General features: G+C 39.6%; 1 protein-coding gene across 1 annotated transcript; it reads left to right on the forward strand.

Moving 5' to 3' along the window:
* Positions 1–63,572: 63,572 nt before the first annotated feature.
* Positions 63,573–111,193, forward strand: SYT10 (synaptotagmin 10). Its single transcript, XM_075553032.1, has 7 exons — positions 63,573–63,723; positions 71,463–71,820; positions 85,951–86,518; positions 100,188–100,308; positions 105,139–105,310; positions 108,663–108,792; positions 111,122–111,193. The coding sequence occupies exons 1-7, from the start codon at positions 63,573–63,575 to the stop codon at positions 111,191–111,193; spliced, it is 1,572 nt and encodes a 523-aa protein (XP_075409147.1).
* Positions 111,194–144,179: the final 32,986 nt, after the last annotated feature.

Raw genomic sequence — 144,179 nt, forward strand, 5'->3', positions numbered from 1 at the left:
CTGGGGTCTTAAAGGCTTGTCTCCAAACAAGCTGCCATCTAAGTGAGATGTCAGCTAAGTCCCCACAGAAACGCACACCATCACCAGTCACCACATAATTGTAAATCATATAATCTGAAGTCCAAGGAGGGATCAGTATCAGAGCCTAAATCGTGAGAATCTTGATTTGCAGAAGGCTGTGGATGATAGTGGTAGCCCAAGATACAAATAAGCCTCTGGTGATCTCCCTTTGTCCACAGTTGAGGGGTTACTGACCACAGTGCCTTGGAGGATGAGTATAGAAGGTCAAAAGGATAGACCTGGCTTGTACGGTTCAAACCTGCTCAGTTGATTCCCCCTCAGACGGGCGTGCTGGACCTGATCTGATATCCTAAATGTTTGGTAATTTTTGTTTTGTTTGTTTGTTCCTATAAGGGTTTATCTCAGATGTGTTATGTAATTGGGGGGGTCATCATCTTGAATTTTTTTAACTTTTTATTTTTAATTGGGTGAAGGTATACAGAACAAATCAGTTTATATTCAACAATTATACACATTTTGTTTCATGTCATGGGTTGCAACCATCACAATGTAACATCATTTACCCTACACTTCTATCCTGGGTTGCCGGTTCCCATTCCATCTTATTTTTTTTAAACATTTTATTAGGGGATCATACAACTCTTATCACAATCCATACATACATCAATTGTGTAAAGCACATCTGTACATTCTTTGCCCTCATCATTTTCAAAGTATTTGCTCTCCACTTAAGCCCTTTGCATCAAGTCCTCTTCCCCCCCCCTCTCTCCCCACTCCCTCCTCCCTCATGATCCCTTGATAATTTATACACTATTATTTTGTCATATCTTGGCCTGTCCAACGTCTCCCTTCACCCCCTTTTCTGTTATCCGTGCCCCAGGGAGGAGGTCACATGTAGATCCTTGTAATCGGTTCCCTCTTTCCAACTCACTCTCCCTCTACATATGAAACCCAGGATTGATGAACCTATAGGGACAGCAAACAGAATAAGGGTTTCAGGGGTGGGGTGTAGTGATAAGGGGAGTGGGGGGAGGGGAGGTAAAAGAGAGATAATGGCAAGGGGTCCAGGAAGGAAAGTAATGTTGGGAAGCTGATTTTGGGTAACAATTGTACAATTCTGCTTGATGTGATTGAACTATGGAATGATATGACATATGTATTAACCCCCAATTAAAAATAAACTTATGAAAATATAGTAAAAGTGCTATTCATAGAAAAATAAAAGAATTGTTTTGTCTATCCTGAAATGTCCTAATCTCTAGTGTAGTATGTATGCTTGCTGCACAATAACACTTTAACACATACTTACAATTTATACTTTGCTGATTTCCAAATAAAGCAGAGATAATTCATTCTAAATTATATAAACCTAATTAGTTAAGGAAGAAATTCAAAATAAAGAAATTATTAAATATCAAACATAAAATAAACCTTTTTTAGCTTTCAACATCAAAAATTTAATAAGATAATTTAATTAACGTTCCATAAGTAAAGCAATCATCATATTTAAGGGCAATATTTGCTATAGTTTTCTAAAAGAGCTCATCATAAATGATAGAGCTTCCTGAAAGAGGCATTGGTAGTCTCATGAGTCTATTAGTTGGCAATGGTTTTATGGCATATAAATTTTATACCCATACTTCTTGTTAAGGCCTCAGAACCAAAATAATTTTGCTAATCTATGATCAACACTGAATTCTTTAAATGATTGGGATGATTGGTATGTCCTTACTGTCAGTCCTTTGGTGGGGCCAGGTTAATGCAAATGGAAAATTCATCATTTGATTGATCCTGGGCATTCTGAAAGGAAGGACTTGTGAGCTACTTTTGAAAATCCAGCCACTGACACGCGTGGACCCCTCACAGCAGGAATCGGCTCAATAATCACTGGGTGCGTCTTGGTTGAGGCGTCCTGGCGGTATGGTGAGTTAAGTGTTGGGCTGCTAACCATAAGGTCCGCTGTTCAAAACCAACAGCTCCATTGGAGAACGATGAGACTTTTCACTTCCTTAAGTCAATGGGCAGTTCTAATCTATTCTATAGGATCACTGTGAGTTGGAATTGACTAAATGGCAGCGAGTGAGTGAGTGAGTGGTTTGGGGACAGCAGTGTGAAAGCACAAATTGTTCTATGGAAGAAAGCTGAGTTTTTCTGCCCACATAAGGATTTACAGTCTCCTGGTTCCTATGGAAGGTGCCCTGGTGGTGTAGAGGGGTGGTGTAGAGCTGGTGAGCTAACCACAAGACCAGCAGTTTGAGCGGACGGGCCGTTCCGCGAGAGGAAGATGAGGCTGTCTACTCTTACAGAGTTCCAGTCTCAGAAACCGGGGCAGTTCTACCCATCCTCTAAGGTTGCTATGGGTCGGATTTGACTCCACGACAGTAAGTTTGAGTTTTTCGATGTAGGGTCATTAGGAATTGGAGTCAAATTGAGGTCAGTGAATTTTGTTTGGTTTCATTTTAGTTTATTGTTATTTTTCTCTGATTTGCCAAAGACAGTCCCAGGTTCTGCTTGCTCCCTAGTTTGATGATCCATAACACCCTTTTACTCTAACGGAAAAAAAAAAATGGGCAAGGCAAGATTTTAAGTTAGGTGGTCACTGCACAAATGTCGCACTTGTGAGAATCAATGGCAAATGTCATAAGGCATATTGACATGGAAACCATTCCTTAAAATTAAACACGAGGCCAGTTTAAAGTTTTTTGTTTTCTCAATTGATACAAATCTAAACTAGAGAAAATTAAAAGGCAGGTGGAAAATCCACTAAAAGGCAGGTGGAAAATCCAAATTATTTTCATTGTGTTTCTCATAAGGAAGTACATCACTTTTCTCTGTGACTTCTTTTCCCTTCTCAGTGCAATTACTGTTCTTTAGGACTTGTTTCCTTGTTGTGAGTACTTTGCCTTGACTTTAAATTAAACCCGTAGTCCTGGGACAGTGTTTCTTCATAAGAAGGATGGTTAAATGGCTCTGTGTCAAAACTCCACTCACATTTGGGGAACATGAATTGTCTCACATGTGTCAGAGCTATCTTTCCAGTGCCTCATCTGAAGCTTTCTTTTGGGAGCTAAGAAATCCGTCAGGCAGAGCATAGAGAGAGGGAGGTAATTGGGGTTCAGGCACAGGCCAGAAAGCTCAAGTAGCACAGCAGGGAGACTGGCTGGCACTGGAAGACCTGCTCCTGTAGAATTATAAGTCCATCACAATGTATGGATTCAGCAAGCAGTGGTGCAGTGTTTGTTAACCTGATGTTTGATCTCTGTGTGTATTTGTGTAAATGCAATGAATGATGATTTCTTTTCATAAATTTGTGTTGGGTGGTAGCACAAATTTATTTTTTGTGTGCAAACCTTCATATTATCAAACCCCGGTTGTGCAGTAGAATAAGTATTGAGAGGCTAACCAGAAGACACACTATCCCAACCTACCACATACTCCTTGCGAGAAAGCTAAGGCCGTCTTCCTCTGTAATGATTTATAGCCTCAGGAATCCTAGGAAGGAGTTCTACTCTGTCCTCTAGGGTCGTGATGGGTGAGACATTGATTCTACAGCAGTGAGTGGGATTTTACTCCCATAGGTTAGAATAGGCTTTCAAATAATTACTGATATCTGGATCCAATACATATAGCTGAACAAACGCTGAAATGTTTGGGCAAAAACTGTCGGGGCTGTGTTCTTTCACAGGGAAATGGTTCAGTCTGCAGGGTGAGAAATTCCCTCAAGGTCAATGTTGTTATGACCAAAGTAGGCTGTGGAGAGTGGTGTGCCATTGGAGAAACAAAGCTAATAGGAGATGAAACAGAAACACCACTACTGTCTAGAAAGCAATGTGCAAAATGGGTCAAAAATAAGACTAGAAACCAGGAACCTTTCGTAGGCATCAAAGGTCAACTTTCCTCAACCTGAGAAAGATCTAACAACACTAAAATGCGGAGTGATGTCCTGTGTTTAAGATAACAAACACCTACCTTTCCAAATGATTATTTCATCAGCATGAGAGTTATTACGCACTCAAATGTTAAATGGGACCATCTGTGATCAATCCGTTTAACAACAATAAACATAAAATGAACAATTTCATTTATCGTCTCTTGCAGTGTTACCCAGTTGGAAGGCAAGTGGCATTTTTGTTCACTTACTGCAACGAGAGCCTCTTCATTCTACAGCCACGATGAATATTTGTTAAGAGTCCGTTATATGTCAAGCATTGTTCTGCATAATAGTGATACAGAGGGAATAAAGACAGGCAGAATACATTCTCTAGAATATACGCTCCATAGTAGCATATATTCTAGAGGAAGAGAAAACTAACAAGCAAGATTGTTGTTGGGTGCCGTCTGATCAGCAAACATCAGTGATCTTGTCCACCACAGAACGAAACACTGCTCGGTCCTTCACTATCCTCACAGCTGTGGCTGCGTTTGACGTCACTGTTGCGGTCACTTTGTTTATGGGGCCCCTCTCTTTGTCCCTCACCTTCCACTTTACAAAGCATAAGGTCTTTCTCCAGAAGTGTCCCCTCCCTGATGAGGTGCACAAACGTAGTTCTCCTAAAGTGAGTCATGCAGACGTCAGTTTGGTGTGTCACTGTGACCGTCATCTTACTGTGTTGCCGGAAGCGATGCCGCAGGTCTACAAATAGGTAGCTGCCCCACGGACAGGTGTCTGACTCCCTGCCAGTGTAAGGCAGACTACGAAAAAGGCTGGGTGATCTGCTTCCCCAAAATTCCTCATGAAAACCTTACAGATAACAGTTCAACGGAATCCAGCCTTTCCAGCTGCTAAAATTGCTTCTGGGAAAGAATTTCCCCTTGAAAATACTCATTCAGCCACTCTTGATTCTCCGAACACAGTCAAGGCTCATGGACCCACCTCGGCTGTGACACAACTTACATGGGCTCAACTCAAACTGAGAAGAGACAGCTGCAGCCACTAATACCTAGAGCACAGGAAATTGGAGCTTGCCAAAATTAAATAAACAAGACAGATAAGCATAATACACCGCATGCCAAATGATAGTGAGCATAAAGAGAAAACTATAAAACAGGAGGGGTGGGTGCTGACATGGGACTGAGTCAAGAAAGCCTCGTTGCAAATGCGATATCTGAGCAAAGACAGAGAAAGGAAGAGTCTGAGTCAAGTGGGTGTCTGAGAAGAGAGTACTCCAGCCTGAGGGCACAGCCAGTTCAAAGACACATCCAAGAGGGCACTTGACCTATCAGGAGCACGTCTGCCTCGGCAGTGCTGGACAATGAGGAGCAGAGGTCAGAGAGGTAACAGGATAGATGGTGCGAAGGGAGATATGACGAACCTGGGAGGTTTATGAAATAACTGTGACTTTTACGCTGAATGACATAAATAGCATTTAAAATATTCTGAGTAGAGCAACGACTCGTACCTTAGTAGGATTGCTCTGTGACTTTACAGTGGGAAGAATGAAGTGGGGAAAGAGGAGAAGCTGAGAAGCCAGTTAGGTGTCCGTTCTAAAACCAAAGCAAGAGTGGATAAATGTGTGGACGAGGAAGGTAGAATGGGAGGTGGTAAGACGGGATCAAAGCCGATATATTTTAAAACAGAAATAGCGTGATTTAAAAACATGAATGAATATAAAAGAAATAAAAGAGGCAAGATAATTCCATGGTTTCTACCTTTAAAGATAACATTTCTATTGAGTAGAAATGAGAAGGTTGTGAAAGAGAAACTTTGGAGAGTATAGCAGGAAAACAGTTTTGACATATTAAATGGGACACATCTTTACACGTCTGAATGTTCACTCAGTTTCCCCTTTCTTCACAACCGAAATCACATCACTTACACCAACACTTCAACTCTTATCAAGCAAGACACATTTTGGGAGGTGCATATGCATATGATTATTCCGTAATAATAGAATTCAAGGCTTATATAATAAGTCTTAAGTGCAAGGTGCTTCTTAATTTGTGCTAGCGTCAGGTATGTGTGGGGTAGTCTCGATGGAATGATGTAGAGTAACACTACCATACTCACGCAAACCCTTTGTCATCCCCGTCAGCTGTACTCTTATATCAATAACACGTGAATTCTAGTTTGTTAACCAAGTGCTCCCTCCTGTCTGGAAGTATTTTCATAAATGTTGAATGATTTTCTTTTTCATACAAGCTGAAAAAAGATTGCCATAGCAATACTTACAAAAATATCTCAGGGGGTAGTCGGGGAGGGGGAGTAGGTGCGGCACGGTGGGCAAATAATAGAGGGCGGGTGATACATTCATAAAAATCCCAAACTCCAAAGCCAAACTCACTGCCAGTGAGTCAAATCCAACTCAGTACGTAGCATTTTGAGGTTTATTCATAGGTCCCCAGGTCCTTCTAGATGATTTGCTCTCTGAAGGTACAGTTCTTGCCTCTTTGTATCAAGTATCCTGTCCCTAACTAGGGCAGTGCAGATCATTCAAATCAAGTATATGTTCACATTTCTGAAAGACTCCTTCTCTAGTCTCCAGCATGACTGTTTTACATAAAGCTGTTAGTTTCTGTAAAATAAATGAGTAATTTCATTACTAAGTATTGGTCAACATAAAATGCATCCTCCTTATGCCACTCTTTTCTCCAAATGCAAGTTTAACATACTTGTATGCCTATAAATTGAAATGATTATTTTGTCTATTAGATATATTTTATCATTAGCATTTGTTTTAAAGTTTATGGTGTAACAGCATTAAAAGCACAGCAAGAACTTTTATGGGGTGGGGGTGAAGAACTGAAGAAAGGTTTCAAAAGTAAAAGTAGAGAAGGAACCAGCTGCTATTTTTGATTCGTGTCCCAAAAATTACATGTGCAAGTACTAACCTCCAGTTAAGTACTTGTGAATGCGAGCTCATTTTGTTCCCAGTGACATGGCTGATGGCTTTCCATAAGGAATTATTGACTGAAGAGTAGGCACAATAAATAAAACTAAAAATATTATCCTAATTATCAAGATTTTCCTGTCTGATTTTCTCCAGGTTTATATTGAGATGTTTAAATATTTTTATTTAAATTGCGTTGAACAATAAATTTCAGAAGCCAAAAACTGAAATTTATTATTGGTAGAATATCACTGGTTCTCTAGTATAATTAAGCTGTAAGATCTATTTAGGTCTACCAGACAAAGCATTCATTTATTTTAGATCTTCAAAAATTATCATGCTTACATGTAATTAAGAAGAAAAATTAAGGGTGCCAAGATTCTCTTTACTAGTTGATAAAATTGGAGCCCAAATCCGAGATTGGATAAGCTGTTTTCTTTTTCTTTTTTGCGAACAGTTATATGTATCCGATGTCAATATTCCTCTCTAATCTTTTCCTTCATCACTGGTTTGCTTCTGAATCTGACTTAAATATTTATTGCACTTCCTACGCCATCAACTCCAGCCCATCGCCAGTCTCCTTTTCTCTCAGCAAAACAGGGCATTCTCAAGTTTTCTTTCATGCTTCACTGAAGAAATAAATCCCACAATTTCCCTCAATTCCCACCCCATTGTATCACTTCTGAATTGCATTACTGCCTCCGAAGCTGAGTCTTGCCCTGTATTCTTGACCTTTTCGCTATCTCTGAACATTTCCCTCATCTCTATCTCCTGGATTTTGTTCCTTCAACCGCCCCTTTACGCTTTCGTGTAGTTGACCTTTCACTTGACTCTCTTCACCTAAAAAATGGTCAAGTCTTCCTAGTCGCTGGTCCTCCAGCCTCATAAATTCCACCTCTGTCTCTCTCCCTGATGTGTTGCACACATAAATAAAGCTAAATTTATTTATGCAAGATAAAGTTAAATTCTGTTTGGATTTTTAAACGTCACTCATGCTTTACCCTTATTGCACATCTGCTTTCTGCTAGGACCGTGCAACTGAAAATCTTCCCCCGGCCTTCCGATTCCAACCTGCTACTCAGTCATCTTCTGTACGCGCTCTGCAAGGTCTAACAATTCGACTCACTGCTTTTGAAGCTTCATTTCCTTACCTTCCATTATATATGACTCTCCCCTTATTTAACTCATCAACTCTTTTAAGGTCTGCTTCATTCGCCAAATAACCGTGCTCTTGAGGGTCTGTTTTAAGATACAAAACAGTCCCTAAATTTCAAATGTGAGTTAAGAAGAACATTTACTAATTCTTAAAAAGGAAAAGTCAAGGCAAAGATACACACACAAATAATTCTTTTTAAATAGAACATTTGAATCTAGTCTTAATACTTTCCATTTACTCCAAATGCCACATATCTTATTTATCTACATTAAATTTATAAAAGTGATCAGTAATTATATAATTGTATTGATTATGAAACAATGATGAACATCCAAATTTAATCCAGGAATAAAACCAATAAATCCACTATCATCTCATTTAACATGATACTGGAATGTCCAACCACAGAAGCAAACAAAACAAATTAAAATATATGGAGAAGAAAAAGGAATAAACAAAAATGTAGCAATAGCCTATCCTGCCAACCTCTCACTCCTGGGGACCATGTATAAGGAACAAACAGTCTGAGTTGTAGAAATCCACTATTAATGGCCCCTGTAATAAACACAGTAATGGAAGGACTGCACTCTCCCTACATAATATACTCCACACTGACCTCAACCACCGTAACCTCCAGACCTGGCTTCCTCCACCTCACTGATACACTTACCTTTAACTTATCAAGTAAAATTGCATCTACCATAACCCAACTTTTCCAACCCATTAAAAATTACTATACTTAACAGAAAGGCACCCTATGAGTAATATCACCACTTAAAACCTACTCCTAAGCACCTAGATCCTATTCTTCCTACTCACCCAACCAACACTCCATCCTCATCTACATACAATACATTTTCCTGGACCCATCTGATTCTCCCTAACCTAAAGAGCCAGCCCCCCAATCCACTCCCACCTCCTCCCCTACACACACACACACACACACACACACATCAGAAATCTATGCAGCACCTCATGATACAGCACAAACAAGAGCTAACACCAGCAGCTGCCACAAAAAATCAAGAGCAACAAAAGTCAATTATTGAAAACTACCCAAACCCAATGGATTATACAGGAGAAGGTGCCCTTGAATGGCCAGCTAGAGAATACAAGAGAATGATGCTTAGGGCCTTAAAAGAAATTAGAGGACCAATCCTGAATGCAGATCAAGAAATGAAAATACCAGAATCCTCACACCCAGGAGAAGTCCAGGAGTTAAGGAGTGACACAGCAGAAACAGAGAACAAGGTACATGATCTGACCAGCAGGATGGAGGAAATGGGAAATCCAATCAGCAAATCCCAAGGTAACCAAGTGGAACTCAACAAAAGAGAGAAACAGTCAAACTGAAAAGCAAAAGAGTCTGAAGTAAGTCTGAGGGTGATGTGCGAGACCACGAAGCAAAACACGACTTGAATTAGCCTACAGCTAAAATAGGAAGGGAATTTTGGGAAGAAAATTTCCCAACATCAAAGTATGAGATAAGAACCATTAAGGAAGCAGAGAAAATCCAATTAGACTAAACTCCCTAAAAAGCAAATCAAGACATATCATAGTCAAATTATCTAACTTCAAGGAAAAGGAGAAATTCAGGACAGCAGCTACAGAGAAACAAACCACAGTCACATATAAAGGTAAACAGAAAAGTTTAAGCTCAGACCTCTCCTCAGAGACCATGCAGAAAAGCAGGCCACATTTTCTAAAAGTTGTAAGATAAAATAGATAAAATACAAATATTATAGAATATGAATGTTGTACAACAATGGTAGTTATGTAATTGTAAAGTAAAACAATAATAAGATAATATTTGGATCATTTAATAGAATATGGAAATACAAAGTCTGTTAATGCCAGGTGTTGGTCAGAAGGATAATTCTATACATCTATACATTTCTGGTAGGGAAATAAATTGGTATCAACAGGCCTTTTCTGTTACCCTTTTCTTAGTCTGGAAGCTCTACACAAACCTGTCCACAGTGGAAAACCTTTTTATTATTTAAAATATCGGTATCATGGTATCCAATATTTCAGCAGCACACAAGTTATTGGAGTACTATGAACTTACAGATATGAAAGATTATAAAATACGATTGTATCTTAAGACCCAACAATTCCATTTGTCTTTATTGGAGTTATATACAGAATGTTCATATCAACATATATTTTTCTCTTAGAAGTTATTGGAAACAAACCGATTTGTCCAAACATCAAGAGAAAATTGATGCATTTGTTCTTTGAAAACATTAATAGGCTATACTGTAAAGATCTATGAGGAGAGATATGTCCTACAATATATACAAATCTTCACAGCACATAGAGTAAGAAGCAAATCCCTTAAGGTGACCTGCAAATCAAACCATTTTTCAAAGTTTGAAGACAACCAACCCTATAGTTACATTCTGCAAAATCATTAACAAATATTCTAAAACAACTTTATTTATTTTTGTGAGTGACAAATATAAAATTAATGATATTATTTGATGGTACAGAGGAATGGAAATCAGGTAGCACAGACAGGAATGCCACATTTGGACATAACCCAATTCACATGTTGGTGACGGTTCCACTAGGTTCATTAGTCATCTTTTATGAGGTCAGTATATACTCCACTGGGTGTCTGCATCTACCAAACTTCAGCTAAAATATTAAAATGAAATGATTGATACCCTTCTGTCTTCAGTGAGTTCTTGGTGTATTAAAATATAATAAATAGTTTAGCATAAGTATGTCTAAGAAGCTGAAATTTTTGTGTAAGGGACTTTTCAATTTTTCCCCTCAACATAATCCGGATCACCCACAGTACTGAAACATCTGAGTATGTATTACTCCATTGTAACATTTTAAACTTAGAACAGCCACATAGAGGAGAATCACAGGCCATTACATAATATTTACAGATTCAAGGCAAAGTAAACCAAAGCATGCACCCTATCTCTCCCTAAAATTCCTTATTACTGCATCTCCACACTTGTTGCTGTTCTTTTATACAAAAAGCAAGGCTTCACCACCTAGACCATCTAGCTATTTACAGGAAATTGGTGAAAATGAAATATAAATAACTGGGATGCTGACTGCCACAGCTCACAGCGTATTTCTTTTTTAGTCAATTAAATAAACCCAGAAGGTGTCACTCAACGTCCAGGCTATTTTATCTGAACAGAACCGTCTATCCACAAAATTCAGTGTAAACAGCAATAGTCCAGTTGAAACCAATAACTATAATGAAAAGAAGATACATTTTGAAAAGTGATTGAAAATAAACAATATAGCAAAACCTGTACAATACTGACTCTCAAAAGAGGTGGCTTTTTCTTTGTCAAATTAAACATTATATATGTGTGAGCATTTAAATGAAGAACCAGTGTCTATTCCTAAGTATGTTCAGACCACAGTAAGGTCTTTGGAAGTGATTTGCTCAGATCTAAACAGAAATGCCGAAGCTGTGACACTAACTTTACTCTGTCACTCTTCACATTAGATGTTGCTAAATTGATTTTGTTCTAAATCTAATTTGCAGTCTAACTGGAGTAGTTTCTATACTTGCTGCAAACGACGTATTTCCCTCCAGCTCCCATTACATGTTCCATGCCAGGGGTTGCTGAACTGAACAGAAAAGGGTTCTGTCAAGTTTGAAAAGTAAGAAATCCCAACTCGAACATTTTCAGTTGCTTTATTTGTCATAGGTCAACAGTTGGAAACAGCCGAAATAAAAATCCATTGCAAACTAGATAAAGAAGTTGGAATATTACTCAGTAATATAAGAAACGAACTATTTAAATATCCAAGGGAACTTCAAAGAGTTCATAGAAAAATTCTGTTATCTTCTAATTTCATCTTCCAATGAACTTTTGGAATCCCTGTTGTACAATACGTATTGGGGAACATGTAATGAGAATCGGATGAAGCTGTTAAAATGATTTTTATTCAAGTGCTGCACTCATATTGTGGGAGAGAATTCATAGTTTTCACAAGATAACTTCAGGACACTATGAGCTCAAATTCAAAATGCTAAGCACAGACGGGCAGTGAGCTCCCCCACGCCCGCGGAAAAATCAATGGAAGACAAGACAATCACTGTTGACGCATATAACATTGTGGGCGAACCTCAAAGTGATCGTGCAAACTGAAAGTGGACAAAGAGTATGTTACATGGTGTGCCTACATGAAATTATAGAAAATGTAAACAAGACAAGGTGGCCGAGTGAAGACCAAGTTCCTGGGGGAAAGGAGGAAAGAATGAGAGGAGGAAATTAAAATGGATAGAATAAAGTTAGGAGGGTAGTGTAGATATGTATTATCGTGATTGTGTTACACGTATGTGAGTATGTCAAGACATGCACCATTTATTGTGTCTATTTTTATCTTTAAAAGCTGTTTAAAAATACAAAACATAGTGATTTCTTTCACATATAAATTTGTTTCTTCAGTTAGAAATGGAAGTACAACATTTACTCTCATTTTCTTAATGGGATCTGAAACACGATTACAAGTGTTCAAATCCTAGATTCCTTAAGTCAAGGAAGAGGAGATGCTGAGCAAGAAAAAAATTCACATTGTATTTCCAGGTTGGATACTGCTTTGCTATTGGACTTGGTCCCATGCACCTGTGTCAATGGAAGACACAAATAGCACTGAAACACGACCAGGGCAAAGGTGACAGAAACTATTCTTTTTGCTCTTTTCCCAATAGAAGTCTGTTCCTTGCCCAAGAACACAGAATTGGAATCTGGTTTGTATCCATAAGCTAAATGTGAACTACTGGTGGTTCTAACCATTCCCATTGATAAGGGGGCCAAGGTCAATGGGTGATGCTTACTGAACCAAGAACCGACTGCAAGCAATCGCATGTGAAGTTGTATACCTTGCTCTTCTTCCCGGCCCGAAGACTGGAGCAGAACCTACTGAAGGGGAAGCCCTTCACCAGCTAGTTCCCTCCAGTCCTCACCACAAGGGAGTTGCTTTCTTTGCTGTTCTTCAAGCGAATACGGAGATCTACGTCCAGTGTGGCTGAGGTTTTAAATATTCAAAATTAGAACCCAAATTACCATGAGAGTATTTGAATAGTAGAAAATACGTGACATCTTCTATCATGAGACTGCCATGCTATTAAACAGGGCAGTGGTGGTTGGTAAGTCACAGTTAATAACAATTACTGGGAAAACAAAGCCTTCTTAGAATTCATAAAACCTTATGATGTCTGATTACTTATTAATTGGCCACAGCTCTGTTATATACAGACGTGTTACCTGAAAAGAATACCACACTAAGTAGCTTAGAGACATTACAATTTTATTTGACAGGGTGCCCGTGGCATTTTAGCACTTTTCTTTTGAATGAAAGTAGAGAATTGGACCAGTGAGTAATTGTGTACCGATCTCAGGTTAGTGCTTAGAAACTGTGTCTTTATCAAGTTAAGGTCTAAAGTTTCACAAGAGCTCCGCTATGGGGAAAGATCCACGTGGACTTGGGTAAACTTATGACCCTGATGGATCTGTGAAAAATTACAATGTTAGGGTATTTGTGTTGAGGGACAGAATCCAAAATGTTTATAACTTCAAGATTTAATGCCCCCCATGTTTTTTTTTGTTTTTACATTTTATTAGGGGCTCATACAACTCTTATCACAATCCATACATATACATACATCAATTGTATAAAGCACATCTGCACATTCCCTGCCCCAATCATTCTCAAAGCATTTGCTCTCCACTTAAGCCCTTTGCATCAGGTCCTCTTTTATTTTTTCCCCTCCCTCCCCGCTCCCCCCTCCCTCATGAGCCCTTGATAATTTATAGATTGTTCTTTTGTCATATCTTGCCCTATCCGGAGTCTCCCTTCCCCCCCTTCTCTGCCGTCCGTCTCCCAGGGATAAGGTCACATGTGGATCCTTGTAATCATTTCCCAACCCACTCACCCTCCACTCTCCCAGGATCGCCCCTCATTGCTGTGTACCACCCAAAGCATGGAGAGAACTAGCCTCTGAGGACTAGACCAGGAGATACATATGGATTAAAGAGGGATCGCCTCTGGGGAAAAGAAATGGATGGCAGATACTGGTTAAGCGATGGGTGCCTTTAGCTAGGAATGAGGGCCAACAAAGAGAGAACATGACACCTCAGAGGAACTAGAGAGACCACAAGAACAGATGTGTTATAAAATTGTGCCCAGCATCAAAATAGCATATTTTAATACAGTTTCTTTATTTTCAAAGGAAAATAAAGTACTTGTTACCTATTAACATGCCTATTTCTTATCCATAACAACTAAGACAAAATTACTCATGAGAGCTCCAAATAATTACCAAGGCAGTGTCTAAATATCTCTGAACTCAAATATATATTAAGCTTTTAAAAGAAATCCCCTACAATGAATTACTTTGTTTAAATTTGTGCAACTGATTTCATCTCTGTAAATCACAGGGTAAAAGTCAACTACACAAATAGTCAACATGGTATAAAATGCAATGGGAGAAAAAGTCTGGTACTATATTCCCCACTAGATACTTTTGACCTAGTTACTATCCCGCCTTCATTATCCAGACATGTGCTATCGGGACTTTCGACTGTCCTTTCAGGGTACATGCCATCCTTTACAGGCCACACCAGAAGGATTCAGTGTGAAACCCAACTTTCCCTCAAACTCATCTGGACGAATGGAACGAGCTGACCTGCGACCTTGGACTTTAGGCTGAGAGTCCCTGGTGAGAGGAGGAGACTGCTGTTCCAAGGTTATGGAACTGGCCATCCTTGTACTTCAGTTCCCATCTGTTGCTTTGAGGGTGCTCAGTGAATGGCGGCCCAGACGACCAGGTATTTACTGTAATGCCACCCTTGCTTTCTGATACACGTACTAATCTGGTAGGCATGGGATTACCTTTGTGAATGAGTGTTATTGAAAATTTTGCCTTATCATCAACCCCTGTAGCTGTGTAAATAGGGTCCAGTCACTATCACTCACTCGCCCACTGCCACCCAGGTGATGCTGACCCCATAGGCCAGTGTAGAACTGCCCCTGTGAGTTTCTGAGATGGAAACTGTTGATAGGAGTAGAAAGCCTCATCTTTCTTCTGAGAAGTGCCTAGTGGCTTTGAACTGCAGACCTTGCAATTAGCAACACAATGTGTAACCACTCTGCTACCAGGGCTCCCCATTCACTACATTCAGAACTTAATCTGTACAAGTCAACAATTCATGTGTTGTGGTCTGAAACCAGCCTACACTTGCATAGCAATTTCTTGCTCAGCTGTGGAGACCACGTATGGCACAAAGAACTGAGCCTTCAGTATTGAGGGACGTGATTACTTTTTTTTGTTTGTTTGTTTTAAATGTTTTATTAGGGGCTCATACAACTCTTATCACAGTCCATACATATACTCACATCAATTGTATAAAGCACATCTGTACATTCTTTGCCCTAATCATTTTCTTTTCTTTCTTTCTTTTTTTTCCTTTTCTTTTTTTACATTTTATTAGGGACTCATACAACTCTTATCACAATCCATATATATACATACATCAATTGTATAAAGCACATCCATACATTCCCTGCCCCGACGTGATTATTTTTGTGGGCCGAAATAGAGGAAATTTCCTAGAAGAGGAAGGAAATTCAATTCGATTACAAGGGTTAGGTAAGATTCTATATAGAAACTTAAACTATATTTGACAAAATGCTAAATAAGAACTATAGAGAAATTTTAGTTAAAAAAATAAGAAGCCATGAAATATGAATTCTCAAAAGGCTCCTATGCAGAAGTAGTGTGCACAACAAAGAGGTTTTCACACTCTGAGGATGCTCCTGGAGATGAGGAGCATGCCAGGGAGGAAGCAAAGCAGATCATAAAACATCCAACAGTCATAAATGGAGAAGCTTGGCAAAGCCTCTTAGATCTTAGATAAATGCTTTGAAAATGGAAATGCCAAGAAGAATTATTTAGCTGGCTAAAGTTTCCTATCAAGCAGTGCTGGGAGCTCCAAACATGGCATTGCATAGTACTTATACAACACATACACCTGCATGCACACATCTCATAGTGGTACCTGAGCACCCCCAAGGGTATGGCTACTAACAGAAAGGTTGAACCCACCTGGTTAGGAGCACCGCAGAAGAAAGCCCGTGCAATCTACAACCATTGAAGGAAAGCCCGGGGAGTGAAGCTCAACTCATACAAAAGGAGATGTCACGACTCCGAACTGTCTCAAGGGAAACAGGGAGAGTTGAAGAATTCTCCTTTGCAGATCAATTCTCTGTTCCGTCTCTTCAACTACTCTCACAGTTTTGTCTATTACACTGGTAGCTGACTTTATGGTAAAAAATGATTTTTAAATAAGATAAAGAAACACCAACCAGGATATGTAGCAAGAGAAGCAGAGTGGTTCATTAACAGAGACTTTATAACGAAGCCTTAATGTTGTCTTGGGAGGGGTTCTCTACAACACAGGCTGAGGTCTCTTGCTGGGGATGGGGTGATCATCTGTATGAAAGGTGTTAGAAAGCCAATCCCACTGTGTGCTTGCGTGGAACACACATGCATGTGTCTTTTACATGTTACAATTTGTCCAGGCCGAAGTCCCCAAGCCCAGCTTCAATGAGGTTATAGTAACAATGAATCAATCAATTGGAAAACATGTTTCATGTTTGCTCTGAGTTGTTCTGTCCTCCTGCACAGTCTCCCTTTGCTGAAAATAGAATTTTCCTTTGAGTTTGGCAGTGGGTGTTTTTTTTTTTTTTTCCTGGTGCTGGGAAGAGAAGTCATGTAGCCACCTTTGGGGACAGTAACACTACTTCTCTCACCCTTAGAAATTTCATTTTAGAAAGCTAGGCATAGCCTGGGTCAATTTCTTCAGCCCACGGGAAATGACGACTAAGTTACAGGAGATGTTGCTTGATATGAGAGAGGAGGAAACTAGATTATAAAACAAGAAAGTAAGGAAGTCTATGATGAAGTCTGGCTCTTTCAGATTTCCCATTAAAATGATCCCATCATTGATACTTTCAATAAAAATAATCCCTTCATTCAGGGAAATGTAATGAACTCTGAAAACCTTACATGGATTTCAGATGTGCTGTCAAACAAAATGTTACACTTTACAAAAATTAAAACAGTATTTTTTAACTTTACTATCCATATCATGTTTTTATTTTTTTTCCATATTAACGCAGTTATACAAATTCCTGTCTTTTCCTTTCTAGCAAAATAAGAGACACTCCATAAAATTAAACTTACTGCCATCAGGTTGATTCCCATTATAGGGAACCTATAGGACAGTATAGAACTGCCCCTTGAGACTGTAACTCTTTACAGGAGTAGAAATCCCCATCTTTCTCCCAAGGATCAGCTGGTGGTTTGGAACTGCTGACCTGATAGGTATCAGCCCAATACATCACCACGCCATCACCAGGGCTCCTTTAGAAACGTCAGGAAGCAATTACGTACACTAAGTATGAAGAGAATGTATTCTGAAATTAACAAATAAAGACAGACTGACCCTGTTATATACTCAGAAAAACTAATAGTTACCTGGAGCAGTGCACAGACATAACTTTTACATCTACCTACTTGCCTACATCAATAGAATTATATCTTGTTTATGAAACTAAAGATGGGTATTAGCCCTGGTTCAATGAAAGCCAACTCCCAATTGAGGAATAATAAATAAGAGTGTTAATAAGATAATTGTCAACTAAGTATACCAGGGAAGTCTTGCTTCAGCTTCTGATTCTGAAGAAGTTAAGTTGATCCACATAATCACCCTTATCCATAAAATGTAGCAGAATTTGATTCTAAAAGCAATGGATTGATATTAACTCTGGGCCTGTTTATCCTCTCCACAACACACTAGTGAACCCCACAAGAGCTCACTCTTCAACTACTTTGACCCCCGGAGCCTGGTGGCTCTTCAATTAGCTCTGGTGTCAATAAAACTGCAGGTCTTCAGTCCACTTATGCCTAAAATTAGGTGTCCTTTGGTGTGTTCCAAAGAAAGACTGGACTTTCTCCTCCTGGGAAACCCACAGGGGGCTGCTGTGAGTCAGCATGAGTGTGCTTTGGTTTGGGGTTAGCATGTTCAAAAAAATGTTTGCACAGTCCCAAGCTTTAGTTTCTAATCCATCTGGGACTGTTGGCCATCCTGATCATTAGTGCTTGCCATCGCCTGCTGCGAAGTCTGGACTGAGTCCTCCTCACTCCTTTCTCTGACTGCGTCTTATACTGCGATTTGGGTCTGCCTTCTTAGGGAATACTTGCCAAGCGTTGGCCTATAAAGTTTCATACTCGTCAGCTTATTCACTTAAAACCAGTAGGTATTAAATGCAGTGCTGAGAAGAACCATTAAGGAGCACACTTAATTTCTTGGAAATGACACTGTTTAATGAAGAGTGTCTGCAAGCCGTGCCTTTAAATCTTCCCAAACTTTTAATAAATATTCCACAATCACATTCATTAAACCCTGAGTTTTATGTTTATCTGAAAACATGTCTTCCAAATAGTATCTTGGATTTTTTTTCTTTCTTTCTTCCACATGCCCTCACTTACAGTGAGAAGCCTCAGCATAAGAGACTGGGAATAAAAATTTGTTTCATTTTCAAAATTTCAAAACCATGGCTGTTTTTAATAATTTTCTAAACCATGGCTAAAGCCTGGCTTCTTCGTATTGCCTTTAAGTGACTCTTTGAAAAGAGATTGATAGCTTCATTAACGCAGCTCTCTCCATTTGTACTTTATGGTTAGCAACGGAAAGAAACCAATGGACACCTTTGACATTCTGTCTGATGGTTCTAGCCAGATCCAGAGCGCAGTCCAAGAATCTTGCATTTTCCCTTTTTCATTAGGAGACCGTCTTTCTGTGCATTCACCCACTCTATAACAAGGAACATGCAAAATGGCTTCTTCGCTCACATATAGGTGCTTACCTTGGGTGACCAGAATCTCAGTGCCTGGTTGGGTATCTTTTCTGCCTCTCACAAATTCTTGACCTTTTTATCCTTATAGCGTGGCAGCCTGAGAAAAGTCAGGTTCATGCGGCAACTAGCCTGCCCCAAAAAGAATATTCTAAGAGATGAATTCTTGGGCCTGAAAACGATAGCTAGTCAATTTCGCCTTTCAAAAGAATCTTTTTTTTTTCAAAAATTGTCTCAAAAGAATCTTTTAATATTAAAAAAGTATGTATCTCTATATGTCACACAGAATCATTCCCCATATATGCTATTCATCCAAGCCATCAGAGGGGCTACCCAGGGCCAAGAAGCAGAGTCACAGACCTATCAAAGTGTCCATTTGTAGCTATTTTAAACTTGCCAAATGCACATTATGCTTTCCCTTTGCCCTAGTCTCCCAGTTCCAGGAGCATGTGCCCAAACACCCAGGATAGCATCATGTGGATGTCCCCAAGCCATCCAACCAGATCAAAACCTTGTAGTCTTTCCAGGATCCATGAAAGGGACTGCAGTAGTTACATGATCCGGTGTCAGTTTGAGAGGATTACAAGTGAAGGGGTGGAACCTGGCCTGTCAATTGGGTCTGAGCCAATGAGGCCTCTCTGTGGGCATGGCCTTCTAAGAAGTCTCGTAATGTCTGTATTTCCTCCTTGGAAGCAGGAGACACACACCTGGAGAAGCCCCATAGGGACCCCTGCCGCTCTGAAACACTTACAATACCACTAGATTTGCAAGACTTCCCACCCACTGACCTGTGATCCTCCTGCATTCGGCATCATTGCATGGATTTTGTGAGTCTGAAGAGGACTGTATAGATTGATATCAGACATATGGACTTGATCTGCACTGGGCTGGGATGTTTTCTCCATATTCAATTGCTTTTGTATATAAATATTTTTCTTGAACACATATGAGTGTCTATGGATGTGTTTCTCTAGTCTACCTAGACTAATACAGGGACTATAAGTTGCCAGGTGAATAAATCATCCTTGACAGGCCTCATATTTATTTTGTTAAATGCATGTTGTCCTACTGATTTCACCTCATGAAATAGTTTCTAGTTGGCATTCTTCATCTATTAAGCATCAATTCTAGAGAAAGGATTTCTTTAAAATAATTTATTATCATTCATGTATAAAATTACTATGGAAAAAAGCATAACTCCTCTTAGAACTGATTATTTCCTGTTTACAAATCTAAACCTAGCAAGGATCTACATATCCCCCCTCTTTAATTAAAAGCTGCATAATTTTAATTAATGTCTCAAATGATATGAATACAAAAAAACAGGAGGAAGAAGAAATGATGGTGTTTTGTTTTGTTGTGGGTTTTTTGTTCCTATAAAAGAATAAATTACCACTTGTCTTTCTTTGGACAATAAAATTATACTTTATAATACAGTTTACATAAAGCTTTAAGATACATCATTTTGCAATTTTAGCAAGCTTTGCTTCCTTGTTCCATGAACTGTACCATCAAAGTTATATAATTTTAAGCCATGACCTCAATTTGTTTCTTTGTTTAGCTTTTTATTTCCCCCCATTATGCTTGTATTCCTTCCCCCCTCCCTTTGGTTTTAGAAAGATATTGGATCAGACCATTTCTGTCTATGGAGAAGAAAAATGTCATCCTACCGTTCAACTTCATCGTTCCATCTTTCAAATGAATTTCTTGCTAAAGGGGAGGGCTAGTGTCTGATCTCTGGTCTGGCTTCCTTTGGTCATGGAGGTGCCGCCGCCTTGCTCCCAGTGGGGTAGTGGCTACGCTGTCAGCTGCTTCCAGCCAGTTTGAAACCACTGGCCAACCTGCAGGAGAAAGCTGAGGTGTTTTACTCCCGGATGAGTAACCATCTGGGTACCGCTCGGGGGTATTCTACTCTGTCAGATAGGGTTGTTTGAGTCAAAATCGACTCGATGGCCATGATTATCTGCACCTCCTAGAAGCAGGAGCATCTTGATGGTTATAAAGTGACAATTTCTAAAATACCTCGCCTCATAATGAAAGTTATAAAAGCTATAAATATTAAGTGTGTCATAATTGACTCAACAGCGTGGGGCTGTTTGTGGTTTATTTTGATTGTGTGTATGCATCTATTTATAATATAATAAATAGTAGACCATCATCATTTAAAAAAATATTTTGCACCCAAAACTCAGCAATGTCGCCAGATCTTTATGTTCTATCATTTTCACATATAGAAAAAGGTAGACTCGTGGTCTTTAAGTAGCTCTCACAGGGAACATTCGAATCAGTGCTTCTGTGGTGGTCTTTAGGGTTGGGCTCTTTTCCTCAAGCACCGTGGAGTCCCGTATGGTCATGGAGGACAGGCTGTGCTCCCTTATGGCACATCTCACTGTCTGTCACATGTGTGTGCACGCTTCTCCTTCTCACGGGATGTTACAGGTTACAGTCCAGACACTCCCATGACTTACTATCTGGTGAGCATTATGGAAGTTAGTGAACTCCCTTATTTCTCGTGTGTATGAAATGAGGGAATTGAAGTAGGAGAACTCTATTCTGTCATTTCTATGAGTATAAACTCTTTGGAAGAAAGCAATTATCTTTATTTCATTGTTTATAGTATAGAGCTGAACGCATTAGACCATGCAGATACTCTACAGATATTTGTGCATTGGCACTTTGGAAGAAGTGATGTTTGAAAATGTCATGATAATATTAGTCTCTAAATTTACAAATCCACTTGAAATAAATACATTAATTTGTTTAACAAATATTTATTTGACATTGTGGTCTATAAACACTTTCCTATGCAAAGATAAATCATAGCCCTTGTCCTCAAGAGCATCAATTTAAAAAATATAACTTTTGATCCTTTTGACTTTCAATAACTCATGAATTTCTCATGAAAATGATGTGAGGTATGTGTTACTACCATTATTTCGATTTAAAGTATGGGAAGCCCAGAATGCCTCCTTGTATTGCCGAGAATGACTTCAGAGTAACTAGGACCTTGAATCAGAACTGAAAGTACCTAATTTATTCTGAATTATTCTATGCAAAACTTTACTAAGCTTTGTGTCTTTAAGATCCCAATGATTATAGGAGACCGTAGGGGATATCATCCACCTAAAATAAGCGCATGGCTCGAGACCTGTCATCGTTAGGGAATAATGGAGAAAGCAAGGCCTGGGAAAGGAGGGCTCAGACGCTTTCTGAGGTGCTATCAGGAAGATGAGGTGGCAGAACGTGACTATCACAGAGTCAAGGACAACAAAGAGGGAACACAAGTCATCCGCTTAATCAGGCCCTAGCTAATCCTTGGAATATCAATGACACACGGGGGCCTGTACGTATGGTAGAAAGGAACAGAATATGTGAAAATCGTGTTTCAGACATCTGAAAGGCTTTGAATCATAGACACTATCAGCAACATTTTACCAAGGGCCTTTGATATGAAAGGGCAAATGCAGAAATAGAGACAGGTTACCCTGAGCATAAAAGCAGTGCTTAAAAATTATAAGTTTGTCTAGGAAGTTTTCCGTGCTTTTCCCTGAAAACCAAAATCTTCTTAATTTCTTTTTCGTGGGATGACAGAGCTAAAAAGATGAAGAGGCCAAAAAGGTGGGTGGGGCTTTCCCTTGAACAAGGAGCAGCTGAGCGCATTTAGTTTAATAGGAGGAACGGAGCCTGTTCAAATGCCATCCATCACACGTGAGCTTCCAGTCGCAGAGCCAGCACTCATCCAAGCACCCGGTCAAGGCAGGGGTCCTCACACCCCGAAAGTCTAGACCTAGGGAAGGTTTGATCCGCTCCACCAGTTCAGTGATCCGTGATTGGTCCTGGCCTTCCAAGCAAGAACCTAGGTGAGGGACGTATGGAAGGGACAAACGGTGTTAAGAAATAAAGAGCGAGTGCGGAGAGGAAAGAGCGGTGACGAGAGCGCGGCCCCCGCCGTTGTGTGGGACTGGCTGACCCTCCTCCTGCTGCTGCCCCCAGAGCAGATGAGCTCTGGCCGGTGTGGTCCCGATGGAAGAGCCCTTGGTGTGGGTCTTGCGGTGGCGACACCCTCCAGTTCTCCCTGTCTGCCCAGCTTCTGTCTGGGAAGCTAGTCCTCCACACACCCAGGGTGTCCCAGGTCATGAGACGGGCATCCTGGGCCGCCTGCCTGGGGCAGCTGCTCATTCATCCCTGGTCAACGGCAGGTACTGGGACACAGCACTTCAGACAGCTCTCGTGTTCTGCAGGAAACTAACTGACAGACAACCTGTCTCAGGACACCATGACCACATGTATGCCTTACGCAGACACAGGCTGTCAGTTAGTTTCCTGAAGAACCCGAGAACCGTCTCAGAGCAATTAAAAATATAAATGTTGTTTTGTACGTAGAATGTGTGCTCTCTGCAGGTAGGAGGTAAGTATGGTTAAACTTAAAATTTTAAATGAATTTATGCTTTTCTCTTTTTTAATCATTTTATTGGGTGCTCATACAATTCTTATCACAATCCATCCATACATCCATTGTGTCAAACACACATGTACATGTGTTGCCATCCTCATTCTCAAAACATTTGCCTTCTGCTTGAGCCCTTAATATCAGCTGTTCATTTTCCCCCTCCCTCCCCACTGTCCCCTACCTCACGAACCCTTCATCATTCATAAATTATTATTATTTTGTCATATGTTACACTGTCCGACGTCTCCCCCTGCCCTCGTCTCTGCTGTCCATCCCCCAGGGAGGAGGCTATACATAGATTCTTTTAATCAGTTCCCCTTTTCTACCCCGCATTCCCTCCACCCTCCAGGTATCGCCACTCTCACCACTGGTCCTGGAGGATTCATCTGTCCTGGATTCCCTGTGTTTCCAGTTGCTACCAATGTACATCTTCTGGTCAAGCCAGATTTTTAAGAATTTATGCTTTTCCAACCCCATACTCATAACCTAATTCACTTGAAATTAAAGCTTAACAGGTGAATAAAATATACTGTTGATTTTCTCCATACCTGTCTCTCTAAATTTTCAAATGGAGAATACATTTTCATAACAAGTGAAATGAGTGTGCCAATAGAGCTTGTAATTTAATAGCATTTTTCTTTTGATATTGTGCATACCTTGATTCTCTTTAAATTAAATTTTAAGGGAAAATATACTAAAATTACAATTCCTGGTTAATGTCAACAACTTCTGGACCTCACCTCTACTTTCCACAATACCTGAAATTTTGTAAATTATCACTCACAAGACCCATGGTTTCCTATAAATGTACACTGCAAATTAGTTATAAAAATAAATATGGGGCTACTTGAAGAGAGCTTAAAAGAAAATTACAGTGGCCTTACTAAAAACCAGAAGATAGTCTTAATGAGAATGAATCAGCAGACCTAAAATAATTGAAACTGTTTCTTACTCTTTTTACCACATCATTTTGGGTGTTTTTCTATGGTCTGAAAACAGCCCAGGGGTTATGGGACTTATTCAAATGTTTTTCTCTCACATTATTAAACTAGAGATGACAATAGAAGAAACAAAGGCCAGAGAAGAGAAGATGTGAAAGCATTGTTCCAGGCATATGCACAGTCCTTGGAGCATTTTAACAGGAATATCTGTGCAGGGAAATGATAAAAAGGTCATAGACTTATTTTCTGCAAGCCTGAGGCTTCGCCTTGATCATGGAATCATTTACAGTTATTTGTGATGGAACTCAGTAAGAGAGCTGGTTAAATTTTTTTAAAAACAACTAAGTATTTTGAAATGGTGTCTTTATTGTGATCACAAACACGGACAACCCAGAAAGCATACATGTGTGACTGATTTGTCACTGGTTTTTGTTCTGTTATTTACAAGTTGTAGAGTGGAGGCACAGCAGCGGCCTGGAGCACAAGGACCACGAGAGGGTGCCGCAGGATGGGGCAGGCCTTCCTTCTGCGGGGCATAGGGTTGCTTTGAGATGGAACCCTATGATCATACCTCACAACTAGAGCGGCATTTCATTTTTCACGCTTATATGAATATAGATGCATAGAGATGTCATCGGTTGCCCAAGAATATTGTAAAGACTTTTGTAATGCCCTACGCCAGCTAAAGTATCTGCTCGCCTAGGAGAAGAAGCATAAAGAATCCTGCTAGCGGCTATTCCACTCCAAAGCCATGTGCATGTAGGAGGGTATAAAAATGGAACTGGGTTGATGCTCTTTCATTCACTGGCGTCCAGTCGACTCCGATGGGACAGAGGAGAACTGCCCTGTGGGTGTCTCAGACTGAAACTCTCTCTCTTTCTCCTGGGGAGTGGATGCTGGTTTTGAACTGTTAATGGCTAGCAGCCCAACGTGTAACCCACTGGTATCAGGGCTCAAAATTTAAATTAAAAATTGCAGGATACCAGTCAGATGGCCCCAGATATCCTCACGTAGCACTGTGCCTCCAAGTTCTAGGAGGCACTCCATTGTTCTAGGGAATTAGTACCATGATTTTATTTTCACTCCCACAATTTTTAGTTGAGGTTGGTGTCAGTCTAGAAATAATAACTATTTTATATGGTCTGTCTGTTTTGTTCTGGCTCTTTGAAGTACTGTTCAGAGAGCAAATGACTCTCACAGAATAGGGTCAGAGACATGTGAGCAGCCTCCTTGATATGACGTGTTTGTCCAATTTAGTGACAGTTCATTACACAAAGCAAAAGCAGCACTTGAAACTTGTTGGTGTAAACTTGTTTCTCTACTGTGCATTTTTCATAAGCAGAATCACTTCTTTCATCGTGAAATGTGCCTGCCAATGTGTTAAATATGTTAAGAACGTTGATTAATTCACTCTGAGGCATTCTTCTGCATCTACAAATGCAACCTCTCTCAGATATTGAGAGCATCGACTATCTTCCTTCCCCTCTGAAAGGCGATCCTTCATGTTGCAACACAGTCCATTTAGAAGTCTAGTGTTAATTCCGGAGCGGAATCTGGAGAGGGAATAGAAAAGCATACTGAAACTTCTACTATAAGTTATTATTTCCCAAGATCGTTAATTCTTATATTAAGAACAGGTTAACAGAATGTTTTTAAATTAAATAATTAAAATATCCACACCGTTTTGTTTAATTTAAAAATTGTACATCGTAAAGGTAAAGAATGTGCACAATTACTCATCTTGCTTGGTATCTTTTTTAGAAGCATGAATTTTTGTCTTAATATAAGGCTAGCCTTCAAAAGAACTTTTGTGTCAGTTTTATAATGCTATGTAACTATGAAAACTGCCTAGCTAAAACGAAAAGGTTACTGCTTTTATCAAATACTTATAAAAACTTGTTATTAAAGCATTAGAAATATCTTTCTCTCTATTGAGTGTAATGGTATAAAGGAACTGTATCATTTGACTCATGGCAGAAACAAAGCTAGAAGGTTTTTGTATCATACATATTTTAATGAACTTGTAATGAACAAAAATGAATCTCAGTTTCTGAGACCTGAGAAATCCATTTATTATGTGCAGAGACAAAAAGACTTAGTTTATTAAAGAGCTGTTAAATTTTTTATCATATCTAGATACCTAATCCATATAAATGAGCAAGTTACTTTAACATCAAACCACAAAAGGTAACATATCCTACAGTGAAAGAGCAAAGTGGATGTATCAAGGACTGCAACAGAGACCCGGATTTAGTATAACATGAAACAGATTTTAAAAGGGTATTTATAGGATTATCAGTTGTCCATTTATAATAATAGACTTCTTTAAAACACAGAAGAGGTTTTTAAAATTTATTTGCCATGTGTTGATTACTCTTTTCTATCTGGTTATTTTACTACATGACGTGTTCTATTTTCCTCTGATGAGAATGAAAATAAAATTTCTATTTATTTAATATGAAATGATGGAGTACATTTGAAATATTATGAATCTTCATTTTCCAAAGCAAACTGATGGTTTCATCCCTCGTTTCACTATCTAGGACTGTAAAACAAGTATGGAACATACAATCATCTGCCATATCTGCTGTAGAAGGCTGTTAGGGGGAAAATTAAATTAATGCATGAGCTTTCAAATGTTAAACACCTCTCCTATTAGTTACTGTGCCGTTTTGGTTACTATCATCAATTTCCATTGAAAGATGGATCCATTTAAGTTTCACATCTAAATAAGAATTGTTGTGAGTAACCATCATAGATAACAATCCCTGTTTTTCAGGTATAACCCACTGTCATTATGTAGATATGACTCATAATAACTCTACAGGACAGAGAAGAACTGTTCCATAGGCATTACAAGGCTGTGAATCTTTATGAATGCAAACTGCCTCAAGCTTTGTTCTCAGAGTAGTTAGTCACTTAGAGTCACTGAGCACTGTAAGCACTTTAACCAGGTTAAACACGGAGCCACAGAACCCCCGCTTCTCAGGAATACCCACTGCCATGGACATGATTCCGATTCATAGTGACCCTATAGAACAGAACAGCCCTTTTGGGTTCCTGAGGCTACAAATCTGTAGGGGGCAGAAGCCTCATCGTTCACCCTCTGAGTGATCAGTGGTGTTGAACTGCTAAACTTGCAGTTAACAACCCCATGTGTCATTCACTATATCACCAGGGTGCAATACCGCATTTTACTGAACATAAAACAAGGACCATCACCATAGAGTCGAAGCAAACACACGGTGATCCTATGGGGCAGAGTGGGAATGCTCCTTGAGGTGTCTGAAACTGTAAATTTTCACAGGAGAAAACCCCTCATCTTTCTCCCTCAGAGTGACTAATGAGTTTGAACTGGGCAATCATAACTTAACCAGCCCCCTGCTTCACCTGCTGCATTACCAGGACTCATATAAAACAAGAAAAGCAGACATTTCTATCGTATCAGAATGCTGCAATTAATCCTTGTCCGAATTCCAAACAGCCATATGTTTTAAAAAGTCCTTGAAATTCCCCATGTTGAAAATGTCTGTAACTTTATTTTTGATCTATTTAAATTTCACATCTAAATTAGAATATTTAAAATTCAGGCAGTCCCAAGTTCCAACTACCTAATTTATAGGTCAGTAAACTCATAATTTCCCTTTATTGCTATGTGGATTTGCCCTCGCTGTGAAATGATTGAGCCTACTTCTACTTGCAACTAAAACCTTCAAACCTTTTCTTCCTCTAAAATCAAAAGGAACAAACAAAGTTATTGCCATCAATTCCAAGATTTCACCTCACAGTGACCCTATGTGGAACAGAGCAAAGCCGCTCCTCTTGGTTTCTATGACTGTACAGCTGGAGGTGAATGAGGAACATCACGTGTCTCTGGGACAGTGTCCAGTGGGTCTGAATCATGAAGCTCCATGCAATCACCGATGGTCACAGACAAGTTTTCTCAGTGATACACTGTCTTCGTCCCATTAAGGCATCTCAAAAAATTAAGATGGGAGTCGATGACAGTGAGAGCAAGAAAGAAGTAAATATTCTAAAATTGATTGTGCAGATGATGATACCACTCCTAATAAGATGATTGAATTGTTTGACATATGAAAACTGCTTAAAATAATAAAGTACCATCAAAATAGTGGCTTTCTCAGGAATCTGTCAGGTCGGTTAAATTCAAAACAGAAAACCCAGCTGAGAAACTATCATGAAAACATTTTTTAAGATTCCAAAAAGGCAATATTGGTAATTTTCTCAAAGGTTGCATGACTCTCCTAGGGGCTTAGTAGGAAAAGGTTTCAAGAACATAGAAAGCATTGGTGAGAAAAATTCAAAGAAAAATGTATGTATGATATGATAAAATAATAAATTATCAAGAGTTCACGAGGGAGGGGGGAACTGGGAGAGAGGGGAAAAAATAAGGAGCTGATACCAAGGACTCAAGCAGAAAGCAAATGTTTAGAGAATGATGATGGCAACAACTGTACAAATGTGCTTTACACAATGGATGTATGTGTGGATTATGATAAGAGTTGTATGAGCCCCCAATAAAATCATTCTAAAAAATGGGATTGAAGGAAAATGGAATTTTCTGAAGCCCCTTGTATTATCTTTATGGATACAGGGGTTGCATTCTTCCCAAAATTAATTAGCAAAAAGAAAAGCAAGCAGACATTAAAACATCCAACATATTTTATTGCTCCCTAATTGAATGCATTGATATATCCTGAAAAAGTCATGTCCATCACCATGTGTCAGTGTGTCATTCTCTGTGTTGCTGTGAGGCTAGGAACTATGTCACTTGTATTTCAACTATGAGCAATGCCAATCAAAGGGAACAGGTTTCAGCAGAGCTTCCAGACTAGGAAGAGAATAAAAAGTAGGAATGGGCAGCATATTTCTGAAACATTGGCTATCTTTTGACTATCAAATTGGCTTTGGATAGATCAAAACATAGTAAGAGACTGAACACCCCATGAATAAAACCAGCAGTGTCAGAGAGTAAGGTGAGAAGGCACTCAAACCATGACTCAGGAAGAGCTGCCTTCCTAGAGTCGACCATAATGACCAGTTGGCATAAAATCCTCAGGAACAAAGCCTTGGAGACATTTATTTGCAGATGTGGCATGACTCAATACAAGAAGAAACAGCTGCAAACATCAATTAAGATTCAGGACTTGGAAGGTATTTATCTGAATTTAGGAAAATTGGAAGTTGTTGAGATAAAATGTACTGCATAAAAACTGGCATTCTAGGTGTCCTGATTATTAATTGTCAGCAAGTGAGGCTGTGCTATCTGAATATCACAGGTTGTCTGTCAGTTTGTTGTACTGTGGTGGCTTGTGTGCTGCTGTGACACTGGAAACCATAGCACCGGTATTTCAAATGCCAGCAGATCACCACCCAAAGTGAACAAATGTCAATGGAGCTTGCAGACGAAGGGCGGACAGCGAAGAAGGAATGGGCTTCCCACTTCAGAGGCTAGAGCCGCTGAAAACTTTACGCATAGAAACATACCATATGACCTAGCGATACTTTTGCTGGACACACACTACAAAGAAATGAGACAGAATATGAACAGATGTGTGCTCTCCCATGTTCAATGCAGCACAGTTCACAATAGCATGACACTGGAAACCGCCCAATGACGTCTCAGTAGAAGAATGGCTCTTCAGCAAAATGCATACGCATGCAAAAGTTAGCCATTGACTCAGGGCGCATGAAGAAGAATAGGTGTGTTTGAATTGTGGTACAGGTGAAGAACGCTGGAAGTACTGTGGGCTGCTAAGAGGACAAACAACTCTGTCTTGCAAGAAGTACGACCAGCATGTTCCTTAGCGGGGACGATCATGAGACTTCATCTTGCACACCTTTGCGATCTGTCAGAAGGGACCAGTCCCTAGGAAAGGACATCCTCCTTGGAAAAGCAGATGAAGTCCCTCACCGAGAGGATTGACACCGGCTGCACAACGGGCTCCAGCAGAAGAACATGTGTAAGGCCGGCACGGGACTGGGCAGACTTTCATTCTGCTGTGCACAGGGTCACTTCTCTGGAACGGACTTAACCACAGAGGAATAGATAAAGCAATTCTGTCCCATAAACACAATGGGCTACTGAGCTAAAAAATGATGAAATGATGAAGCCTCTCATGACATGGATGAACCTGGAAACCATTTTGCTGAGTAAAGTTAATCAGTCAAACAGACAGACATTGTATGTGTCCACTGTAAGGAGGATAAACGCCAAAACAAAGGCAGGTTTCTGCTCGCAGGTCGCGTAATTTTCCAACGCTGTCTCCAAAGCAATGAGGTAGAGAATCTGCCTGGCACCGACAAACTGGAAATCTGAAAACCCACTTCAACGGAGGGGCCTTACCTCAGCCGGTTTTAGAGTTGTTAGGAACTGCCGAGTCAGTTCTAGTTTATAGAGAGCCTTTAACAGAGTGAAACGCTTCCCCTGTCCTGCCATCCTCACAAGTGTGATTGTGTCTGAACCCGCTGAAGCCCACGTCGAGATGAGGGGAGAGGGAGAAGAAAGTTCAGTTGCTGCCACACCACATTGTGCTACAGTCACTTCGAATCAACAGCTGATATAAAAGTGATAAGTGAACCCTACTAGAAATTCAAGTCCAGGTGTGGGGAAGGGGCCATAAATGTCTCAGAGAAGGTGATTAGACTTCTGTTGGTTACTAAAAATGCGTAGTAATACTTATATAGACCCATAGGGAGAAGATGCCCGGCACTATAGTCTCCCAATTGGACGCTTTGCCCTAGTTTCTCTCGCACTTCGTGACCAGGCTGAGTGCCATGGAATGCTGGGTCTTCAGACTCTGTCCTTCTGGCAGGCACAGTGTACAATATCCTTCAAGGCCATATCAATTGGTCTTTCCTGGTGAAGCGTCTAAAGTGGGAAAGGGGGAGTGTCACCATCTTTATTTCTGAGAAATATTCTGATTGTATTTCTTCTATAAGTGATGAGTTCATTCTGGAAACCCATGGTGCATCCACACTAAGAATTTCACGATTTTCTTCTTCTTTCTTCTTTTAAAATACCCCACTTTCACATGTGTATTGGGTGATTCAAAAGACCATGGCTGGGCTAGGAACACCGTAGTCATAAAAGTGACGTCTTTACTTTTTTTTGTTTTGTTTTGTTTTGTTTTGTTTTGTTTGACGTCTTTACTTTTAAAAACACCAATGAGCTATTTGGAAGCAGCTGTATGCAATGCAGTACATCATTTGGTTTCTCAAATTCTGCTTCCATGAACACTGATCGTTGATTCAAAAGGAGTGAAATCAATGCTAGTCCGCATGCAGCCAATGGTAGTTAGAGCCTATTATCTGTATGGGTACTAGATACCTGAGAATTTGGAAGAATCCATTTTCTTATGTTAATTGATAAATTTTGAAAATTATCCTATGGATTCTTAAGAATATGATATCATTACATTTTTGTAAAATTTTTCATATATGTCCATTTTACCAAGCTTGTTCATTGTGTTCTCTATTTTTATTTAACTTTTCAATTTGACCTACCAATTATTTAGATAAATCCATTGAAATCTCATATAAGGATGGCTAATTTATCCATTAATGTCAATAACTAACAATAAATTGTCCTCATATATTCTAGATTATTTTATAGACTTAATATTCAGAAGCAAATTAAATCCCTGGGGTCCTAACTTGTTAGCATGCATTGTGACTTTTCCTTGGACATATTTTTTTACATTAAGAGATGTTTACATTGATACAATTATTCATTTTATCAGTAACAGCACAGCAGATGATATTAAGTAGCATTACCTTATTTCTGCTTATGCTTTCATTTTGTTTGAGGATAGAAGAACAATATTTCCCATTTGAAGTATGTCACTGGAAATATGGAAGTCTTCTGTGTCTTTCACCTTGTTCTAAGCAAGGTGAAAGATCCTTTCCTCGGGGAAATTATGACATGGTATAAAATGCCGATACCAAAATATGTAAACCTTACTGCTTTGAGATTTGGCAGTGTGTTTTGCCAGTCTCTGCTTTATTTCTACTATGTTTGTCTTCCTGTCTTGTGAAGAGGGATTTTGTAAAGGAGGTGAGTTGACACGGTGTCTGCAACAATAGGTTCAAACCAAACATAACAATAACGATGAGGATTGGTGCAAGACTGGGCAGTGTCTCCTTCCCTTTACACCGGCTTCTTGTGAATTGGAAAGTACCTGAGAGCCCTTACCAACAACAATGATGGGTTACCCAGTAAGCAAAGCGTGAAGAAGCTGAGGGCGTAGAGGCCATGGTTGCTCGCTGTCGGGCACAGAACCACAGAGGCAAGGTCTACAGGGTACAGGGACAGTGAGCATCATAGCTGAAGGACACTGCCGGGGCACTAAATGAAAGTGATAATGGCTCTTGGTCACAAGAAGGACATTGAAGCTCGGAGGCCCTGCCACTTCAGCACCTTTGGTCTTCTCCCGTGTAACTGAAACTCCTTGTCTTGGTGGGGTCTCTCGGGTTTGCAACATCTCATACTAACAAACAAGAGGTGGGAATTGGCTGTAGAGTCTAACTCTTTCTACATGTATCTAATGTGCAATTGGAAGCAACACGACTAGTTACTGTTTTAATAAATAACATGACTCTCATACACTTTTAAAGTTGATATAGTGGGTTACACGTAGGGCTGTTAGCTGAAAGTTCGGTAGTTTGAAACCACCAGCTGCTCCACAGGAGAAAGAAGAGGTTTCTTTACTCTAGTGAGGTTAAAGTCTGTGAACCCCACAGGGACAGTTCTACTCTGGGGTTACTATGCATTGCAATCCACTAAAGGGCAGGGAGTTTTTTAGCTGATCCAACAACAACTTGAGCCAGGAAAGTCAGCCAGCCAGGCTCTTTGCCATTGATATCCAAAGGGTATGGTCTTGTGTACGTTCTGATAAACATTCAAAGGGAACTCTAGTCCCAAATGAAATGCAAAAGTAAGAAGTGCAAATAAATTAATGTTTGTAATGAACTCAATCATTACTTTTTAATTGCATAACATTTGCAGAAAGGTTATGCTCTAATTTAGTAAATAATAACTATATTTTAACTTAAAACTATGCTTGGCATAAACATGAATACAATCTAGCTTATATTTATTATACCTGTAATTTGTGTTATAATTTAATATATAATGGATATAAAGATGTCCAAACTGAAAATAATATTAGTGTCTAACACAAACATGTATCAAAAGAGTTTCATTTTTATTGCTTATTATGTGAGACATAGTACCTTGATGTTACTCTACATATGCTAATGAGCGAGCAATAAGGCACATTGAAAGAATGTAAAATTCAATATATATTTATTTCCAAAATACATTGGTTCTATAACAATGATTGTGTTTCTAACCTCATCATCCAAGAAAGCAAAAATGAACATTTGTCAGACCATCACACATTATTTTATCTAAATATTTATGTACCACCATGGAAGGAAATTGATAGATGCCTCCTGAGCATATCTTACACTTGTATCATAATCTTTGGACATCTCTAGCTCTCCCCTGTAGTGTAATGAAATGTCAAAATGGCTATCAAAAGATATAGCGTCTGGGTCTTAAAGGCTTGAAGATAAACAGGCGGCCATCTAGCTGAGAAACAATAAAGCCCACATGGAAAAAGCAAACCAGCCTGTGAGATCACAAGGCATCAAAGACCAAAAATATATATTCATTGTGAATGAGTAGGAGTGCAGAGTGGGGACCAAGGGCCCATCTTTGGGAAATTAGACATCCCCTTGCAGAAGGGTCGCGGGGAGGAGATGAGCCAGTCAGGGTGCAGTGTAGCAATGATGAAACATACAATTTTCCTCTAGTTCCTTAATGCTTTCCCCCAGCCCCACTATCATGACCCCAATTCTACCTTACAAATCCAGCTGGACCTGAGGATGTACACTGGTACAGATAGGAATTGGAAACACAGGAATCCAAGACAGATGAACCCCTCAGGACCATTGGTGAGAGTGGCTATACCGGGAATGCCGAGGGAGGGTGGAGTAGAGAGGGGGAACAGATTACAAGGATCTACATATAACCTCCTCCCTTGGGGACAGTCAGCAGAGAAGTGGGTGACAGGTGATGTCAGATGGTGTAGAATGTGACAAAATAATAATAATTTATAACTTATCAAGGGTTCATGGGAGAGGGGGTAGTTTGAGAGGGAGAGGAAAAATTGAGGAGCTGATACTAAGGGCTCAAGTAGAAAGCAAATATTTTTAAAATTATGAGGGAAACAAATGTACAAAAGTGCTTGACGCAATGGATGGATGTATGGATTGTGATAAGAGTTGTACAAGCCCCCAATAAAATTATTTTTTAAAGATAGAAAATAAGTATGTTAGTTTTAAAATAGCATTCCAAGAAAGAAATAAAAATTAGAGATATCTGCAAAAATCAGACCAAAACCTACAGCAAACTCATAAAATTACTTTTGATTGTTTTTTAAGGAGTATTTCATGTGATTATCTCAGATGTGAAGAACAAAATTACATTCCCTAATCAAATCTTTTTGACAGAGTGCCGGTCTTTAACACTCCAATGCTTTTACTGACAGAAATTCAAGCCAAGTATCAAAGAGGACATGGAATGAGGGCTAGTACGGTTGATGTCAGATAGATCTTAGCTGAAGGCAGAGAGTGCTATAAAGATGTTTATTTGTGTTTTATGGACTATGCAAATGCATTGGTCTGTGTGGACCATAACAAACGATGGATAAGAATGGGAAATCCAGAACACTTAATTGTGCTCATATGGAACAGGTAGATGAACTAAACCCCATCATTTAAATAAGGGAATATGACCTGGCTTAAAATCAAGAGAGGTATACATTAGGGTGATTCCTCTCACTGTACTTACTCTGTCTGTATGCTCAGCAAATGCTCCCAGAAACCAGTCTGTAAGAAAAGGAACATGGTATCAGGACTGGTGGAAGGCTTGTAGGAACATGGATGACACAACCTTGCTTGCTGAAAGCAAGAAGAACTTGAAGCACTTGCTGACCAAGCTCAAGAACTGTATCCTTCAGTGTAGATTGCAACTCAAAAATCATCACAACTGGACCAATAGACAGCGTGATGATAAATGGAGAAAAGTCTGATATGTCCGAGGCTTTCATTTACTTGAATCCACAGTAAATACTCATGAAAGCTGCAGTCAAGAATTGAACAACATATCCCACTGGGAAAATCTGCTGCACAACTTCCCCTTCAAGAGGAAGGATATCACTTAGAAGACTACATTGTGCCAGATATTTATTGCGCATTTTTAAGTATCTCCAATGGTCAAGTGCACATGAAAATTGGACAATGAATCAGGCGAGCTGCAGAAGGATGGATACATGTGAATCATGGTGCTGGAAAAGAATATTGAAAGAACTGTGGACTGTCAGAAAAACAAAGAAAATCTGGCTTTGAGGAAGTACAGCCATAATGTTCCTCAGGAAGCAAGACGAGAGTCTTTTCACTGACTTTGGACATATTATCCGAAGAAATCACTCCCTGGAAAAGGACATCAGGATTAGTAAAGTAGAGGGCCAGCAAAAAAAAGAGAGAAAACTGTTAGGGATATGGGTTGACACAATGGATGCAATAAAGAGCTAAAACATTAAAAACTGTGAGGTTAGCAGAGGACCAGGCCATGCTCACTCTGTTGGACATATGGTCCCTGTGAGTGAGAATCCACTGGCTGGCACCTAACGAACAGCAACTAACATAAAATGATATGCTGTTGAAAAATTGCAAATCAAACATGTCACTATATATGCAAAGCTTTCAAAATTAATTTTTCTAGGCGCAGAGAGCAGCCCTATGACAATGCTGTCAGTCTGTCAGGGCATTATAAAGTCATGCAGCAGAAAAATTGAGAACATGATGACTACACCACTCTCATACCTTGTGCCACGCATTTGATAATCTTGTAAGGCGTAGTACCGCTGATGCGTGCTTGGAGACAAGGGACTTTTTTTCTATTGTTTTGTTACTCTGCACACTGCTTGCTGCATCTACTCACTGCTGGCCAGTCCTTAATTGATATTTAAACAATTATCAAGTATTAAAATGTCTTTCTTTAAAAAAAAATCATTTCATTAGGGACTCATTCAACTTTTATCACAATCCATACATCCATCCATTGTGTCAAGCAAATTTGTACACTTGTTGCCATCATCATTCTCCAAACATTTGCTTTCTGCTTGAGTCCGTGGTATCAGCTCTCCATTCTTCCCCTCCCTCATGCTCCCTTGGTAATTCATGACTTATTATTCTTTTGTCATGCCTTCCACTGTCTTTCTGATACATGTGGAGTGTGCTGTAGAAAAGCGTGCGAGTCCACAATCATAGCCAGCGTCTCTACACCTTAGCAGATATTGCCAGGACTACAAACACAGCGCAGGTACTAAAGATGGTACTGAAACATTGCCCCAAAATGCAAAATGCTATTGAGATAGATTGTTTCTATGGAAGTATGTATTCCACATTTTCATCTGGCTGGTCAAGCTCGTCAAATTTGGAAGTAAACAGAAAGCCATGCACAGTTCTCTCTACATAATTCACGAGATCATTTTGAAATAAAACAAAACAAATACTGCTCAATACTGATTGCCAAGAGTTCATCATCACAGAAGTTGTAGAAAGTAACATGTAAATGATGAAAATACTCCCGAAGCACTGAGTGCCAGAGATCAATTTTGTGTAACTCCCAGCATTTAAACCCTTGAACCCAACATGGAAAGAAGGATAAACATGTTTTAAATGCTTTAAAATAGTTTCTCCTTCTTAAGTCATGTGGATTTACCTGATGAAGAATTCATGAAGCTCTCCAAGAAACCGATGCAAGCTTATCCTGATCACATACACAAACGGCTGTGAAGAGGTATGGCAGTTTGATTCTTACAGGTACAGAAAGCCTACTCTCTCTGTACAGAGAATTTGGTGGGTTTCAACTGTGGACCTTGTTAGCAGTCCAATGTGTAACCTACAAGGGCTCATTTGATTTCCCTTTAAAAGACTAAGAACCCTCAATGTAGATCGGTTTGTCGAGCAAAACGACTTATTATCCTTAAAAGTGTATGAAAATAGGTCATGTATGGCACTTAATCGATAAATCATTGAAGAATTCATAAGAGACTACTCCCCCAAATATGTTCAATTATAATATGCTAGAGATGAAATATCTATTTAAAAATAAAATCTAGTCATTTGTTGTGGTATTTTTTTCTTATCGTGAGATTTTCTTTTATGACATCTTTTCAATTGCTTGTGTTTCATTGCAGAATTTATTACAGAGATAAGCATCGAAACTGAAGTTTAAGCCTTTCAAATCAAAACTTGTGAAAGTAAAATTTGATTGTGGAATATTGGTAAAAATTTATGCTGATTTTAGAAATAACTAATTTCACCAACCCATAGTCTTTGCTGTAGACTATGTGAACTATCCTTTTTGCAGAAAAAAAATTAAATAAGCAACAAAAAATGATTTCTGTATTCCGTTGACCTTAGTTGGTCAAATGGAGCACACTACTTCTGTGTACATTTGCTACTACTATCATCACATTTAAAAAGAAGTTCTGTCAGGATATCAAACAGACACACATATAATTGACATGTGTATACAACTCTCATATCCCATTTGAATGTGTAAGTAAACCTACGAGGGCCACCACACATGCTCAGTGTGCTAAGGGACCTCCCAGGCCCTCCCGCAACCCTGTAAACAGTGCATAGGGCCCCTTAGGGTACAAAGGGTATTAACTTGGATGTTAGCCCAAAGGGTGGCGATTCACCCTCACCCACTGGTTCTAGAGAAGCAAGTCCTGGCAATATGCTCTCATAAAAATCGCAGCCTAGGGAACCTTATGAGGTAGTTCTACTCGGTCATCAGGGCTGCTATGAGTTGAAATCAACTTAGCGGCACCTGATAATAGCATGCAGCTCAAAGAAGCACACCATAGTACTGGGAATGAGTTAAAGCATCACTCACTCTCTGCCTGGAGTCATTTCCAGCTCACGGTGACCCTACAGGACAGGGCAGAACTGCCCCCTCTGAGGCTCCAAGACTGTAGCTCTTTATGGAAGTAGAGAGCCTCATTTCTCTCCTGGTCAAATAAATATTAAGATGTAAAACTAGTGACAAATTAGTTATCTAATTATAAAATCCCTGAAGTTTTTAAATTATCAGTGGGTAGGTTCCAGTTCTTCCGAGCTATGGAAATAGCTCAAGAAAAGCTTGAAGACGAACAAGTTTGAAGGCAAATTGACAAGCGACTTTTCATCTACAGTAAGTGTGTGAAAAGTGAGACAATATGCAATGGAATCCTGATTTCTAATGCATCTTATGTAAAGAAAGAACTGTGTTTCATAAAATCAGATCTTTTACTATGATTCTACATTGCCTCCATGTGTTGAATAAGAGAATAAGATAGTGCTGTTTAGAAAAACAGAAAGGAGAATTTAGTGGGGGAAAAAACTACAGTAATAACTGGATCCACTACTTTACTGTCAATTTGGTTTACTACAATGGCTGCGTGAATTCTGTGATGAGGGAAGCTATACCCGCAGCATTTAGAGTGTCCGCAGGGCCACCCAGGGTAGGCAGATTTCAGTAGAGCTGCCAGGCAAAAACACACCAGGGCTGACAATCTACTTGTGAAGACAGTGAAGTAGCAGGAAATATTGCCCAATATAGTATAAGATGAGACCTGGGTATTCAAAAACAACTCGGAAAAAGTGCCTCAACACAGTAGCGTCAGCTTTAATGATGTGTGTGGAACAAAGGTTTGGGAGCTTTTGTTGGATAGTGTCACCAAACTCAAAATTACGAGAAACAGCTGCAAACATCCATTACTAACTGGAATATAGACTGCATAAAATATGAGTCTAAGAAAATTTGAAGTAATAAAAAATGAAATAAAATACATTATGATCACAATCCTAGGTACTAGTGAACCGAAATGGAATGACATTTGGCCATTTTCAGTCAGACAATCACGTAGTCTACTGTCCCAGGAATGACAAATTGAAGAGCGTTACCACTGCATTGCTGTTAAAAATAACACTTAAAGATCTACCCTGAAGTAAAATACTGTCAATTACAGGATGATATCCAAGCTGCTAACCAGAAGATCAGCAGTTCAAAACCACCAGCTGGTCCATGGGAGAAAGATGAGGCTTTTTACTCCCTGAAGAGTTAGTCTCAGAAACCACAAGGGTAGTTCTACCCTGTCCTATATTTAGGGTTGCTTTCAGTCAGAAACGATGTGATGACAGTAGCTTATTCAAATTTATTCAGTAATTTGCATATGAAGAAATTAAAGATTACAACAAGTTCTGTACTCTGAAATTGATTTAAAAAAATCCAAAAAATTACAATCAAGATGCACTGACAGTTATTGATGAATAGAATGAGAAAGCTGGAAACAAACAAGAAAGATGGTAGCTAGAAAATACAGCCTTGGTAATACAAACAGAACTGGAGATTGAATTATAGAATATTTCCAATATCCATCACTTAGTAATTGAAAATGCCTAACGACATCATCCATGAAGAAACCAAAAGGTCATTCAAAAGACAGGAGAGAGAAGACAAAAATGGAGGTCAGAAGATTATCAGGGACTTGTTCTTGAACATTGAGAATTAAAGCAAAAGGACGAAGTGGAACTAAAGCGTGAACAGACGTCAAATGGTGGTTTGGTTCCGTAAGTATTACCAGGAAATGTGCAAAGACCAGGAGATAGAAAATCAAAACAAAAGAATACATTTTACATTTATAAAATTGATAGAACTAAAAAGAAAAAATTTTATATTGAAAAATTTATACGATCAAATATCAATAATACAGGAAACATCAAAAGAAGAAGAAAGGAATACACAGAGTCAAGATGCCAATAAAATTGTCCCAACGTTCAACCATTTCTAATGGTAGCATATAATCTAGCACTGGTGATATTTAAGGAAGAAGGTCAACTGCAGTGAAGGCACGGTAAAGAAGAATTGATGAAATGATAATTGAGATAATTCAATAAACATATGCAGTATAGAGGTGCTTACTGGTCTCTGCCAAGAAATTTGGAAGAAAACTACCCAGCACAGTTATTCCAGGTAGACTAGAGAAACAAATCCAGAGAGACTCACCTGTGTATAAGAAAGAGCTTTATCTAAAAGTGCAGTGGAATGTTGAGAAAACATCCCAGTCCAGTCCACATCAAGTCTATAAGTCCACTATTAGCCCATATGTCTGATACCAATTTATAACGTCCTCTTCAGATTCACGAAACACGAAACACATGCAATGACATTGAATGCAGGAAGATCCCAGGGCAGTGGGTGGATAGTCTTATGGATCCAGTGACATTGTAAGCATCTCAGTGCTGGCAGGGGTCTCCACAAAGCTTCTCTGGCTCCAGAGGTCTAGCTCCATCAGCCTCTCTCTGTGTGTCTTCTCCACAGGGCTGTCTTTCAGGGAGTGGGAGAAAGAGAGAGATAGAAAGAGAAAGAGAGAGAGACAGAGTATGTGTGCCTCCCGCCTCCAAGGAAGAAATACAGGAGTTACCAGAATCCACAGGAGAAGGCCAGGCCCACATAGAGGCCTCATTGGCTATATTCTGATGGACAGGCTAGACTCCGCCCAACAACCTAAATCCTCAAATTGACAGGAGATTATGTCCAAAGGTGGTAGAGGGAAGCCTCTGATCTCCTCTGACTATGCCAAGGGGAGGAGGTCAAATACCCAGGAGCATCAGCCCTTGTCAGATCCCTTTGAGGCAGAAGTTAGACATGCCTCCCCCCTCCAAACTTCTCCACCACTGCTGACAACACCAGTCAACAGTCCCAAGTAACTCTCTGCTGCTTTGCTGGGTTCAAAAACTCATTGAAAGACAGGGAGTTGATGATGATGAGGTCTATTAAGGAAAGTAACAGTTCACAATTCAGGATCTGACATGTTCATGACACGGCCTCTTCTGTCACAACAGTCCCTCCTCAGTTTTGAGTTATGCATCAATCTGGTTTTCTGCCTTTCAGCTGAGCAATGCCTTGGCTTCTGTCCTGTGAGGCAATGTTACAAAGTCCGTGTAGGGCTGTCAATAAGATGACACTCCACCCTGCCATAAGCCTCAGACCAAAAGGGCTCGGCTCTAATTCTGTGGCTCAGCAAAGCTAACTTCCCAATGAAAGGGCCTGAAGGCATCGTACTAGGTTGAGTTTCTTAGAGGAACAAAATCAATGACAGCCATCTATATTTAAGAAAGAACCTGAGGTAGTTGATTGTGCTAACCTGGCCGATAAACACATGCAGAGTCAATTGAAGGCTGTTGGGATAAATGGCTTGGTGAACCTCACCTTTCTAGTTCTCAGGTCTCTTGCTTTGTGGTGGTTGGACCAGGGTGCAGCTGCCTTAGCAGTTCCCCACTCCAGCTGGCAAGGCTCACTTCCTGCAAGACATCCCCAAGGAGAAGCCACATAGACCTAACTTGATGCATCCCTGGGTGCTGGAGCAGCCGTGTGGAGACCCCTGCCAGTGCTGAGATGCTTGCAAATTCACTGGCTCGGCTTTCCTCCTGCAATCGACATCATAGTGTGTGTTTTGTGAGATGGAGGAGGACTTTGTGGATTGGTGTCAGACATATGGGTTAATGTTGGACTTGTGGGCTTGGGCAGCACTGGGTTGGAATGTTTTCTTGATGTACACCTACACTTTATACAAAACTCTCTCTTATGCATATAAGTTTCTGTGGATTTGTTTCTCTAAAGTACCCAGACTACCACAGAACTTTATATCACGAAATGAACTTACATCAAGGAAGTGACTGATTCTAGTGCAACTCAGAATCTGCCTTGTCTTAAACTCAGTACCCTGTCGTGTCCTCTACTCCATGAAAGCTCCCTCTACTTTGATCCTGTGTACAAATGAGCTCATGCCCACAAAAACAGGTAGAAAATATCCACTATGTTCCTCTTGACAGGATTGTGGGTTAATGGGTCAGCTGCTAGCTAGATATCCCCGTTAGTCAAATAAACAGGAAAGAGATTGTGGGTTAGTGGATGCAGAGCTTCATGGACCAAAGGTTGGCAGGAACATGGCAAGGGGCAATACTTTTCAGGGTCAACACCCATATGGACTAGCAACCCCCGAAGCAGACTCAAGATCCAAGCAAGCAGGAGGAGCAAAGGGGTGAGATGCCCTTCGTTTCAGCATCTGATAGGCCACACTCTGCAAGGACACATCACCAGACTCTGTCCTGATTCAGAGGTCGGACACCTTCCTCCAGGTGTAGCAAGTTACACAGCCTAAGCATCCCAGCCGCCACTCCTCAAGAAGCCTGCCATTTGAAGGTCTTCAGCTGTACCCACTCCGTGGACCCGGGATTCCCCTTCCAGCTCAGTTTTGTGCTCTAGCTCTTGTTTCTCCTGCTGTTCCTCTGCCATGCCTTAGTCTCTCTCTCCCTCTCCCTCTCCCTCTCCCTCTCCCTCTCCCTCTCCCTCTCCCTCTCCCTCCCCCTCCCCTCCCCCTCCCCCTCCCCCTCCCCCTCCCTCTCCCTCTCCCTGTCCCTGTCCCTCTCATGTATCCCAGTGTTCTTGCATGCCTGGCTGAGTGGAGTTATTACACACCATTCGACTCTTAGAGGAAACATGTGCTATTTATTCATCTATCTTACCGCCCCTGGTGCAGGAGCTGGGACACATCTGTGGATCTCGAGCCAGCCCTGTGACTCAGTTCCTTCCTCCCAGCATAACACACCTCAACCTCCACAGCTGAAAGAGTTGAATTTGATCAGACAGGTGACTATTCTGCTCAGTCTCTGGACAATTGACAGAATTTGCATATTATCTTTTTCTCCAACTCCTGTGCTTAGACTCTCCTGTTTTTTGTTTTCTTTTCTTTTCCAAGTCAGCCACAGTCTGAACCATGGCTAAACCACTGGCTAAACCACATAGTGTCATTTGAGTTTAAAGACTTAATATACAGAACACAGAATATTAAGTTAATCCTGGAGAGTTCGGTGGGGTTGAGTACATTTGAAATTTCAAGTTCATAAATTTTGTATCATTGTACTTAAAATCTAACACAAGATATCAATATAGTGCTTTATTGTTGTCATTTTAGTTCTAATGTGTTAGGCATACATACCAAAATATTTATCTAGGAAACTGTAATTTTTTTACTTCGCTTAAATAGTAGTTGATTAATGGGAAGTAATAGAGCAAACAACATCAACAAAGTATTGCTGGTAGTTTAAGCTGCCTGGTAGGAGTTGTCCATTGTACTTTTACAAATTTTCATTAATATGTCTTTAAATTTTTATTTGAAAATCATTTAAACATAAATAATGAGAATCATACAAAGACCACCCAGAAGCCTTTTACCAGAGTTCACTTATTAACGTTTTATCCCATATGTGTGTCCCTGTCCTGATCCCTCTACTGCCAGACATGTAAAAGTAAACTATATGAATCATTACCTCTGGCTTTAGACATTTGAGTATTTCATTAACACACATATTTTCTGATATAACCATAGGATAATTACCAGTTTTGTATTTTTAACAATGGATACAATGTGTTTTTAAACTTCCATCTGTGTTTCAATGTTGCCTTCTCCACATTATTAAGGTTAAATATTTGGGGAAATGCAAAACCCCACAATATAGGGGTGTACAAGAAAAATGTGATCTTCAATTTAATGTAGCAAACATTTGTGTTCTACTGAGATCACAGAACAACTATGATGATTTTATCATTTTCTAGCCCTTGATCAAGAGGCTTAGTGTGCAGAGATCTTCGGTCCAAAGGAGGATGCATGAATTCCCGGATCATCTTCATTGGTGGTAGTGAGATTCCCTCTGCTGTCTCTGAGTCGGGTGATTTCACACCAAGCAACATGGCCAAACTGACCAATCCTCACGTTAGCGCTCTAGGCCTTTATAACCACAATGAACCCTGTTAACAAAGGAATCCGATCAACATCCTCCCCCACTTCTCTTACCCAGTGTTTCTTGGTGGGTGACCAATTAGTCAGAGAAGCATCATTGGCTAAGACTGACAAAGACTCTGGCTACAAGGACTTGGGACATGGCTAGCATTGGTGTGTCAGGATGGATCCTGGTTAAAGGAAAGAATGGAAGGGAAAATGATTACGCAAAGGCATTCAATTCTGTAGAGCGTAACAAACTGTGGATGACATTGCAAAGAATGTAGATTACAGAACACTTAACTATACTCATGCCGAATCTGCACATAGCCCACAGGACAGTGGCTAGAAAGGGGGAACATTTCATGTTTAAAATCAAGAAAGGTGTGTGTCAGGGTTATAATCTTTCACCATACTTATTAAATTTGTATGCCGAGCAGATATTCCAAGAAGCTGGACTACATGAATAAGAACATTCCATTTGGGGTTGTGTTCATCTGGGTACTTTGGAGAAACAAATCCACAGAAACACATGTACAAGAGAAAGGTTTATATAAAGGTTAAGTGCACATCAAGAAAACATCCCAACCCAGTGCTGCCCAAGCCCACAAGTCCAACATTAACCCATATGTCTCTCTGACACCAATCCACAAAGTCTTCCTCCATCTCACAAAACAAATGCAATGGCACCAACTGCTGAGAAAAGCCGAATCAGTGAACATGTAAGCATCTCAGCACTGGCAGGGGTCTCCACACGGCTGCTCCAGCACCCAGGGCTGCATCGGGGTAGGTCCATGCGGCTTCTCCTCGGGGATGCCTTGCAGGAGGTGAGCCTTGCAAGCTGAAGCAGGGAACTGGCTAAGGCAACTGCACCCTGGTCTGACCACAAAGCAAGAGACCCGAGAACTAGAAAGGCGAGGCTCATCGAGCCATTTATCCCTCTGCCCTTCACTTAATCCCATATGTGTTTATCAGTCAGGTTGCCACAATACGTTTTAACTATATCAGGGGTTTTTAACAACCTGTAATATGCAGATAACACAATCTTGCTTACTAAAAATGAAGGGGACTTGAAGCATTTATGTGGAAGGGCACAGACTGCAGCCTACAATATGGATTACACCTCAACATAAAATACATATATGACTATGATTTGGATTTGTCCCCTGTAGTTGTGTTTATGATAGCACTGGTCAGTGATAGTTTAACAAAACTCCAACCTTAGAATACTTCAACCAGGTAACAAGTACCCTCCATTAACAAACTTTAGGTATTTGCCCATTGAATGTATTTATTTCCATATAAAGGGTTTGGAGGCATTGGTTGAGGTTCATTCTTTTACATTTTTTACAAAAAATCTATTTTTGTTACCATATGCCATGCTTCATCCTAGGTGGTAGGTTAGAACAATGCACTAAAAAGGTGCTCACCTTTTATGCTAACATTGTAATGAAAGAAAATACAAGTTGACCTTCCATAATTAAAACACCACAATCATTTCAGATATCAGAAAATGTTATGGCAAAGGTCAATCGGAATAATGGTTCAAGGCTAATTTAAATTAGGGGCTAGGAGGATGCTATTTAAAATCAATTCTTTAGGTAACATCTATTTCAGAAATGGGTATTTGAACTGATATTTGAATTATAAGAACAAGCTAGCCGTGTGAAGCTAGAAGGTAGTTTAGAGTGCCAGGCGAAGACTGACAAGTAAACGGCTGGGACTCAGATCCAAATCCTCTGCTGGTTAGTTAGTTGAGGATTAGAGTCCAAAGCATAGTAATGGATTGCCAGGAAGAATGGAAAAAGCAGTGGTGAAGAAGTCGGAATACAGAGGCACTATCCTATATATTCCATTTTGGGGTCCATATCTTGCTAAAAGGAGGTTGTGCATCTTCTCCATAGGGCACAAAGAGATCTAAACTAACTAGTTGGAGAGCTTTATAAAATCTCTCTGTAAGAAGACAGGAAGACAAAGGCAGTGGAAATAAAACAGAAACTTCTTGCTCATCCTCTGACCATCCTAAAAACATGATACAGGTGTATCTCTTATACCAGGCCATAATTTCCCTGAGAGATACAGGGATATCTCTTATACCAGACCATAATTTCCCTGAGGATAGGATCTTTCTTATTCATTTTTATGAGGTTTGATAGTTATACTTTCCTTGTCTTGCCAAAGGATCCATGAACAATTATGCTTTTACAGGCCAAGTATATGCTCAGTAAATACCTGAAGTGAAGGCATTCAGGTAGCTCTGGAATGGAGGAGTTCTAGTGGTGCGGTGGTTCACCCACAGGGAGAAAGGAATGGGTCCAGGTGAGTGGGCATCATAGCCAGACCTGACCAACACAGACAATGCATATCAAAGGCAATTTTGAATATCTGAAGATGCTTTTAAAACAGTCTGTAAGATTATTATGTCCTTAGAAACCTTTCTGAAGAGTATAACCTTTGTCTCTTTTTCACTTTTGATTAAGGTTTGTATCTTTTGTGGGTTCATTGGTGAAGAAGAAAAGAGCATTCATACAACTGGTAGAGCTAGCATATACAACACGCCGGGCTCAAAATTAGTGGTGACAAAGATAATTAGCAGATAATGTCATGCGATGAAGTGTTGTCACAAGATAATGGTCTCCTGCTGCTATATAAATGTTGAAGTGAAGCCCATTTTTCAAAAACAAATGTCAAAGTTGAAACAGGAAATTTAATTCCATAACATAATAACCTTTAAACAAGCTCTATTATAATAATTTATTTCTGATGCATCATATCTTTCTCTTTTAAAATGCTAGAAAAAATAATTATTTTAATATTGAGAATACTATGTGTCATAATAATTATTTATGATTATATTAGATGGTCTGTTCTCCAACTGCTCTGAATCTGGTTTTAAAAAGTCTTACCCATTTATAAATGATTACTTTAGGGTATTTTTTCAGAACAACTAATTATTTTACTACTTATACATGTACACTGTATAAAATTGCTTGAAAATAACCATTAGTTCATATCTGAGGGTCTGGATGACTAATTGTTCCCTTTATTATCATTAAAAAAATTGTATTGATAGAAAACATTTCTTATCATCCCATTTTTATCTAACCCTTTCAATTAAATATTATAGCCTACTATGCCTCTTAAAACAACAAACAAAAAACCCTACATTTCCCTCTTGGGTGATTGGAGGGTCTTTCACAATCCCAGCTAACAATCTATTAATCACATGTGGACTTTGAATCATTAATTAGCATTGAAGGCAATCATGGACATTTGTCATCCAATTTTGATTGGAGCCCTGCTAGCATAGAGGTTACAATTTGGGCTGATAATTTCAAGGCCAGCAGTTTGAAAACACCCACCACTCCCAGCAACTCAGAGGGGCAGCTCTACGCTGCTATGGGGTCACTGTGAGTCTACATCTGCTCAGTGGCAGCAAGGGAGGAAGTGAAGAATCTGTGTTAGTTAAACTTACTTTATTCGACTACATTTTTTGCCAATTATCATTGTCTCTCAGTCTAAATTCCCCTTTATGTCTTGCTCTGCACGAATGGAAATGGGCTTTGTAGACATATGTTTTGCATTCTCAGCCAACACAGTATATAAAGTCTTATTATTGCAGACTCCCGGAGGGGTGCAGCAAAAGGAGGATTTCTTCTTGACTTCAGGTTGTCCCAGCTGGCAGTCCATGGCTGCCAGAATTTTGCAATGGGCCGCTTCCTCCACCTGGAAGCCCTAGGGGGCACCTCAGCACATTTCCAACATCTCCAACAACCCCTAAAATTAGGATTTTCTAAAATTGCTATTTCCTCGTGTCCTTCACCTTAGTTCTATAAGCAGGTCCTGTTCTCTGGATATATTAAGTTCTCACTTCCTTTTAGTAAGTAACTTCGTTATCATTAATAATAATAAAACAGATCTACTCTTCCTGTATCAATTAAGTTCTCATTTACGTGCATACTTTGTTGCTGTTGGGGCTATTGAGTCAATCCCAACTCAGAGACCCTGGGTTACAGAGGCCCAGTGGTTCTCAACCTTCCTCATGCTGTGACCCCCATGTTGTGGTGACCCCAACCATAAAATTATTTTCTTTGCTACTTCATAACTGTAATTTTGCTAGTTATGAAAAGTAATGTAAATATATGATATGCAGGATGTATTTTCATTGTTACAAGCTGAACATAATTAAAGCATAGTAATTAATCAAGAAAAGCCTATGTAATAAGATATTGTGAAATATTGATTTCTAATTACAAATAAATGAAATTTTGCCTTGAAGCATGGCGTAGCATGGGGAACAGTCTTAATATAGCAACAGTAAACTACAGTGCTACATTTTGTGACAATATGAGTAAAATGCCAATGTCAGTGTGAAGGTTGAGATAACTTCTTTCTCACCAAATCAGAAATTCTCGGGGAAGTCTTTGCAAGAGCACAATGAAGATCATCTTTCACAACAAGTCTACTTCTGTATTTAGACTCGATACCCAACAAGCTGGAAGACCCTGTTTCACAAAGATATGTTGTTGGAAATGGAGGAAGGTGAAACACAGTCTCAGCTAGAACAGGATATGGCTGCAAACACTTGATCCACAATTTAGTAACTGTCTTGGTAGAGAAATCAGTTCTTGCTGCATCGCTGTTAGTAAGTTCAATGAACTCCTCTTGTGCTGTCTCAGGAACATCTTCAACTTTGACTGTGAATGGGTTTCTGGCAAGTGCAAATGGGATGTCAGGTAGATCTGGAATGTACAGTGAAAATTCATCTGCATGCATGTGCAAGTGTTCTTTCACAGAAATTATCATAGTAATTCTTAGGCAATGTAGGAGGCCAATAGGCTGGTCCAAGTGTTTCTTGGTGGGTGACCAATTAGTCCCCTGTGCCTCTGTTGACCTTGCAGCTAAAAGCAGTGTGAGATAACTCAGTTATTTACGACCTCTTTAAGATTCTTTTGAACCCTGCATGTAATTGTACTTACCTTAGAATATAGCGCTGTTATTATTCAAGTGTTTAGAAAGTGTGCCTAGTTAACTGTTTGCATAGATACGAGGGTCAGAATTTTTTTTTCAGAATGTTTTTTAAAGCAAGTTCTTTTGTGTCTGTTTTGTAACCATTTCCTTGTAAGAAGAGTATAAAAACCAAGCTTTGAATAAACTCGGACTTCAGTCCATCAGACTGCTGTCCTCCCAATCCCATACTTTGCACATGTCTCTTTCTTTTCCTTTCATCCACACGCCTCATTTCAGATGCAGCTTGATGTGGAATAGCTGGTCTAATCACCCGCAAGGCAACATGTAAATTTTATTTTCATCCAATTCTTTTTGCCAAAGCTGAAGTTTCATTTGGATGATCAGATCTTTTCAGACAGATTGGGGCATGTTGCATTTGGTCCTTGCGGTGTAAATTTTAGCTCATTCCAGAAGGCGAAGATGTCAACCAAGTCAGCTAGTTTCTGCAGTTCACTTTTATCTTTGAAAAGTGCTTCAAACTGCGGTTTGCTTTCTGATTAGAAAACGTTTTGAGTTCATCACAAAGCTCAAAAACACATTTTAAAACGTTTCCTCTTGACAACCATCTCACTTCAGTGTGAAATAGCAGAGCATTAATTTGGCGCATCCAATTCGTTGCACAGTTGCATACACAGTGGACTGTTTAAAGTTCTCACCTTAACAAAATTGACAGAACTTAGGACACTTTTCATTACTTCCTGTAACGCTTGTGGCAGCATCTTTTTGTTAATATTTGCCGATGAATCATCCAGTGAGCTGATGACTTTTGGTGACTTATTCAGTACCAAACGTTAAAATGCAGATCGGCATCCTAGCATAGCTGGAGCACCATCTGTGCAAACACCACAAACCTCTTTCCAAAAGATCGCATGCTCTTTCAGAAATGAACCAACTATATCAGATATATCATGTGCAGTAGTTGATATTTCAAGAGGTCTGCCAAAAAGAAACTCATCTTTAAAGTCACCATCATTAATATACCTCACATAAACCAGTAACCGTGAACAGTATGCAACGTCTGTATATGCATCAAACTGGATGCTAACTATTGGAAGTGGAACAGATTTAATTTCCTGGATGACCTGATTGAGAACATCAGCAGACAGATCTATTCTTCAGCAGACAGTGTTGTTAGATAAGGAAATTGCCCTCAATTCCGTAACAAATCTGTCTCCAATCATAACTCAAACAATGTCTTTGGCCGCTGGCAACAGTACATCCTCAGCAATGGTGGGAGGTTCCATAGCTCTGATGATTCTGAGTGCCACCAAATATGAAGCCTCAATGGCTGCTATGTTTGGTTTGTGGTACTTGCCACCAGTGTCAAGTCTGGCTTTCTCGAGTTCATCCGCTTTGTTTCTAAAATAGTTGGTATCCTCTCTGGCAAAGCTCGGATGTTTGCTATCAAAATGGCATTTTAGTTTGTTCGGCTTCATAGATTCAGCTGACAGAACTTCACAACAAATAACACATTATGGTTTCTCAATTCCTGTTGCAATTATTGAGGTAAAACCATACTGTAAAAAATCTTCACTATATATTTTTTGTAAATGTTCTTCTCTACACGGTCCATTGTCATCGTTGTTTGCCAATGAAAATAATATATAATGATAGCTTTAATAATACAAAAGATGATTCATGGCATAGTTCACAATACAGTTCATTAAAGTTTTCTATGATTAACTATTCTCTGTGTTGTTGGTTGTTGTTTTGTTTTTTTACATACCTGTTACTATCACAAGGGGAAAGTATTCACATCAACCACAGCTGAATATAAAAAGACCAATCAGCATCCAGATTAAGTTCCCATGGTACAGATTTTTTAAGTACTTGATGATTTTACAGTACATGATTTTACATTTACCGAGTAATTATAATTCATGAAATGTTGTTTTACCTCCAATACTGCTGCTTTCAACACAGCAGCTGCGTTCTACACAGTACCTGCTCTCTACACATGTGTGCCCGATCCATATCAGTACATTATGGCGCCAACCCTGTCACATACACCTGTATTTGTATGGGATGTATGTGATGGCGTTGGCGCAATGATGTCATCATACCAGGTACTGATGTGTGGGAGTATCTGCATGTGGGCCAACCCGCCTGGAGACAGATAAAGGAGCATTGTCTCGGTTGCTAAGACCATCGGCAATATGTGTTTTCCAATGGTCTTAGGAGATCCCTGTGAAAGGGTCATTTGACCCCCAAAGGGGTTGTTACTTGTAGGTTGAGAACGGCTGCCCTAGGATCTTCTGGGCTGTGATTCACTGTAACAGAGCTCTAGGTCTTTCTCCCGTAAGCAAACTACTGGGTGGTTCATGCTACCAATTTTTCAGTTAGTAGCCAAGGGCTTACTAACTAAAAGGAGCAAAGCCAGACTCCTTTATAGTAACCAATGTCATCCCAGTGAATAAATCTCTATATTAAATTATGTGGAAATTACTGTGTGTGTTTTTGTCTCCTAAATATACCCTTATTAATATGACTTCCAGTTTCAACCCATTAGTTTTTAACATGTTTACTGATCTGTACTTTTATAATGTCTTACGCAAAAAATGTGTGAGAAGATATTGACAGACTTCATAAAGTAGAATTCTTTCTTCTACATGTTCTTCATACATTCTTTAAAAATATATATTATTAATTAGTAGTTAATACAGATACCATATCATTCCATAGTTCAATCACATCAAGCAGACTTGTACAGTTGCTACCACAAATGGTTTCCAAACATTATTTTTTCTATGTGGACTCGGACATCGTCTCCTTTTAACCCCCACTACCTCCACTGTCCCCCCAACCCCTGAAGCCCTTATTCTACTTGCTGTCCCTATAGGTTCATCAATCCTGAGTTTCATATACTGAAAAAATATATAAAGGAAAACGTAAAACACAACTTCAAGAGGATGACCTTCAATGACATACACCTCTGAGATGTACCCTACTATGAATGAACCCAACCAAAATCAAACCATTTGGCTCGGTCCTTATGCACGCTTGAGGTTCAATAAGCTTTGGTCAACCAACGCTTTTAAAATGAAAGCATGCAGTGGGCTGCTTCAATTTGGTGATCCTCCTCTAAGATTCAATGCTAGAAGTAAGTCACTTGTATTAGTTCTCAAAACACTGTATTCATTTTCCCAAGGAAGCAAATAAGAAATCCATTAAAGGAGTCTAACTAACTGCTCTATTAGTTCATATAAAAATAAAATACATATTTTAGTAGAATAGATTATCCAAATCATACTGATATACAAGGGGGACCCCCAAAAAACAGATTTTTTTCACAGCTAGGTATTTAAATTTGTTTTTACAAAACATGATCACCTTCAAAGTACTCTCCGTTGCACTGGATACATTTGTCAAATCAGTGTTACCATTCTTGGAAACAGTTTTCAGACTCATCTGTCTGGATAGCTGACAGCACCTCCCTTGTTTTATCCTTTGCCTTTTCTATGTCATCAAATCACTGTCCTTTAATGTCTCCCTTCATTGGCAGAAACAAAAAGAAGTCATATGTAGTGAGATCAAGTGGGCCAGGTGAGTGGAAAAAGACAGCATGCTGTTTTATGCAACAACAAAAAAACAAAAACTGGCACACTGAGATGGCTGTGTGAGCAGGTGCATTCTCGTGGTAGCAAAACCGGTCCTCTGTCTGCCACAAATCAGGCCCTTTTGGACACACACTGTTATGCAATCTTTTCAGAACCTCTAACTAGAAATCTTGATGAACAGTCTGACCTGGTGGAACAAACCCTTACACATCAGCAGAGATTATTTTTTTGGGGGGGGTACCCCCTCATGTGTCAGAGATTTATAAAATCTGTATCCAAAATAAAAAATCAGCATTAAAGAAAAAGTTCCTGTCCATCCAGAAAGATTTGGATAGAAAGGCTGCACAAAAAGAGAGTCATGGTAAATGTGAATTCAATACAAATAATTAGGAATATATGTGTGGAATGAGGTATTAGGCTTGCAAAGGTGAAGAAAATTGAGTCAACCACCCTACCCAATTCTGAAGGCTGTAACTAGCAATGAATCAAAGCTCCCTGACAATCCGTAAAATTGAAAGTTTCTGGAATCTCCCTGTAGTCGTCTGATTCATTGGTCTGTGATAAGATCCAGATTCAGGCCTTTGAGAAAAGTGTTCAGTCGCTTCTAACACAAATGCTGTAGATGGTAGATTCAGTTGTCGTGTGTGTGTGTGAACACACACACACACACACACACACACATATACGATTTCTTTCTCCACGTCTATTACATGGAGAATTTATTTTTATATATGAGGGGAAGTAAAATGCATTGCTGTTGGATTGCAGTTCATAGATGTACAAGAATATTACAAAAGAACACATGTTGAAACACACTTCTGTGATTGGTGAATTCACTCGGATAGATTAAATGGGCAGTATACACTCATCTTAGTCTCATCATGGTGCTTTAGGAAAAATACCTTTAATCTATGGAAAAAATTAAACTGTGGCCTAATATCTAATTTTGAACAAAATTCAAGCGGATAACTTCCTAAATCATTGAAGCCTTGCAACAAATTTATGAGAAAGGCTACCCCACACAAAACAATAGTTTTAAAATAGATTAAGGGTTTTTTGTTTTTTTATCATTTTATTAGGGGCTCATACAACTCTTATCATAATCCATACATACACCAATTGTGTAACGCACATTTGTACATTCATTTCCCTCATAATTCTCAAAACATTTGCTCTCCACTTAAGCCCTTGACATCAACTCCTCATTTTCCCCTCCCTCCCTGCTCCCCGTCCCTCATGAATCTTTGATACTTTATAAATTATTCTTTTGCCATATCTTATACTCTCTGACATCTCCCTTTGAAACATTGGATCAACCTGATCTATGTGGGTTATGGATGTATGTCTATCTAGAAATAGTTGATTTTTTAAAAATCATTTAATTGGGGCTCATACAATTCTTATCACAATCCATGCATCCATCCATTGTGTCAAGCACACTTGTACATTTGTTGCCAAGATTATGTGTTTTAAGAGAGGTGAGGAAGACCTCAAAGAGTCCCCAAAAGAAGGAAGAATGCCGTTTGGCTTGGCACTGTGTATTTTATGTGACCGCCTCAGCGGGTTTTCAGCTCAGTGCATGCTAAGAGCATGCTGAAGCACAGTGCTGTGCGTGATGGCAGAATGTCTACAGGTCTAGTGCGAAGACTAGCTCATTCAGCTATTACTGAAATGTCCTCAACAGCCACTACAGCCAGTGAGGAAGAAGCTGAGGAATTCTACCAAGTTCTTGAGTTTAAAATTAATCAAGCATGCAAAGATTTGCAATGATAATTACTGGTTATGGTAATGTGAAAGTAGGATTCAAAGCGAAGTAAAATGTGGCTTTAGTGATCTAAGCAAAGCTGGACATGACATGATAAAAATTGAGAAAATGAATGGCTTGTTTGTTACCAATAACCTTTTTGCAATAACTTGAATGGTGACCATATAGATGGACTTCACCTGATGGAAAACACTGGCATCAAATTAATTACATTGTTGAGAAGGAATAGTGAAATTTAAAGCCATGATAGCCAAAATATGATGCTGAGTTTACCCCACATGACTTTAGAGACCTTCTCAAAAGCATATTAGACACATAGACCAATAATGACCAAAGACACAAGTTGTAGGATGATATTGAGAATATCATGCATGGAGAAAATAGCCATCATTTTTAAAAGACAAGAAAGAAAATTCCAAAGTGGTATCAGAAGAGACCCTGAATCCTGCTTTTTAACTTCGAGTAGCTAAAGTGAAAGAGAGAAATGCTGAAGAACAGAACATTACAAATGGAGCTGAAAAGACAAAACAATGCATCATAATAAATTTTGCAAAGACATGGTGTGATGAGTAGGTTTATTGTGCCAACCTGGCCAATAAACACAAGTGGAGTTAATAAGTATGCAGTTTCATTGAAGGGCAAAGAGAAATGGCTCAGCAAACAGCTCTCTGATGATCAGACCAGTGTGTGGCTATCTTAGTTAGTTCTCTGCCTTAACTTGTGAGCTAGACTACCTGTGGGACACCCAACTCATGGACTGTGTTGCTATAGTTTCCTTCAAGACCTGCTTTGTCACACTGTTGGTGTGTATATCACTTGAAGCTGGGGACTGTCAGACCCTGTCATCTAGCTGACTGTTGATTACCTACCTGCCTTGCTGTTTGCTGCTTGTGGCTGGACCACCTTTATTGCTCCACAGAAGACTCAGTTGTCTGCTGCCTTGACTTGTACCCAGCAGCCCTTGTGAGTTGAAGGACTACCAGTGTATTAATTGTATCATGGACGTGAGTTGAACTGAGCCATTTGTACTACTATGTGGACTAATTAGCTGTGTGTGTGTGTGTGTGTAATCACAAGTGTTCTGGTTTTGTTTCTCTAGAGAATCTTGTCTAACACACGTGGGGTTAGAAAATCAAAAGGGAAGAACATACTCGGCATATCTTAGGCTGAAGGAACTGGGGGGCAAGGGTTCAAGCCTTAAATTGAAATATTGAAGGATTCTATGGGGAAATTATTGAACGACACAGGAAGCATCTAAAGAATATAGAAGGAATAAACAGAGTAAGTATAGCAACAAGAACTGGTTTCTAGCCATGTCAAGAGGTAGCATAGATTCAGGAACCAATGATATTGAAGGAAGAAGTTCAAGTTGAACTGGAGGCTATATATATATATAGTCTTGGTACTGACTAATAATAAAATATTTCAGCAAACTGATGCAGTGCTGGAAGCATTCAGTCATTGCTTAATGCCAAGGAATTTGGAAGACAGTTGCCTGACTGGACTAGATTCAAATCTGTGCCCATTCCAAAGAAAGAAGGTAACACAACAGAATGTGCAAGTTACAAAACAATATCAGTAATATCACATGAACATAAACTTTGATTGAAGATAATTCATAAATGGATGTACCAGTACATCCAGAAGCAGTACCAGAAATCCAGGCACGATTCAGAAGAGAATCTGGAATGAAGGATTACACTGTGAAGTAGGGTCTCGACTGAAAGCAGAGAACACCAGAAAGAAACCTACATGCCCTTTGTTGACACTGAGTAGATAATAACGAACGGGATAACAGTGGAAATAACAGGAATTTCAGAACATAGAATGGTGCTCCTTCGGAACCTGTACAGAGACCAGAACACAGACACAAACAGATCAAGGGGATACAAAGCAGTTTAAAATCAGAGGGTGTTGTCAGAGCTGTATCCATCATCCTACTTCAATCTGTATGCTGAGCAAGTCATCACAGCAGCTGGACCACATGGCGAAGAATGCAGCCTCGGGGATCGAGGAAGGCTTGTCAATAGCCTGTGATGTGCACATGACACAGCCTTGCTTGTTAAAAATCAGGAGGATTTGAAGCATTTGCTGATGATCCAAGCGAGCTGCCTTCAGTATAGGTTATACCTCAATGTAATTAAGACCAAAGTCTTCACAACTGCCCAACAGACAACACCAGGATCAATGGGAAAAGACTGACGCTGTCAAGGATTTCATTGTACATGGATCTGCAATAAACATTCATGAAGCAACAGTCTAGAAAGCAAATGGTCTATCGCTCTGGGCAAATCTGTTGCTGAAGATCTTTTTAAAATGTTAAAGAACAAAGATGTCACTTTGAGGACTAAAATGTCCTACCCCAAGCCATGGTGTTTTCAATCATTCCACATGTATGTGAGAGCTGAACAATGAATGAGGAACACTGTAAAATAATTGATATGTTTGAATTACAGTGTTGGCAAAGAATATTCGGTATACCATGGACTGCCAGAAAAGGGGGGGGGAAATCCAAATGGAAGAAGTACAGCCAGAACGCTAGTTAGAAGCCAAGATGGTGAGATTTGGTCTCACATATTTTGGAAATGTTATAAGAGGGCTAAATGAAAGATGTCATGCTCAGTGAAGTGAAAGGACAGCGAGAAAGAAATTAAGAGAACGATGTCCAGAGGTGAACTGACACAGTGGGAGTACTTCTGGATGGTGGAGGACTGAGCAATGTTTTATTGTGTTATACATATTGTCCCCGTGAGTCGAAACCAACATGATAGCACCTAACAGCAGCAGCAGCATGCACTACCACAAAGAAACACCATGCAAAAAATGTGCAAAGCAGAAGATTTAGAAAAATACAGCAAGGCTGGATCGTGAAAGTTTTGCAAGCCACACTAAAGGTATTGGGTGCATCTAAAGTGCAATGGAAGGTACTGGAAAGTTTTCAACAGAACAGCAACATGACAAGCTTACATTCTTAAAAGTTTTAAAATGGAATAGATTGAATGTGTATATCCCTAAATGCTAATGAGAGTGCCAACTAAGTTAACAACCAGCCCAGTGCTACTGAGTCACTGCCAATTCATAGCCACACTGCATGTTTTCAGAGGATGTGCATGTCTTTATGGGAATAGACACCTCATCTGGCTCCCACCGAGTGGCTGATGGGATTGAACGGCTGACCTTACGGTTAGCTGTCCAATACTCAGAGCACCACCAGGAACAGTAGAGAAAGAAACCACAGCAAGTCCCTCACACACAAAATGAATAAGAGGGAATGCAGGAAATAACAGAAGATATCAAAAAGTTAAATATGGAAACACATGGAAGGAGCACTCATGTAGGACCAGAGCTGTGCTTGTAAGGTGCCGTTGAACTGATTCTCACTCAGAGACCCTATGTACAAGGGAGTGTCAAGTTCATGGGCAAAAGGAGTTAAAAGAAAATTGGATTTTTCTATAAATTTTGAAAGCCCTATGCAATAGCACAAAACACACCTGCTCTAGCTCCATCTTCACAATCTTTGAGCATTGTTTTAGCCACTAAGTGCATCTTATTGAGGATCCTTTTCCTTTTTGCTAACCCTTTATTAAGCATGATGTTCTCAACCACAAACGAGAAGATTCTGATAACATATCCGAAGTATGTGAGACAAAGTCTCATCAGCCTGGCTCCTAACGGAGCATTCTGTCTGTGTTTCTTCAAACACAGATCTGTCCATTCTTATAGCAGTCCTTGGTGTAGTGAATAGTCTTTGTCACACCAATTTCAAAGGCATCAATTCTTCCTCAGTTAGTAGAGAAAGCCTAAGTCTCCAGAGACAAAGAGCAGCAACAAGCTGGTGATTCACACTGCAGTCTCAGGAAGACACAGAAATGGCAGCACTTAGATGAAGGCCATAGAAGATAGGAGTAGTGTAAAAAATTTAAATCAGGGTGTTTTGAGCTTAAGGAGCTTGCTGAACACATACACAAAAGGAAGTGGTTAAGATTGAAGTAAGCTAAAAATGTACTATGGCCAGTGACCTTTATTCAAAATACACATACTTAAATTTCCAATTTGAGAAGGATTCCTAAGAACCTTTTACCCAAAGGATAGCCCTACCTAAGGTAACCCTCCTCCCACACCAGGTAGTTCCAATTGCTTCGCATGCCTCTGAAAGTTGAATCTTCAATAATGCATACGAAAGAAGAATCAATGCATTTGAATTGTGATGCTGGAGAAGAATACTGATGTACCATGGACTGCTCAAAGGACAAACGGATCTATTGTCTTCTGGAAGAAGTACAGCCCGAGTGTTCCTTAGAGGCAAGGATAGCAAGATTCACCTTACGTACTTTGGACATATTGTCAGGAGCTATCTGTCCCTAGAGAAGAGCATCATGTTTGGGAAAGTGGAGGGGAGTGTGAAAGAGGAAGGCCCGTAAGATGGATCGTCACAGTCACTGTAACATGGGCTCATGTCTAAGAACAATGGTGAGGATGGTGCCGGACAGGGCAGTGTTTCTTTCTGTTGTCATTGGGTTGCTATGTTTTGGAACCCACTGCATACTTAAGAACAACAATGACAATGTGATGTTGAAGGGAGAACAGGAAGCCAAGAGAGAATTAGAAGAGAGTTGAGCAAGCAGGAACATCAGTGTTGGATGTTAAAAATCACCACTCAAGGCGCTCACTCAGATCACAAAAAAATTCTCTTAGGCTCCTCACGTTGAAATCGACTCCTCCTCTTCTTAATGTAGAAATCATTAGAGACCCTTACAGCTTGTATGTCGTCACTAGGGGTGGCTAAGATGACACTTGGCACCTCAAATGATGGTTCATAATGTTAGTCTTCTTCGTTTACTGTGCCTCCAGGAACTGTCCCAGCAACTCCTTTACAGCGCAGGTATGGAAGGGACACAGACATATATTCTGGTGGTCACTTTTAACTCTTGGTGGTTGAAGATGTTGGCAATCAATAAATGTTGGCAATCAATAAATACTATGAATTGAAATTATTTCTTTCATTTTTGTGCTTGAGCATTGTAATAAATGACCTTGAATGCAGTTTTACTCCTCCCTTTTCCTCCTCCACCACCTCCCATCTCTTGCCAGGACTGGTAATAAGTGACAAGAAAAACTGGTTTGATTCACCACCTAATAAGTTGTGAGACAGTCTATGGAACAAAGGGGGAAAAATAAGTAAATAAAGCAACAACCACACCAAAATGCCAGAGTGTTAATTTTAGATAGAAGGAAAAAAAATCACAAAGATGAATTCTTAAAAATGAATATCCATGTGAAACGAAATCGACTTGTTGTGGGGATCACAGCAGGAAGACAACCAACCAGCCAGAACTGCATAAGCCAATACCAGGAAAGTTATTTTCAGAATTTGTTTACTTAATAAAATCTAACAATGAAATCAAACATAAGAAAGTCATTAGAAAGACCTTCTGCATTATTTCACTTAAGCAACTGGAGTCAACAAGAAGTATAAAGATAAATTACTCATTTGCTCCCCCAACATAGTCATTTGTTCATACAGCAAACACGAAAAACTGCATTTCATTGCAGCTTACTACTAAGGGCCTGTTTGGTCAATAGATTGTGGAGAGCTGGAAGGCGAGAAAAAATGGAGAGGGCCTTATCAAAGTGTGACACTGAGCTTCAAACATGCAGCAAAGGCTCATTTTTGTTGTTGATGTTTTAATTAACAGTGAAATCATATTAAGATGTTTTGATCTAAAACCTACTTAAATCGATGTGTGTAAATGCCAAAAGCAAACGAATCTGCAGATTTTAATTTGTCTAAATTCAAGGTAAAAATAGCTGTACTTAAGCCAATTGTCCAATGCATCAAAGAAAAATTATCCAACTAATGAATGCCTACCTCCCAGAGTGCTTGCCTAATATGCTTTATCATAGTGTCCAATACAAAAGGTCATAAGAATGCACCCTGAACTGATTCCCAGTTTAAAATGACTTCACTTCGTCTACTCTGTGGTTAGGTCACGTAGTCTCCTGTTGTGGTTAGATGCCTTCAAGTGGGCTCTGACGCACAGGGACCCTACGTAAATCACAAGGAAGGACTGCAAGGTCCTGGGCCATTCTTGCACTTGTGCCTATTTTTAAGCCCAATCTTGCAGCCACTGTGTCAAGTCACCTTATAAAAGGCTCCCTCCCTGCCCCCTCAACCCTCCACTTTACCAAGTACAATGTTATTCTTCAGGATTGCTGCCTCTTGATAATATATCCAGAGTATGTGAAAGAAAATCTTGCTATCTTGACTTCCTCTTCTTTTTTTTACTCATTTAATTGGGGGCTCATACAACTCTTATCACAATCCACACATACATCAATGGTGTCAAGCACATCTCTACATTTGTTGTCCTCATCATTCTTAAAACATTTGCTCTCCACTCAAGCCCCTGGCATCAGCTCCTCGTTTTGCCCCTTCCCTTCCCTCCCCCCCATGAACCCTTGATAATTTATAAATTATTATTTTGTCATATCTTACCCCGTCTGACATCTCCCTTCACCCACTTGTCTGTTGTCCGTCCCCCAGGGAGGCGGTCACATGTAGATCCTTGTAATTGTTTCCCCCTTTCCAACCCCACCCTCCCTCCACCCTCCCGGTATCACCACTCACACCACTGGTCCTGAAGGGATCATCTGTCTTAGAGACCCTGTGTTTCCAGTTCCCATCTGTACCAGTGTACATCCTCTGGGGAGCATCTGGGTTGTATTTCTTCCAAGATAGATTTATGCAATTTTTCAATCAGTATATGGTATATTTAATATTCTTTATGAACACCATCATTCAAAAGCATCAATTTTTCCATCTTCCTTATTCACCGTCTTTCTGCCTTACGTGTACGAGGTCTTCGAAAATAGCCAGATTTGGGTCAGTTGCACTTTTCTCTTCAAAGTAACATTATTGTTTTACAACATTTTTAAAAGATTCCTCCGCAGCAGATTTACCCAATGCAATATGCTCTCATTTGCGTTTAGCATTATTCTTAATTTCTTATCGTGAATTGAGTGAGGGTTAGAGAGCAGATGATCAGGTTTGCAATCCTCCCACACTTTGCTTCATCTTAGTCATTACAACCCCTTCAGTGTACAATCAACCCATCCCACTTCCTTCCTGTGTTTCTGTTTCCATTTCTTCTTTCCCTATGGCTTCGAAAACTTCCCCCTGGATAAATGCTGTCATTTTGATCTTAAAGGGTTGATTATCCTAAAATGCGCAAACCTCACTAGTGTCATTGTGCAGATGGGTCTGTGCTTGAAAATTGAGCCTGGGGATGCTTTCAGTTCCACGCCTGAGGAGGGGAGAAGGTCCATTATCTTGAGGAGTCTATGGGTCTCTGTCCAACCAACGAGCCTTGTCTTTTTGATTAGTCACCTGACTTCTGGACTGGTGCTCTTTTCCCGTGGGTGTTGCTTGTGATCCAAGTAAAATGGAATCCTGACAACTTTCGTCCTTTTCTCAGTTTGTCAGCTTGTTGTCCAATTGTGAGGATGTTGTCCAATTGTGGGGATGTTGTCCAATTGTGGGGATGTTTGTCCAATTGTGGGGATGTTTGTCCAATTGTGGGATGTTTGAGAAGCAACATTGAAGCTAAGGATATTCCACTTCAAAAATAAAGAACATCTATGTAATAGCTGTTAAATCAATATGTACCGTAAGTTGGAACGAGATGAAATTATGCCTAAAACTATTTTAAAACCGCATAAATGCTTTTAATGCATATTTGCTGTATGTATTTATTGTTTGTGTTTTTGCAGCTTTAGCCATCAATCATTTGAACCTGTTTACATGACAGAATTAAAGAACAGGTGAGATCAAGAACCGTTAGCTCCTACCCAAAAAAAAAAAAAAAAGCCTCTCATTTAATAACCTGAAGGCAAATTCTGCAAGGCCTTAGCCTGGCTTTGTGACAGATCTAAATTTTACCTTCTCAGTTGGCACCGATGCTTGATCTTTCAGTAGTTGCATTTCTAGCAAAATTGAGAACCAGGTCAGGTTATTCATTCTGAGTTACTAACATTTGACTAATCCAGAGTCTTAACTGGCTAATAATACAAGCAATATTGGGAGCGATCTCTCTACAAGGGTTTAAAAGTCAAAGGCAAATAAACTCACCTGCCTATTCACAGGATTTGTGCACAAAGAAAAACAGAACCAAATATACAGAAAATATGCCACATGGCAAATTTTGCCACCAGTTATAAAGATCTCCCAAGAAAAGTATGTTCTGCCTCTCTCCTATCAAGGCCAGGACTTTTAAAAATCTCCTCCAAGGCCCTCTTTCATTTTTTTCTAGGAATGATACAAAGTGAGTATTCATTGACTCATTTCTCTAACTTAACTTTTAATTTTTTTTCAGGGACTTTTGACGTGGACGATGACTTTTACAGAACAGCAGAACCCTTAAGGCACAAAGGAGAGCTCATGTCTGTAGATAAGTGGAAAGAGAGTCAGAGGCAATAGGTTGGGAGAGGAGAAGGCGGCCAGTGAAAATTCCAGAAAAGATTGCCTCCCAGTCCCCCACCTCCCACCCCCTCCCGCGTCTGCCCCTTCCCAGTGAGACTGGCGAACTTGGGGCCTGCGTGCTGGGCCACCTTGGCCTCGGGCCCGCTGCAGGCTGTGATTGGATGCGCCACCGCCAGGCACCCACCAGAAACACAAACACGCTGGGAGGAGGAGGGGGCCCTTCCAGCGAGTTGAAGGCTTTGGCTTTTTGCTTCTTCCCCTCCCCTCGGCAGTCCTTCCACGTGGGCTCTCCCCTCCACCTCTGCTCCCCCGCGGGCTCCTGCAGGCTGCAGCGGCTTCCTCGCCAACCTTGGACTCCCCAGTGCCAGCCTGCAGCCATGGGGCCCACCTAGAGCGCTCAAGAGTTGCCCGCTCTTCCCCGGCCGCTCGCTGGCCAAGTCCTGGCATGCGGGCTGCGGCTTAGGGCACTCGGGGGCCAAGTCCAGAGATCCGAGGGCGGCGGACTCAAAGACCCGCGAACCCCCAAGACCACCGACACCATGAGTTTCCACAAGGAGGACGGGGTGAGCAGCCTGTGCCAAAAAGCGCTCCACATCGTCACGGAGCTCTGCTTCGCGGGCCAGGTGGAGTGGGACAAGTGTTCGGGCATCTTCCCGCCGGAGCGGGGCAGCCAGGGCGCGGGCAGCACAGGTAAGGGCCGTGGGCTCCGCGGGGGTCCGGGCGCCGCCCTCTCCAGCCGGCCGACTGGCGGCCTCCGCTGCGCGCCCGCCGTGTCTCCCCGCCGCGCACCCCGCCGCTCGGCCCGTGCGCCCTCCAGGGTGGCCTTTCGGGGTGCGCTCTCCCCTCTTCCTCCCTGCCGGACCTCCTCCACCGGCCTGTCGCCGCCCGGCTCCCGCACCAGGTCTCCGCGGTCACCGAGCTGCGCGCGGGGGAGGCTCGCCGGCGGGGACTCCCGGGGGTCCAGGTGGCGCGAGCCTGGAGGCCGGCTCCCCGGACCTCCTGGCCGGGGCTACGCTGCAGCCCGGAGAGAGCCCAAACCGGCCAGCAACCTGTGGCTCTGGGGCCATTTCCCAAAGCCTTTTATTGATGCGGTTCTCCAGGACTTCGTGACGGCGGGGATTATTGATCCCCCCTTTTTCCAGGCGACAGATGAAGTCTCCAGGCACACAGTGATTGAGTGTGAGAAGAGCATCTTTGCGCGCTCGCGCGCTTGTCCACCTGGCACCCTTCCCCTTGGAGAAACTTGGAAGGAATTGGAGAGGCCGGCGGGCGGTCTAATAGCTGCAGGGGAGAGAGGGCTTGGGTGAGAAAGAGCTTTCTCCAGGGGACAGAGGGCGACGCGGGGCTACTGTGTCAGAACTAGACTTCACCACACTCAGTCAGGCTCGGGAAAGGGCTTTGGGGTTTGGATTTTTGACCCCACCCCCACGGGGGCTGTTGGTCCTTCTGTGGGCTAGTTACGCGAGCCACGGTTTCACTGGACCTTTGGAGGAGTCGCTGGTGGCTTCTAGGGACAAACGAATGCTAGTTTCCAGATCGGGGGCCACATGTTGGCCATTTGGGACCGCTGGGTTGAAACATGCTCACTTCTGTCTCTCTCTTGCCATTCCCTGTTATTTTGGTCCCCTGGCGGAGTCAGGGACACAACTTAGAAGTGCTTGGCAGGCTCTGGGCAGGCGGAGTGGGGTTGTCAGGAGCAGGGCATGCTGTTGAGAGGACTCACTTAGTGAGTCCCCTCGGCCCCAGTGGAAGACAAAGGAGGAAGGGGCGGATGCTGATAAACTTAGTTTTTACATGGCATTGGATAAATTGAATCCATAAAGGGTTTTGAAATGCTCTGATTTTAGCAACTAGTGTTCAAACTGTACGCATGGCAACGCCTGAAGAGATGCTGCTGTCTGAATCCTGAATCAGAACTGCTTGAAACCTAGCTATGCTGTGAATGGGTAAACACAACGGAGAATCTTCCACTTACTTAGCAGGCAGATGTAAAATTCAACTGTTACTGGAAGGGGCTGGGTGATCATCTGACATAAAGGATCCGAAACAGGAGATACACACTCAAAATCACGGTGATGTTAGAGAAGTTCCTCTTAAATGTCCTAAAGATCTGACTCAGAGAAGGGGAACAGCGGAAGGAATGAGGGGACCAAGTTCAAAGACTTGTATTTTTATTATTTAATGTTGAAATTGTGACTAAAATTGTTTCTTCCCCTTTTGTGATAATGCAGCAATTCCCTGGATTGGCTGATAATGCAGTAAGTGTGCAATGAGTGTTAAGTAAATATTAGCTTCTAAGACTTTCTAAAATAGGAAGCTATATCAATTTACAATAAAACACAACATAGGAACTTTTGGAAAGGTTTTCCTTAGCACTGCAATAAGTACCTGTATCCTTATTCTTTTTAGACTTTTTCTCCCAAAATGGAGGGGGGGCATTAATCTAAAACAATTTTACGAATATTTTTCCCCTTACTGGAGAATAACAGAGGGAACACTGACAGCATAGTGGGTTGTGGATTTTACTGCTAACACGAAGTTCGAACCCACCAGCTACTCTGAGGGAGAAAGGAGCGGTTGTCTGTTCTCATAAAGATTTAGCCCATAGGGACAGTTCTAGTCTGTCCTATAGGGTCGCTATGAATTGGCATCTACTCAATGGCAGTGGGTTTTAAGAGACAATATAGACTATTCAACGTAGGAGTTTAGTCTATGAACATAAACATTTAGTGGTCACCTTTAAAGATGGTGCCCTGGTGATGTAGTGGTTTATGTACTGAGCTGCTAACTACAAGGTCAGTGGTTCAAACCCAGCAGTGAGGTGCAGGAGGAAGATAAGAAGGTCTACCAACATAAACATTTAAAGTCTCAGAAGCTCAAGGGAGCAGTTCTATTCTGTCCTGTTGAGTTGGGATGGATCAGAATTGACTTGATGACAGAAATTTTTTTTTTCAGAAGAGATGGTTTACTAGGTGGTGTATTCTAAAAATAAGCAAAATTTATAATTTCCCTTTGCAATTCTGTGCGACTATTAGAAGTAAAATAATCTGTCCGTACTAATAGGGACTATGAAGTTGATTCAAAGATTATTTACATAATTTCATATGCATAATATTTCACTATTTCACTTCATAATGTTCTATAAAGTATATTTTCTTATAAAGTATGTTCTGTATTTTAGGTCCCTAATTAAAATCACAAGGAGCCCTGGCAGGATAATAGATTAAACATTGAACTACTAAGTTCAAAGTGTGAGTTCAAACGCGCCAGCTGTTCTGAGCGGGGCGAAATGAGGCTGTGTGCTCTGGAAAAGATGTACAATCTCAGAATGCCGAAGGAGCAGCTCTACTCTGCCTTCAAAATCATGATGTGTCAGAATCAATTCAATGAGTATGGGTCCAAAACATGTACTTCTGCATCTTTTTGTAGGTGATTCTTCTACTCTGTTTATTTAGTGAGATGGATTTATTGGTAATAGACATCTAGGTTGAATAGAACAGTGGTTATTTACTTTGAATGGTAATCAGCAGGGTCCAGGTGGTGTTAGTTATGCAAAAGTTGCAATGACAATGGCAGGATGCCAGACTGTATATATTTTTAGATTTCTTCATATAGTGGAAGAGGGAGAGATATTCACATAATCCCAGTTTAAGTCATTCTACATTAAAAATTTATGAATCACATATAAAAATAAGGTACTACCCTGCTGTTTTTTTAAATGTCAATGTATTGCAGACATCAACCTTAATCATAACATCAATGGAAGAAACAGTAGTGGTGTGATTGCCGTTGAGAATTTCTCAAGTAAATTGTCCAATCTCATGTTTTAGTAAACTCTAATAAGACACACTGCTGCTGTGAAAACGACTTAATTTATTCTTACAGAATACTTTATTTGAATTCTGATATATTAACATTACTAGTGTACTATAAAGTCCATCATGTATAATTTTTAGAAAATTAGATTTGGGGAGAATTTTTGTTTGTTTTTTCAAACATTTTACTACTTTTCTCCGAACAAAATTGTCACCTACTAAATTCATCTTAATGCACAATCTTGTTTAAAATAAAATTCTTTTGGAAATACAAAGGAATATATTGACTCACTTATTATTTTTCAGATAGTGAGTTGAATATATTGTACAGAGTAGTTTTTAAATTGAATTTTGGCTAATTTGTGATCAATCTTTAATTACTGGCCTATATCCAAATGTTTCTGTGGTACAAGGAACTGATGTTTCCTAAAAGGCAGATTTCATAAAATCCAATAATCGAGCAAACTCACACTCACTAGGGTCATACAACAATTGTATAAACCTGACTGTAATGTTAATATTTTTCATATTAAAATTTAAATCAATAGTAATATGTCGCTTCTACACATCTTAACAGACATGTATGTAAAAAAGTAAATATTTTATAAGTTCTTCTAAATCCACTTGTCTATCCTTCAATTTGTTAAATATTTGAACAATGAGTAGGTTTGTGGCAAAGAGTTTCATTGAAGTTATTTTACTAATTAAAAAAAGATAAGTGAAATTTTATAATCATGATTTTTCTCTTCTTAGTCTATAATAAGGGCTTATATGAGTAGGGGGACTTCATAGATTTTTATGTGCATACACAAAGTAAATGACTACCCACTTAACTGAGTTAAGCTATAATTTCTGCATCACTATAACTATGAGTTTCACATGTCCTAATAATAATAGGAAGAAGTACAATTTAGAAACATTAATTAGTGGGGTATTTTACTTGAGAATTTTAAGTGAGAAATAATCATTGAACCACAATGGGTGTAGACTTCGAGAAACAGCCCATCTGAGGGTGGATGAGTAAGAAGGTCTTTTTCCTCCTGCCCCTATCACCTCACTCAAAGATGTCAGGCTTTAGTGTGCCTCCTCTCTTCTGCACATGATATCAATTAACACTAAATGTGCTCGTATTTGCTCCAATGGAAAATGAACAGCTGTCTTCAAAGGATGGTCTCAGCAAGCATCTATTTTTCTTAATTATGAACATCAATGCTCTTCAAAATCGGGGTGAAGGGTCCCCCAAGCCTTTTTTGTTCTCTTACAACAAACTAAGATACGCATTTCCTCTTTATATGAACAGCGAGTCCCTGAAAGGTGTGTTTTTATGAGATTGTTTTTATATAAAAAGTATATCGTTTTACATTTCATTCTAACCACATTTTTGTTTAAAACCTGATTATCGTTGTAAGTTTGCTCTTATGGAAAACACTAGTCATTATTAAGGATGCCTTTGTATTCTTGTACATGCTTATGCTTTGTTTTCTTCTGTTTTTCATGACATCCCAAGGGAAGACTACCATTGTCATAAAATTTTAGGGAACTTTCCAATGCCGATTAAAACGAATGGTATTTGAAGATAGAATTATGTTCTTTCTGGTCTACAGTTGATTCTCCCCATTCCCTGTTGTAGGTCAACAGAGTGTAGTAAACTCCTTGAGGGCAGGGCTTGTTAGCTGCTTAATCCTCAATGCTCAGAAAAATCTGTGACTCCTACTAGACGCTCAATGTGTATTTGTTCAATGGATAAAAGAATAAATGAGCAAATCCATTCTTACCCTTAGTAACCGCAATTTCCTTATTTATAAAATAATGACTACTAACTAATCCCAAAATCCCTTCTAAACGAAATTGTATATAGAGCAGATCTCTGTGTTCCTAGTGCTTTTAATACATGGTCCTATCTTGATGTTGTTGTTAGGAGTCACCCAATCAGTTCTGATCCATAGCGACCCTGTGCAAACCGAAAGAAACACTGCCCTGTCCAGCACCATCCTGACAATTGTTCTTTGCTCGAGCCCATTGTTGCAGCCACTGTGTCAATCCATCTCCTTCTCTATCACTGCCCCTCGGCTTTACAAAGCACGGTGTCTTTCCCCAGGGACTGGGCTCTCCTGACAACACAGCTGAGCTATGTGAGATGCAGTCTCACCAGCCGACCCTCTAAGGATCTAGGCAGACCTGCAAAATATTTAGTGCACAAAGCAGAAAATAGGACACTAGCAGCAATTAAGTGCTAGATTTTAACAAGGAACCTCCTCATGAAAAAGCAACTGAATACCACGTGGACATCCACGAATATTACTCATAGTATGTTCAAAAAGAGCTATGCATCCATGGATAAATTCATAAGTGTTGCATAGTAAATGTACTGAGGTTATTGATGTTTCATGAAAGTGGGGATATTAACATAATCACAGATTAAAAATCATTTGCTGTAATTGTTAAGCATAGCTAAATAAGTCTTTTATGAATTTTGGTACTTAAAATATCATATTTCACTATATGTAAATTGCCACTGATTTTAAAACATATCATTATTGCAAGGGATATCAAAAAGGAAACTGCCAATGACAAACAATAAAATACAGACATTCAGGTAATCCTACACCTAACTAATATATAGATTTATATTTTCATATAAAATCAGAGACTGATTCTTTGAAATGGTGCTTTAGAGTCAGAATTTGTCCTTGTTTTTCCAACGCAATGTCAATAATGCATCATAAGTGCTAATGACACAACATTTTCTTAAAAGAACCTATAAGAGGCACAGAGGCACATAGGCATTTAATTTTTCAAAGGTCACGGTGCTCTCGTGTAACTTCGGTGGTTTGTGCATTTTGGGTTATGGCAGTTATTCCAAGTGAAGCCCTTGTGGCAGAGTGTGTCACCCGTGGCCTACTAACTTCAGGGTCTAGGGTTCAAAGATGAGGCTTTCAACTCCCCAAAGGAAACCCGCAAGGGCAGTTCTACCCCGTCTGTCACTGAGCTGCCATGGACTCAATAGCAGTAAATTCGTTTGGTTTGGTCACTCCATAAAAATGCCATGAATTGCAGCCCCTATTTTTTATGGTCTTTATAAGTTTTAGGTTTTACATTAGGTGGTTGATTCAACATAAATTAGTTTTAGTATATGCTGTGAGGTATGTCTCGTGTTTTATTTTTCTGCCAATGAATATCCAGTCTGGCCAGCACCATTTTTTAAAGAGACTGTCTTTTCCCCACATGATGGAGTTGGGCCCTTTCTTGAAAGTGGATGGATTACTTCTGAATTCTCAGTGCGGATCAAGTGGTTTGCGTGTCGGTCTGGGCTGTGTTGACTACATCGCTGTGGAGCAGGCTTGACCCGGAGACGCGGGAGGCCTCCTGCTCTGTTCATCTTCTTCAGTCGGGATTTGCTGTGCTAAGGAACTTTTCTTTGAATATAAAGTTAGTGATTGGTTTTTCTGTCTTTAAAGAATGTTGATGGAATTTGGATCAAGATATTTAAAGATCAAAAAAAAAATTTTAAGATATTTATATCATTTGGGGTCGTATAATATTTCCACAATTTTAAGTGTTCTACGCACCAGCATAGTTTGTTCTTCCTTTTATATTGGTCTTATTTAGTTTCGTATAGAAGTGCTTTGCTTCATATAAATAAATCTCTGGTAACTCGGATTAAATTATTCATACGTCGTTTATCTTTTTGGTAGCCATAAAAAAATGTTAAACATTTTGAATTTCTTTTTCAGGGTTCGCGTTGTTCATATAAAGGAATCAAACTGATATTTTGAAAGTTGATCTTATACTATGCCGTTTTGCTGAATCTTTCAATTAGTTACATTTTTTCTTGCTGATTTTTAAATCATTTTACATCATAAGCATATATGGCTTTTTATGTTAATGAAATCTAGATAACAAATCACAAACTAATTTAGAAATTAAGAAAGTAGGAGCACGCAGAGTAATCAGGAGGAACTTATTTAGATTAAGAGATTTATGTTTGCTATTTTTCCTGTTTAGATCACTCAAAATGTGTTCCTTTAGATCAGCGTTTCTCAACCTGTGGGTCGAGACCCCTTTGGGGGGTGAAGGACTCTTTCACAGGGGTCACCCGATTCATAACAGTAGCAAAATTACAGTTATGAAGTAGTAATGAAATAATGCTATGGTTGGGGGTCACCACAACACGAGGAACTGTATTAAAGGGTCAGGGCAGCAGGAAGGTTGAGAACCACTGCTTTACATCAAAGACAGGACAAACCAAAGCATTTCCTGTTGTTTGCCCTCCTAGAGTTTCTTAAACTTTATGGATTCAAAACAGATTTCAACTTTCATTTTGCTAAAGCTTCAATCTTCCGTAGTGGTCATAGACATTCCATGCATATGTCATGCTTTTCCTCCAGGCAGTTAGCGACTTTCATGAAACTGGAACTTTTCAGTCAACACCGTTGAGAATTCCTAGACATTGGTGTTCATATTCCCTCCCTACAAAGATAATTTAATAGTGCTTTTATGAAATTACAAATCAGCAAACTATTAATAATAATCAGAATGCAAAATAATCTCTCAGCCATTGCCCTCTAATATCTAGGAATAAAAATTTTACATTGTCTTTATTTTTCCTTCCAGATATTTCTGTCAGCCTGTTAGCAGTCATCGTCAGCTTTTGTGGCCTGGCTTTGCTGGTGGTCTCACTCTTTGTCTTTTGGAAGTTGTGCTGGCCTTGCTGGAAAAATAAACCTATTATTCCAAATATCAGCGCCCTTCCACCAAGTATTTCAAATGCTCCAACAGAAGTTTTTGAGACTGAAGAGAAAAAAGAAGTTAAAGAAAATGGAAAACCAACACTAACAGCTATTGAGCCTGCAATAAAAATCAGTCACACTTCCCCTGATATCCCAGCAGAAGTCCAGACGGCTTTAAAAGAACATTTAATTAAACATGCACGTGTACAACGACAAACTACTGAGCCTACATCCTCCTCCCGGTAAGGAAATATCAAATACAAAATTGTTGTGTGTGTGCGTGTGTGTGTGTGTGTGTGTGTGTGTTATCATGTCATAAGGGAGAAAAATCTTAAGTAGTAAGGGAGAAAGAGAAATGGTAGAAATGGGAAAGACATCAACATGAGTAACTTAATAAAGAGGGAAATGGTAGACTAGAAGTGAGTAGGGCAGAGAAGGTAGCTGGAGAAAGAAACCGAGAGCCAAGAGAATCATTGGGGTAATGTACCAAGAAAGGAGAGTCGAGCTGGCGGTCTCAGTAAAACCCTAAAGCTACAGATTAGCATTATACAACGACCCTTTTCACTAGAAACATCACTGGTTGATTATCAGTTACCTTCAGTCATCTATTGACAGGGCACCTTTTTGCAATGGCAACCATGGAGCACAAAATCATCAGAAATGATCTACAAGTTCACAGTCACAACTTACTGGCAGACCTTAGGGCTCAGCCTGCAAATATTGAGCCCCTATACCATAAACAGGGCTCCTGAACACAGTTATGCATTTGACTGCGAACCACGCCTGGGAACACGCCCAGCTCTGTTCTTCACACACAGGGGCCCCATGAGTCTACCGGACAACAGCTGGTTTTCTCTTTCAATACCACAAACAAGAAATTGCTGGGAAGTGGACGTTTCATTTTTTTACTTGAACCTGTGTAGAAAAAGGACTTATACTGACCCTCGTGTGATCAATCAAACATAAGCATACAAAGCAGTGAGAATATTAAAGAACATACGCACTGACAGGAGGAAGAGGAAGCCGGAGAACATGTATTTAACTTAGAAATGTCAGAGATTTGTTTAAACTAAAGTAATTTTTACAATGCATTTCAATCATCTTTTTAATAAGGATGTTTTGGTGAAGAGGCATTTTTTCTATCACGTGTGGTCTTTAATTCTTAGCACAGATAGGCAGTTTTTCTCTGGCTTCACCTAGGTTAGAGTAAAATCAACCCTAGAGAGAGGGGAGGGTGGTTTCCTAACTAATTCACTTCCTAATCGGTCCTTCCGACATTCTAAACGTCAGGTATGTCCCTACTTTGTACTAAGACATGTTTTTCGAGGTTTAGAACTCGGTCACATTGAAAACTTGAAGGTGGGTCATGTTTTCAACTAGGAATGAAAGAATGTTTAATGCACCTTTTGAATGAATTTAAAAAGGACTGTATAAATATATTAATTTATTTTGAATTCCATGGGGATAAGCGACAAACAGATTATAATAGTGAACTTTAGGACAAGGAACTTCAGAAGGAAATGGGGGTTTCTTTTCCATGTTACATTTTTGTGCTATTTGAATTTTATAACTGTTCCATATGCAACATTTACCTAGCATTATGGCTAGTTTTCCTGGGCAGTGGTATTTTATTTATTACTGTTGTGTAAAGTAGCCCAGTAAGTACTCATTTTAATTTTATAATGGTTTTTACCAGTAACTATAAAAATAATAATTTCATATACCACTTCATTTTGCATATTTTAGATATGGAAAAATGTCTTTGGAGAGACTTGCTTGCCATCTGACCCAGTATATCTTAGGAAAACCTTCTGTAAACTTATTTGACTTTGGCTACTATCATCCTTGGGAATTGTGAAAAGAAACAATAATGTGAAAATACTGAAAAATACATACCATAAATAACAGCTCTGAAAAGAGAACATCTTAGCACTAAGAATTTCTCAACTCTTACATGATGGATCCTATATAAGGACCCTTAGCTCATAAAGAAACATTGGGGTCTGCCTTCTCTGCTTCTTGCTAACCTGTGTTTTAGGGAACCTTGAAAAAGAAAAACTATCTCCAAAATATTATTTGTTGAATGTAAATAGACAGATTATCTGATTATTCCTTGCTATGGGCGCATGAAAGAATGCACACTGAAAAAAACAATTAATTGTGAAGACTTGGATTGAAATGCAGAATTGGCTTCTGAAAATAATATACATGCAGAATGAAGATATAACTGACATACTGTAGTCTTGGATCCCTCTCTAATTTTGTACAATTGAATAAACCAGGGGAAAAACCCTTTCTCTCTCTCTCTCTCTCAATCTTACAAGGCATAAATATTAGATTGTAAATATCTCATATTTTCGAAGGATAAACATGCATTACAAATGCATTGCTTCCCTAGAATTTTTATGGTATTTGGCCGGCCTCTGACGTTCCTTGTTTATATGGGTGGCTGGAAAAAGAGGAAGGCTTTTAAAATTTATTTATTTAGCACTTTCCCTTTAGTCTCTTGCCAGGTACTCTTTCTGTTCATCTTCTGCCAACCCATTTTACATATCATTAATTATCCCCAATATGTGAGAAAATTGAAACCCAAAAGGATTAGAGTTTTGCCTAAAGTCATCTGGTAGAATTAAAATTTATCCAAATTGATGGAACACATTTAAAGAAATACAGCCAAGAGAATATAATTTTTCTACCATCAAAGATATTTGTTAAAAAGGCATGCTGGGAACAGGTAGTTTGGTGATTAGTGGCTAGGGTCACCCTCCTCTCTTTCAACTCAATTAAAACCAAAACCAGACCCATAGCAATCGAGTCACTTCTGATTCAAAGCAACTGTATATAGAGTTTCCAAGACTATAAATCTGTACTAGAGCAGACCACTTCATCGTTCTCCTGCAGAACAAGGGGTCAATTTGCACTGTCAGCCATGTGGTTAGTGGTTAGTGACCCAGTACCTAAGACACTGTACCACTAAAATTGAAATTGCTATTGTAAGTGACTAGAGTCATGATCTTAATCTTGATTTGAGATGAATTCCTTGTAGAAAACAGGATTATGTCTTGTTCTAAAAGACTCTCACATCAATTACTTCATCATACCAGAAATTACCTTTTTATGAAGAGGAAGAGGAAATTGCTTAATTTATTGCACATCTACTTGGACACAAATATCAAGGTCCATTATCAAATTATTCTGCTCATATGTCAACTCACTATGATGTAATAAAATGAAATGTAAACATGTACACATATGTACAAAAAAATTAGTTGTACCTGATTTCCTCACTTCATTAGGATAGCGCGGTTGGAACTTCCTGTTAGGACTCCTTTCTACTTGGACGAAACAGTAAATGATAAGCATCAAACTATCAGGAAGAATTATTTATCAAGAAAATATCCCAGCCCAGTCCAACTCAACTCCATAAATCTGACACAAGTCCATAAGTCCTTCTACAGACTCAAGTACTCACAAGCAATGATGCAGGTTGTAGGAATATCACAGGACAATGGGTGTAAAGTCCTGTGGATCCAATGATGGTGGAAGTATCACAGGACTGTGACCCGTCCCAGAGTGGTTGACCAGCAGGAGAGAGAGAAGGGGAGGTTCCCAGGGCACTCCATATGAGAAGGCCATGCCCACAATGAGGTACCATCAGGCGGTATATTCCACATATTGTATACACTCCGCAGACCCCTGAGATCTATAAAGGAGTTTACAGTTTAAGGAAGGGTGAGCATTACCAATTCAATAAATGGAATAGCAAGTGCCAAATATGTGGTAGCAAATATGGAATATAAAAACTAAGGAACTTACTTGGAGCGCTGAGACCTCTAGAAAGACATGCTGAGGCTAAAGGAAATGAGGCATTCGTATAAGACAACTGGAAGAGGTTGTGTGTCCCAGATAAATATATTTTACGTGAAAAATCTTAGAACAAAAAGTATTGCTCATAAAAGAAAAAGTAAGCTACCTTGGCTGGACAGTTGAGTTCAGTGGAGGAATAATGAAAGATCGGTTGCTAGAATTTGATTCTGAGAAGACCTTGAAAGCCAGAATCGATCCTGTCATAAATACTTGCATCAGAATAGTTTCTTGATCTAAGATCGATGGCTTAGAATAATTATATGGCAAACATTTATAGAATAAACCTTAGAAGAGGACATCTAGTTTGAAACTAGCATAGTAGTTTAGCATACTAAGTATATGGTGAAAAATTTTAAAGATGGCTACCTAAGAGAAGATATAAACAGTCGAAGATTCCTTATATAAAATAGTAACAGTTAAGTTTTTCCAAGTCCAGTGCAAACTTTCAGAAGGCTGCTGCCATCTAATAATGTGGGGCCACCATTAGAACATCGGGTCCCAAGTTTCCCCAATCATGTGAAGTAAAATAGAAAGCTCATCCTTCCCTGGGTGCTTTCCAACCCCGAGCAGAGGTGCTTTAGCTGATTGCCAGTAGCTAAAGGTCTCTATTACTTCTCTTCTCCCAGTGGAAATTATCAGCCTTTCTCCCAGACCAGTTTCACTAAAGCCCAAAGAGTCTCTCTTTCCGTTTGCTTTCCTGCATCTTTCAAAACGGACCACAAACCCAAACCAAACTCACTGCTATTGAATCGATGCCAACTGGGCAGGACCAACCTGCCCGGTGAGTTCCCGAGCCTGAAGCTGTGTGAGGGAGCGGTTGGGGCTTTGAACTGAACTGTTGATTTGCAGTCCAGTGCATAACCACTACACCACCAGGGCTTTCGAGGGGCTTCGAAAATGTTGTCGAAAAATGGAATTCAAAGATAGATAGAGGAGTGGGGTTTGGGGCCGATTTTTGAAGCTCCTTGGTATAGATATGGTCATTTGTAACATAACAGGAACAACTACAAACAGGCCCACTGCTATCCAATTGACTCCGTGTCCTAGTGACCCAGAGGACAAAGTTGGGTTGGCCTACTCCATCGACTTTCCAAGGCTGTCAAATGCTATGGGAGAAGAAAGCCTTATTTTCTCCTCTATAGAGGTGTTGGGTTTGAACCACAGACCTCATAGTAAATAGCCCAATGCTAAACCAACTATGCTACCAGGGCTTCGCCACTGCTAACCTAGTCATTACTAAGTGGTAAACTTGTGTAGGCAAAAACTGTCATATTCACTCCTTTATTACTCTTGAGAATCAGGCAAAGTATTATAAGAAGTCAGTGGATATTTATGAAATTAAAACATATTAGTAACAACAAAATCTGCAGCTTACCTAACAAGCCTTTCATGACTGTTCACCAGAAAAAAATACAGGTTTCCCTCAATCTCTGTAAGCGGAGCATTCCTATGAAACACTTTTCAAGTGGAAATGACATAAAGCGAAGGAGCAATTTATCATTAATTCAACGGGGAAAAAAGGTTGAGTGTTCCTAGACACCAGCACTTCCCTCCACCCCCCCAGTCAGACTAAATAGCAAATAATACCACTTGACATAAGAGCAGCATCACGGGTTACAGACCCAGGTCAAAGCTATGACAGCCTGATGCTGAGATGCTGAGTGTAGTTCCCGGGGAAACTGTGCGGTGACAGGGCTCTCGCTGCTCAGGATGCACACAGTAAAATGTATATTGTGGAAGAGAGATGGAGACTTTCCTTAAAAAACAAATACAACAAATTAGAATAATTTAAGGTATTTTTCAAACACTGAATTCCGTTTAAAGGATAGCAAAACTGAAACCATCCATTCTGAGACACTGCAAGGATGGAAAGCGAGATGTTGCAAGGATGGAAAGCGAGATGTTGCAGAGAGGGAAAGCGAGTTGAAAAGCTACACCGTTAGCTCGGGAACATCAAGAAGCGATGCTTGCTGAAAACACTGGCAGGCACTGAGACCTGTCTCCTTGAAACGAAAGTTCATAAAACAAGTATTGAAGCTACGGCAGGTAGAAAACTCCCTTCCTTTGTGAAAGACGTGTATTTGGTAAACCCATTTGCTTCTCTTCTGAAGAGGGACGACCTTCTGAACCAACAGCAACCACAAAACCTTATGTAACGTGCTCAACCTTGGAGTGGTGTTTTCCTGGCACTAAGTAGGATCTTTTGTCAACAGTATTAATTATTCGGATCACAATTACAATACAGATGTGACTTCAGGAATTTGATTTCATTAATGGCAGCTCTCTTAGGGCAAATGATTTTTCAAAACTGTCCCAGATAACGCTCACGCCCCACCATTGCTTATTATGGAATACAGGGTAGGTGAGTACTGGTTCCCTATTAAGCAGAGAAATGAAGTAAAATAAAACTAGTTACAGGGTTGGGGAGTGGAAGGCAGACCCTGTAATGTCATTTCAATGCACTGTTTGCGCTGTGCTCAGCAAGATGCGGAGGTACAGAAAAAGGGGTTGCTCATGGTAGTAGGTGAATTCATTTGAAGCACTGTGATTATGGTCCTGCCTGTCACTATATTCTCAAAAAATATTTTGTTGATAATGAGTTTCCAATAAATATTTTCTATCCTCATGTTTCATATACATTTCTTTAAATATATTCATATGCTAGAGCAAAAGCGATTGCTTATCACCTCTCACTATAATTCTTACCCCTATTTTTGAACATGGACAGAGGTAAGGAATGAATAATTTCTGAAAAATAAAACATTTCTTTCATTAGTTGATATTAACTAATAATTGCCTGAAAGTTGTTTGAGTTGAAACATGATGTTCCTTCCTTAAAATAATTCTTATCCATTGTATTACACACATGAGCAAAAATTCAATTGGTTCTTCAAACAACTTTTTTTTCATTAGTATTAGATTCTTAGTTCGTGACATGGCTAAGTGTTTTCCCCCAGGAGATAATGTAATGTATTTATTTAACTAAAAAAGTATTTTAAAAACACTTTTAATGCAGGTATCATTTCTTTGCTAGGCATTTGATAGACATAGGGAAGGTCAATGGGAGAAAGATGAGACTGTCAACTCCCGTGAAGACTCACAGTCACGAAAGCCCACAGAGGCAGTTCTACTCCATCCTGTGAGGTTCTATGAGTGGGAAATTATGTGGTAGCAGAGAGTTTAGTTTGGTTGTAAGGTATGTCAAAAATATCTACCAATACTCTTATGAAAATGACCGGAAAATAGAAATGAATAAATGAAATGATGCATTAGAAAATAAAGGAGTGCAGATGGTGTAGTAATTAAGCATTCAGCTGCTAACCAAAAGTGTCAGCAGTTTCACCCCACCGATCATTTGGTGGGAGAAAGTTCACCGTCTTGGAAACTCCATGTGGCAGCTCCAATCTGTCCTCTAAGGTCGTTCATTGTGAATAGAGATCAACTGGATGGCAATCAGTGCTATAGAAAGTAATGAGGAGAAACAAAGAAATTGAAAAAGGCAGATTATCACCATATACCAAACCTTAGTGAGAAGGTCACCAGTTGAAGAAACACTTGAAGTAGAACGTTGACTGTGTGGTTGGGAAGACAGAGCTTTAATGCGTAGGAAGCAGTTGCTACAAAGATCCTCAAGCAAGCACCTGCTCTGTGTGTTCTGACACCTGTCGTCAGCCCAGGGTGCCTGCAATAGCTAGAGCAGCTGGTGATGGTGCTAGTTGCTGCCCGGTCAATTTTAATACATGGCAAACTCGTCCAGGGTAGAACTGCTCTAGCAAGATTTCAAGGCTGGAATCTTTTAGAAGCAGATTGCTAGGGTTATCTGTCAAGGCACCTTGGGCTTGTGATCTGGTGCTTACAGATAAACAAACTCACTGCCATTGAGTTGATTGCAACTCATGGGAACCCTATAGAACAGGATAGAACTGTCCTTGTGGGTTTTTGAGACTAACTCTTTCTCAGAGAAGAAAGCCTCATCTTCCTCCATAATGCCAGGAGAAAAGTAGCAGGGACGAAACGATGGTTGGCTTTCATACGGATGCAAATGAGGAACTATTGAAAAATTTAAAGCCAAGGATTGGCATGATATGATTTAGGTTTTGAAAAGATTATTCTTCAAATTTGAGAGCAGATATAAGGGGAAGCCCAAGGATGGGAGCATTAAGAATTAATTCAGGTCAGACATGATGTTGGCTGAGACCATCATTTGACAAGAAGTGATAATGAGAACTGTTTGGATTAAAGCTGTATTATGAAAGTGGAATAAACAGAATAGTAGTATGGATCATCTGAGTAAAACGAGTCAAATTTTTGGTCAATAAGCGTCTATAAAGATGAAGTTGACATAGGTCAAACAGTAACCGGGTAAGTTTGAGAGGTAAGATAAGGAGTTCTGGCACTGTTGAGTCTGAGGTTTTGCTTAGTAAGTTATCTGGAGACGTTGAATGGGCAACTGGATAGGACTCTGGTATTCTAGAGGTAAGCTATGGTGAACACATAGTTTGGAGTCCACGTCATATATTTACGAAGCCTGGTGGTGTAGTAATCTAAGCCATGGTCAAAGAAGCGAGTGTAGACAGGAAAGAGAAGACCAAAGATGAAGTACTGAATATTCCAGCACCAAAGACACCAGGAAAAGCAATATAGACTGACTAGAGTCTTATAAATATAGGAAAATCAGGAGACAGTACTCAGGAAGCCAAGGAAGAGAGGATATAAACAAGCTGAAACTCATTGCTATTGAATCAGTTATGACTTCGGGGGACCCTGTAGGACAGGGCAGAACTGCCTCTTGGGGTTTCCTAGACTGCAACTGTTTATAGGAGCAGAGAGTCTCATCTTTCTCCCTGAGCCACTGGTGTTTTCTAACTGCTGACCACGCTGCTAGCAGCCCCAAACAGAACCACTCCACCACCAGGGACCCCTGCGTGACCAAACAGGAGTGATTAACTCTCAGGCGGCGCTGGTAGATCAGAAGCGAGGAGCACTGAGAACTGACCTGTGGGCTTAGCAATGAGGGGCAGACATTTTCAAGAACAGTTGTGGTGGAGTGAGTGTGTGAAAAGTAATTAGAATACATTCAAATAGAATAAATAGAAAGAAAATGCACAGTGAATACGGCCAACTCTTGAAAGGACATTTTACTGTGGTGACATGGAAATAGAGCAATACTGAGAGAATGGAAGAGAGACTTATCTTCAGATAATATGCTTATATGCCTAACAGTACGCTCTTTTGTTAGAAATTCTCCAATGTTACAAATGATCCAAAGAAATGATTTATAATAGAGGAAAGAGAAAGGAACATTCTTACAGGAAATGCGAGGGAAGATGAAATCCAGCATCTACAGTAAATGGTGAGACCGACTATAGGTAATAGCAGGGGTAGCGAGGCAAGATGGCAAACTGTATGGGTACTGATGTGGGTCAGAGGGTTGATGAACTGGTAAGGGTTCGTGGATGGTTTCTGTCCATTTGCTTCAATTTGCTTAAGGGAATGGGAATGAGAAGGTAGAAGAAGGCGATGAAAGTTTGAAGAAAAGTAGAGAAGATAGAACCCAGGAGACTAAGAGGAAGCACGGAATGATTTGTGTGTGGCATTCAGGGCTTACAGAAAGGATGTTGTTGTGAATGTTCGATGGCACCATGGGAATGTTTGGTTTTCTCCGGTCACGGTGACTTGTGTTTACATAGGCATAGAGATGAGGGAGAGTGGACGCCCCCAGGGTCTCTATAAGGTGATCAGGAACAAGGGAGCTGAGGGTATGTGTGAGAGAATTACTAATAGTTGGCAAGTAAATTTAGATTGTTTCAGGAGGGACAAATGATATCAAAAAGGTAAGTTCTTTGTAATGTAGTTACAGTGGTATCTAAGTTGAGGTACTAGAAGGCCTGAGTTGGAATGATAAGAAAGATTGACCAGAGGGACGTGTGCATGAAACAGAGTTTGGGAGAGTTTGTAGTTGGGGATGATGATGAACCATGACAAAGCCCATTGAAGTGAGTGAGTGAAGTAAGTGGAGCACACAGTACTACTGAGAAGAGATGTTCAGGGCACGTGAAGATCGAGTGGCTGAAGTAAATGTATGCATTTCTAGGGATTAGAACAAAACATTATTCAAGCAAATGTCATGAGTCAGGACAGCAAAGTAATGGAGAAATTAAAGGTAATGAATTGGATATCAAGAAATTGTTAGCGATAAATTTTCAGGAGTATGTAATGTTTCAACATGAGCTTCAGAGCCAGGAGTGGTGTTTGCATGGCCATAAAGAGAAAATGACCAGGAAGTGGAAATGTGGAATAAGAGGGATGAACAGATGCTGCGCCTGCAGGCCCAGAGAAGCAAGAGCTCTGGTGAAATACCAACAGCCACGTGAGGGCGTGACCAAGGAAGCAGTGTCATTCAGGAAAAGGCCAGTTTCTTTTGCACACTAGAGTAAGAATATTCAGAAAAGATTAAGCCTATACATGATTTTTCTGATCTCAAGTAATGAATTATTTTAAGAATTACCATATTTACTCACATACAAGCCGAGTTTTACAGCACAATTTTTAATGCAGTTTTTGTGGTAAAATTAGGTGCCTTGGCTGATATTTGGGTTGGCTTATACTCGAGTATATACGGTAAAATTGATTTTTTTTTTTTACACAGTTTTTTTTCTCCTATCCGGAGTCTCTGGGTAGTATAAATCGTTAAGTATTCAGCTCTTAATCAAAATGCACCTCAAAAGAAAACCTGGTAATCTACTTTCCAAAATATCACTGTCTTGAAAACTCTGTGTCACAGCTCTACGCTGACACACACAGGTCGCCAATGGTGCTCAGTGACTAAGCAGCAACTGAGTGCTTTATCCACACACGAGGAGTGATAGTGGTGCTGTGGGTTAGGCACTGGGCTGCTAGCCACAATGTCAGAGGTTCAAACCCACCAGCATCCTTTTGAGACTGTCTGCTTCAGTAAATATTCACCCTCTCTGAAATTCCAGCAGGGCTTCCGTGAGTTGGGACAGCCTGAGCGTCAGGGGCTGGGTCTTTGGTTTCTATACATTATCTACAGTGCTTTGCACAGTAGATCCTCAAATGTGAGGTATTGGATGAAGTTTTATTCTCAATGTCACAAATTGAAGAAATTAGGCTAAGAATAAAGCTTTATTTACCCACAATTTAATTCAATCTAACTTTCTGATCATCCTGATCTCTGAAATAGGCTTATTATTCTTAATATGTGGTGACAATTCCCAATGGAAATTTCAGTATAAAACCAAGGAGGGATGAATACCTTGAACACATGTTTAATATAGAAGTAAAATAATGGTACATGTCTTTTTGGTTTCACTTGCTGTGATTTCTCAAGCAATATCTAAGGTAATTTTATTACATGCAAAACGCATGAGCAGAGCCTCAGAGATTCAAACGTTTAAACACCGGGCTATTAACCAAAGAGTTGTCAGTTCAAACCCACTCAGCGGTTCCAAGTAAGGCCTGGTGATCTGCTTTCAAAAAGGTTTCAGCCAAGAACACCTCTGGGGAAGTTCTACGCTGGTACACGGGTCACTGTGATACCAAGGCAAACTCCACAGCATCTAGCAACAAAAATGACAGTGCACATCAAAAGTGGGAAGAGGAGGTCCTTATTGTCCAGAATAGTGGTCTGGCAAGGGTCCCATAGCAATGACTGTGTTTTCTGTGTGTCTTTAAGTAGAAAACTTGGTTTTGAAATTGTCAGGACTAAAGGATTCATGATGGGGCTTTCATTTCAACTCCTGTGTTCTGAATTTCTAATAATAAAAGATATATGTGTATGAGAATTTTTAGTTTTCAAAGTCACCTTACCTCTCATATTTCATCTGAGAGTCTTAAAAACTGTGAAAAGGCTGCTCCCTAGATGAGGAAAGGAAAACTAAATAAGTTAAGTGACTTGTTCGAAGTTCCTGCCTACCTACCTAGGGAGACAGAGGTCAACTTGCAGTCTGATTCCACTTTAGCACATTCACACCATGCGTCAATATAGTGATCTTCACATTCTTCTTCTGAGCAGAGGGCAGGAAATGGTTAGGCGAGGTCCCAGGACACTACCAACTCATTCACCAGAGTGGTTCTCTGTATAGGCCATTTCTAAATTTAGATTTCATTTGTAAGAAAGGATGCATTGACAATAAACATTTGAAAAGCACAATTTGAACGCTTTATGTTTCTGTGGCACTAAGGAGTCGCTTTCCTCCAATGTTCTAGGTGGGATGGGAAATGTTTTTCCTTTTTCCTTCAGGAAGTTTTTCCTTTTTCTTCTTTGGGTTGAAGGGTAGAATGGGAATGGTAATAGTGAAGTGGCCTTTACTTTGATTTGCTGGGTATTTACGTGGGTCTAAAACACTGTCCTTCCAGAAGAAAGAGGGAGAAAAAAAAAGGAGTGGGGGAGGAGGAAGCAAGAAGAAAAAGAACTGTGTTGCCATGGCAATAGCGTAGCATTGTAATAATTAAAGCGTCTCTTAACTGACTAGCTAAACTGTGACTTAGAATATGCACTATTTACCCTGTAATTAGGGCACTGGCTTTACTAGAACAAAAAAGTGACTACTATTTGCTCCCTGGGAGAAAAGGCTTTACCGCTGCACAAATACATGTAGATCCATAAGAAAAAACTGCTGACTTTTGGGGGCATGGAAGATTGAAATGTTACTATATTAATAAGTACAATGGGTGTGAACTTATGAATTCAATCTATTATATAAGAAATTGAAATCTTAGGATTTTTGTTTAAAGTGATTGTGTTAGGCTGGGTTGACTGTAGAAAGAAATTCAGTGACACTCGTGTGTGTGTAAGAAAGAGCTTTCTATCGAGCAGTAACTATGCATCAAGAGAACATCCGAGCCCAGTCCAACTCAAGTCCATAAGTCTGAAATGAGTCCATCAGTCCCTCTTCAGACTCACGAAGCTGCGCGCAGTGATGCAGAGTGCAGGAAGATCACCGGCTGTTGGCTGTAAGGTCTGCTGGATGCAATGACAGTAGGGGCATCTCCAGGGCTCTGGCTGGTCTCAAAGTGGCTCTCTGGCAGGAGGGTAAAGACAGAAAGAGACAGGGAGGTCCCCAGGGCTCTCCTTATGAGAAGGCCATGCCCATAAGAAGGCACCCTTCGACTGTGACCTGATTGATAGGCTAGATCCACACCTATACTTTTATACCTTCAAGTTGACATGAAATTAAATAACTACCACAGCAATTAACCAGAATACATAACTCTTTCTTATTTTAATAAAAACCTTATTACATAAGCGAAGGTGCTATTGTCAGGGGTACTAGATTCTTCATTTAGTAAAACATTCTCAGTGAAAGCTCATAGAGAAAACGGAGTAGAAGGTAATGAGGATCAGGATAGAATAGCAATGGAAATGGAGCAGAATTTATAACTTTATGAGATGAGCCAAAGAAAACATTAGGATGTAGAAAATTAATCTACTAGATGATGGAAATAATATTTAATATATACTCTATATTTCTAAACATTAATGACTCGTAAAAATGTTAAGCCTATCATAGATAACAGATGATTGGAAGCCAGAGGAACAAAATTATGACTTTTCTTGGAGCAAAATTAGAACATCAGCTTTTAAATCTTCCTTAGAGACATAATAGTGGAATTTATATACGTAGGATATAGTTTGGGGACCATAATTCAAGAACTAATGATCAGTCTAACCTAGAGACTGAGCCAAAGGGGAAGACCTGAGGCTTCTGCCGGCAGTCACACAGGAACACAAGAGAAACTGCGCTCAATGCATGTCCCACCCATGAGGCATCGATGAGCGGACACCTTTAACGTTCTGAGAATGTTGACGATGAAGAGTAGCAGCGACCAAAGGAAGCTCCGTTTTCATTTTTTAATTTGATCATGTTAGTCTTGACATTATAATTCTACACTCACATTCCCTTATCCTTTGAGCTTCGTTTATCCCACTCCATGTTGAAATGGAAATTTTACTCATGTTGGCTGACACAATTAAATAGTCCTTTATTTAAGTAAACGTTCATTTAGTCAGCCCAAGTATTAGGATTAATTGGCACCTGTACATGTGTATGTATATAAATACTGTAGTCAATAGAGTAGAAAATGCATGAAACCTAAGTCTAGTTGAAAAAAAAACAGCCACTAGAATGATTTTGTCTGTTGAATGCTTAATATTGAGATAAATGAAGATGACTGATAACATTTAGTGTGGGTTGTATAGTGATGTTATTCACCATGTGCTTTTTAACCATTATATTTCATTATGTGCTTTTGATGGTACAAATTACAAAAGAGTCATTAATATATGTATAGTTGCATGTTTTAGGGTTTGAATAAATTTAGGAGTCCTTTTTTGTTTGAATATTGCATATTTGCTTTTCAAAAGTAGCTCTTTCATTATATATCTAACTATCCTGTGTATGGGGGAGACTTTATGTGCAAATGTATACTACCGTCATCAAAATTTCTACCTAAATTATGTTTATTTGTGTGTGTGTGCACAGCCACAATTCCTTCCGGAGACACCTGCCGAGGCAGATGCAGGTTTCCAGTGTTGATTTTAGCATGGGCACAGAACCTGTTTTACAAAGAGGAGAGACAACCACCAGCATTGGAAGGATAAAACCGGAACTCTACAAACAGAAATCAGTGGACTCTGAGGGTAACAGGAAAGAAGATGTCAAAACCTGTGGGAAACTTAACTTTACCCTACAGTACAACTATGAAAATCAACTTCTAGTTGTGAAGATTATCAAAGCCTTAGATCTCCCCGCTAAAGACTTCACAGGAACCTCTGACCCGTATGTGAAGATCTATCTTCTTCCAGATAGGAAAAAGAAGTTTCAGACCCGTGTGCACAGAAAGACTTTAAATCCTCTATTTGATGAAGCCTTTCAATTTCCTGTAGAGTACGATCAACTAAGTAATCGAAAACTTCACTTCAGTGTCTATGATTTTGACAGATTTTCTAGACATGACATGATTGGGGAAGTGATTCTTGAAAATTTGTTTGAAGTCTCTGATCTCTCCCGGGAAGCCACAGTATGGAAAGATATCCATTGTGCTACCACAGTAAGTAATAATTTCTCCAATATGTTGGCTAGCATCTGATCGTTTTTGATTTATAAAACCAAATATTAGCCAGTTTATAGAAACAAATTCAATAATGAGGGTTACAGAGTTTATAACGTATAAGGTTTATATCTTAAAAACCTGAAAAGGTCGGAATTTGTCAAATGCGTAATAAAAATATATAGTATATGGCAAATGTGTGAATAATATGAAATAATATTTTCCCGAAAACCTCAAGCTTTCCTACACAAATGCATGTCTACTTGCGCACACACACACTTTTAGTGTAGCGTGTATGTTATTTGAAAATAATACTTAAGATTGCCTTTTTAGAGCGTCCATATTTCTGAAAAGTTGGTGCTTTTTGAAGAGAAAGAAAATAAGTCAAGACAATGAGGTGTATTTTCAGGGGGGTAAGTAGATTCTGATGAGGAATATGAGATGGAGAAGGGAGTATAAAGAACCCTAGAAATCTCATAAATAAACTATAATCAGGAGGTATTTATATTGGATTTGTTTGAATCAGGAGAGTAAAATTACGGGAGCTATTCTCTCATGTGGTAACGCTGTGTGCACAATGGATAGGGGTGAGAGACTGTGAATATGTGAGACCAGGTAGATTTTAACACCTCGGATTTTCTAGATGAGACGGAGTAAAGCCCCACCAAGACCAGTAGGAATGGGGGTGGCAAAAAGCATGATCTGCAAATGGAGGCATGACTTATCACACTTACATGTGGAAATATTCTCTTAAGTATGCATTTTATGTCTGCCACTGGATTCCGAGCTTCTAGAAGACAGAAACAACCTTCTTCAACTCTTGCATCCATTGTGGTGCAGATGAGTAATTATTGGCTTACCAACAAATATTTATGGGATTAAAGAGTTAGCAAGTTTTCATATAAGGTCAAGTGTGAGAGTGTACAAATAGGGGCCTACCACTACCAGAGGGACAAGCAAGGCAATGATGTCCCCTATTGATTATAAATCAATAAATTGTATGTTGTGAACATTAACTACTCTTGTTGGCAAATATTGTAAAACATTTAACAGTATGAGGCACAAATTGATTCAAATAAACCAGTTATTTAATATTTATTATTAAAATTCTATCAGAATAAAATACATTTTGCTTTTATGATTTTATCACTAGTATGTTATTTCTAGAAAAGGAGGCTGCATCTTTGATCAGGAGTGATCAATCTTTTGCTTTCTGAACTTTACAACTGAATGACAAGTGTCTTAATGTGTAGAAATGAGTTTTCACTTTGGCAGCATCCTGTTGTATCTCACAAATATGGCATCTGTTATACTAACAGAGAAACATTTCCAAGGTAGAGAAAAATCCAATTGAGGAATGGTATCACTCCATGTGTTCCCTCAGAGAGAAACATATACATGTTCATCTATTCATATTTGTTTATTTCTACAACAATGGTTTATGTAATAATTAAATAACATGTTTAACTATTGGGGAAAATGGTGGAAACTGGACAAATATGGAAAAGAAATGATTTCAATATTGCTTTATACACATTTGACCTCTAAATTATGCATGCATGACAATATTCAAGTGGTTAACTTGTTTAAAAAGGCATCCACTATAAAGACTAGTCTATTTCAAATATCTAATGAAGGTTTTTCCAATCAAAGTTAAGAAGACTTTGAAACGCATAATTCTTTTTCATTTCTCACCAAACAGAACCAAATTCATTTTTGTGTTTATTCATCTATTCACTGCACATATTTTCAGCATCAACCATGTTTTAGACACTTAAAAGAACTCACAAGAGACGATGGTACATGTGTGTAACCTGGTTGACCTAGTTTAGAGCTGTAAAGTCCAGCTGAATCTATGATAGGCTTCCTAAGCACCCGTGAAGGGTTCTTTGAAAGAGTCGGCCTTGACATGACAAAGGACTGTTGTGTTCATTGTGTCAGTCACTTAAGGCACCAAAGTGCTAACTGCATTCTTGGTTGGAAATGCATTTCATTACATATTATTAAAATCTTTCTTTAAACATTTGAAATTCGTTTTCTTCTATTTTAAATCCTCAACTTTACCCCAACCAACATGGATCTATACCAGGTTCAGAATAATTCTATATATTTTGCATTTAGCTATCGATGAATTATCTGTGAATGTTTGATAACTATGGAATTATATCTCAACTAATAACATTTTAAAGAGTAGTAAAATTCCAACCTCATTATAAAGAAAACAGTGTGATAGAATGCAGGGATCGGGGAAAAGGGGTTTGTTTGTTTGTCTGTTTGTTTGTCTTTTCAGTCAGGCCTGCTTTTTCCTGCTAGAATTCCCTGGGTACAGAGACAGTGTATCAGCCACTGGCCCTTATACTGGGACAGTGAGCACACATCTGCCCCCTGTGGAGCATTCTTCACCCAGAGTTTCAGCTCCACTGCAAATCCTGCTGTGGAGAGTCATAGATTTTTAGCCAGTGGTGGGTTGAAGTGTAGAATCCTCACCTTCCATATGGGAGAACCCAGGTTTGATTCTCAGCCAATGCATAGGTGCTGTCACCACCTGTCAGTCAGGGAAGGTGTTTGTGTTGCTGTGTTCCTCAACTGATTTCAGCGGGGCTCCCAGTCTAAGACTTGTAGGAAAAATCACTCCTTGTCGATCTTTGAGTCCTCATGAGTCAGGAGCTGAGTAGATGGCAGCTAACATTTCCAGCAAGAGCGGGCCACCCAAGTCATCATGCGCGACAGCTTCTGTGGTATTGGTCACCATGGTTTACTGCGAGAACTAGGTAAAGTGGGTACACAGTAAAAACCATTCATTCTGTTCATGTTCAATATAGACTAGCTGTCAAGAAGTGGATGAAGAATCTTATGTAATCTAATCGAGGTATATATCAGGGTAGTTTTTTTGTTTGTTTGTTTTTTTAAACAATTTATTAGGGGCTCATACAACTCTTATCACAGTCCATACATATACATATATCAATTGTATAAAGCACATCTGTACATTCTTTGCCCTCATCATTTTCTTTTTTTTCTCCTCTTTTCTTTTTTTTCCTTTTTTTACATTTTATTAGGGACTCATACAACTTTTATTACAATCCATTCATATACATACATCAATTGTATAAAGCACATCCATACATTCCCCGCCCCAATCATTCTCAAAGCATTTGCTCTCCACTTAAGCCCTTTGCATCAGGTCCTCTTTTTTTTTCCCTCCCTCCCCGCTCCCCCCTCCCTCATGTGCCCTTTGTAATTTATACATCGTTATTTTGTCATATCTTGCTCTATTCGGAGTCTCCCTTCTCCCCCTTCTCTGCTGACCCTCTCCAAGGGAGGAGGTCACATGTGGATCCCTGTAATCAGTTCCGCCTTTCCAACCCACTCACTATACACTCTCCCAGCATCGCCCCTCACACCCTTGGTCCTGAAGGTATCATCCACCCTGGATTCCCTGTGCCTCCAGCCCTCATATGTACCAGTATACAACCTCTGCCCTATCCAGCCCTGCAAGGTAGAATTCAGATCATGGTAGTTGGGGGGAGGAAGCATCCAGGATCTGGGGGAAAGCTGTGCTCTTCATCGGTACTACCTCACACCCTGACTGACCCATCTCCTCTCCTAAACCCCTCTATGAGGGGATCTCCAGTGGCCGACACTTGGGTCTTGGGTCTCCACTCCGCACTTCCCGCTTCGTTTAATATGGTATGTGTATATATATACATATATATATATATACATACACATATTCTTTTTTTTTTTTTGCATGATGCCTTATACCTGGTCCCTTGGGCACCTCGTGATCGCACTGGCTGGTGTGCTTCTTCCATGTGGACTTTTTTGCTTCTGAGCTAGATGGCCGTTTTTTTATCTTCAAGCCTTTAAGACCCCGACACTATCTCTCTTGATAGCCGGGCACCATCAGCTTTCTTCACCACATTTGCTTATGCACCCATTTGTCTTCAGCGATCCTATCATGGAGGTGTGCAGCCAATAATATGATGATTTTTTTGTTCTTTGATGCCTGATAACTGATCCCTTTGGGATCACTCGCTCACACAGGCTGGTGTGTTCTTCCATGTGGGCTTTGTTGCTTCTGAGCTAGATGGCCGCTTGTTTATCTTCAAGCCTTTAAGACCCCAGTCACTATCTCTTTAGATAGCCGGGCACCATCTGCTTTCTTCACCACATTTACTTGTTCACCCACTTTGGCTTCAGCATTTATGTCGGGAGAGTGAGCATCATAGAGTACCAATTTAATAAACGAAAGTATTGATGCATTGAGGGAGTGCTTGAGCAGAGGCCCAAGGTCCTTCCACCACCTTAATATTAAACCTATAAATGTAGACACTTAGATCTATTGCTCAGGGTAGTTTTATTGTTGTTCATATAACCTAAAAACTAAAAAAGAATAAATACCTTGGTGTGCCAAAAACGGCTAGGTCACATTGTTATTGCAGTGGACAGATTTAGGCAGGATATTTTTCTATTCAGGTAAAAAAAATTTCAGTCAATGATAATTTAAATATTTCAATCCATGATCTTTAAAAATTGCATTCAATTTAGATAAGCTAAATATTTAAAAATATTTAAAGCTTGTTTTGATTCATGAATTGGCACTATGTTTTTCTTTGTATGATGCTTATATCATAACATTATCTAACACATCTCTCATCTCCCACTTGAACAGCTGAATTGGTCTCCCAATTTTTTCCTTGCCGTCATTAGGAAATTTGACACCTGACTCCATTTCTCTCTCACCTACACATTTTAAAAAGCTCAATGTCTATTCATTCTACTCCTTTATTAAATTTCACTGTACCTGGTCTTCATGATGCAAACCTCCCACTTTTCCACCATTCTCCTGTATGATTTCTTTGCATTGGTTTACTAAGCTCAAAGCAATAGGTTTTACATGTCTCCTAGCCATCTTAGTATTTGTACTTCTGTCTCAAATGTCCTTCCTCCTTATTCCTTCCTGGAGACACCTTACTGATACTTGTAGATTTCACTCAGCTATCTCTTCCGCAGAGATGCCTAACTTGATTTACTTCTGTTTCCACTGGGCACTCCCTCTTCTTTTTCCCTCACTGTACACACGCTAACTGAAGTGCATCTTATAAAAACCTCAGGAGCAAAAGATGTTAACTATCTTCTTTCTATTCTTCCTGACTCACTCTCCACTATTTTCAACCATTTGGTGATGCAGGGGAGTGGCATATTCGATCCACAGGTTCTTTGCCCTCTGAACTCTGGCAAGATATTTTGGGGAAAGAGGAGACTGGTGTTCGGTATTTATCTGCTTCAGGTCCTTCCCTAGGCCAGCTTTGTCCTGTACCTGGGAGTTCCTTTTGCTCAAAATAGCTCATTTTGGCGGCCACATTGCCACCCCACCCTGACCCTCTCATACGGCCCTGCTCCGTGTCACCTCTGTAAATGTGCCTTTCCTCGTGCACTCTGGAACTACTCCAGTGTACGCCTGCCATTAGTTTCCCGTACATATTCTAAAGAAAAGATGATTTCTCATTAGAAAGTATAATTTCCCATAGCCCTCATGGATCATGCTATGTGGCTGACATGTGCTGGGCATTTATTATGTTTGGAGAAACCAAATTAGCCCTTCAAAAACTTGGTAATAAGACAAGGCTTTCAACCAGAAGAAATGAGAAATCCCCATGTCTATTACAAAAGTTCTCTTCTCTTTACTAAGTAGAAATATTTCAACAGAATACCTTACATTGCACATTCCAGTACAATTGGGGGTAAGGGGGAATTCAGTACATTATATATTTAGAATATTCTAGAAAAATAACTTTCTAGGTTAATTTTTATAGACAGCAAATGTTTTTATGTGGCCAACTTCTTAATTTAGCAATTTAAACTAGCAATACTTACAAACTGCTATGAACATCCTCATTGTTTAAGCAGGATACACTTAATGATTTAACCTTACCTAGTGAGGACCTTTAGTGCTATTAATTATGACAGCAAGTTAAATGAGCAGATTTTAATTTCTGTCTATTGCTCGGCTCTTGTATGATTTCATGTCCATTTTAAGTTTACATGCTTCCTGTATTTCTTCTCCAAACTGTTGCTTTCCGTGGCATAACCAAGAGCCTGTCATGGTTAAAATTCTCTGCAAATGCAAGTAGTGAGTCTTAAATAAGTACCTGAGGTTTTGTTTCCCACAGTGCAGTGTGTGAAATATGTAACATATTTAAAATCTTTTCAAGTTCACATGGAAGTTTATGGGAATATTCCAAATCACAAATGTGATTTTGAGAAGTCTCACCTCCAGACTGTGTTAGACTCTAAGTACAATTCCGAATGTTTAGAAAATGCAGACCCAGAGACATTAAGAAAGTCACCTAGATTCACACAGCTGGTTATAGAAACAGTCATAACAAGGAAATAAATCTTTAACTCCTAATTCAGTGTTGGAAGAAAAATGAGGCTTTCTACTCCCGTAAAGAATTACATTCTCTGAATCCCCTGTGGCAGTTCTACCTAAGGTAGCTTTGAGTCAACTGATCTGATAGCAGCCAGTGAGTGAGCGAGTGAGTGAGTGAGCGAGCTAAGTGTTGCCTTTCGTGAGTTATGTTAGAGTTTTAGCCTTCTTAGGATATACTAAAGCAAAAGATACTTCCTCTGAACATGGAAGTTCAAAGTTTGGCTTCCAGAATTAGAAATGGTACATATAAATATAGTGTGAACTTAAATGAGTGTTGTGTGAGGCCATGGAAGTGTGGTGGTGGTGGTGGTTTTAATCATTAGAAGAGAGAAATTATCTCATTTAGATATCAGTAAGAGCCCTAATTCCTTTTTGTAGAATTGTCTTCAGGGGGCTGAGGGCGGCAAAGATGAAGTCATAGAAATCAATTTAAGATATATTCTAAAATAGTGAAAGTCAAGTACATCCAATCCAGGTGGTGTCTATGTACACCAATTGTGTGTATAATAATTGTACTTACTTAGAACTTTATAAAGACAAAATAATGTGCTGAAAACAGTTTATTGCACATAATTGGAGAATAAATCTTCTATTCTTTCACCATGAGGCTTATGCTATCTCTAAATCAGTATGATTAAGGGTAGAATTCTTATCAAATTTGTATTTTCTTTTTATGTCCCAAGTTTCTCTTAACCTACAGTCATATTCAGGTGGCCCCCATGTGCTTTAGAGGCCTAACTGCACAGCTACTTAAGAGATTTGGCTTCTTTAATCTAGTCGTAATAATGATTATAATCTAGTTATCTAATAATAAGCCAGTTGTTTAATCTGGTTGTTTTAAGGCCTCACTGACTTTACAACTTGAATATTCATGGATTCTGGTAGCTAAAGCTGATAGCTATGAAGAAGAGCAAACTATCTCAGTAGGCAGAGTTGCTTCCTGTTTGAGCGCAAACTGAAAATAGGTCTCCCACTGAGGAGGAATATAGGCATTATTAAACACCATTCCTGACAGTAAGGCTCTGGGATTTGAGATTAGTCCATCTCTGACACTGCCATCATCTCTGCCCAGTTTCTGCTGTGGCTTCAACTGCATTCCAGCTGGACTCTGTGAAGGCCAAGCATAAGACTTAATACTATGTGCTTAATACAAAATGCATTCCTTCCTTCAAGTAGGAATACAGCGAGGCCCTGCTAAAGGGCACTTGGGGAGCCTTTTCTCCATCTGAATGCAATGAAAGCTGGGGTTAATCAGACTCACTGGAAGGAGGAAGCGTAGAGAGGAAGTGCTATGTGAAATTATGCTGCTTTGAAAGAAAGAGGGGAAATGGTCTAGCAACTGGAGAAAGGTTTAGAAGTTAATTACAGCCCATAGTTGTATGCCATCAAAATAGCTGCTTTCTTCTTGTTTGCCTCCCAGTTACAAGACTGAGTGTGTTAGCTGGTTGGGGTTGCTGACTAGATGTACAATGAAAAAAAGCACTTTATAGATGCTAAGAATACATTGATTCTGAAATTCCAGGGCACTACGGAATGAAAGCAAACGTAATTCCCAATTACACTAGACTAGATAAGGGCCCTCCACCTTTACCTTCCAACCCGTGTTTAAATGGTTCACAGTCTGTATGACCACGAATTTGTTGTAAAAAGAAGAGTATCCGGTTTATTGTGTGCTTTATGGAGTGGGAAGTTTCATTTACAGAGCCCACACACCATAACTGTAGAATCATAAATGGGATCTTGGCTCATTGAGCAGGAGAGGGACAACTGCCTGTCCTATGAGCCCTGAGCAGTGTTCACTCCTTAAGAGAAATCCTGCCACTGTTGCCACCACTGTTGATGGCATGATATGACCTCCTGCTTTTGTGTGATTTATTTATTCATTTACACATTCAACAAATACTTATTAAGCATCAATGTTATGTCAATCGCTGACTCTAAAAGTATTGATATGAATAAGAAAGAAAAAAAAGGATTTTTCCTAGCATCTCCTATGCCAATTATACATGTATATATATATGTATATATATATATATATATATATATATATATATATATATATATATATATATATATATATATATATTCCCTTTTGTGTCTTATTTCACCTCTCCCGGGTAATTTTTATTAGCCATGAAAATAGGTCTTGCATTGATTGGGAAGAAAATACTGATTATCTAGTTAAGCTTTGCTGAGAAAAGGTTCATTTAGGATATGGCCAGTGTGTTGTCAATGAGATCATCTCTGGTCTTCCGAAAAATGCATGGCTCTGACAGTGCCTAGTGGTCTGTTAAATCTTCATTCTTGTTACAAAGTTGATACTCCACCTCACAGTCATTATATGCTTCTCCCTGTGTTCGTAATTCCTTTTGTTTCAATCATTCTTCAAGGTCAAAATTAAATATAACCTACCTCTGAAGCCCGTCAAGATCCTCATGAAAATGATCGGGTTCCTTTCCTGTCTACTCCCATTATTAAAATCCAAGAAATGATCTAAAGTCCACTGATAATACTAGCAACAAAAAAACATAGTTTAAAATTATGCAGACTTGTGTTTTAGTTTAGCTATTTTATGATGTTCAGAGAGATGAGATGACTTGTCCAAAGTCACACATAAGCCTTTGTGATTTCTACTAATTGCTGTCAGATTCACTCCAATGTCTGCTGCTCCCATACACAGCAGAGTTAACAACCTCCTGGTCATCTCCGTGGGCATGAGATGCCCGAGTCCCTTGTTGCCCCCACTCTGTATTTTGAGTGCCTTCCAATCTGGGAGCTTCGTCTCCCAGCCCTGTGTCAAACAATAGTCTATTTTAATCCATAAGGATTTTGCTGGCTAATTTTTTAATCATTTTTGGGGGGATCACACAACACTTATCACAGTGCATCCATCCATCCATTGTGTCGAGCACATTTGCACATTTGTTGCCATCATCATTCTCAAAACGTCTGCTTTCTGCTGGAGCCCTTGGCATCAGCTCTTCATTTTTCCCCTCCCTCCCATTCCCCCTCCCTCATGAACCCTTAATTTACAAGTCATTCTGTTGTCCGACCTCCAGAGAGGAGGTTACATGTAGATCCTTGTAATCGCTTCCCCCTTTCTACCCCACTTTAATTGTTGGCTAATTTTTAGAGTTAGACCCCTGGGTCCTTCTTCCTGGTCTCTTAGTTTGGAAATTGTGGCCAAACTGCCCACCTTAGGCCACCCTTGTAAGGTTTAAAATATCAGTGGCATAGCTTCCAGACCCATGACAAGAAGTAGGCAATCACAGTGTGAAAAATTGACAAACAGGCTGTGGACATAGCTATTTGAGGGAAAACATGTATCTCGATCATCAGTGTTCTCCAGTGTAAATGTCTCAGTGAAAAGGATGAATGCTTAGAGAACCAAAAAGCAATTGGTGTCGCTGTAAGCAGCATTCTGGAGTTGTGGGAACGTAAGGAGAAATGTTTAAGATGAAGTTAAATAAAAAGTTAGGGGCTACATCTGTCGTGTTGAGTAGTTTGCACTTCGTATTGTGGGCTAGGTTCTGCATGTCCAACACATATCGGAGTCAACCCTAAGCTTCTTGAAGATAGTAAGGTCCTCAATGGTCTTTCCTGTGAATCTGCAGCCAGATTAACCTTGATGGTCCTTGCCTTGAGGTTGGCTCCTTTACATGGCACACTGGTTGAAATGTAAGTGATAGCCATTTGTATGACCACTTGTTCTTGCTCTTGAAATCTATCCATTAACACTAGTTGATTCTTTGTGATCTTCCAGTGAGGTCCCATCAGCTCTATAACAAACAAAACCTGAGAGGGCTTATCCGTAAATTTCTGAAGATACATGGGCTAAATATGCCATTTAACTCTCATTTCACCAAAGCTTAGAACTAGAAAATATATACATTCATTTCCTGAACACAGTCATGATGGAGTCAGAAAACTAAGGTCAACTGAGGTTAAATGTGTCACTCAGGGTTAAATTTTATGATTTTCTTAAGTGAATGGAAGATGTAGGTGAAAGAAATGGAGATTATAACGTAGTTTAAATTCAGTAGATGCATTCTGGTCTGCATTTCGCTCAAGTGGCATTTATGAGCAGGCAGGTGACTGATAACATAATGAAAACGTTGATTCGGTCCAATAGCACATCTTGCTGTAAAATCTGTGAGGGACACCACCCACCCACTTTCTCACTACTGAAGACATGTGGAAGACAGGCTGCATTCAAGGTGTTAACTGGACGAGATGACTTCTGTTACCATGGAAAACGATTGTTAAATGTGCTTCTATCAGTGTGTCTTCTTACTTTGCACACTGTTCTCTTCAGTTAAAGCTTTTGTTCACCCAACACATTGCCACAACTATTTTACTTCAAAAGCATCTCCCACCTGTCTCTGTTCATCATAATCTAGTCTACTCAAAACGATATCTTTCAAATATTATTTGTCAGTATCATTTTTTCAATATCTTTTTCAAATGATTTTCCATGTATTTTTCAAAATCACCATCATTTTTTAATGCCAGGCACTTTGCATATACAATCTCATTTAATCTATAATGCAACTTAAAAGATAAATGTTGCTATATTCCTTTTACCTGTGTTTAACTGAGGTTTAGAGAAACCATATATTTAAGATTTGAACCCTGCTTTTTTGTTTCCTGTCCTGATCTAGGAACCAATGTTCTTTCCACTCTGCCTCAAACTCACACTTGCATGTCATCATCACATGTTGCATGTCACATCACATGTTACATGTCATCATCACATGTCATCATCACCCTTAAAAGCCACCAAGCCACTACCCTTAGCTTTAAATCTCTGGAAGTCTCAGCACAACCTGGACATTCTTATTTCTGCGTCTGAGAGCTCCAAAGTGTGTGAGAAAATTCCATTATCTCTGCATTCCAGCTTTGCAGCCACCTTTTTGAAGTCCCCTAATATTTAGCATAGTTCTAACATAAGACGTTATTCCTCCCTGAATTCCCATCACTGTAATTCTTCAAATGCTGGTGATTATTTCCCTCTAGAAATCTGATTGTTATACTCTCCAGTTATCAGTCCTTCAACTTGCTGCTTCTTACGTCCATCTATTGTACTCATTTGGTATAATCTGACTTTACAAATGGTTCCGTGAGTCCTGAAACAGGGTGTGCAATGTAAATATTTTTAAAACTAAGTAATCTTCCAATGACTTTTATTCTTATTTTTGAAAGACAGTGAAAGAGTTAAAATCATTCCAAATGGGAGGAGGTCTGTGGAGTTGATGATAGCCAATCACTAGAAAATGATTTTTTATGTACCCTGATCTACCGTGGTGGAGAATCAAGAAATTAAATGTACAACCCCACAACTAGCTTCAGTGTTAGCACTTTTTCATAAACCTATTTTCCAAGTATGAAAGCATAAGAGTAGTCATTGTGAATGTACTGTTAAATAAGTTGGTGCCCAGGGAAATGACTTAAAGGTATTCTCAACTGAAAGAAATTCTATGAACACTGTATCTCAGATGTTATGGGAGTAGCAAACCCGATCTTTCTCCCTCAGAGCATGTGTTGGTTTCAAACTGTTGACTCTTCCGTTAACCACCCCATGGGTAATCAGTACGCCACCAGGACGGCTACCTTTCACAACCCTTATCGATAATATATATTCTATAATTGCTAAATGGTGAAAAGAAGGAATTCTTAGTTGGAGTTTGTGCTCTTCCTGAATCTCCTCAGTCGTGTCCTATTGACCCAGTGGATCCACCTGATCATCAGTTTGAAGTTGATGTTGCTGAAACTCGGGGCTCACTGGGTTCCCTAAGATCTCACAGCGAGGAAGCAGCAGAGCTGATTTGACTCTAAACCTGATTTGACTGTAAAGTTTCTGATCCTAACCACTATGTCCTACTACTGCTAGAACATGAACAAGGGAAAGGGAATTGCATACATCAGAAGTTTATCTGTGAAAGCAAGTCCCATAAATATTAATAGTCCATTGTGATGAATTTTCAAGGACTCTGGTTCTAGTATATAACTAGTCTTTAATATTCAACGTATCTCCCCCCAAATTAAAAATTCACGAATTGTCTCATCATGACTGACTCCGTTGAATCATCTACTAGCACAACTCTTTGGGAAGCATCCTGAATTGCTTATGGACCACATTCATTTTTATTAGGCAAATCTCCATACGGCTAACCACAGCAGGCAATGTGTGTCGGGATCACGGACAGTTCTGCCTGTGAGCAAGGCAAAGCAGGTTATGTATTTTTCCTCTAGATTAATTATGTACTTATTCCTTGTGGGTGAAAAGAGTGCATTATGAGTGCCTACTGGGTACTAGGTACCATAATGTAGTGTCAAAAATAAGACCCACAAGAGCCTTCCTTTTCTGGACTTTGTGACTCAAGGAAGGCATAAAAATATGTAAATGAATATTTCAAACAGGGCAATGCTAGGGTAAGAAAGAAGGCTCTAGGAATGGGTGGGTATCAAATAGGAAGGAGGCTAATTTAGAATGAATGATAGAGTAAGATGGAGGAAGATCTATGGCTTAAGATCAGGCAAACCTAGACAGAATTATGCCACAAATACAGGTTGGTAAGGAATTGAGGTTTGTCATGATATAACGGGGAGCTCTTAGGTTTAAGCAGGAGAGTGATATGACTTCATTTGCATTTTGTAAGGATGGCTGTGACTGCTGTGTGGAGAATAACTTCCAAGATACGATATTGGTCTTAGGAAGTCTTGGTGTAATCCCTCAAGAGGTGGTGATGGGTTCAGTCACGGCGGTAGAGATAAAAAGATGTTCACTCATCTGAGATGCATGCATAGGTTGGGTACCAAGACTTGCCTGTGGGTTGAGCGGAGAAGTGTAGGAAAGAAAATAATAAAGATTTCTACCAGATTTTGGGCTTTAGCTGTGGGTAAACTGTGTGCCGTTTGCTGATTTGAGGAAGACTGACAAAGAATAGATTTTCATCATAAGTAATAGGGTATCATCTGGAATCTGGTTTGAAGCATGTTAAATGTGAGATGCCTGTAAGAAATACAAATATATATAATATAAAATGAATAGCAATTTCACAAATTTGTTTTCTTGTGTTCAGAACAGGTTTCTTGTAATGTTATTCTCAATGAAAAAATTTTAAATGACATTCAAATGTTCCTTGACAATGATTTTCACTCAACATAGTAAATTGTATTTTGTTTTCACTCTCTGGTATTTGGAATTACTAACACAGTCAAATGCTTTTCTAGGAAAGCATAGACCTAGGGGAAATCATGTTTTCCCTTTGCTATTTACCTACGGCTGGGCGTATGACATTGACAGTGATCAAGTGCAGAAACCTGAAAGCAATGGATATTACTGGCTCATCAGGTATGTAAATTTACTATCACATCAAGGGTCCATTCCGAAGTAAAATAGTCTACCTACCTAAAATTATATGTGACTAGTGAATTATTGAGTTTGTTTGTCTGTACAGGGATACTATAAAAGGAAAAGAAGGAATTACAATTGAAGTGCACCAAATTGTCTCTTTTATTTGCATAAGCATTATGAGGTTTTGCAAATACAGAGTTTACAAAGCTGTTGCCAAATGTATAGCCATTAAAGTGGGTCCTTATTTTTATTTATTTTGCTACAGATTTAGTTCTTTTAAAAATATATATAAGTTGTCATCTACTGCCCCACTTACAGCTATTAAATTGCTTGTAAAGAAATATTCTTGGACTTTATAGAAATTCATTTAAATTTGCATGACTCTGTAAGAGTCATAGAAACCACTACCACTGGGTTGATTTTGACCCATAATGACCTTATAGGACAGTTGAATGTCTCCCTCGGGTTTCTGAGACCTGTAAACCTTTAAAGGAGCCGACAGCCTCCTCTTTCTCCCTCTGAGTTGCTGGTGGGTTCAAACCAGTGACTTTTCAGTTAGTAGACCAATATGTGACCCACTTAACCACCACAGTTCGACTTGAGGATCACAGGACGATATAATTAGAATTTATTTCCCTCACCTGCTCTGTAGAGAAACAAATGTGTGCCAAACACCATTTGCATTTGCATTATATTAGATTTCTAATGGAAAAGTTGGGCAGCTACAGTGGCTGGAAAAGCTTTGAAAGTAGATGCATGCTCCTTGATGTTTCTTGAGGCAAAGTTCTTTTGTGCTGACTTGCTGCGTTGCCTATCATTGAAACTCATGCAGGTCTGAGGAGTTCTTTATACTTCACTGTGTAAATTAGACATGGCTTTGTAGGAAACAAAATCACGAGAAGGGCTGTATAGGTAGGTCAATAAGCATTTGTTGTGTTGAAATAAACATTTCTGGATACACAAACACAGGGTAAGTCAAAAAGTTATTGCTCCAAAAACAGACATTCCACAAAACCTCAACATATGATGCTATTGTTTCTTGACCTATCTATTGGTCTATATGATGTCTATATGCTCTGAAGGCAGTACTTCCCCCTCTGTCGCCTGTCTCTGAAGAACTGTGTGCCCTTCAACCGACGCCACATCTAAAAGGCAGCCTTGGCATAGCCCAGAGGACCTCAAATTGCATTGGTCTTAAATGCTCTTTGGGTTTGAAGAGCGAAAGAGTCTGAAGGGGCATGATCAGAGGACCGGGTAGACAGAATAAGGTTTCCCAGTGAAATTCTCCTAAGACAGCCATAGCTACCCTGAAAGAACGAGCGGGTGCACTGCTGGGATTTGAGGGGAAAAATCAGCAGCACAACTTCCATGGCCTCTTTCTTATCCACCATTACAGGTTTCCGCTTTCTTAAACCTTCCTCTTAACTAAGCTTTTGCCATTGTCTTGGATCCTTTGAGAAAATCTGGCGCTGTTGGAATCTCTAAATGGTGGCTCTAATCTTCTGGGCGGGCATCTGTGCCCTGATTGTGGGTGGCCCAGCAGAAGCCCTCAGAAACTCCTGCTCTGATGGAATCTTCTTTGGAGGCACACTGATGAGACCAAGCCCCGTGTATGATGATTGGCAGACCTTGTCTGCAACCATCCCGATAGCTGAGACAAATGTACTACATTTTGTGGGGAATAAACCAATCATTTATGAATTAGAGCCGCAGAAACAATACTCTTCTGCTTACTCGTGTATATATTGATATAAGCCAGATTGAAGGGATGAATTTACAACATATCAAAGTAGCAGTTTGGGCATCTTCAAAGGAGTCAAATCATGTGCCTTTTAAATGCCCCTTGAGTTTGAGAAGTGAAAAGAAGTCTGAGGGGTAAGAGCAGGGTTATGAGTTAACTAGGAGATGGTTTGTGGCTCTTTGGAATTTTTTTCTTAAAAACGGAACTAAGTTTATTTTACATTATTAAAAAAATGAGGTGTCTTTAATTTCTGATTTGAAAAAATTCCCAGCACACATTAAGTTGCCACCACCCAAAAAATATACAAAAAGAAATGTGGATATTATAATCACTCTGTAAGAATGGGGTATTTTAGAATATATATTGCTAATATTTGCATAAGGAAATACTAGATTGATGCACAAAAAACAAAGGCTGGGGAAGAATGGAGACAGATAAGTGGGCAACTTCTCATTGGACATCTTCTCCCTCATTTTGATTTTTAATAGTGTCATGAATTCCATGTTATTCCATTATTTTCAATACTTAGGAAAATATCCCTTTATAGAACCTTTATATTCACATACAAAGATAGAACAGCAAATAAATTTCAGATTTATTTTGTAAAACTATATTGGGAAATATATGTTGAAGAACTGATGATAAACAGTATACTCGGCAAATTGTTGTTTACTCTTTCAGCCATGTATCAAATGAAATTTCAAGACAATCAAACAGCATCAAAGTTGCAATTATTTTTTATTTATAAGAAGCTTCTCAGCAGTGATACAGATGCAGTGAGCGTACATCATTAATGCTCACAACAGGCTGGTAAATCAACTAAGGAGCCAGTAAATGATCTTTGTGTATTCAGAAGCATAATGGGCAGGAAATAATAAGCGATGTCTCATTCCCATTGTGAATGCGATGCCTTACGACCAAGGACTCTGTCATAGAAGTATAGAGTGTCTTCCATAGAATATGCATCAAATTATCAAAACGATTAAAAAGCAAATGGAAGACATTGATCATTTCAACACTGCACTTCTGTCTTGTTTCCCTCTTCATATCCTCCCTCTAGCCACAAATTACTATTTTCCCCCTTGATGCAAATGCTAATGAAACATACAGATAACCTTTTTCTAAAGCTTGAAAGACATTAATCTGCTAAAATAAATTGGTGTTTCCATTGTAGTGCCTTATTTGAAGGAAATAAAATGTATTTCTACATCAATGGAAATAAAGAATCTGATGTAATAAGTTAGAGGGGGTTATTCTTTCCATGCTCAGCCTCACCTCTCCAAAAGCCTTGCCGCCCATTAGTTAAAACATACAAAAAGGAATGCTTTTATGACATTTTTAAAAATAAATTTTTGAAAAATACTGGATTTGGGGGGATTGGTAAAACTCTAACAATGCCCCGTCCCCTAAGTAAGAGGGCATGGACCAAGTCACAAGGGATAAAACTTGTTATTAATAGTTCAATCCTTTGGACTCATAAAAATATAGTCCAACAAAAAATATTTTTTTCCAATTGCAACCATGTAGACCAGCAGTTCTCAACCTGTGGGTTGTGCCACCTTTGGGGGTCAGACCACCCTTTCCTAAGAGTAGCCCAATGCGTAACAGCAGCAAAATTACAGTTATGAAGTAGCAACAAAAATAATTTTATGGTTAAGGGGTCACCACCACATGAGGAACTATTTTAAAGGGTCACGGCATGAGGAAGGTTGAGAACCACTGATGTAGAGAATGTCTATCCAGAACTTTCCTCTTTGATCCAATGTTAAAATCAAAAGCTCTCTTTTTATCACATACTGCTATGCATTTAATAAGTGATTTGTAGTAATAATTTCATAATTTCTTCAACCTGACTTCTCAAGTGCCAGTATTATGACGGCAAAATACCTCGAATGTTAATAACACCTTCATTAAAGGATACAAAAGTTCCAGCTATAATTTCATTTTTGCTTCTAATTTTCCCTCAAAGGACCCCTGGGGTACTATGGTTAAAGCACTCAATGGCTAATGGGTAGGTCGGTGGTTTAACCCAGCAGCTGCTCTCTGGAAGGAGACGTGGTGTTCAGCTTTTATAAAGATTGACAGCCTGGGAAACTCTAGAGATCTGTTCTGTCCCATGAAGTCACTGTGTGTTGTTGTCAACTCACAGGCAATGGGGTAGAATACTTCCCAGTCATTATGAATAAATACTTGTGTAGAGACATAGTTGATAACTCTTTTGTGTTAGTCTTTTTATTCTGAATCATTTTGACAGAGAATAATCTTAATACAATTATTCCAATCCATTCTACCAAAATGCATCCTCAAATTTAACCTAGGGAAATCAAAACTCACTTTCACACAGTGCGCTGTATGTGAACATTGACAGATGCTTTATTCATAACTACTAAAAAGGGGAAACAAATGCCTGTCCTCAATAGATGACTAGATCGATGAACTGAGAATACCCATAGAACTGAAGAAAGAACTCTTCATGCATGCAATAATTTAAATTAATTACAGAGGCATTGTGAGGATGCAAAGAAGTCAGTCCCCAAAGGTTATTTATTGGATGATTCTATTTGTCTAAAAAGTCAAAACTATACTCGTAAGGACAGACTTGTGGTCACCTGGAGTTACGGGTAGGCGGAGAATGGGATAACGCAATGGAGACCTTTGGGATCGTTCTTTATCTTGGCAATGGCAGTGGTTAAGCAGTTCTATTTGTACTATTAAAATTCACAGGACTTTAAAAAATGCCGTGACTCCAAATAGCTGTGTCTCAAACATGCATTCGATTTCTGGACTAGCTTTTGACAAGCTTGTGCATTTCTCCCTGGTGTTAAAAATGGTGATATCAAGTTAATTCTTTTCACATTGCTTACATTCGACATAGGAACTCTTAGAGAATTGGTCCAAATTAGGAATCTGAATGGAGAAGTAGTATTATAAACAAAAACAACAACCTGACTGCTCTGGGGTCAATGCTGACTCAGGAAGTTTATCTAGTATTCCTAAAAGGTGTTAATTCATCCTATTTTTTCTTATTTAGTAACCATTAACTACAATTTTATTTGATTTTCTACTATTTCTTTATTTTCATTTAGACCCTTATGTCAAAGTATCTCTGATGTGTGAGGGACGAAGATTAAAAAAGCGAAAAACTACCACAAAGAAAAGCACTCTAAACCCGGTGTACAATGAGGCCATCATTTTTGATATCCCTCCAGAGAATGTGGAGCAGGCCAGCCTCTCCATTGCAGTCATGGATTATGACCGGTAAGTGTGTTGGTCTCCCCGCTAACTAACCTCATTCTTGTCGGTGGTAGTTACAGGCCCCCAGCGTGTGATGCAGAGGTCACTGTTCCGTATCGTTCTCCAGGGCATGGCCTTCTGAGGGATAGAGCTTTGATGCTTTCACGTTGGTGTGAACACTTGGCCTTGTCCTATCCTTCCTCCTGCTTGCACCCTTCCCCTCGCGTAGAATCCACCAGCACTCTCCAGTACCGTTCAGAAGAATCTTCTTGACATGGTACCCACTTCCCTCTCCCTTGAGTCTCCTTGTGTAGAATATGTGCCCACTCTGTGTATCGACTTCCTCTTCTCATGTCAGCCATTCTATTGTCTTCCCAATGGAACTCTTTTGAACTCTGTCCCACTAAAAGTTATACCTCTTACCTGGACCTTCTTAGTGCTTCTCTTTTTAGATGTGTAGATCGTTGGGGAAAGAGTGCTATAGAGTTAAGCCACAGGAGTTCCAGCATGCAGACATGCTTTACTACATTTTGTAAGCTAAGGATGACAAGGGTGGTTCCAAACACACATAAAAATAACTTTTCAAAAATCCATTTTATCATGAAAGGTGGGAATAGCCAGGACCGTAGAAACAACGTAAATGAATGTGCTACCCTCTGTTTGGGTTTAAAATCAAGAAAAGGTGCTTTTTAGGTTGTATCCTCTTCACCCGACTTATTCAATCGATACACTGAGCAAATAATCAGAAAAGTTGGATTAGCTGAAGAAGAATTCAACACCACGATCAATAGGAGGAAGGCTTATCAACAAACAGCAATATGCAAATGGCACAACATTGTTTGCTGAAAGCGAGGAGGATTTGAAGCACTTGCTGATGGAGATCAAGGATTGCAGTCTTCACCATGGATTACAACTCAAGGTAAAGAAAGCCCAAATCCTCATAACTGGACCAGTAGGCGCCACCTTGATCAACAAGGAAAAGATTGAATTTGTAGAGGATTTCATCCTATGTGGGCCCACAATCAGTGCTCATGGATGTAGCAGTTGGAATATTAAACTGCGCTCAGTAAATCTGCTGCACAAGATCCTTTAAAGTGAGGAACATCAAGGATGTTCTTTGAGTACTGAAGTGTGCCTGATCCAAAAAATAAAAATGCAATAAAATCCCAAACCAAACTCACTACCATGAAGTCAATACTGAATCCTAATAATCCTATAAGACAGGGTAAGACCGCCCTTGTGAGTTTCTGAGACTGCAACTTTTTATGGAAACAGAAAGCCCCATCTTTCGCTTAAGGAGCAGCTGGTAGTTTTGAACTGCTGACTTCGTGGATCGCAGCCCAATGCTAACCACTATGCCACCAGGGCTCCTGTGCCTGACTCAGGCCCTAGTATTGTCAGTTGCTCCATATGAAGTCCAAAAAAGCATTCATGCATTTGAATCATGGTACTGGCAAAGAAGATTAAAGGTACCATGGGCTACCAGAATTACAAATCTGAGTTTGAAAAGGCACAGCTTGATGGCTCCTTTAGAAGCAAGGATGGTGAGATTTCATGTCGTACTTTAGACGTGTTATACGGCGAGACGAGTCCCTGATAAAGGACATCATCTTGGTAAAGTAGAGGGGCAACAAAGAAGACTCCTCTCGAGGAGATGGATTGACGCAATGGCTGCTGCAATGAGCTCAAACAGAAGAACCATTTGAGGTGCAGGCGGTGTCTTGCTCTGTGGTGCACAAGAAGGCTGAGAGTTGGAACTGACTTGGGGGCACCTCACGGCAATCACTACCCTCTGACGTGGAGGTATTACACTAAGCACTGGACACAGAAAATCAAATTAGGTACATCATCTATTTTAAAATAAATTTGTGTCAAAGTACAAAGCAACTGTGATTACTTAAATTATGGGTGCATGTTTGGAGAGCTACTGAGTTGGTTGACATGTCCACTCTAAAGCTGGCATGAATATTTTATCAGCTGTCCTTGGCCTGCTTCACCCATCAGCCCTGGTGATGTTTCACAGCGAAGACTGAAGGCAGATACAATGGAGCATCTGCTCCCAATTTTAGCAACAGGGATCCTGAGGATAAATAAAACAGCAAGATAAAAATATTTGATACCTAAAAAGAAAATGACTTGTTTTTGAAACTTCGTACCGAGTCAAATGACACCAAACACACATCTGCAGCTCGGTTATAAGGAGAAAATAATGACATGTCCTTGAATCTTCTCCAAAGTTTCCTCACAAATGTCTCCTAACAGTCATGGTAAGGAACTCTTGTATATCCCTCTGTGCTCCTGGCAGGTCATTTAGGCATCGGTCCATGAGTTAACTCCCAATCCAAATTCCATCTCTGCCCCTTGCTAGCTGGGTCAAGTTGGGTCGCCTCCTTCCCTTCTGGGGGCTTACTGTCCTTACCTGAAAACACGATGAGAGTAAAGATGCTCATGATCGTAGTGAGGGGGGTCAGTACATTTAAATGACTTAGAACATGCTTGGCATAAGATAAGCTCACAAAACTATGAGCTATTATTTTGGCTTTGATTTGTTACTGCTCAAATAGTGCATGAATACAAAAATAGGGCTATTGTCTAGTATGTTCTACTGCTGTAATGTGTCAAATCCAAGGTCATCAAACAGAACATAGCTCGGCCCTGTCTAATTTTGGTATAATTTAAATGACTTAGAACATGCTTGGCATAAGATAAGCTCACAAAACTATGAGCTATTATTTTGGCTTTGATTTGTTACTGCTCAAATAGTGCTTGAATACAAAAATAGGACTATTGTCTAGTATGTTCTACTGCTGTAATGTGTCAAATCCAAGGTCATCAAACAGAACATAGCTCGGCCCTGTCTAATTTTGGTATAAGTAGAAATGAACACTGGCATATCCTTTACAGTCACTTAATAAATGTGGCCATTTATACACGAAACTGATTAGTGTGTTCTTGGTAAGAAATCTAAACGTCATTACAAAACATTATGTCTGTGGAACAAACAAGCTTTGATTTATATTATTTATATTTAATACTGCTTTCAAAAAAGAAAATCGTCACATAGGTAAGGTCATACTGGCATTTCTCATTCACACTACTATTACTGGGAACATGTGTTCAAATTACAGAGCACGAAATGGGCTTTATGTACTCCTTGTACAATCCACTTTTAAATTCTGATCCTTTCTATTCGAACTTCTTTAAGATGTTTCACTTGACCTGAAGAATTTAATATGACCTTAATCTGCACTATGACCTATTATTATCTTTAGCAAAATCTAGCGATTTAATCATAAGGCTAATATGCTACTAGGGTGTGTGAAAGGCTTACTTATCTTTGAATGCCTGCAATCATATGCCACTCTGTGAATCACAGGGTCGGACACAATGAGGTCATAGGCGTGTGCAGAACAGGACTGGATGCTGAGGGTCTTGGTCGGGACCACTGGAATGAAATGCTGGCTTATCATCGGAAACCAATCACCCACTGGCACCCCCTGTTGGAGGTAAGCCTGTTGACTTCCTGACATATTCTTTCTTTGTTATCTTATTTGATTAAGTAATATTTGTTTACCTACATTTGTGTATGGTTTTATGCATTTATATCTATGTCGTTATACATTTGTTTGTTTGTTTGTTTGTCTAGCCAGAGATTGCCCTTGCTTTCGTTGCAGAGTCTCTAATGTGTGGTATTCAGAGCTCTGTTTTCTCAGTTGGATTTCAAATATTGCTAGACTTTCTGAATTTGATATTCATCTAGACAATAAGCCAATAAAAATGAAAATTCTTCTTTCCATAAGGAGAAAATGTATCTCAATGAGAAGTAGAACAATCGAGCAAATTTATAACTAATTGGAAGCTAAATGTTGGTGACGTGCTTATGTCAAAAGTCATCTAACGTTCTCCAGACTCCTTAAACAGAGATACTGTCTGTTACCAAATGAAACTCCTTTGTGTAAAGACAAGAGCTCTCTCGCCCCCAAATCTGGTCAGGAAGTAAAGTTTCACAGATTTGAAGATATTGAGTCAGCATGACTTCATGATGTGTAGTCATATGTGAGTTATTTTAACCTTTCAAAGTGTGTGCTATGTTTCCATAATAGTACCAAATTCATCAAAAATCACTACTGCTGTTGAGTCGACCAAAGCTCCCAGTGACCCCCAGTCAGGGTTTTCAAAGATGTAAAGCTTTGCAGAAGCAGGCAGTCAGCCTCAGCTCCCTCCCTCCGAGCAGCGGGTGCGTTTGAACTCCTGACAGAAATCTTTAATGAATTCATAGTGTAGACTGGAAAAAAATGCTGTCAAGTGTGTAACACAGTGTATGGCACAATGTGAGTTATGGTTTTAACTGTTATTAACAGTTGCATTAACCAAAGGAAGTATTCGCAGGCTTTGCTTTTCTTTGTCTTTTTCGCCGGAGCTTTTAAGCATGAAGCTATTTGTCAGCTTATTCATTACACAAAGCTAGAAAGCTGACAGGCTTTCCTCTTCCAGCAACAGCTGTTGGGGGCTTTTGAGGAAGCGCTGAGTAAGTCCCCTCTATGACTCCATTAATTGGGAGATAATATAAGTTGGCAAAATATATGTGTAAGAAGAAGAATTATTACAAGAGTTAGCAAATAAATGCTAGATGTTCCTCTCTTGGTGCATCAGAGTCTACTTCTAGTCTAAGACGAGGCCCCGGTTTATATGTGACAAGCTGTGGCCGTGTAACTGACTTGATGTCAGTGTATTTAGGTATTAATCTCAGCTTGTTCACAAAAAAATAACTTGGATCATTCAGGAAATTTTAGGAAAAAGTGGATGAACATTGTAGGAACTTGGGACCGCAAATGATTGGAGGTCAGGTTTCATCATTAGTAAGTCACTTATATATAAATGTTCAAGAGTTTACCTAACTTTATTATGTAATGAAAATCACAAAAGTCAGGTACACACTTACTTACAGATGCACATTCCCAGAGTAATTTCCCCTCGTGTATTTTCAAAACATAGACACACAATTTATTCACTAGGTCATTCAATTGCATTTTATTTCAGCAATGTAAGCGGTTCTCAACCTATGCTTGCAACCCCTTTGGGGGTCCAACAACCCTTTCACAGGGGTTGCCCGATTCATCACAGTAGTAAAATTGCAGTGATGAAGTAGCAACAAAAATAATTTTATGGTTGGTGGTCCCACAACATGAGGAATTGTCTTAAAGGGCTGCGGCATTAGGAAGGTTGAGAAGCCCTGGGTAGAGTACTGTCTGACTCTCTTTTCCCTTTAATTGCCTCTATACAAATCACCTCCTTCCTTGCAGCAAGTGATACACAGTTTCTTGTGTCTGAAATATCACATTATTATTACCAAACAATTGGCCCATCATCCAAACCAAAAACTCACTGCCATCAAGTTGATTTGGATTCTTAGCAACCAAATAGGACAGAGAAGAACTGCTCCTGTAAATTTCCAAGACTGTTCATCTTTACACGAGTAGAAAGCCTCACCATTCTCCTAGAGGACGGTTAGTGGGTTTGAACCGCCAACTGCCCATTTAGCAGCCCAATATGTAATCCCTTGAACCGCCAGCAGAGTAACCATTTATTATTTTATGAAAATTGTCGTATGATGTGAACCTAATCTACAACCATAAGTAGTTGTTCAAAGGGTAATGTTCAGTGTTATGTCGCTATATTCCACAAGGTAAGTTCTGAAGGGCGAGAGAGTGCTATCTTCTAGCTAGTAACTTGCATATCATAGGTGGATAGTCACAATGGAAAGATAGTGAAAATTACCCACTTGACTATTGTTCTGCACAAGATCATCTATATTATGAAATTATTGTCTTTCAGTTACCTGGCCGGGCGACCAGTTTTGATAGTCAAGGATCCTGTTCATCTCCCAAACCACCTTCCACACCTTAATGCCTCCCAAATGAGACCTGAAATAAGGGGGTAAGACCACGTACTCATCATATTAGTAAAAAAATAAAGTGGAAGGGTTGGTTCCCCCATTTAAAATCCATGATGATGAAAAAACTTGACATACAACTTCTTTTTAAGTTCTTTAAGGGTATTTTGATTCATTTTGTTAACTAACTTTGACAATATTAATGCATTTTACTTGAACATAATTATCCCTTATTTACATCTCATTTTAACCTTCATGGTGTATGCCTATTAGTACAAAGAGTGTTTTTAAAAGTTGTGATTCTTTGCCTAAGCAAAGAAAGTACATTTCCTTTAAAGAATCTATCTTAGCTAGAATTAAATGCAGTTGATGCTACTGTTGTAAAAAGTAGCTCATGCCATAAGGGTGTGGTTTCGATTTTGTTAGAAGTATATTCATTTCCAACTGCACACACAGTTCTATAGAAACACTAAAGAAATTTTCAACTTACTTATAAAATGCTAAATCCTTGAGCAATCAACTTGATTTTAAGTATCTGATCATATTGTCTTTCATTCTAAGACAATTCTTTTCTTGAGGAAATTTGGCTTTGCCAAATGCAAAATCGTTTGTCATTTAAGCTTATTCTTGAAAACATACAGATAAAGCTATACACTATTTTAAATATGAACTAAAGAAATAATATCTGGTAGCTGTAAATGGAGATTGAGCCATTCTGGCTACTGTTTTATACTGTCTCGATGTTACATTAACCGAAATACTTGTTGCATTGTGTAACTGATATTGTGACATTTCTAGTAATCTCAAATGTAGCATTAATATTCCTAAGCGAATAGAATCAGAAGTCGCTCATTTGTAAGTGTGTGTAAAGTTCTTAAGTACCGTGATGTGTATTTTCTGTGACACAATACTATAATGTAGATCGTGTGTTTCTGATAGACCACACTAACAGATACCAAAGGTACAATCAAACTCTGTGTTCATGGTCCCTTTAGATTATATGATGCAGTGGTGACGTTTAACCCCTATCAATCAGTAGCTAATCATGGAAGTTAGGTATTTCTTTAAAGAAAGGAAAACGTATTTATCAGTAAATTATATAAATATACTCTATATAATATAATAATACAAACAATTTTTTCTAGAGGCCCAGACATAGCATTCCTTTCAGAAAGGCGTGTGCCTTCATGGGATCGAGGATCAGGCTCATAGGACTAAAAACTATGCAAATATTTTTGCAAGACATTTTCTTTTAAATCAGGTCTACTTTGTATTGTCCTGCTTAGAAGATGTATGTACATATATGAGAGGGATTAAAGTGTTTGGGGGGAAAATAGAATTAATTTAGAATGGAATTATACTGCAGCATTTTGAAGTTCCTTTGTATCTATCCCTAAGTTACTTTGGGGATGTGCACATTTCCCCAAAGCAAGACCAAAATAAAACAAAAGACAAGAAAATCTTAGCTAAGAATGTATATCAGAATGAGAAAATCTTATCACAACAATTGCTAGATTTTTACTTTAGTACAATCTCTTATCCTTAAATATTTAAAAACAATACCTTGACATTTTTGCTTGTTGATATCTCCCATAAGGATGGTATTATTGTTACTTCAGATGTAAATACTTTTACACATTAGTATTTTAAAAGTTACTACAATTTTGCCTAAATTTTATCAAAAATGCTTGCACCATCCTAGTGAAACAAATATATTTCTCGTTAACATTTTCCCACTGAAAACAGTCAAAGAAGCCTATTTGAAAAACTTGACTACGTTAGCAAGTCTGAAAGACCATTTTTCATAGGCAGAATGATTGAACCTGATCCTTTTATTTTGGAAAACTTTGCTTTCCTGGAAATTAAAATCATCAAATGACAAGGCAAACATTATATGTAGTCTTAATAGAATGACATTTGGGGAGAGAAAATATTTTTTATTTGTAGTTATAATTGCAGCTAAAATTAATCAGAAATTACACTTCCTAAGTGAATGCAATAGTTATTTGAACATGAAAAACTTATTTTTAGGACCTTATATTCATTTATCTTGTTCTTGAAGAGACAAAACCAGTTCTTGTGGGGGGGGGGAAGGAGAGAGAGAGAGAAAATGACCAGGAAACTTTAAATATTGTAGATATTTTAAAGTTTTTAAAGAAATGTTTTAAAAATTGATACTTAACATTTAGCATAAGCGCATTACATCTGAGTACAAAGAAGAGGAGGAATCCCCGTTTCTGCTTCATGAGACATGATGAAGATCATGTCCTCGTATTCATAAGGCATTCAGACTCACCATGATAGCTCCTAGGGTTAAAACCATCATCCTACCATTTCTAATACATCACATTTAGAACCTGTACCAGAACATGCCCATACTCACAAATGTACCTTCTTCCTTTATGTGATAAAGGATGAAATAATTTTAATTTCAGCACTTACATGGTAGAAAAATCCTTCGCTAGTATATGTGAGACACCATGTTTTAATGACAGCATTGACACATTATGAAGTTGTAGCATTATGTATATGATGAAAACCTAATTCAGGGATTTATTCAGGGTTTTACCAAATATAGGTCTCAGAAAAAGGGTGGGGGGTGATTTATTACCATAACAATACTGATATCTCTTAGTCTTTTTATTTTTTTACTTTTGTTTGCTTTTTTTTTCACTTCACATCAACAACCAGGAAAATAATGAGAAATTTTTTTGAAAAGATCATTATGCCTGTAGAATATACATCATCATAGAATCTTAATAATCAATGCTTTTAAAAACACTAGTTTACTAATAACATTGTTCTTGAGAAATCTTTTTTCCTTCTGACTAGCCCTGTGTGTCTAGTCCTTTATTTTACATGTAAAAAATAATCATTGACATAATACACTCACAGTTCAGGGGGGAAATCATTAGAAACAGTGCCAGGGAAATAGAAATGGAAAAGCAGAGCCAAGCACCCACTCTCTTAAGCAGTTTGGAGAGTGTATGTGTGCTCTAGTCACTGCAGGGAGATCACAATGATCAATACTGACTCAGGTTTTAGATAAAAGCAAATGCATTTGCACTTATTTGGTTGTGGGACTTAACTGAAAAATGGAAACTATATTTATTCTCCTATGATATTTATCGTTTTAAAATTTTGCAGACTCAATAAAGAGCCATCATTCTCTCAAAGCTTTCATTTAATGATTACTTTCAAAATGAAGATTAGCTTTTACTAATGTCTCAACTTCTACTACCCATAAAACAAAGGATAACTTGCTTGTTTCAGAATGATTTACCAAAAGAGCCAAAGATGACTTTCACATGTTTTTCCTCTTTTAAAAGAGTGCACAATCTTACTTAAGTATCTATATTTCTGTAGACTGGATCTGCATCTAATTTAAATTTAGTTGTGAGTTGAACCAAAATATCAATTTCTCCACTTTCTGACAATAAAGAAATAAACACACACATAGGATTGAATGAATTTAAACAACTCATTCAAACTCTACTAACATAAGGAGCACGTGGAGGATTGTTTCCTTTAACTTGTACTTGAAGTAATTCTAGTTGAACCAAGGGGCTTGTGACTGTATTTACACTGTCCGCAAGCTGAGCACATACTCAGAGAAGTTGAACTATCGGGAGGTCACACATTGGGGATCGGAAGACGACTCACTAACACCCTGTGATATGGAAGTGACACAACCTGGCTGGTTGAGGACTTGGGACACTGATGAAGACTGAACACTAGAGCCTTCCGAATGGCTTACAATTCCACGTCAAGAAAACAAAATCCTCATGGCTTTCCCCAAAGCAGCATCATGACAAACAGAAAAGACTGAAGTTATCGAGTATTTAATTGTACTTGGATTCATGATCAACAACTATGGAAGCAGCAGTGAAGAAGTCTTAAGTGGCATGCTTCGCTGGGCAAATCTGTGGAGAAGGGGGTGTGAAACAACCATTTGTAAGTGTGAAAAAGTAAAGATGTCACCTGACTCAATCCATGGTACTTTCAATCACTTCAGATCTAGGAATAAGGTAGACCCAAAATATGATCTATTTGAATTATGGTGTTGGCAAAAAATATGCCGAGACTGATCAAATCTGTCTTGGAAGAAATGATCAAATCTGTCTTGGAAGAAATAGAGCATGAACGCTTCTTGGAAGCCAAGATAGCAATAAATCACCTTACATAGTTGGGACGTGGCATTCCAAAGGACACCATACTTGTAAACCAGATGGCTGCAACAAGGGAAGACCCTCATGAAGATGGATTGATACCCTGGCCGCGACACCGGGCTCAGACACAGTGATGATTGGGCCGCTGCTCAGAGCCCGGACGCTTTCTCCCTGTTGTACCTGAGGGTGCTCTGAACCCTAACAGAGTTGATGACTCCTAACAAACTATCTTTAGGCTAATAATTTACTGCTGCCAGTTAGAAATAATTCAAAAGAATTCTCATTGCAATTGAGTCCATGCTGACACCCAGGGACCAACTCGTGAGTTTCTGAGACTGTAACTCTTTGCAGGAGTAGAAAGCCCAGTTTGTCTTCTGAGTTGCTGCTGGTGGTTTGCAAACCACCTATCGTGCAGATTGCGGCCCAATGCACAACCGCTAGACCATGAGGGCTCCCTTTCAAAAGAACTGGCAGTAATATAACTTGAAGTTAAATTATCCACAAGGTAGTGGTATTTGACTAAAAGACACAAATCATATGAAAATAAAGTTATTGAGATGCAAAATTTTAAAACAATATTCTTAACTCTTAGAGGAGATACAGTTACTCTACCATTTTTGAAAAATTACGTGGCATTTTAAGAGTTATTCAGTGACATTGCTCAGGATATGATTCTTCTGAACCTACTGTAAGTATTCATTATTATATTAAAAAAAGAATTTGTGTCTTATGTGAGAAATAATGCTGATTAAACTAAGTGGTATTTCCAATGTTATTCAGTGGTATTCTTTAAAGCAAGAATTTTCATTTCCAAGGAGAGACTGTCTATATTTGATAGTATGTTAATTAAAGTGAATGGTAATTTAATAAAAGGTGTATTGGTAATTACTTGTCATCTGACATGAACAGCTAACCAGAAAAAATGTGTATTTTAACAGTGGCAGTTAATTAATATTGAGCTCCAGTTTCCTCATCTGAATGAAAATGGTTGTGTTGCCTCTTCATTCTGTACATCATAGACAGGTAACCGTGATTCGATGTGGTAGCAGGGCCGTGTGTAATGATATAGAGACTTACAAAAAAGAATACTCTTATTAAGAGTTGAGGTGGGATTTAGAAAGAATTTACTAAATGCATACATTTTAAATACTAAGCACAGTGATTGAAACAATAAATAGAAGTTGGTCAAGGAAACACGTAGATTTTTCTGTGCCTGTGATTATTACTCCGGCCTGCTCCTCATCATGGGATTTTCAATCACTCACATGCATCCAAAAGTGGAACAAAAAGTAAAAGAAATCTGAAGAAGAACTGATGGCATTGGTGCACAATACTGAATCTGCCATGAGCTGCCTGAAGATCTAACAAGTCTGTCTCGGAAGAAATGCAGTCATTAGGATTGAATCCTTAAAAACCTTCTAGGGCATTTCCACTCTGTCCTATATGGTCACTGTGAGTTGAAACAGACTGTGGAGGCAATGGAGTTTGGGCTTATTTTGATCTGCATTGATATAATAGAAGCAACATTTCATGCGTATTTATATTTTTATTTGTATTAAACTGTTTCCATCTCAGACTAAGTATTATTTCTTCGGTATGCACCTGGACAAGGGGAATGTGCTCCAAAGAGCAAAACTGTGTCTCACCGTATCATCAGAGTGAAAACAGATCATTATTTGTGTGATGTATATCTGCTGTACACAGAACTTCTGTCTAGTGTATAGTGTGGTGTAATTCAAATGCTCAATCTTATGTTTTCCCTCAAAAAATTTATTGAATATCAACGCACATTACTGATATTAGTAAAAGCCTTTAAGGGAAGTCGTTTTCATTGTTGGAATATAACACTTTGGAAGTGTCTTTTTGCAATTCCTTGAAAAATGGCTTCTCCATTCTCCCAATGTTAACATAAACATTAGGCTATTCTGTTGTGCTATGATTTCCATGTAAAATAACATTTGTGGTATCAATACACTATAATGCCTAAGGCGATGTAAAAATTTGTCACGGGATAATCCTTTAACAGATGCATAGCTTATTCTACTCGTATTTATAAAGATCACTTTGTAGCTCTTATTTTACTATGTTGACTTTTTTTAATCTGCTAAAGTGTGCTTTAAACTTCCCATTTAAAGAACACTTGTGCCCTTAGTCAGTAGGTTTTTAAATCCCATCACTCCATAAGGGGCGATTAGACCAACTCTAATATGCAAAACATTTAATCTTACTGTTTATTTCTTGAGCACAAAGTACAATCTGAGTTAATTTCATTCACATTATTTTGTTATTGACCATTCCAACTGAAAAGGGCATTTAGTTGATCTAAAAAAACATGCAGAAAATAAGCAACACAATAAAATGAAACCATTCCAAAATGAAGAACAAAGTGGTCAAAATAGGAAAGAACCTCCTCACATTGTATTTTGTGATGAATCCATTAATGAATGGATTAAGGAATATTCAACAAATAGTTCGAACTGTCAGGAACCACTGAACTTCTTCATCACAGACATGACCTAAAACCATCTGGATATATCAGATCTGGTTTATTTCGTATCCTGGAGTCGTGTATAAGGTGGTGTTTTATCTCCCATTTGTGACTTGATGTGTAGCCATTGTTCAAATCAATATCTTTGACTTCCGTGTCATAGAACAAGTTTTTAAAATCTTTTGAAATTCGTGCTTCTGGCTTTTGTACGTGGCCACCAGCCATTTGTGAAACTTGACAGCATATAATTGTATTACTTAGAATAAATGGTTTTGCAACCACCTTTAAAAGATGTTACACATTTCAGTATTTTTACAATGTCTTCTTCAGAATATGTGAACATATTTGTCAGGTTCAGGTGAATTATGTAACAATGAAACCTCAAAGCTGTTACGAAGTGTACATTTTATGAATACTTTTGTAAAAGAAAATGGAAAAGCACTTGAAATATAATTTTACTTGTTTCATATGTATTTTGAAAAAGAAATAAAGTGATTATAAGTTATTTTTGGCTTTGAATACATTTTTCCCTAATTTAAGTTTGAGATCTTTCTGCTGTGAATTAAGGAGTCCTAGTAGTGTTAGTCACAGTCACCCTGTGGAACAGAGGAGAGCTTCCCACAGCGGTTCCTGACACGGTAAATCGGTATGGGAGTTGACAGCGTCATCTCTGCCCAGCGGAGAGGCTGGTGATTTCAAACTGCATCCTTGGCCTTGCCATCCCAACAGGTGTGGGAACCAACTTCATAGCAGTGCTTAGTTTTTGAGTTAGCAGTGTTTCGTGATGTAAAGCCAGAAGCAACTTTTCCAGAGAAAAGACTTCTTGGCTACGGCCTAAGAAACCCTGGGGGAGCGTTTCTGCCCTGTCCTGCAGGGTTGCTATGAATTAGAATCGGTTGGCAGCAACCGCAACATCAACAATATTGTTAAGTTTTTCATAGCCCTTATGTTTGCTATCCGGTAGCAGTGTGAGTCACTCAAGCCACAGAATACATTTTCAAAGCCTCCTTTGATGCATATTTTTAAATAACAAAATTATCAGTTTAAGCTCTTGGTTATTTCCATTAAGAAGTAATGAAACCATCATAAATTTTAATGTCACAACATGTTGAATAACACTTATTCATCTTAGCTCAGTTTGTTTCACCTCCAAAAGATAGACTAGTTGCCACTGAGAGGATTCCGATTTATGACAGCCTCGTGTGTCAGAGCAGGACCGTGCTCCATCCGTTGTCAATGGCTGATATTTTTTAGAAGGAGGTCACCAGTTCTTTCTTCAAAGCTACGGCTAAATAAACCCTTCTAGTTAGCAGTCGAGTTTTTAACCATTGCCCCACCCAGAATCTCCAAAGAAAGTCGAACCTTCTAAAAAATAATCTAGCAGTGGATTAGTTGCTAGTCATCAGGTGTTTTGTTTGTGTTGCCTCAGGTTTTCAAAAAGGGACACAGATAAGTCATAGTTTTAGGCTAACAACGCAACACTGACTCAAAAGAACTAGTGAATTGTGTTGATTCAAACCAGAGGTTGCACCCTAGAATACTGTTTTATTCTCCCCCATTTCCCTGTACTTTGATTCATAGCTTTTCTTTCCAAAAGCATACATAAAAATTACAAAGTAAAGTCAAAGAACCTTGCTATCACTAGAAAAGTATGATTTGTCATCGTAACAATTTTACTATGAATCTGGGCCCTCATCAGCAATGCAGCTGAGAGAAAGTGAACGCATCCTCATCACAGATAAGCCATTTAGTATTACTGAAAATTGCTTGTGTGCCAAATGCGAATAGTTTTGCTTTTGCTCGCTCTTATACAATAATACTGGAAAAGGCATATATATGTTCTTTAATGTCTTCAAAGAATAAAAGCAAAATGTCAACAGAAACCAGTACAACACTAGACATTCTTAAACACATGAGTCAGAATAGGCTCAGCACCATCGGTCTTCTTGTTGAAAAATAGATACAATGAGTCTGAAGAATGACATTAGCCTGGTGTTTAGTGTGAGAAAGTTGCTTTTGGTAAATTTCAGAACATAGATCATTTTAAATGTCTTTTTACATAGGAAGCCAGACTTGAGTAAATGACAGGAATTCTTACAAGAAAGTAGAAATAATAAAATAAGAATAATATTGAGAAAACAAGACACATGTAACCACCAAATTTCACCATTCCATTATTTATTAATCACACTTTAGTGTGTGTATGTGTGTGTGTGTATGCAATCTAACCACCTTAATGAATAAATACCAACACGTAAATTACTTTATGTGTCAGAATTGCCTCATCCTGGACCTCACTTTGTAAGCTGTGGTCCAGAATTGAAGGAATTTTTTATATATGACAAACTGCTTAAAACCCAAAACATGTAACCTATATCAAACATTGTGCACTCCTTATTCCTAATCTATAAAAGTCTCTGTAATGCACTATTTTGGCTATTGAGTAAATGGAAAATTGATAATAAAATTATGGTCACACAGAGAGTGAACAACTGAGTTCAAATTTGAGCATAATCATTACAAAATGTGAGTCTTTCTCTATGTCCTCAAATATAAAATGAGTGCTTTTGCATCTTTAAGCATATAGTCACATGCGCTTTTCCTCGTTCTTCACCACAAGACAGGTGGTCTTTATCACCCCCTTTGTGAGGCACTGTTGTTTAGAGAGGTCAAATGAAAGCCTAAGTTCATAATGCAGACGTGGGGAGGATCTAGATCTTTGCCTTTCCAACTGTATGTGTACTTATCCCTGGATGCGTTTGTACTAGGACAGTCAGGACACTCTGGAACAAAGGATGGCTTACAGACTTCGATGCCTCTTATCAGGACAAATGACTTTAAAACCTACTGACTCCTACTTTGCTGATAGTGTTAAGTGCGATCAGCTCTGGCCTATAGCAACCCCACAGATAGTTAAAGGAAAGTGGGCCTGTGCCCTCCTCGTAGCTATTGCTGTGTGAACCCATTGTTGTGTCTACTATGCCGTCCATCTCCTTAAGAGTCTTCTTTCTTCACCGATCCTCACCACCAAGCCTAACGTCTTCCTCCAGAGATCGGTGCCTCCTGGTAACATGTCCAATATAATCAAGATATCCGCCATACAGGCAGTCCCCAGGTTACGAATGTCTGACAACGGAAAATCCCTCTTGTCCTCTAAGTCAGGGCTTGGACCCAGTTCTCCCATGGCTAATGAAGCAAAACATCCTAGTCCGTAGCAGGGTGTCTAGGCTGGGTGATCCATCGTGGTAATGAGAATGCGGAACATCTATGGGTCAAAGCTGTGGAATGGGAGATTTGGAAGAGGCATGGGAAGCACTTCTCCCCCTCTAGAGACTGGATTATTGAGAAATGGAACACTAGAAGACTGGATCATTGGCAGGACTGAGAGGAATCACATAAATTGAAAGTAGGCTGGTCATCCGCCATCTTTGAGCGAGTCATCACCGTTCGTTAACATGGCGTTGCCATCTTTGAGTCCCTACTTTAATAGTATGTTAATTTCCCCTAAGTGTGAAGTGATTGAGCCAACTCCTATTTAATCACAATCATCTTTAGTTGCTGATATGCAGCTGTTAAATAATTGAAAATACTTGTAGGCAGTTCATAATAGGTGCCGAATAACCGGCATTGGACCATATCTGACTTCCCTGGGTCCCTTATTGCCCCGAGGAAAGGACCAAGCACACCTCCATGCTCTTCCCTTTTTACATATTTTGATACCAAGTGTGCCTCCCACAGCACTCTATTTCTATGCTGGGTTCAATAATTGGTTGCAATGAGAGGGAAACTCACAGACAGTTAAGGGGGCTTATTAAGGAAATTAATAGGTTACTATGTCAGGTTCCAAACACAGTAAGGATATAGTCATGAGGTATTGACTGGATCAGGTATCAGAAAACCCCTAACAAACATTCATATCAATGCAAACAAGGTAGATCAGATACAAGCTCTCAACACATGGAATCCAAGAAAGATAAAACTCTCAGGAACAATAACTGGGGTAGCAATACCATGAGAATAGGGTGAAAGCGGGGGGAGAAAGGAGGGACCAATTGGAATGACTGATGTATAACCCCTCCACCTCCTAGGATGATTAACAACAGAAACATGGGTATACGGAAACAGTGGATGGTGTAAGACATGAAAATAATAATTTATCAAGGGTTCGTGAGGGCAGGGTGCTGGGGGAGGGAGGAAAAAATGAGCTGATACCAAGGGCTCAGGTAGAAAGAAAATGTTTTATAAAGGATGATGGCAACATATGTACAAATGTGCTTGATACAATGGGTGTATGAATTGTTATAAGAGCTGTAAGAGCCCCACAATGAAATGGAATATATAACGATAGATATCTTAGGTGTTTTGGGGCTGAAATGTACTGGCATGGGTCATTGTGACTCAGAAAATCATTTGATTTACTACACCAGGAATGATGTTTTCAAGAAAAATGGTGTTGCATTCATCGTCATAAAGGACATTTGAAAAGTAGTCTGGAAGTACAATGTGGTCTGTGATAACATACCTACTTCTACACATAGAAATCCAATCAATACAACTGTGGTTCAAATTTATGCACCAACCACTAAGAATAGTGAGGGTGAAATTTAAGTACTGATCAAACTTGAATCAAGATGTATTGATAATTTTTGGCAATTGGAATGTAAATGTTGGAACACAGGAAAAAGAATTGTTGGAAAACTAACTTGGTGAGATCACAAGTTAGAATTTTGCAAGGCCAATGACTTCATAGAATATGCTTTTTTAATCACACGAAAGATGACTATACCATGGACATATCTAGATGGAATACACAGAAATGAAATTGACTCTACCTGTGGGGAGAGATAAAGGATAAGCTCAATATCGGCAGCTAACATGAGGCCACAGGCCAATAGTGGAACAGACCACCGATTGTTCACATGTAAGTTCAGTTCAGTTTGAAGTGGAAGAAAAATAAAACAAGTCCATGAGAGTCAAATACAACCTTGAGTCTGTCTCATCTGAATTTTAAGAACATATCAAAACCTATTTGCTGCATTGAACATTAATGACCAAAGACATGGTGAGCTGTGGGATGACATCACATACGGCGATACATGAAGAAAGTGAAGGAGACACAAAGTCTTCCAGGAAGATGATGCTCACCCTGCAGGGACTTCCTTTGAGTGCAAGTTAGATCTGGGATGAGGAGACCAGTTCAGGAGAGTGGAGTGTGGGTCCTGGACTAGCATAACCTGGACGATCTTTTGCAGGTCTCTCTGCACACAGAGGCTGCTGCACTCCCATGACACACTCTCCCTCCAGTTCCTGTACCAGACACCCATGTGTCCAGAGACCAGAGGACTGGTCTCTTGCCTTGGTTCCTCTACCTCTCACTTGAGGCCCACACTACATGTCATGCCCCAAGCGGTGCCTCCCCGTGACCTGTTTCATTCCTTGCAGCCACCCAGCTGCACATGCTGGAGTTCCTAATTTGCCTTTGCCCAGGTGACCCACGCACATCGCCACCTTGCACTCCCCTCCACCCCGCAGCAATGATATACACATTATGAGCCCAGGTGACCTGTCCATAACACCTTGCATTCCCTCCCATGCCCACCCACCCCCAACCCCACTTGGCAAACCAGGCCACACTACCTTCCATTTTCTCCCTCTATCCCCAATAATACAAGCACTGTTCCCAGTTTTTTCTCAACCAGGTGACTTGTGCTCCACGATGCCTTGCACTATCTCCCGCTCACCCAGAGACACACGCATAGTGGTTCCCTATTTATTCTCACCCAGGTGACAGGAGCACAGCATCCCTTGCACTAATCTCTCCCCTTCCCACCTGGGACTCATACATCATACTTAACCTGTAGCCCTTGTACCCACCTCCTTGATGACTCATGTGCCATGACCTCCACCCTCCATTGAGTGACCTGGGAGCAACATTCCCCTGGGGTTCCCAGCGCCGGACAACCTGCCCCTCTAGGGAATTACAAGAACATCCACTTGGACTTCCTGAGATCCTGGACACTGGAGACCCTTGTGGCCCACAGATCTGAATCCCAATTGGCATAATCCCCTTTCCCAGGCTTCCAGACTCCCCTAACAGCAAGGGAACAAGTAGGCCCTCCAGATAGCCCCGATAATTCAGGGAGAGAACCAGAGGCAGAGACAGAGACAGAAATGCAGTTTGAACTCGTGACGTATCTGGCTCCAGGTTGTAGGTAGACGTACTCTTATTATCTTCTGAGAAAGATCACACAGGGATCCTTTTGCCACTGAGGAATTGGAACTCGGCAGAACAGGGTTACTCAATGGCCATCCCCACTCCTGTCTAGGAAGCCCCACCTCTCTGCGGTGCCTGTTACAATAGTCTTCTCTATATTGGAATGTATAAAAAGAGCAGAGAGTCCTGAATCATGTGGTAACCTACTATAAAGGTGGCATCTATTATAAGCACTTAATAATTGAAGAACTACGGGCTCCCTTCACTAAGTGCAGGGTCAACAAAGGACTCTGATAGCTACAATATACCCACAAGTTCCTGTGCCAACCGCCCGTGCTCCTCCCACCAGAGAGAAGCTCCGGCCCTGCACCCTAACAGCCTGCTCTCCCTGAGCCACCAGCTGCCTGTGTGCACTCTGTTCTCCTTCCCGCGTGAGTCCTCCAAGGCTGGGTGCTACCAGCCCGCAGGCTGTCCTCACATGCTTGCTCCCATGCTGGAAGGACACCAAGCAAAGAATGTCTCTTTATGGTTTTCTGGAAGTGTTGGATGCTGGAGACTGCTACGGCCAATAGATCTTAATCCCTATTGAGACAACCCCATTGCAGAGCTCCTGAGTACCCCACTAATAGCAAGCAGATAAGCCCAGCTTTCTAGTGAGAGGCTCAGCCCCAGTGAGTCAGTAGATGCAGCTCAAAAGCATGGTGTAGCTGGCTCCAGTTAGTTCTTAGAATTACTCTTATTAGCCTCTGAGGTAGAAAACACAGGGCTTGTTCTCTGTACTCTGTGCACTGCATGCAAAGTAACACCTCCAGCTCCACCAAAATGCCAGGCAGACTGCAACCCAAAGTAACAGACACTACAAGAAATGAGGAGAAACTAATCTCAATGTCTGAAGAGGACCTGAACTTTGTGACCTACATAGAAGAAGAAGACTTTGAATGCCCACAGAAATAAATCTTCAGAATACTGCTTAGAATCATACAGGATATGAGGTGATCAATACATAAGAAGGATGAAAAAATAGAGGATAGAGTCCACATACTGAAGGGAAGTACAAGGGTTAAGGGACAATGCAGCAGAATCAAAGAAAATGGTAAGAGATTCCACAAATAGGTTGGAAGAAGCAGGGAATGGTATCAACAATCTTGAGGATAACTAAGCAGAATTCCACAAATATGAAAGACTATCAAGCAAGATAATTAAAGAAGCTGAAGAAAATCTGAGAACAATGAGCAATGCTATAAAGCAAAACAATATCTGAATAATTGGGATCCCAGAACCAGATGTAACAAAGGAAACAACAGCCAAAATAGTGAGAGAATTCCTGCAAGAAAGCATCCCCATTATAATAAAAGAGGACCTGAAATCATGCAGGAAGCAGGGAGGACACCAATGACACTGACTCCTAGAAAGAACACACCAAGGAATATAGTAGCCAAATTATCCCACTTTGAGGAAAAGGAAGAAATCATAAGCACGACTAGAGAAAAAAAAATCATCACTTATAAGGGTAATCAGTTAAGAATATGCTCAGACTTATCAGCAGAAACCATGAAGAAGAAGAGAGAATGCAACAGCATCTTCAGACAGCTGAACGAAAATGATTGCAGCCCAAGAATCCTCTACCCCACCAAACTTTCCATCAAAGTAGACAAGGAGCCCGTGAGTATAACAAACATGTATGAAGTTAATAGAGGAGAAGACGGAGGAAGATAGTGTCCACTTGGATTTACCCCAAGGAGCCCCTGCTGCCAGGCCAGAAAATTGGGAGGTAAGGTGAAGGAGACTGGAAGGCAGAGTCCTAAAATTAGAATCAGGGTACTAGGGTCTTTCCTGAACCCCACTTTTTATTATTGTCACTCATTTTTAAATAAAGCTTTTTTATTACTTAAAAAAGAGAAAGGAAAAGCTCATTGTTTTTCCCCAAAGTGACGAATCCTGCTATTATGTAAGGTATACACTCTGACCACAATGTAGAGACGCAAGCCTGAAGGCAGGGAGGTCAATGAAAACACTATCCAGAAGAGATGATGGCCACTCACATGGGGAAATAGTAATCACAGGTGAGAGACCTGTTCAGTTTAGAATATATTTTAATGTTTCAACTAAGACAGCTTCCTGTAAGATTCAATATAGGGCACAAAGAAAGAACCACTCCAAGTTCCTTGGTCTAAAAACAAAAGGCTTAAGATGCCCTAAAATGTAAAAGTTTGTAGGATGAGTCATTGGGGATACTTGTACAAAAACCTGTTTGGACAAGTCAAGTTAGGAAAGTTATATTAGATGCCCAAGTATAGCTGTTGTGTGGGCAATAGTATATATGGCAGAAGTCCATCTTGGCGACATAAGCTCATATTATTATTAAGGGAGGAAATGTTGTTGTTATTGTTAGGTGCCCTCAAGATGGTTCAGATGTTAAAGAACCTTTTGTATAACATAGTAAAACATTGCTGGCCCTGTGCCATCTTCCCAGTCCTCGTCTGAGCCCATGTGCAGTCACCACATCAATCTATCTCCTGGAGGGTCATATTTTCAGTGACCCTACATGTTACCAGACATGGTGTCTCCCTTCAGGGATGAAATCCTTCTGATAACACGTCAGAAGTACATGGGATAAAGTCTCACCATTCTTGCCTCTATGGAGGACTTCTTCCAAAACAGATTTGTTCATGCTTCTGGCAGCCCAAGATACATTTACTATTTTCCACCAAAACCATAATTCAAGGTGATAATTTTCAGTTTTCCTTATTCATTGTAGAGCTTTCGCATATAGATGAAGCAATTAAAAATGCCTTGGCTTGGGTCAGGCACACCTTAATCCTTAAAATAATATCTTGGATTTTTAACATTATATCTTAAGCAGAAATTTGTTCATTGCATCAATAGTTTGATTTCATGGATGTTGACCTGGCAGCATCAATCTTTTCTCTGCTTATCATGATGCTGTGCAGTAGTGCAGTTGTGAGGATTTTTGCTTCCTTTATGTTGTGATATTGCTGTTGTTAGGTGTCATGGAGTTCTGACTCATCGTGACCCTACATACAACACAGCAAAACACTGTCCTGCCCTGTGCCATCTTCACAATTGTTTTGAGCTCATTGTTTCAGACACTGTGTCACTCCATCTTGTTGACGGCATTCCTCTTTTTCAGTGCCCCTGCAGTATGTTCTGACAACATGTCCATAGTACACGAAATAAAATGTCACCATTTTTGCATCTAAGCAACATTCTGGCTGTGCTTCTTCCAAGACAGATTTGTTTGTTCTTTTGGCAGTCCAGGATACTTTCAATATTCTCTCCCAGCAACATAATCCCAACACATTGATTCTCTTCAGGCTTCCTTATTCAATGTCCAATTTTAACATGATTATGAGGCAATTCAAAATACCAGATATACCTTAGTCCACAAAGAAATACCTTTACTTCCAACACTTGGAAGATATCTTATGTAGTTGGTTTAGTCAGTGCCATGTATCATTTGATCTCTTGACTGCTACTTCCTTGAGCATTGATTATGGAGCCAAACAAGACAAGATCCTTGGCAACTTCAGTCTTTTCTCTGTTTAACATGATGTTATCCATTGGTCCAATTGTGAGAACCGTGGTCTTCTTTACATTGAATTGCAACTCAAACCAAAGGTGACAATCCTTGATTTTCATCAGCAAGTGCTTCAAGTCCCCCTCACTTTCAGTAAGCAAGGTTTAATTATCTGCATATCCTACATTAATAATGTTTTTTCTCTGATCCTGACGCCAAATTCTTCTTCATATAACCGAGCTTCTCATTATCTGTTCACCATACAGATTGAATAAGCATGGTGAGAGCGTACAACCGTGACACACACATTTCCTGATTTTATACTGCTTAGTATTCCATCACTCTGCTCGCACAACTGCCTATTGATCCAATACAAGTTCTGCATAAGCACAAATAAATGTTCTAGAATTGTTATTCTTCTGAAAGATATCAATAGCGTATTTTGATCACACTGATGAATGCCTTGGCATAGCCAATGAAACACAAGTAAACGTCTTTCTGGTATGCTGTGCTTTCAGGCAAGTTTCATGTAACATCGGCAATGATATCCCTTGTTCCACATCCTCTCCTGAAGAGCCCCTAGCCTCTCCTTATCAATGGGCTGCTGCCACTCTCTGTGGATGATCTTTACAAAAAAATTTACATGCACGTGGTATTAATGATATTGTTCTCTAATTTGAGTGTAATTCTGTTGGGTCATCTTTTTTGGAATGGGTACAAATATGGATCTATTCCAATCAATTGACAAAACAGTGGTCTTCCAAATTTCCTAGAATAAATGTACAAGTGCTGCCAGGTCTTCGTCAGATTGTTGAAGTATTTCAATTGCTACTCCATCAATTCTTGGAGGAGTTGTTTTTGGCTAATATTTTGGTGCAGTTTAAACTTCTTCCTTCAGTTCTGAGGTAGTTGGTTTATTGTGCCAGCCTGGCCGATAAACACGTGTGGGATTAATTGAAGGGCGGAGAGATAAATAGCTCGGTGAGCCTCGCCTTTCTTGTCTCTCGTTCTTTGACCATCAGACCAGTATGCGGCTGCCTTTCTTGTTCTGTACCTCAATTTACAAGCTACACTACCTGTGGGACACCTAATCTGTGAATTGTGTCACTGTAATTTGAGGTTCCTTCAAGACCTGCTTCACCACACAATTGGAATTTACATCTCTTGAGCTGGGCACTGACTGTTGGTGACCTGCCTTGCTGTTTGCTGCCTGTGCCTGGATAGCCCGAATCTCTCTACAGAGGACTACCTAGTGGCCCTCAAGACTTGAAGGACTGCCAGTGTCTCACAACTCTCTCACAGGAGTAAGTTGCACTGAGCCATTTATATTGCTTTATAATTTAACTGTTCATTTCTTGTGTTATCTATCTATCTATCTGGATATATATATAATGATTAGCAATCTGGTTTTGTCTCTCTAGAGAACCCTGTCTAACACAAGTACTATTGGTTCTGGCTCATATGCAATGCCTGAAGTGATGGAAGGTTGACCAATTCCCTTTAATACAGTGAGTCTGTGTATTTTTTGCATCTTCTCTCGATGCCTCCTACAAAGGCATCCAGTATTTCACCCAGAGAATCCTACACTATTGCAACTCAAGGCTTGGGTCTTTTCCTTGAGGCCTTTCAACATGCTGAGCACATTGCTCCTTTTTGATTTTCTAATATTTTACTTTATCTTCTCACATTGCCCTTTGAAATATTCTCATCAACTCTTTGTCTTCATCATGGAGCTCAGATGGCATAATGGACTTGTGCATCGGGCTCCTAACCGCAAGGTCAGCAGTTCTAAACTGCCAGCTGCTCCAAGAGAGAAAGAAGTAGATTTCTACTCCTGTAAAGAGTTATAGTCTTGGAAACCCACAGGAGTGTTTCCACCCTGCTCTAAAAGATCGCTGTGAGTAGGACTCTGCTCCGTGGCCGTGCGGTTGGCAGTGTTTTGTTCCTTTGTTTTCCCAGTCTCTCAAGCTACCATTTGAAATATTCCATTCAGGTGTTTGACTTTATCATTTCTTCCATTTGTCTTAACTACTCTATGATTAAGAGCAAGTTTGTCTTAGCTACTCTATGATTAAGAGTAAATTTCATTATCTTCTCACATCCACTTTGATCTTTTCTTTCTTTCCTGTCTTTTTAATGACCTTTTGATACCTTAATAAATGATCTTCATTATGTCCTCCCATAACTCACTAGGCATATCAGTTCTTGAGATGTTCTTGCAATTCAGGTGGGATAGCCTCAGAGTCACATTTTTGCTCTCATAGACTCGTTTTAATTTTCCGAAGCATCAGTCTCAACTTAGCTGTGAACACTTGGTGGTCTGCTCCGTGGTCAGCCCTGGCCTAGTTTTCACTGCGAATCTTAAGTTTCTCCTTAAATCCTTCCCAAAGATGTGATCAGTTTGATTACTGCTTGTTCAGTTAGGAAGTCGGTGTGTATAGTCACTTTTGGGGTTGTTGAAAAAAGGATTTTTTGTGATGAAGTTATTGGTCTTACATCATTCCATTATGCTAACTTCAGCTTCATTTCTATCATCAAGATCATATTTTCCAACTACTGTTACTTCCTCTTTGTTTTTAACCTTGCTTTCCAATTGCCAATAGTTATGAATGCATCTTCATTGCATGTTTGATCAATTTCAGACCAAAGATTTTGGAGGAGTGCTTCAATTTCTTCACTAGCTTTAGTATTTAGTACATAAATCTGAGTGACAGTGGTATTGATAGGATTTTCTTGAATGCTGATAGAAATAATCTTATCACAGGCCACATTTTACCTGAAAATACACCTTGACATGTCATTTTTGATGATGAATACAAAACTGTTCCTCTTGATCATGTCATTTCAATAATAGTAAAACATTTCATTTTATGATACAAATGGCCCATACCAGTCCATTTCAGCTCACTCACACCAACGATATCTAGTTTTATGCATTCATTTAATTTTTTATGACTTCCAATTTTCCAGTATTCATACTCTGTACATTCCAAAGTCTGCTACTTAGTAGATTTTTTGCATCTTTTTCTTCTCATTTTAATTAGTGCCCCATGTGGTGATGTAACCCATTGTAAAGGCTTTATTCTTTGTTCGTCATCAGTAAGCTCTTTTGCAATCAAGGGTGCATCAATGTGAATGTTGCAGGTTCTTAATGAGTATTCCTCCAATCCTGAGGAGTTTTCAAGTATTCCAGTTTTTCATTTTTCATCCTTGGCATAGAGATTTGATCATCATCGTGGAAGGATACTACACTGAGGCACACCTTTCCTGAGATTTGACTACATACTAACCTTAATTCCATTCCAGTGACTGCCTTTTGGTAAAGTACACGTTTCCTGTGAGCATAATTAAGTGTTCTGGAATTCACAGTCTTTACAATCTTATCCATAATTTATTACATTTAATTGAACTTAACTTATGATGTTCAGTTGGATGCCTTTGTATAGTCAATAAAACACAAGTAAACATCTTTCTACTATAATCTGCCTTCAGCAAAATCTATCTAACATTATCAATGACATATTCCTCATTCCATTTTCTATATTTCTGGCAGTTCTCTACTGATCTTCAACCATTTTTTAATTATCTTCACCAAAATGATCTTGTTTGATGATTTCTGCATCCTATTGTGTTATCTTAATTTGGGATGGACATAAATATGAATCTTCTCCGGACATACAAGTAATTGTATTACAAATTTTTTGACATAGACAAAATATAGAGTTAAACGAAAAGCATAAGCCCAGTGCGCCCCAACATTATGAGGTACGGAGAGAAGCAAAACCCAAACCGAGCAGTTGCCATCAAATAAGACTCCCCGGATCCACAAGTATGTAAGAGAGCACGGCGCCCTAGAGCTTCGAAACTGTGACCCTCCAGACACAGATGATTAGAATTTTTCTTTTAAGGGGCCTCTGGGTTGGTTGGAGCACTTATTTGAGTATTTAACCACATGTGCCACCCTTGTAAGTTGTGTTAGTTCGTGTTGATTAGAAAAACAAATCCAGGAATATTCATATATGTATAAGAAATAACTTTATATCAATGAGTAATCACATATTAAGAAAACATCGTGGCCCAGTCCAGATTCAGTTCATCAATTCAATATTAGGCCCTAAGTCCAATGTTAGCCCACAGGCCTGATACTAGTCCATAAATTCTTTTACAGATTCCTGCAGCACATGCAACGATGCCAAAAGCAAAAAGATCACAGACCAGTGGTTGAAAAGTTTTGTGGAAGCATCTCAGTGCTGCTGTGGGTCCCAAGGTTCTCCTGCTGTGGGTCCCAAGGTTCCCCAGCTCCATCATCATGGTTCCATGTGGCTTGTCAACAGGAATGTCAAGCAGAGAGAGAGTGTGTGTCCCACCTCTGGGGAGGGATGAAGACAGGATTTCCCAAAATCCTCAAGAGAAGGCCATGCCCATACAAAGTCATCATTGGCTATGGCCTGATTGACAGGCTAGACCCCATCCCTTTGCTCAAGTTGACAGGAGATTTTGTAACTGCCACAGAACCCATACAAGGGACAAAGAGAATGCAGCAGGGATGATGGAGGGCAATCCAAGCAGTGAAGCTTTCTGCAAGGCACATGAAAAAACGCATTAATGTGGAGGAAGATGTAGGCGGAATTAAATGCTACAGAAAGATCAAGGAAGACAAGAACTGAAAATTATCCAATAGATTTTGTAACACAGAAGTGATTCGTGATGCAATTTCAATGAAGGGAGTGGAGTGCAAGTCTGGCTTGGAAAAGATTTGAGGGGATATAAAGGAGTAAGAGGACGGGTGGCCAGGTGTCAGGAGTCCTAGAACACTATGCACCTGTCAACGTAGAGGAGGTTGGATGACTAGACACGGCATCCTGCTGATGCAGAGGTTAAGCATTTGGCTGGTCGCGAACTTGACTCCGATGCGAATCCACCAGATGCTTCTGTAGATCAGAAACCCTCTGAAACGATGTGAGTGGGCCTCCAGGGTCACGATGAGTTGGGTTTCTTTGAGAACAGAGGTTGTATGATTGGATAATTTTAGGATAGTAGGAACACCAAGCAGCTGATTTAATCTCAGTAATTCCTGGAGGGTGGTGAACTTTCAGGTCCCAGCATTGCTGAAGTCTGGAAAATGTGTTTTGTGATGGACCAGCGGGCAAGTGTATTTCATTTCACTGGGTGATAGCAGTGAGGAGCTTCTAAGCTTTTCTCGAATTGTACTGCACAACATGCTCAATTGTTCTCCCATTTCTTTAGGGAAAAAGGTTAACCTTTTTTTTTTCCCTAAAAAAGAATGATTAATAGCTTTTAGTGAAGGTTGCGAGCATGAGTCACTCATCCCCGAGGGTCCCTGCCATGTGCTGTGGGCTGATCGGGAAGGCAAGTTCAATACTGTAGAGTGTACATTTGCGTTTCCGGCTGCTGTTTGATGACACTTAACTTCGGAGCAAGTGGTACGCACCTCCACCAGAAATGGTGACGCTTCAGCTGAAGTGTCGCAGTCTTCAATTAACGGATCCTTCTGTTCTGGGTGTTTTAATCAAATCAATTTATGCCACCCATTTTGTCTAAATGAATCATTCACACACTCTTGTAAAGTTTATCTATATTATGAAAGCAATGACTAAAGCACTTCAAACTCTCTTTACATAATGTGCTTTGCTCACTCTAAGTAGGGAAACTTGCATAAGTCCAGCTTGTTTAACTGTTTAATTGTGGGTGTGGGTGTCGGTTGAGATGCCTTTTCCTGCATTACAAACCTGCATTTTGAGGTTCTCCAAGGAAGCAGTGCGCACACACACAAATGCCAGCCAAATATTTACTAATTGACAGAACTGCTGCCCTGAACCTCTGCCTCATTTTAGACCTTACCAAATAGGTTCGGGACAGTCTAGGAGTAAAATGAAGTGCGCTTTAATACTCCCGTTTTGACATGAAAGATTTGGTCAAGCTTTCGGAAGACAATCGCCTCCATGCTGGCTTCTCGTCCTCCAGAATTCAAAATCATCCCAAGCAGCATGCGGTCCCTGAATTAATTGGGGACGAGCTGAAAACCAACGTCCACCACAATTCACACCTAACAGGGAATCACTACTGCATCTTCCTTTGCTCTCTCCAGTTTCTTCTTCGCAGATGTAATGATTGTACTCATAATCTTGGACTAGTAATAGTAATAAGCCTTTGAGTGCTTTCTGAAAGGCATTTATCAATATTCAAATGCCTTATCTTTAACAAATTGTGCAGTACCACTTTAAGAAGGCTCGGGGAGGAGTTGGATCACAGTAGCAGCTAGCTACCTCTCCTCCTAGCATAAGGAGACTTTGCTCTGTTACTTTTCAGTACCCTGCTATAGTTCCTACAGTGATTTTCAACCCAATCTTTGTTTGTGGTAAAAAAAGTTTTGTAATACTGCTTCATTTTCCCAAAGGAAATTAATACTTGCTATAATCTCTTGAGGGAAGCCTGGTGTTACAGCACTTGGATGCTAACCAAAAGGCTGGAATTCCACAGGAGAAAGATTTGGCAGTCTGATCCCATAGGAAACCCTATGGGACAATTCTCCCCTGTCCTAGGGAGTCAATTGGAGTCATAATCAGCTGGATAGGAATAAGTTTGGTTTGGGGTTTATACTCTGCTAACACGGAGTGTTTTTTTAATCAAGGCTTTTACTATAATTTACAATGACACATGGAAGATGTTTATAATAATCATTATTTAAATATAAAATTGGGGCCTACATCTAAATTTAACTGGAAAATGCTAGCAGCATCTTGCTGTTCGTTGACAATTCTTGTTAATCTTTCCTAATGGTTAATAATTTGTGATAATTTCCAGGTAAAAGACAGTGTGCATATTGTCTACAACACACTTGGTTTGGGATGTTTGAAAGAGATGGGGGATATTCTCAGTGTCTAGATTCTGTGCTCCTACGTAGGGCAGGCATAGAAGCCAGGAGGGTGAGCCGGTCTCAGACACCATGGACATATTATCAGGAGAGTCCAGTCTGGAAAAGGACAAGAAGCTTGGCAAACTAGAGGTCAGGGAAAAGGAGGAAGACTCTAGGTGACAGGGATGGACACAGCGGCTACAACAATGGGCTCAGTCACCACAATTGTGAGAATGGCACAGGCTGGTCAGTGCGTCCTCCTGTTGGATGTGGGGCCACGATAGATCAGACCAACAACCTAGCAGCAGACATCATCAAAAGGCTGCCAGTGAAATGGTGCATGTACCGACCAATTCTGTCTGAGTTTTCGATCCCAGATTATATCTCTAGGTTCATGCTTACCAAACATAATATAGGGGACGTAAGTAAACAGCCCACCTCCCAGTTATACCCTCTTTTTCTCTTCCCACCTACTGTCTGTCCCCTCAGGCAGATAATCTTCTTAAATGTAAATCTTTCTCTCCTCCTTAAAATGCACGTCTTAGCCTAGGCACTGCTACAGCTTTCCGGTTCACAAAGGACTTAAATAACTGAGCTAAAGCGTCTAACTAAACCCTCTAACAGGCTACCGTTGGCAACCTACCTGCTCTCGTCTCTCTTCACCAACCCTCACAACTTTTGATCTGGCCAAATTACCATGCTGTATTTTCACTAGCAAATTTCATGGATATTTTCCATACTGTAGACTCAGCTCCCAGTTCTGCCAAGCACATTGCTTCCGACTGGCTGTCATTCTCCGTGATAGATTCAGGAGGGAGCTGGTTCCCATATTCCATTCGTCACTTAGTCTATCTGTTCACCTGGGTGTCTTTCTCTGTTATCCCATCTCTCCATCTGTCTCTGGCTGTCTCTCTCTCTAGCTCCAACCTCTTTGTACCTCTATTTCAATTTTTTAAAATGTTTTTCTCATCTGCATTCTAACATTTTGGCAGATCTATATTTCCTAACTGTGGGTAGAAAGGAAGCAAATTCAAGTTGAGACTTAAAAAAAAATCTGATGCCCAGATGTAACTGAGTCTTGACTAATTCTATTAAAATTCCCTTGTCTTTACACCCATCCGAAGTTTGGTGTTCTGCAGCACACAATATTAGCATCAGATGTTGATTTTTATCTTCTACATATTTCACCTAACTATGATGTTCTTCTTCAATATAAAAACACATTTAAGATTCAGTATCTGAAAACAATTCTGCTCACAGGTCCAGCAGTATTTTATTATCTAGCTCAGAACATTTTGTTTCTCTATTCTGATTCACAATGTGACCTTACCACTTAACCTCCTATTAGTGAAATGAAATATAAATAGCCTTCCAGTGATGTGGGTCTCGCTCTACACACGTGGCACAACTGAGCTTCATTAAACTTGGTCTAATCCACCTGGAGTAATTTGCCTCAGCAAGTTCATACATTGCTGGGGCGGGGGTGGGGGCAGGAAAAGCACAAAGCACCGCATGAACTCAATGATTCAACAATTCTAAAGAAAGCCCAGTACATATCTAAGAGGGTTGATCTAATAGAATTAGGAGGTTCGATCAAATTTACTGCCCAAAGGGGAGAAGCTTGATACAACCTGGCCTCCCCTCTGCATCCTCTGCAGAGACCTTCCATCTTCCCAGCCATCAATTCCAATTCTACTCTCCCCTGAGGACAATGCAATCCTATCACGCTCCATTTATACGCGATGCCAGGAGAACATGGTGGTGTCCTTGTTTTTCACTCATTTTTTATACTACAACGAAAACCCAAAGGCATACATCCTGGATTGCTCTTTTCCTTTGGTTGTTTGCCAAGATCATGAAAGTGATAATAACAAGGATCGTAGGGGGGGAGGGCTGCAAAAAGTTTGTGGACTATTTAATTATCTTTAGATTATATTTGCCATGAACTTTTTGAAGCCCTCTTGGTTTCCTTTACAATAATTGACATAGAACTCAGCATCTAAGTTTAAAAAAAGAGTTTGCATTGATTTGATATGATTGGACAAACACACTCCCCATGACTTATGACAGAATACTATGCCAAGTTATGATATTAACAAAAAATAATAAGACATTAAAAACACTAAATGCCTACACAGAGGACCAAATGTTGCATAGTACATTCTAGTTTTAGTTATTTCAGTTGTTGTATTCGGTATTGAAGATTAAAATCTTTTCTATAAATATCTAAGATTTTACTTTATTATTATACTTAAATTGTCAAAGTCTGAGTCTTGTTATGAAGCTTATTATCATTAATCTATTTCTCCTGTAGAGATCTAATGAAAAGGCACTCCCTAGAATTTGTAATGGTAAATTTCTTCAATAAAAACGTTCATGTTGTACTCCCCCCGCTTGCCCCAGAGAATAGGCAATGTTCCCTCTAGCAAAGAATTTAAGTGCAAGACACCATGAAATTTTAATCACAGAAATAATCCTCTCAGCTTGATAGTCAGTACTATCACAGGGAATAGAAATTTGCTAAAACTGGAAATCAAAGCCAGCCAGTAATAGAGCAAAGAAAAATGGATCTTGGAAACAGGCTAGCACTGGTGTTTAGTCTGTTTTGAGTCAGATCCCCTATGGAACCTGTATTGGAAAGTGCTGTGAGTGTAAATAGAGATTGCAATGACTTTGCTTGGGACCAAAAAAAATTGATAGCCAGAAAGGTAAGTCAGTGAAAGGTGAAATGCCTATGCTGCAATTCTCCAAGAGAAGTCTAATCAAAATTCAGACAGCTAAAAACTTCAATGCTTTCTTTTTATGCGGGACTCATATACCAAGGTGAATTATACAAATATAATATATTTAGTTATTGAGAGAAAAAGATGAGATTTTCTCCTCCTATAAAGAATTACAGTAACAACAAAAAAAGAATTACAATCTTGGAAATTCTGCTCCGTTCTCTACAGGGGAAATTCTACTCTGTCCTCTAGTTTCTAGGTTGGAACTGGCTTGATGGCACTGAGTTTAAGTTGGTTTGAGTCGATATATGGATGGGGACATTCTTAAGAAAAATGTAAAGCATGCGGTAGTCATTGAAAGCTCACAAAGACAGAAAAGATAATTTTAGAAAAACAATCTTTCTGATCTCTGAGACTCTACAGTTCCATAGAAATTTGCTGTTTTGATCAGAAATGCAATGCAACTGCATTTCTCTCGGTTGCACTTCATTCATGGAGGTAAACTGGCCAAATGTCACCATCCCACCTGAGAATGTCTCCCCAGAGAGCACTTGCTCTGAAATATGCCGCTACACACTTCTCTCTCAACTTATTGTCAATGATGCAGAAACCCTTTTCAAGGCCAAGAGTAATAAAGGAATCCTAGCAGTGTTGTTACATAAATGATGGATCACTAACCTCAAGGTCAGAGGATCAAACTCCTCAGACACTCCATAGAAGAAAGATGAGGCTATTTACTCCCATAAAGATTTACAGTCTCAGAAACACTTTTTCTTTAAATGTTTTTTAAAAATCATTTTATTGGGAGCTTGTACAACTCTTATCACAATCTACACATCAATTGAATCAGGCATGTTTGGACGTATATTGCCTTCATTCTTTTCTAGACATTTACTTTCTACTGAGCCCTTGGTATCGGCTCTAACACATCCCCCACCCTCATAACCCCCTGATAGATTGTACACTGTTATTATTTTCATATCTCACACCGACCACCATCTCCCTTCCCCCATGTTTTCTGTTTGAAGGCCACTATGAATCAGGATTGGCTTCATAGCAGTGGGTAAAATTGGTTTAATTTCTGCCTTTGATAAGATAGTTTTAAAGGAGTCCCTTGTTTCTGGTAAGCCAAACCCTATAACTTTTCTGGGTTGTAATAGCTCCAGGTGTGGTGAGTACTGACCCGGGTCCTAACTGGTGCTCAGCAACAAAACTAACAAAAGCAAAGCTAAAATGACTGCCAACCAGTCGACGCCATTCATAGTGACGCTATGAGACAGAGTAGAATTGCCCGTGTGCGTTTTTGAGACAAACTCTTTACAGAAGTAGAAAGCCTCAACTCTCCCCTGAGAAGCAGCTGGTGGTTTCAAACAGCTGATCTTGTGGTTAGCAACCTCATGTGCAACTAGTATGCCGCAGGGCTCAGTAAAACAACAGGCATTGTTGGTATCTTCACTTGTGTTATCTGAGTAAGTCCAACTCATCGTTTAAACGTTCTTGAAACTTTTCTTCTGTTTTCCACCCCATTGCCAGACTGCACCTTTAAGACTTTGGAGGAAATTCTATTTCTATTTCATTATTTGAACTAGGTGACTGGCATTGAAGTTTTATATAAGCACTAGTCTATATTTTAAGGTAAAATTAATAAAATTACTTTGAATTTTTATTCATAAAGCCCTCACACCCCACATAATAAATAGTTGGCAAAATAGTAGTGGGAGTCAGAAGATTTATGGGCATGTAAATCACATGGAAGTCACATGTCAGACAATTCCACAGTTGAGTCAAATCAAGAAGAGCTGCAAGAGCATCCTCACCATTAGTTTCAGAACCTTTTCTTTATTCTTGTGCTCATTGTAATGAGCTCCACATCCCCATCACCACCACCACCCCCCACGGCACAGTCTCCTTGCCTGAGGCCAGAATTGCCATCATTGGAGTGTGTCTACACCTAGAGGAGAAGTTAGGCTTCGTGTCATTGCATAAAACGGGGGTCTCAAAGACTCTTGTATTTTCTGCTGGCCAAAATGATCATTTAAAATGAATGTTACATTAGAGAATTCTAGAATACAACATACCCAAGACAGCATGGGAAGTTACCATTGGCTCAGAGGGGGCTTCAAACATTACCTGGAAACATAATAAATAAAAGATAATGAAAATGTTTGAAATTACGGAGCCCAGGTGTTTTAATAATGGGATGCTCAAGTGCGAATCCTAAGGTTAGCGATTCAAACTCATCAATTTTTTTAGGAGAAAACTGTGGCGGTCTAATTCTGGAAAGACTGCCGTCTAGGGAATGCTGTAGGCAGCTGTGTTCTGCCCTATGCAATGGGTCAGATTTGACTTGAGGGCAGCGATTTGTTGTTGTTCTTATTTTTTTTAGTAATCTCAAAGTATCTATTGACGTAAAATAACTTTAGTTATATTTTAAAATCTATCTGATACACTGCTTATGTGTCTCAAACCTCTCAAATAAGTTATGCTTTGAATTAATTGCTTTGACACCATCTTGTCAAAAAGCTTCCTAGGTTTTAACTTCTTATCAACCTTAAAAAGGGGACCACAGGGAATGACTCGTAATAGCAGCCAAAAAACATGGTTGATTAATAGTTTACGGAAATTACATCAACATTAGATGATAATAAATGTCAAGCTTCTTAGCTACTTCGATATGCTCAGGTTAGCTTACATGTATGGTGAAACAATATAATGTGCGCGAGTAATCTAATTTGTTTCTACAAGCTATATGTATGGAGGAAGAAGTAACAAATTAAGAAATATTCAACATGTGGCTCACATTTATTACTTCTTGTGGTAGTTAAGGTTTTGTATCAATTTGGCTGGGCCAGGATTCTCAGATGTTTGGGAGTAAAGACCTAGCAATCCCCTATGATGTTCTCGTCCCATAATATAATCTTCCATGAGCAGCCAATCAGTTGTTATGCGAGTGGGGTGTGACACAACACCTCTACTCCGATCACACCTCTGACTCCATCAGTCGAAAGGAAATTTCCTAGGGTTGTGGCCTGTTTCCAGAAAAGCCTGCTTGTTTTTTGCTCAGTGTGGATACTGCAGCTAGCTCATCAATCCCAGGTTCTTGGAATATAAGAAATAGCCTGCGGATTACCTACTGATCCTAGGGGTTCAATAGGCTACCATATCATCCGCGGACCTTGTTGGATTCATTCACCTCTGCAGCCACTAGCTTGTCAGCTTCCTGTTCATCTTGGGTTCATCAGCACTGGTAACTTTGCCAGTAGAGAGATGCCTTAATGTAGCTTGCCTCTACAATTATGTGAACCATTGTCTTGATTGTATATTGTGATTGTTAAGGTTTATTGTGCCAATCTGGCTGATAAACGCATGTGAGATTAATTGAAGGGCAGAGATATAAGTGGCTCGGTGAGCCTCGCCTTTCAAGTTCTCAGGTCTCTTGCTTTGTGACGGTCAGACCAGGGTGCAGCTGCCTTAGCCAGTTCCCTGTTTCAGTTGGCAAGGCTCACTTCCTTCAAGACATCCCTGAGGAGAAGCCACATGAACCTACCTCGATGCAGCCCTGGGTGCTGAAGCAGCTGTGTGGAGACCCCTGCCAGTGCTGAGATGCTTACACATTCACTGACTCAGCTTTCCTCCTGCAGTTGGTGACAACGTGTGTGTTTTGTGAGATGGAGGAGGACTTTGTGGATTAGTGTTGGACAATATGGGTTAATGTTGGACTTGTGCTTGGGCAGCACTGGCTTAAGATGTTTTTTTAATGTACATTTATTCTTTATATAAAACTCCCTCTTATACATGTATGAGTTTCTATGGATTTGTTTCCCTAGTTTACCCAGACTAACACACACACAGATACACACACAGGCACACACACACACACACACACACACACATACATATACAAGCTTCACTGCTTTTGCTTTTCTAGTGAACCCAACCTAATGGATTTCTTCTATTCTCTTCATTGAGTGACTGCTAGGTGTAGATGCTGAGAATATATCCTTACGCAACCCAGTATACATCCCCATGGACACAGAGCAAGGAGGTAAAAAGATAGAGGTAAATTTATTAAAATAATTATACAAGATACATCAAATTGTGATAAATTCTAAAATGTGTTAAAATAATAAAAACTCAAATTGAAACCTAAAGCTTATTTTGAGCAGGTATTCTATACAAGTATTTATAGAGAGAGACCATGCTGCATTTTAAAATAAAGCAAAACAAATGACTTCAGTAGGTGGGTTATGATGAGACTTCCAAAGAGCAAGCAGAAGAATAAAACCTGAACCATTGGCTAATCATGATTGATCAAATTTTACTCTTCCATTCTTACTTATATTATTTGATATCTGGCCTCAAAGTGACCTGTGACCCTCCATCTACCTACAGCTATGATATATTTTTAATTAAAATTAAACCTAGCATCAAGCAGAAAATTAATGATTAGGAACATTGAGGGGGGGGAACATTGGTTAGGTTAATAATATCTGCTCCGAGGCTAGCAAAACCCCCAAATGTCTGTTATTAATATTTTCTCCTTGATGGGTGAAAAACAATGGGACGATGTGGTAAAGAGTAAATAAGTGGGCTTTCTTTGAGTAAGACATCACAGAAGACCTTTTGGGGGATGATACCCTAGAGCTAAGACTTAGAAGAAGAGAAAAGAGTAAGTCCAGGTATGCACTGAGGGGACAGTAGACAGCAAATGCCAACCCCGGAAACGGATGTTTGGGAAGAACTAAGAAAAAGACCTGCAAGATAGGTTTGCAGGGAAGTGAACAACAGGGTGCAGTACTTTGATTATATTGACTTTTCAATGGAGGAAGGAGAATGCTTAAAAGGCAGTTTGGTGAGTACGTAAGTGCAACCAGGATCCAAAACGAGTGTTTAATCAAGAGAGTGGCATGATGTCATTTATGTTTGGATCCATCTTAATGTCTCCCCTGCCTCTCCCTTCCCTCTAATGGCTGCTCCCACTTCAGAAACGTTCATGCAATAAAGATAAGAACCAGGAAACACTACCAGTTCAGAAAACAATGTAAATTCTATGCTTCTGGCCTTGACCTCTATGGAAACTGCTAAATACTTACAATGAAAGGATTTCAAATGCCACACTTCAGAAGTCTATAAAATATCACAATGATCCTCGAGTTCAGTTACTGAGCTTTTAAATTAATTTTTAATTAAACATAGTAATTTTAATCTTGCAGCTGTTTGACCTATTAGGAAAGAGTTTACATACAAGGTTACCTTTGGAAACTCAAAACAAACACACGCACTCACTGCCATCAGGTGTGATTCTGACTCACAGTAACCCCATGGTACAGAGAAGAACTTCCCACAGGGGTTTCTTACACTAACTTTTTATGGAAGTGGAAAGCCTGATCTTCCTCTCCAGAACGGACATTCGGTTAGTAGTTGGACATGTCCCCTGCTAGGCTATCAGGGATCCTTGAAAGCTCACATAACTTTAAATCCTTTCAGGCCACCTACTAGCCCCTGGATCATAAACAGGGCCTACTAAGATTTAGACAAATTGCTCAGAAGATCCAGTAAATAATACAGTGATAACCCCTGGATATATTAATATAAACAAGTTTTTTGAGAAATTCAATAAGCATAACAAAAGAAAAACAGGTAGGTGATAATGAAAAAGAATAAGGATAGTGGAAAAGAAATTAAAGTGTAGAAATACACAACAAAATCATGGATGGTAGAAACAGACCGATAGAAAATTATAAGACTAACGTTAATAGATAAGAACTACAGGGAGGGCAGTAGGCACATGATATTTAGTGATTTGTGTAGGAAATGGGAAGAATGGAATGGAATAGAAATGTCCATCAATCACAGTGATGTCTTTCTGAAACTGAAAAGCAGACTCATGAAAACATAAAATGGGGAATTGATAGGAGGCAGGAGAAACATGTGACAGTTGGCTTCCCTGGAGTTACAGCCTGGGAGACCCAACGGGAGAGCTCTGATTGGCTCTATAGGGTCTCCATGAGTTGGAAGGTACTTGATAGCAATAGATTTGGTTGCAAAAGCAGCAGGTATTAAAAACTGGATTTAGGAGAAAATAAATTTGTTGAGAAGAGCCAAATGAAATCTCTTGTCTGTTACAGAGTAAGAAGAGAACAATTCTCCTTGTGGATGTTTTGAGACAATTACACTAGGGAAAATTTTGTCAGCTCTTTTATGGTCCCTCTATTGCAGTTAGCAATTTGAAAGAATAGGATAACAGGAAGACTTGCTCTCTTGAATGTGGTGATTTCAAGAGAGGTCAGGAAGGGCCACACAGGTATTCATAGGCACCCAGTGTAGTCACCTTGTTCCATGAGGACCAGAGTTCACATCATCTCTATGGGAGAAGACCGATGAAAGAATAACTCTGTATCCTATGTGGAAGATCCACCGGGTGCACTGGATCTACCTGAGACACACTTGAACCTGAGGACTTAAGTCAGAAAATCTATGGTGTCCGAGGAAGCGGAAGACAGCTGTGCCAGCATTGTTGAACTGTTGCTAGGTGGACAAACATGATCTTGCTACATCGATGCCTGTCTGCTGGATTAAGATAGGTATAACTCCAGCAAACCTGTGACTGGCATGCTCAGTGATCAATGGCGTAGCATTTTCCTAACAACCCCCATCGTGTCAGGAGCATCCAGCATTGAAAGGGTTGATTCTGTACAAATGAATAATTCAGGTACTTTAATATGGAGTTAGCCTACATTGGCCCAATATTCCTCTCTAAAACAGGGCTTTAAAAAAATTAGCAGGAGGGGTTAATCAAAGATAACATTGACTGAAGAATGTTTGGCCCCAGGAGGATGAGCAGTAGGACGCTCTACCATAAAGGAACAAGGTGGTTTTAAAAGAGAGCCAAAGGCAGATTAAAATATATATCCAGCGATTGGTTTTGGTCTCTCCCTAAATCCTAGCACCAATTGAAGACAATTAGTTCTTACAACATGCCCCACTAGAT

The sequence above is a fragment of the Tenrec ecaudatus genome, chromosome 6 (genome assembly GCF_050624435.1).
Source record: "Tenrec ecaudatus isolate mTenEca1 chromosome 6, mTenEca1.hap1, whole genome shotgun sequence".
NCBI classification, from domain to species: Eukaryota; Metazoa; Chordata; class Mammalia; order Afrosoricida; family Tenrecidae; genus Tenrec; species Tenrec ecaudatus.

What these genes read in the sequence shown, in the direction of transcription:
- SYT10 (XM_075553032.1), top strand. Translation starts at nt 63,573, where the DNA reads ATGAGTTTCCACAAGGAGGACGGGGTGAGCAGCCTGTGCCAAAAAGCG. An exon ending in ATATCCATTGTGCTACCACA is followed by an intron (nt 86,519 to 100,187) that starts GTAAGTAATAAT and finishes ATGCTTTTCTAG; the next exon opens with GAAAGCATAGACCTAGGGGA. An exon ending in GGATATTACTGGCTCATCAG is followed by an intron (nt 100,309 to 105,138) that starts GTATGTAAATTT and finishes ATTTTCATTTAG; the next exon opens with ACCCTTATGTCAAAGTATCT.